At 48.3% G+C, this 130,997-nt stretch overlaps 45 protein-coding genes across 45 annotated transcripts in view; 19 read left to right on the top strand and 26 right to left on the bottom strand.

The window, feature by feature from the left end:
- Positions 1–514, bottom strand: part of M431DRAFT_555750 (hypothetical protein) — a 4,958-nt gene extending 4,444 nt beyond the window's left edge. The window contains exons 1-2 of the mRNA XM_024921427.1: positions 428–514; positions 1–370 (exon numbers count right to left, since the gene is read on the bottom strand). The exon at positions 1–370 is cut by the window's left edge and continues 675 nt beyond it. Coding sequence (XP_024774005.1) covers positions 1–370; positions 428–449 — 392 coding nt within the window. The 5' untranslated portion in view covers positions 450–514. The remainder of the gene's footprint in view (positions 371–427) is intronic.
- Positions 515–1,297: 783 nt separating this feature from the next.
- M431DRAFT_509328 (hypothetical protein) lies at positions 1,298–4,097 on the bottom strand. Its single transcript, XM_024919268.1, has 2 exons — positions 1,523–4,097; positions 1,298–1,460 (listed from the first exon to the last, which is right to left on the bottom strand). The coding sequence occupies exon 1, from the start codon at positions 4,078–4,080 to the stop codon at positions 1,687–1,689; it is 2,394 nt and encodes a 797-aa protein (XP_024774004.1). The 5' UTR covers positions 4,081–4,097; the 3' UTR covers positions 1,298–1,460; positions 1,523–1,686.
- A 6,292-nt stretch (positions 4,098–10,389) lies between these two features.
- Positions 10,390–11,137, bottom strand: M431DRAFT_509327 (hypothetical protein). The gene is made up of 4 exons (XM_024919267.1): positions 11,091–11,137; positions 10,751–11,031; positions 10,645–10,720; positions 10,390–10,599 (listed from the first exon to the last, which is right to left on the bottom strand). The coding sequence occupies exons 2-4, from the start codon at positions 10,760–10,762 to the stop codon at positions 10,469–10,471; spliced, it is 219 nt and encodes a 72-aa protein (XP_024774003.1). The 5' UTR covers positions 10,763–11,031; positions 11,091–11,137; the 3' UTR covers positions 10,390–10,468.
- A 426-nt stretch (positions 11,138–11,563) lies between these two features.
- M431DRAFT_509326 (hypothetical protein) lies at positions 11,564–14,030 on the bottom strand. The gene is made up of 3 exons (XM_024919266.1): positions 13,937–14,030; positions 12,607–13,882; positions 11,564–12,557 (listed from the first exon to the last, which is right to left on the bottom strand). The coding sequence occupies exons 1-3, from the start codon at positions 13,947–13,949 to the stop codon at positions 11,579–11,581; spliced, it is 2,268 nt and encodes a 755-aa protein (XP_024774002.1). The 5' UTR covers positions 13,950–14,030; the 3' UTR covers positions 11,564–11,578.
- Positions 14,031–16,008: 1,978 nt separating this feature from the next.
- M431DRAFT_531850 (hypothetical protein) lies at positions 16,009–19,959 on the bottom strand (the record flags this gene model as incomplete). Its single annotated transcript, XM_024920839.1, has 5 exons — positions 19,821–19,959; positions 19,537–19,765; positions 18,667–19,317; positions 17,841–18,612; positions 16,009–17,787 (listed from the first exon to the last, which is right to left on the bottom strand). Exons 1-5 carry the CDS (start codon positions 19,831–19,833, stop codon positions 16,009–16,011), a joined length of 3,444 nt encoding a protein of 1,147 aa, XP_024774001.1. The 5' UTR covers positions 19,834–19,959.
- A 2,607-nt stretch (positions 19,960–22,566) lies between these two features.
- M431DRAFT_483116 (hypothetical protein) lies at positions 22,567–25,100 on the bottom strand (the record flags this gene model as incomplete). Its single annotated transcript, XM_024916094.1, has 3 exons — positions 22,567–24,308; positions 24,341–24,865; positions 24,962–25,100. 3 exons carry the CDS (start codon positions 25,098–25,100, stop codon positions 22,567–22,569), a joined length of 2,406 nt encoding a protein of 801 aa, XP_024774000.1.
- A 702-nt stretch (positions 25,101–25,802) lies between these two features.
- Positions 25,803–27,930, bottom strand: M431DRAFT_454957 (hypothetical protein). Its single transcript, XM_024915307.1, has 2 exons — positions 27,590–27,930; positions 25,803–27,493 (listed from the first exon to the last, which is right to left on the bottom strand). The coding sequence occupies exons 1-2, from the start codon at positions 27,734–27,736 to the stop codon at positions 25,916–25,918; spliced, it is 1,725 nt and encodes a 574-aa protein (XP_024773999.1). The 5' UTR covers positions 27,737–27,930; the 3' UTR covers positions 25,803–25,915.
- A 1,096-nt stretch (positions 27,931–29,026) lies between these two features.
- Positions 29,027–30,874, bottom strand: M431DRAFT_6531 (hypothetical protein; the record flags this gene model as incomplete). Its single annotated transcript, XM_024921684.1, has 3 exons — positions 29,027–29,635; positions 29,689–29,794; positions 29,919–30,874. 3 exons carry the CDS (start codon positions 30,872–30,874, stop codon positions 29,027–29,029), a joined length of 1,671 nt encoding a protein of 556 aa, XP_024773998.1.
- A 7,376-nt stretch (positions 30,875–38,250) lies between these two features.
- On the bottom strand, positions 38,251–41,426 carry M431DRAFT_509322 (hypothetical protein). Its single transcript, XM_024919265.1, has 5 exons — positions 40,915–41,426; positions 40,356–40,852; positions 39,063–40,305; positions 38,879–38,960; positions 38,251–38,727 (listed from the first exon to the last, which is right to left on the bottom strand). The coding sequence occupies exons 1-5, from the start codon at positions 41,322–41,324 to the stop codon at positions 38,476–38,478; spliced, it is 2,484 nt and encodes an 827-aa protein (XP_024773997.1). The 5' UTR covers positions 41,325–41,426; the 3' UTR covers positions 38,251–38,475.
- Positions 41,427–41,724: 298 nt separating this feature from the next.
- Positions 41,725–42,469, top strand: M431DRAFT_496259 (hypothetical protein; the record flags this gene model as incomplete). Its single annotated transcript, XM_024917472.1, has 3 exons — positions 41,725–41,809; positions 41,868–42,223; positions 42,296–42,469. 3 exons carry the CDS (start codon positions 41,725–41,727, stop codon positions 42,467–42,469), a joined length of 615 nt encoding a protein of 204 aa, XP_024773996.1.
- An 86-nt stretch (positions 42,470–42,555) lies between these two features.
- M431DRAFT_509319 (hypothetical protein) lies at positions 42,556–44,726 on the bottom strand. Its single transcript, XM_024919264.1, has 2 exons — positions 43,827–44,726; positions 42,556–43,705 (listed from the first exon to the last, which is right to left on the bottom strand). Exons 1-2 carry the CDS (start codon positions 44,423–44,425, stop codon positions 42,778–42,780), a joined length of 1,527 nt encoding a protein of 508 aa, XP_024773995.1. The 5' UTR covers positions 44,426–44,726; the 3' UTR covers positions 42,556–42,777.
- Positions 44,727–50,249: 5,523 nt separating this feature from the next.
- Positions 50,250–51,772, bottom strand: M431DRAFT_6526 (hypothetical protein; the record flags this gene model as incomplete). The annotated part of the gene is made up of 2 exons (XM_024921682.1): positions 50,250–50,278; positions 50,986–51,772. 2 exons carry the CDS (start codon positions 51,770–51,772, stop codon positions 50,250–50,252), a joined length of 816 nt encoding a protein of 271 aa, XP_024773994.1.
- A 380-nt stretch (positions 51,773–52,152) lies between these two features.
- On the bottom strand, positions 52,153–53,623 carry M431DRAFT_87645 (hypothetical protein; the record flags this gene model as incomplete). Its single annotated transcript, XM_024923821.1, has 4 exons — positions 52,153–52,668; positions 52,728–53,175; positions 53,227–53,348; positions 53,411–53,623. 4 exons carry the CDS (start codon positions 53,621–53,623, stop codon positions 52,153–52,155), a joined length of 1,299 nt encoding a protein of 432 aa, XP_024773993.1.
- Positions 53,624–55,526: 1,903 nt separating this feature from the next.
- On the bottom strand, positions 55,527–59,407 carry M431DRAFT_454416 (hypothetical protein). Its single transcript, XM_024915305.1, has 2 exons — positions 58,935–59,407; positions 55,527–58,877 (listed from the first exon to the last, which is right to left on the bottom strand). The coding sequence occupies exons 1-2, from the start codon at positions 58,995–58,997 to the stop codon at positions 55,752–55,754; spliced, it is 3,189 nt and encodes a 1,062-aa protein (XP_024773992.1). The 5' UTR covers positions 58,998–59,407; the 3' UTR covers positions 55,527–55,751.
- A 422-nt stretch (positions 59,408–59,829) lies between these two features.
- On the top strand, positions 59,830–61,424 carry M431DRAFT_87808 (hypothetical protein; the record flags this gene model as incomplete). Its single annotated transcript, XM_024923835.1, has 3 exons — positions 59,830–60,138; positions 60,234–61,271; positions 61,341–61,424. The coding sequence occupies 3 exons, from the start codon at positions 59,830–59,832 to the stop codon at positions 61,422–61,424; spliced, it is 1,431 nt and encodes a 476-aa protein (XP_024773991.1).
- Positions 61,425–64,001: 2,577 nt separating this feature from the next.
- Positions 64,002–64,163, bottom strand: M431DRAFT_496253 (hypothetical protein; the record flags this gene model as incomplete). Its single annotated transcript, XM_024917471.1, has 1 exon — positions 64,002–64,163. One exon carries the CDS (start codon positions 64,161–64,163, stop codon positions 64,002–64,004), a length of 162 nt encoding a protein of 53 aa, XP_024773990.1.
- A 1,073-nt stretch (positions 64,164–65,236) lies between these two features.
- M431DRAFT_496252 (hypothetical protein) lies at positions 65,237–65,611 on the bottom strand (the record flags this gene model as incomplete). Its single annotated transcript, XM_024917470.1, has 1 exon — positions 65,237–65,611. The coding sequence occupies one exon, from the start codon at positions 65,609–65,611 to the stop codon at positions 65,237–65,239; it is 375 nt and encodes a 124-aa protein (XP_024773989.1).
- A 345-nt stretch (positions 65,612–65,956) lies between these two features.
- M431DRAFT_483103 (hypothetical protein) lies at positions 65,957–66,286 on the top strand (the record flags this gene model as incomplete). The annotated part of the gene is made up of 1 exon (XM_024916093.1): positions 65,957–66,286. The coding sequence occupies one exon, from the start codon at positions 65,957–65,959 to the stop codon at positions 66,284–66,286; it is 330 nt and encodes a 109-aa protein (XP_024773988.1).
- Positions 66,261–67,410, bottom strand: M431DRAFT_509311 (hypothetical protein). The gene has a single exon (XM_024919263.1). It carries the CDS (start codon positions 67,153–67,155, stop codon positions 66,274–66,276), a length of 882 nt encoding a protein of 293 aa, XP_024773987.1. The 5' UTR covers positions 67,156–67,410; the 3' UTR covers positions 66,261–66,273.
- M431DRAFT_86871 (hypothetical protein) lies at positions 67,313–68,476 on the top strand (the record flags this gene model as incomplete). The annotated part of the gene is made up of 2 exons (XM_024923727.1): positions 67,313–67,720; positions 67,784–68,476. 2 exons carry the CDS (start codon positions 67,313–67,315, stop codon positions 68,474–68,476), a joined length of 1,101 nt encoding a protein of 366 aa, XP_024773986.1.
- A 945-nt stretch (positions 68,477–69,421) lies between these two features.
- On the top strand, positions 69,422–70,588 carry M431DRAFT_6521 (hypothetical protein; the record flags this gene model as incomplete). Its single annotated transcript, XM_024921681.1, has 1 exon — positions 69,422–70,588. The coding sequence occupies one exon, from the start codon at positions 69,422–69,424 to the stop codon at positions 70,586–70,588; it is 1,167 nt and encodes a 388-aa protein (XP_024773985.1).
- A 1,525-nt stretch (positions 70,589–72,113) lies between these two features.
- On the top strand, positions 72,114–73,808 carry M431DRAFT_86390 (hypothetical protein; the record flags this gene model as incomplete). Its single annotated transcript, XM_024923672.1, has 2 exons — positions 72,114–72,715; positions 72,758–73,808. 2 exons carry the CDS (start codon positions 72,114–72,116, stop codon positions 73,806–73,808), a joined length of 1,653 nt encoding a protein of 550 aa, XP_024773984.1.
- A 314-nt stretch (positions 73,809–74,122) lies between these two features.
- Positions 74,123–74,851, bottom strand: M431DRAFT_6519 (hypothetical protein; the record flags this gene model as incomplete). Its single annotated transcript, XM_024921680.1, has 1 exon — positions 74,123–74,851. The coding sequence occupies one exon, from the start codon at positions 74,849–74,851 to the stop codon at positions 74,123–74,125; it is 729 nt and encodes a 242-aa protein (XP_024773983.1).
- Positions 74,852–74,965: 114 nt separating this feature from the next.
- On the bottom strand, positions 74,966–75,700 carry M431DRAFT_454402 (hypothetical protein). Its single transcript, XM_024915304.1, has one exon. It carries the CDS (start codon positions 75,586–75,588, stop codon positions 75,169–75,171), a length of 420 nt encoding a protein of 139 aa, XP_024773982.1. The 5' UTR covers positions 75,589–75,700; the 3' UTR covers positions 74,966–75,168.
- A 574-nt stretch (positions 75,701–76,274) lies between these two features.
- On the bottom strand, positions 76,275–78,513 carry M431DRAFT_496247 (hypothetical protein; the record flags this gene model as incomplete). Its single annotated transcript, XM_024917469.1, has 6 exons — positions 76,275–77,506; positions 77,572–77,853; positions 77,914–77,973; positions 78,207–78,251; positions 78,383–78,439; positions 78,510–78,513. 6 exons carry the CDS (start codon positions 78,511–78,513, stop codon positions 76,275–76,277), a joined length of 1,680 nt encoding a protein of 559 aa, XP_024773981.1.
- M431DRAFT_454456 (hypothetical protein) lies at positions 78,502–79,201 on the top strand. The gene is made up of 2 exons (XM_024915306.1): positions 78,502–79,031; positions 79,094–79,201. Exons 1-2 carry the CDS (start codon positions 78,568–78,570, stop codon positions 79,116–79,118), a joined length of 489 nt encoding a protein of 162 aa, XP_024773980.1. The 5' UTR covers positions 78,502–78,567; the 3' UTR covers positions 79,119–79,201.
- M431DRAFT_145568 (hypothetical protein) lies at positions 79,157–80,149 on the top strand. Its single transcript, XM_024912702.1, has 4 exons — positions 79,157–79,407; positions 79,471–79,584; positions 79,647–79,763; positions 79,822–80,149. The coding sequence occupies exons 1-4, from the start codon at positions 79,284–79,286 to the stop codon at positions 80,103–80,105; spliced, it is 639 nt and encodes a 212-aa protein (XP_024773979.1). The 5' UTR covers positions 79,157–79,283; the 3' UTR covers positions 80,106–80,149.
- A 1,826-nt stretch (positions 80,150–81,975) lies between these two features.
- Positions 81,976–91,706, top strand: M431DRAFT_454357 (hypothetical protein). Its single transcript, XM_024915302.1, has 2 exons — positions 81,976–82,141; positions 82,208–91,706. Exon 2 carries the CDS (start codon positions 82,238–82,240, stop codon positions 91,214–91,216), a length of 8,979 nt encoding a protein of 2,992 aa, XP_024773978.1. The 5' UTR covers positions 81,976–82,141; positions 82,208–82,237; the 3' UTR covers positions 91,217–91,706.
- Positions 91,707–92,159: 453 nt separating this feature from the next.
- Positions 92,160–93,283, top strand: M431DRAFT_509305 (hypothetical protein). Its single transcript, XM_024919262.1, has 4 exons — positions 92,160–92,282; positions 92,340–92,445; positions 92,516–92,953; positions 93,030–93,283. The coding sequence occupies exons 1-4, from the start codon at positions 92,196–92,198 to the stop codon at positions 93,098–93,100; spliced, it is 702 nt and encodes a 233-aa protein (XP_024773977.1). The 5' UTR covers positions 92,160–92,195; the 3' UTR covers positions 93,101–93,283.
- Positions 93,284–94,042: 759 nt separating this feature from the next.
- On the bottom strand, positions 94,043–94,849 carry M431DRAFT_145557 (hypothetical protein). The gene is made up of 2 exons (XM_024912701.1): positions 94,577–94,849; positions 94,043–94,515 (listed from the first exon to the last, which is right to left on the bottom strand). Exons 1-2 carry the CDS (start codon positions 94,748–94,750, stop codon positions 94,075–94,077), a joined length of 615 nt encoding a protein of 204 aa, XP_024773976.1. The 5' UTR covers positions 94,751–94,849; the 3' UTR covers positions 94,043–94,074.
- Positions 94,850–96,066: 1,217 nt separating this feature from the next.
- M431DRAFT_6513 (hypothetical protein) lies at positions 96,067–96,708 on the top strand (the record flags this gene model as incomplete). Its single annotated transcript, XM_024921679.1, has 2 exons — positions 96,067–96,292; positions 96,359–96,708. 2 exons carry the CDS (start codon positions 96,067–96,069, stop codon positions 96,706–96,708), a joined length of 576 nt encoding a protein of 191 aa, XP_024773975.1.
- Positions 96,709–97,182: 474 nt separating this feature from the next.
- Positions 97,183–98,052, top strand: M431DRAFT_509302 (hypothetical protein). The gene has a single exon (XM_024919261.1). It carries the CDS (start codon positions 97,232–97,234, stop codon positions 97,676–97,678), a length of 447 nt encoding a protein of 148 aa, XP_024773974.1. The 5' UTR covers positions 97,183–97,231; the 3' UTR covers positions 97,679–98,052.
- Positions 98,053–98,499: 447 nt separating this feature from the next.
- M431DRAFT_483092 (hypothetical protein) lies at positions 98,500–101,209 on the top strand (the record flags this gene model as incomplete). The annotated part of the gene is made up of 6 exons (XM_024916092.1): positions 98,500–98,662; positions 98,728–98,802; positions 98,856–99,093; positions 99,153–99,305; positions 99,358–101,111; positions 101,163–101,209. The coding sequence occupies 6 exons, from the start codon at positions 98,500–98,502 to the stop codon at positions 101,207–101,209; spliced, it is 2,430 nt and encodes an 809-aa protein (XP_024773973.1).
- Positions 101,210–101,344: 135 nt separating this feature from the next.
- On the bottom strand, positions 101,345–101,639 carry M431DRAFT_86422 (hypothetical protein; the record flags this gene model as incomplete). The annotated part of the gene is made up of 2 exons (XM_024923676.1): positions 101,345–101,416; positions 101,484–101,639. The coding sequence occupies 2 exons, from the start codon at positions 101,637–101,639 to the stop codon at positions 101,345–101,347; spliced, it is 228 nt and encodes a 75-aa protein (XP_024773972.1).
- A 783-nt stretch (positions 101,640–102,422) lies between these two features.
- Positions 102,423–104,685, bottom strand: M431DRAFT_496239 (hypothetical protein; the record flags this gene model as incomplete). Its single annotated transcript, XM_024917468.1, has 3 exons — positions 102,423–102,469; positions 102,521–102,761; positions 102,820–104,685. The coding sequence occupies 3 exons, from the start codon at positions 104,683–104,685 to the stop codon at positions 102,423–102,425; spliced, it is 2,154 nt and encodes a 717-aa protein (XP_024773971.1).
- Positions 104,686–106,826: 2,141 nt separating this feature from the next.
- M431DRAFT_6509 (hypothetical protein) lies at positions 106,827–107,500 on the top strand (the record flags this gene model as incomplete). The annotated part of the gene is made up of 3 exons (XM_024921678.1): positions 106,827–107,031; positions 107,084–107,382; positions 107,450–107,500. The coding sequence occupies 3 exons, from the start codon at positions 106,827–106,829 to the stop codon at positions 107,498–107,500; spliced, it is 555 nt and encodes a 184-aa protein (XP_024773970.1).
- Positions 107,501–108,130: 630 nt separating this feature from the next.
- M431DRAFT_88275 (hypothetical protein) lies at positions 108,131–108,865 on the top strand (the record flags this gene model as incomplete). The annotated part of the gene is made up of 4 exons (XM_024923889.1): positions 108,131–108,283; positions 108,353–108,410; positions 108,474–108,637; positions 108,710–108,865. The coding sequence occupies 4 exons, from the start codon at positions 108,131–108,133 to the stop codon at positions 108,863–108,865; spliced, it is 531 nt and encodes a 176-aa protein (XP_024773969.1).
- Positions 108,866–109,034: 169 nt separating this feature from the next.
- M431DRAFT_454292 (hypothetical protein) lies at positions 109,035–109,716 on the bottom strand. Its single transcript, XM_024915301.1, has one exon. It carries the CDS (start codon positions 109,677–109,679, stop codon positions 109,203–109,205), a length of 477 nt encoding a protein of 158 aa, XP_024773968.1. The 5' UTR covers positions 109,680–109,716; the 3' UTR covers positions 109,035–109,202.
- Positions 109,717–110,217: 501 nt separating this feature from the next.
- M431DRAFT_118235 (hypothetical protein) lies at positions 110,218–111,541 on the top strand (the record flags this gene model as incomplete). Its single annotated transcript, XM_024912030.1, has 2 exons — positions 110,218–110,677; positions 110,768–111,541. 2 exons carry the CDS (start codon positions 110,218–110,220, stop codon positions 111,469–111,471), a joined length of 1,164 nt encoding a protein of 387 aa, XP_024773967.1. The 3' UTR covers positions 111,472–111,541.
- A 1,453-nt stretch (positions 111,542–112,994) lies between these two features.
- On the top strand, positions 112,995–113,951 carry M431DRAFT_87134 (hypothetical protein; the record flags this gene model as incomplete). Its single annotated transcript, XM_024923765.1, has 3 exons — positions 112,995–113,178; positions 113,245–113,687; positions 113,751–113,951. Coding segments are annotated over 3 exons (828 nt in total), but the record flags the coding sequence as incomplete, so codon positions are not given.
- A 2,197-nt stretch (positions 113,952–116,148) lies between these two features.
- M431DRAFT_88193 (hypothetical protein) lies at positions 116,149–117,474 on the bottom strand (the record flags this gene model as incomplete). Its single annotated transcript, XM_024923882.1, has 1 exon — positions 116,149–117,474. One exon carries the CDS (start codon positions 117,472–117,474, stop codon positions 116,149–116,151), a length of 1,326 nt encoding a protein of 441 aa, XP_024773965.1.
- A 1,640-nt stretch (positions 117,475–119,114) lies between these two features.
- On the top strand, positions 119,115–119,780 carry M431DRAFT_454115 (hypothetical protein). Its single transcript, XM_024915300.1, has 3 exons — positions 119,115–119,425; positions 119,499–119,546; positions 119,607–119,780. The coding sequence occupies exons 1-3, from the start codon at positions 119,231–119,233 to the stop codon at positions 119,661–119,663; spliced, it is 300 nt and encodes a 99-aa protein (XP_024773964.1). The 5' UTR covers positions 119,115–119,230; the 3' UTR covers positions 119,664–119,780.
- Positions 119,781–121,881: 2,101 nt separating this feature from the next.
- On the bottom strand, positions 121,882–122,250 carry M431DRAFT_496231 (hypothetical protein; the record flags this gene model as incomplete). Its single annotated transcript, XM_024917467.1, has 2 exons — positions 121,882–122,072; positions 122,130–122,250. The coding sequence occupies 2 exons, from the start codon at positions 122,248–122,250 to the stop codon at positions 121,882–121,884; spliced, it is 312 nt and encodes a 103-aa protein (XP_024773963.1).
- A 545-nt stretch (positions 122,251–122,795) lies between these two features.
- On the bottom strand, positions 122,796–125,083 carry M431DRAFT_87692 (hypothetical protein; the record flags this gene model as incomplete). The annotated part of the gene is made up of 3 exons (XM_024923825.1): positions 122,796–124,604; positions 124,658–124,921; positions 124,979–125,083. 3 exons carry the CDS (start codon positions 125,081–125,083, stop codon positions 122,796–122,798), a joined length of 2,178 nt encoding a protein of 725 aa, XP_024773962.1.
- A 5,558-nt stretch (positions 125,084–130,641) lies between these two features.
- M431DRAFT_118224 (hypothetical protein) overlaps positions 130,642–130,997 on the top strand; it is a 1,350-nt gene continuing 994 nt past the window's right edge. The window contains exons 1-2 of the mRNA XM_024912028.1: positions 130,642–130,675; positions 130,749–130,997. The exon at positions 130,749–130,997 is cut by the window's right edge and continues 379 nt beyond it. Of these exons, the coding sequence (XP_024773961.1) occupies positions 130,664–130,675; positions 130,749–130,997 (261 nt within the window). The 5' untranslated portion in view covers positions 130,642–130,663. The remainder of the gene's footprint in view (positions 130,676–130,748) is intronic.

The following is a 130,997-nucleotide window of genomic DNA, read 5'->3' as shown; positions in this document are numbered from 1 at the left end:
GGAGTTGCAGTAACGAAGCGTGGCCAACGATCATGCACAAAATCCAGTGTTGGGGTTTCTGTGTTTGCCTTCCAAATATGAGGATCGACATCTCCGGGATGTTCAATATGAAGTTTCATTCCTACATCGAACTCTCTCAAGTAGTCCTGTATCTTCTGCATGCGATCAGTGATTGAACTTGGTGGCGGAGTGTCAATGAGGTCGACACAGAAAAATCTAGGCACTTCATTCCCAAAATAGCGCGTCATCTGTAGCAAGTGGCCATGAGAGTTTGCAGTAGCGGTGACCCCTTCGTCTCCAAATGAGACGTAAGTCGAATGATGACGAACTTTGTCATTCTTATCATCAGAGATTGGTGGAGACTCTTGGTCTGGAAGCATTTAGCATTAATAGTTGCTAACAGGGCAAGAGTAAATGTAGAACATACTAGTTGTCATGGAAAGCGACATTTTCAATAAATAGAGGTATAAAATTTCGGTAAATGGGCTAAGTTTATAACAAGGAGTGAAACAGTATACTAGCCCTTCAGGCTTTATCCTAGGAGTTCTTCAAAAAAAAAAAGTAGTGAACCAAGTTAACGGCACCTGAAGAGCAATGTGGGGAAAAACGGACGAAGCTTTAGAGTCGTAATAACACTTGCTAAATGCACCTTAACGAGAGATCAATAGAGTAGACAACAAGCACTATGCGGATGGAGTGAGCTCTCTGATTCTTAGGAAGAACACTCATTACTACTTATACTATGTACTAGGCAACAGAGAAATCAGGTAACCATTCGGTGAACTTTCAGCGTATCACCATTGAGGCACAAACTCCTCATGACTCGACAGGCTAGGCCAATAATCCATGCATTTTAATTGCGGCTGAATGCATCTTAATATGTGGCTTGCTCTGTTGTTGGTCCATCATTGGTCGCCTCGTCGTTTCACAAATCCTTCGGAAGCGATTTCTTGGTTGCCTCTTCAGATAATAGGCTGGAGAATGGGTAGTTGCATCTAACACACCCGTAGAGACATGATGAGTGTGGCGGTGAAATATTTCATTACCACCATACGACCAACCAACATACAGAGCATTTGTTAATAGATGTTACCCAATAGATGTTACCTATGCCATGTTCCGATGCATTTCTAGTATCCACATTCCTTGTTGCTCTTACCAACTACCCGAAAAGATACCCTCGTGATCAACAGCCGCAACAGCAGAGTTGCGTGCACATATTAATCCATACACATAGCTCGCGATGAATGAATTATCCAACATCCTAAATGATACAATCAACAACGTATCTGGGTAGCACGCAGTTAACAAGAGTAATATTGTCGCCTATCGACCTATTCATCAAAAAGTTCTCGCTATTCGCGCCCGAGCTCATCCCCCCATTTTTCAGATTTCGAGATGTTTATATTTCATTAATCGTCGTTTTCACAGCTTTCGTACGCGCCATTAGATGAGTGGGACTAAGTGAATTGTCAATATTTATTATTGCACGTAGTCCATGCGATCTTTAGAATAACTATACCTCTTTGCTTTAGCACCAACCCAAATCGATGAGAAAGACATGAAACCATATGTTACATTATTTATGAAGATTCTTTCTATATGATTTCTTCAATGTAGATAACGTAATGCCAATAGAGTGACCAACGACGGCGCCGAAAGCTTTCTTCGCGTAAAGCATTTGAGCTATACATCCGACCTATTAATTCTCGACCTTCCACCCCCAAACCGATGCCGTATTCGCTCGAAAATGTTTCTTGGAGCTCCTTCATCGACATCCATGTTAGACATTGCGACTGTATTGTCGCTAGAATCTCCGGTGCGTCCTCTTGCTGTCGCCGGATCTTGGTCGGCTTGACGTAAACTCGCGACCTCCTCTCGCCTCTCCTCGACGCCCTCTTCTTTTTCCTTTGACTCTCTTTTCTTTCCCTCTCTTTCCCTTTCTTTTTCGTCCTCTTCCTCCTCCCTCCTTCTTTCTTCCTCCTCCTCTTCTTTCCTTCTCCTTTTCTCTTCTTTCTGCTTCTTTCTCCTTTCTCTTTCTTCTTCCCCGATTTCCTTTTCGATTTCTTTTACTTTGTTTCGGATTTGCTTTACTTTGCGGTCGATGAAGCCTTCATTTGCACTAGTCTGTAGACTTGACTGCTCTGATGCTGCTTTTTCAATTCTTTTTTGAAGGAAATAAATCCATTTGTTGGGCAAAATCGATATAATGGAGAGTAAGACCAGATAGATCAATCCAGTGCAAAAGCGGAATATTGGACGCAGTGCTGCCTCGGACAGCGGTCGAATGCCATTAAAGATGGGTCCGAAGAGTTCTGCGCCCAAGACCTTTGCGTTGAGCAATGCTACCACAGTTATCAACAGAGCAACACACGCTGTCGAAGCCATGCTGCCTAACAGCTCCCTTGTTGGCGCACCGCTCATACTGAACACTCCTGTGGCAAAACTGACGGGAAGAAAGACAACTGTAACATATGTGAAGAGTCGGATATCAACGTTGCTTTTGGTGTCCAAGTCGTTGCGCATTACCTCCAATCTCCTGGTAAGTAGCATGTTGAACGATGCTACATTAGCACCGCATCTTCTCAGCTCGTGAATTTTGTGGCTATTTAGTAGCTTTAATCTGGATATTGCTCCTTGGTATTTTTGCTCCTTACGAGGAGTCCACCCTGCTTTGATAATGTTTCTTTTTTCTTCTCGATCTGTCCAAAGTGCAATCATTGTTAGACTCTCTTTGAGGTCGTCTTCGATGACTTGAAGAATACGCTGGAATTTGTTCCATAGTTCGTTTTTTGAAGCGAAAGTGTTACTGTCGACTTTAGAAAGCACTTCAAGAGCATTCAAGAGAGTTGATGCATCGATTTCAGAAAAATCGACTGTCGGCTGATCCGTGGCTCGATGTTTGTGGGAGTGGGAACTTGTCAAAACACTCGTCATGATCTCTTCAAGAATTCCTTTGGTACCTTTGATCATTTCTTTAAGAATGATATCAAATAGCAAAAGCTCCAAAACTCTCCGTTGCTGCCAGGGGTCGGCTTCTAAAGTACCGCTAATATGCCTCGAGCTAATTAGTGGACGGCCTGCTTGAGTGTTAGACAACCATTGTGGATTATGATCAAAAAAGTGACACGTCCAATAATGGTCAAAAACATCTCCATCAAATCTGAAGCTCATAACAGCACGGCCAACACGCTTGTCGCTTTCACTTCCTGCAGAATCTGGAAACTTAAACGTCTCCATCCAAGGGATGGCCTGGAAAGTGGCATCATCTGGAACGACCTGATAAAACGACAAATGCAGTTCTGTTACCCATTTGTTGAAAATGGCAGTCGTATCCTCGAAGAAATATTTACTATATGACGAATGCTTGTCGAAGAAAGAGGATATTTCTTCTTCTTCTGAAGACGCCAGATAACAGTTCAATGCGACATCCAAGTTGGCACGGTAAAAATGGAAGAACCTCTTCTTCGCATTCGTTGTGTCGCGAACCCCTCCAATGAAAGATCGAATCTTGTCAGGCGAGAAAATTCTGAAAGGCAAGTTTCTTTGACCAAGTATTTTGGTATATTCAGGCCCTGATATGTCGATAATATATCCATAATCCTGTAGAGTATCTTGCTTTGGAGATTGAACCGCATCAACTGCTCTGTTGATGGTCTCAGAACTTTTATCGACGTTCCGTCTGTGCTCTTCGCAAAATTTCTCAATGGCCTTTGATGACAGATCAATACGAAAGCCAAAGAATTCAGGCTCCTTGTAAAGCCATTCGTAATTTGGCCCCAAATCAGAGGTTTCGGTAAACGGTTCGTATCTCTTTACAAAGCCTGCGCCAGAAATAGAGGCTTCAGCTGAGTTCCGTCGTAGTAAAAATGAGCTGGAAGTTTCATCGGTGCTATTGTCTTCAGTTCTTGGCGAATACTTTTTTGTTTCCCAGAGAATAAACGGTACTTCAAACGAAGCATGCCAATAGGCATCGTCATCTTCAAAAAGAGCCGGGTCTTTATTCTCGTCCAACAGTCCGGGGAACAGTCCATTTGGAGAGGAGCTTTGCAGCAGTATCGATCGTGCAAATGTGTACATTTGTGCGGGCGTTTGAGAATTCATATGGATGCCTCTTGCAGATAAGACCATGGTGTCACGACCCAGCTCTTATGGTCGCGACAAGGGGCCTACAGGGTAGGCACTCCCGGATTAACGTCGGGCCGCGCAGCCAATCAGGAAGCGGTCGACGGGAATCAACGTNGATTCCAATCGACGCAGGAACGAATCGATCAAGATCATAAGCGATTCCACTCAACTCCAGAATACACGACTGGATATATAAGTTCACTTCATATTACTCATTAGAATACTTAGATAGCCAGTTGTTATCACAGCGTTTACAATACAATTAGATTAGAACACAGACATCTATTCTTATTCGTATTAACTAGCTGGTAATAAGATTGCCCGTTACCGACCTAATCGCCTCCGCCAACATAAACCATAGAACCACTCTAAGGTTTATCCCTTGGAAACAGTTAACCTATAGAGCCTATAGGACCCGGTTCATTATACAATAACAACTCTTATTCAGACGGTCACCTTAGACCTACGGGCAATAAGACACCAAGGACTTAATAGCTAATAAGCTTCCAAGTCCTAGACAACGACACTGATTACGAGAGCGAAGCTCAAAGTGATTACGACAACAGCGACATCGAAATACAAGATAATTTCGAAGAAACCCCTAAAGACGTCGAAATAGCCCCTTAACCGCCAGCTAATACGCAAGAAGCTAAATAACGCTTTTTAGCACTTAAAGAACTTATGGATTAGTTACGCCAAACAATTACTACCCAAGCAACTACTATAACGACGCTTTAAAGACAAACACCAGTAGTAAACCCCGTAGTAAACCCAGCCCCTGCGGTATGTCAACAGGAACCCGGAGAAATTATTAAACTACCACTGCCAGACAAATTTAAAAGAGATCCTAAGCAAATTCAGAAATTTTTCACGGATATAAGAAACTACTTTAGTTACTTTCCGACCACCATAGCTAACAATATTATAAAGATTCAAACTGCAGGAACCTGTTTATCTAAAACCGCTAAAGACTGGTTTAAACTACACCTTAGGGATTTTAAATAAACTAAGATACCTAAGAAATAATACATAATCGACTTATTCAACAATTACACTACGTTCGAAAAATAACTTAAGAAACTATGTGGAAAAACTAATAAGTCTAAAGAAGCCGAAGATGCGCTCCTTTAAATTAAGCAAAAAGGACCCTGTGTAAAGTATACTACTGCTTTTATACACCTAGCTGCCAGGACTAACTTAAATAATAAAGTATAACGCATGCTCTACTACCAGGGACTTAACTTAGACGTTAAGGATAAACTCTCTAGAGATAAAAAACCTGATACCCTTGATAAACTTGCGGAAAAAGCTACTTATATTAATAAACGACAATTTCAGCAACGCCAGGAACGTAAGAGAGAGGGAAATCCCTAGAAGACAGTCCCAAAGCATCTTTACTCCGGTAATAACGTTAACTAAGGAAAGAAAAAGGACCTTGCAATATATAACGATAGAAAGCCAGGACCTATGGACCTTAGTATTATTAAGGTATAACGTAAGAACATTAAATACTATAATTATAGAAAGAAAGGATACGTAAAGAAATATTATCAAGCCCCTAAGAAAGATAGTGATAAGAAATTCACGCCTGTCCCAGAGCCTAAGGAGAACCGAACTATTAATACTATAAGACCTTCGGTAGACCATGATATCCTATACTTCTCAGCGTACTATAATAATAACTGTCAGACCTATCGCAGCGATAAACAAGGATTAGGATAGTACCCCAAAGGGCGTACACAAACCTTAAACACGCTTGAAGAAGACACCCAGGAGGACCTCAGCTACGTTAAACAACTTATTCAATAAAGCCTCGACGAGCAAGAATAAAACAATAAATTCAAGGATAAGGAAGAGGTACTCCAAGAATAGAAACAAAACGAAGATATACGCTAGTATAACGAGGATCTTCTAGATACAGCACCTCCGACATAATATAACCCTTATGAAGGAATAACTTAGGAAGAAATCAACGACCTTAAGAAGCATATGTGCGACTAGTGCGGATCGGTTGAACCTAAGGGACTATATCACCCTTGTAAGATAACCACAGCCGACTGGGAATAACACAAAGATTAATACGGAATCTAAGGTATTATTGAAGAAAACTAATGCTATAACGAAATCGTACGACAAAAAGAACTTAAAGACTAACAGAGACTCCTTGAACGATGGGGATAGATTAAACAGATTAATCTAAGTACCGCCTACGACCGGATTTAATTATACGGAAATCGGTTTCGACAATACATCGAGACTAACGTAGATGAATACCCAATAGCTAAGACACTAGAATCGACCCTATACTACGTCAACGACATCCTACTCACAGACTAATATAACAAAGCTAATATTATTAACTACAAGCTACTACTGTGTAAATAATATACTATAATCAAACTTTAGGAATAGCATAAGGACCACGGGGCTGCAGAATATGGATAAAAAAAATTTACGCTCTGTAATAAAGATCGTTATAAGAAACATCAGTACCAACGCCGAGCCCTCGCATACGTCACCTACAACCTGGAACAATAAGGATTCAACCTAGCAAGACATAGCGATAATAACGAATTACGAGGAATCAACTAGAACAACCTTCGGAAATACTACAAGCTTACCGCCAGACATATACCTAAACCCGGATGCACCTAGTGTAAACACTATAATATTCGAAACAAAGAACCAGGATGGATCACCTCAGACCTAGACGACATCAATATTAACCCTTACGGCAATAATTATTATAACAGCGCCGACGATGCAACCTACCACAACCTGAATACTATAACAGGAGGAAAGAAACTACGGAAATTCCTAGTAGACGGATGGTTAAACAATAAACTAATTACAGTCTACATAGATTCCGGAGCCACGACAAGCTACATTGCGCCTTAACTAGTTAACCGCCTACAGTTAAACTATTATAAAAAGGAGAAACTATATACCCTTGCGAGCATTAAGAAATAATAATTTACATATAACAACGGAACTATCAACCGCAAAACCGATCACCTTATAATCTAGTTTAGTGAAATTAAGGATACGTTTAAATTCGACATTGCAAATATCGCAGGATATAATATACTCTTAGGATACGATTAGCTTAAATTACGTAACCCCGACATTAACTAGATCAGAGGCCAGGCGAGATAGCGAACTTGCCCTAAACTAATTAATTTCAGAGATACACTGTAACTAAATCAGGAGGATCAACAGAATGCCATAACATCCCCGACGATAGGATCAGTGACCCCTGTATTAAACTAAGAAACGAAAAAACACACGGAAAAATAAAAAATTATAAAGTAAGTATGATTAGAGGAGCTAAAGAAGCTCCTAAGGACAGTCGAATACGTTAAGAAACCAAAAAAGAAATAGCTTAGATTTCTTAACTCGATTATACAAAAGGTTAAGGAATTATACCACCGAGACCAACAAACACCAGAACGTTTAAAGAATATACTAACAGACCTCCAGTATATGCCAGTCTTTAATAAAGAACTTAACACTAGACTACTAGAACACAGCCAATGGGATCATGAGATTAAGCTTATGGACGATAAAGTCCTAACGTTTAACAAAATCTATAACCTAAGTACTACTAAACTTAAAACACTTAACAAATGGATTAAAGACCAGCTGAAGAAAGGCTACATCAGACCTTCTAAATCCTCAGCAGGATATCCAGTTATATTCGTGCCTAAAAAGAACAGTAAACTTCGACTTATTATAGACTACCGATAATTAAACGCGATAACTAAGAAAGATATTACGCTACTACTACTGATTCCGGAAATCAGAGACCGGCTTATAGAAGCCAAGATCTTCACTTCGCTAGATCTTAAAGGAGCATATAACCTTATCTGAATTAAGAAAGGCGACAAATGGAAAACCGCCTTCTGCATAAGATATAGACTTTACGAATGTTAGGTAATGCCTTTTGGACTTACAAACGCCCCAGTATTTTTCCAGAAAATAATTAACTACGTACTACGAGACTACGTAGATTATTTTATTATTATATACCTTAACGACATCCTTATCTACTCTAAGAACTTGGAAGAACATAAGGAGCACGTTAAGAAGGTACTATAAATACTCTAAGACAACAAACTCCTGGTAGAACCTGAGAAATGCAACTTCTACATATAGAAAGTTATATTCCTAGGATATATTATTACCCCAGGCAGAGTCTAAATGGACCCTGAGAAACTTAAGGCGATTAACAATTAGGAACCGCTACAGAACGTCAAGCAAGTATAAAGCTTCTTAGGACTTGCTAATTACTACCGACGCTTTATTAAGGACTTCTTAAAAATTGCCACGCCACTCACGAACTTAATAAAGAAAAACGTTAAATTCGAACTTACACAAGACGCTCTAACAGCCTTCAAACGCCTTAAACGAGCCCTCACCAGTGCACCAGTACTTATAATGTTTAACCTAAATAAACCTATTATAATCGAAACCGACGCCTTAGACTATGCGATCGGAGGAGTACTCAGCCAACCAGACGAAAAAGAGAAACTCAGGCCTATCGCCTACTTCTCTAAGAAACTACACGGACTAGAACTCAGATATCCTATCTACGATAAAGAATTTATAGCCATATACTAAGCGCTTAGTAAGCAGCATTAGAGATACTATTATAAAGGAAGTCGATTTCCAGTGACAATCCTCACGGATCACCGGAACATTACTTACTTCATAACGACACAAGAACTATCCTGCAGATAAGTCAAGTACTATAAGCGACTCTCCGAGTTTAAGCTTATTATTAAATACTACAGCGGATTAGACAACGGACGCGCTAATACACTCAGCAGGCGCCTAGACCACTTCTAAGAAATCCCGGAAGTTAAGGCATAAATACTGGAGAAAAACCAGTATAAAGACCTAGTTATTTAATTAATTAATACCTTATACTAAATTAAGATAGATGACCCGATTATTGACGATATAAAGGAATACGTTAAGAACTGGGAAAATGAATAATACCTAGAAGGTGTTTCTATAGACACTGGATACCTGACACTAGATAGACTTATCTGGGTACTAGAAGACTTATGAAGCAAAGTAGTGAAATTAGTCTACGCACACAAACTTAACGGACACCGTGGAATTAGAAAAACTATACAATAAATCGCACAATACTTCAAATTTAAAGGTATTAAGAAATAGGTACAGAAGGTTATATTAGAATATATGACATACGGACGAGCCAAAAGCTCCAAGCACAAACCCTACGGACAGCTACAACCACTACCTATACCACAGCGACCATAGGAATTAATCTTATTTAACCTAATCACTAAACTACCTTCTTTAAGAGAACCAGTTACAAGGGTACTCTACGACAGCATCTTCGTAGTAGTCGACAGACTTACGAAAATAGCCTACTTTATACTATTTAAGGAAGCCAGTAATACAGAAGAATTAGCTTATGTAATAATAAGATACGTCATAAGTAACCATAGACTGCCGGGGGACATGATCTCTAATAGAGGAAACACATTCGTATTTAAATTCTGGAAAGCACTTACAGCTAGATTAGGAATAAATTATAAGGCCAGCACAGCCTACTACCTACAGACAGACGGATAGACGGAAAGGATTAACCAAATAATTAAGACCTATCTATGCTATTACATTAATTTCAAGCAAAACAACTAAGTAGAACTCCTCCCCGTCGTATAACTTGCTTATAACAGCATGGAATCAGAATTAACTGGGAAATCACCGTTCTTCCTAAACTATAGATTCAAACCCGAAGCCTACCGACCGCCAAGGCAAGGGGAAGATGTCAAAAAAGCTATAATTAAGGCAGAAGACATAATTAAATTACACAACGAACTGCGACAATAACTTGAATTCGTCCGATAAAGGATGATTAAATACGCAGATAAAAACAGGATTAAAGGACCAACCCTTTAGGAAGGGGATATGGTCTAGCTCCACTAATATACACAAGGAAACAAGCAAGCAAACATCAAAACAAACAGGCTAAGCAATAAACTTGATTTTAAGAAACTTAGACCTTATAAAATTTTAAGAAAAATCGGAGAAGTAAACTATAAACTCGAACTTCCAGAATAATAGGAAAAACGAGGAAAACATATACATCCGATATTTCACATCTCCCTGCTAGAAAAAGTATAAATCGACGAAAAAACTAGAAGATTTATCTAGGACGAAATCATTGTTGAAGGAGAAGAAGAAGAATATAAGGTAAAAGACATTAATGTGATAAAAACAGGAGAAGACGGCAAACGACGCTATAGGGTATAATAGGAAAAAGGGGAAGAAAAAGAAGAAACATAGGAACCTATTGAGTATCTTAAGAACTCAATGGCGCTGGTGGAAAAACTCCATCAAAGCCTAGAGATCGTGCTAGCTCAGGATCCATCGATAATATCCCTAAATAATCTACTGATTCTAAAGAAGCGGAGACGACCTCGGAAAAACCCTCTGCCGACTATATTATAGCAGCCTGAAGAGCGGCCTCTGCCTCACGCTCCTTCTGCTCCAACTGCTCCAGCTCCGCTAAATTGTCAATACCCCAGGATACCGCACGCGCTGCCTTTTCAGACTATTCCTTATATTATTTCCGAAGACAAACAACTTTAGCCATAAGATTCGCAATTTCCTCTTCGACGGCTTCAACCTCACTGTTAAGCTAGTCGCGCCGACGGAAAATACGTAATAATTGTTAAGGTGTAAGAAACGCCTTATAATAAGATTTATAATCCTCAACATACTTCAAGCAGTAACTTAAGTCGACCTCGGAAGCTAAACACTGGGATCCCTTTTTTTTACAATAGAAGCAGGGTTTTATTTTAACAGATTGCGATAATATAAAAGCAGTAAATGCCACACTCCTGTTAAGTTTCTTCTTCTTTCCTTTTATATTAGCTAAGTCAGTAGATTTTTAAACGCGGAAAGTCATTTTAGCAACAAACAGGTAACAGAACAAGAAGAACACCTACAAGTAGGAGGTGTAGATACTTATATACTAGATCACCTGGTCTTAGGGACAAGACCAACAGGAGGGGGAGAATCATATCACGACCCAGCTCTTATAGTCGCAACAAGGGGCCTACAGGGTAGGTACTCCCGGATTAACGTCGGGCCGCGCAGCCAATCAGGAAGCGGTCGACGGGAATTAACATCAATTCTAATCAACGCAGGAACAAATCGATTAAGATCATAAGCGATTCCACTCGACTCCAGAATACACGACTGGATATATAAGTTCACTTTATATCACTTATTAGAATACTTAAATAGCCAGTTGTTATTACAGCGTTTATAATACAATTAGATTAGAACACAGACATCTATTCTTATTCGTATTAACTAGCTGGTGATAAGATTGCCCGTTACCGACCTGATCGCCTCCGCCAACATAAACCATAGAACCACTCTAAGGTTTGTCCCTTGGAAACAGTTAACCTATAGAGCCTATAGGACCCGGTTCGTCACACATGGCCAATGCATACTGGAGGGGATGATCCCAATTATCGTCGTCGTTATCCTCGTGCAGTTTTTGGCTGTCTATTGTAGCCATCCAGGCCTCGTGTTTATTTCTCCAGGGGTCCGTCAAGTCGTTATCTGATCTGCTAGTTGATGCGCCAACTGGCATTCCCGGAGCCACGTTATCTGGCTCATCGTTTGACTCAATAGTCATTCTCCGAACTAATTCTTCTCTTTTTGGAAGATCGAATAAACCCATTTTCATAGCATATAGTGTCGCAGTGTCCTCCATGTGAAGTAGGAAACTGGTCTCGGATAAGCTGCGTGAAGTCGCCATCAAACGCTCGCTCAATTGCGTGCAATCTGTGGTGAACTTCTTGAATATGCTGTCCTGGATCTTCCTAGACGAGTAACTAGATTTGCGGCGCCCGGGTATGGTATTAGCTTTCAGCTCTGAACTGAGCCCGATCAATTCCAAAGACTTGAGAGCGCGCCAGATTATCGCATGATCAGATAATTGGAACTGCAGCGGCAGGTCTTCCGAGGAATGTGGGAAAACGTATTCAATGTCCTGGTTGTTCCGATGAAGATCTTCAATCCAGTCGTTAACGTCGCCTCTGAAGTCGTCAATGGTATCCGGTGTCGCTTTCGATATCCGGTAGAAGTCTGCGGCTTTAATAATGTTAAGAGAGGCGTCAACCACAGACTTTTCGGATAGAGTAGGATTGCTCTCCCATCCTGCGATTGCTCTCCCGGTAGCCCACCTGTGAGGACTGAAACCATGATCTTCACCAAAGAGCCACTCCAGATGTCCCTGACACACTCGAAAGATGCGGGAGCGCATATTGCAACAATAGTCCTCACATGTGCATTTTTCCAATGTGCATAGGCCGCTTTCTGGAACCTTGGAATCGAAATATTGATAGGCTAAGAGCAAGAATTGAAAAGCATGGCTGTGTAGATTAGCTTCACGGAACGTAAAGGTATCTCATGTCAACTTACAAACTTGCTTTCCCAGAAACCCGGTGACCAGAGATATCACCACAAGTAATAGCGATTGCATAAATCTCCTCTGAAACTTTCCTGATGGGGATGCTACAGACAGATAATATGTGCTCCAAATTTCGGCTCAAAACAAAATCAAGGTGTTTGTCAATGGTGATCGGTACCATGTCTGGAGAACGTCTGTTGATCTGCTCTTTTGCTTTCCTGAGATCTGCTGCTGACACTGGAGATGTGGCGATGTCTTCTTCCTTTAAAGTGATCAACTTCAATGTATATGCTAGTGTAATTTCAAGTGTCTTGTTTTCTATTAAGTCGTTCCAAGCTTGCTCATTTGGAGTCACAAAGTAATTGTCGAGATCTTCGGGGGCAGGTTGCGAAAACTGCTGAGGTTGCTGAGGCTGCTCATTAATGAAGGGCGATATGAATAGAGCGATTGTGTTTCGATCATCCTTGTTTGCGTTTCGGCCGTCACTATGCCTATGATAGAGATAGTCGCTATGCATCCGGGCTACAGAGTAGCCGTCGTTTGTAATGCGACTAGAGTAATGGGGCTCCAGACCGTACTCTTTCATCTCTTCTCTTGCCATAAAATCTAGATCTCGGAGCAATAAATTGGTATCTATGACGATTGTCGGAATCTCAGAGAAGATTTGTGACCCCTGGCAGAGTTTGAATGTGTATGTTTGATACACAGTCTTGTTGGATATGACATATTGTATGTCTATATCGAATGCAGGTGTCTTTGTAGAGAAACACGGCCAACGGTTATGCACAAATCTTACATTTGATCCTGATCCAGACTCTGACTGATTTACCCACTGCGGCCGAGGTACTGGCACATCATATCGGCCCGCCTTTGATGATTTTTCTGGTGGCGACGGTTTCGCTCGTGGTGGTGGTTTCACCAGCGGTGAGGGTGAGACATTCGCTGGCACCGACATCGTCTTAGGATTCGTGTCCCATATGTCGATGGCAGATGTATCATCGGCAGGCCTCTGCAATAAAAGGCGCATTCCTTGGGTTGGATCTATGGATTGCTGTTGCAGGTCATGTGCGCGCCATTTGACAAAATGCGGCTCTTCTGTTTCGTTCAGGTTGACAGCGACAAATCCAGATGGCTTATTGCCGAAATATTGAGTAATTTGAAGCAAGTGTCCATAAGCATTTGCAGTTGCCGTGACGCCATCTTGACCAAAAGAACTGTAAGTTGTCCGTAGACGAGCATTCTTGCGAGCTTTATTAGGGATCGATGTGGCGCTCGGAAGTTCTTCTTCTGTATGTAGCTCTGTAAGTTTATTGCAGTATCGTGGGAGAACAGATGGCATACCAGTGATGGCCATAAGAGGCAGCTTCTTATAGTGCAGAAAAAAAGGACAGTGTTGATGATGCTAGATGGCGATGGTATCTGAGAGCTTTGCCTCTTCCTCCCAGAGCTGCAGGGAGGCTGGAGGTAAGGAGGCCGATGGATCAACTGTGGCGCTGAGGAAAGCGGTCAACATGGACTCGAGTGGTTGCGAACCTGAAGGCTTTTCTGTATTGATCTGACGTTGTTCCGTAATATGAGAGCCTAGATACCTGTACTCATGCGGACATACTGAAGTTTTTCTCTTCATACTGCGGGAGGAGATGGCTGTACTATTCGCCTTGCCAAAATTTGTAACGGGAATATGGATATGGAGCAGTTATATGACAGATATCAACCGCGACATACTTCTACACCTTTTTACCACCATTGCATGGGACCAGGCTACAAACTGCAAGACCCGGTTCCCAGTTGAGCATCGGGCAGCATGCGGCTGACAGCTGGACAACCAATAGCCCCTGTCTTTTGATAAGTGATCCCGGCTATAGCTCCTCAAGCCGTCGTAATTCCACCAAAAGGCTTTCTGCGGCTACAACTTGGCCAATGTATTTCCTACGATTGGACCCCGCATGCCACGTATTTGCAACCCTGGTTCATGACACCCTCAGACGTTCTCAGCTTTCTATTTGTCCGCTACGTCAGAACTTTCCGAAGCATGACGGCTTGGTTACCGAGAAATTCGTCTAGTTGATCTTGCAATTAGCCGTGAGGAGGTTGACATTTGTCAATGGCCACTCAACTTTTATATGCACGAATACCATGCAATTTCAACGCTGAATCATATGTGGGTATCTTAGCCCTAGCCGGTCAACTGGTATCGGTGGCTCAGAAATGCACCTAGGTATAGAATTAGTGTTATTTACCAAGATACGCAGAACGAATTGAAGATAGCTACCTTGATTGTAGCAAGTATCCATAAGCTAACGTAATTGCCGACTTCTGCGAGAATGTGCTTCGTGGCTTCTCATTTGTAATCCTACTTTAAATGAGTAGTGCTGAGAGGTACAGACATTTTGTTCGAGACATAATATCGCGTTCAATAAGAAGTGACAGTTGATCAATGAGAGATTATACTCATGCCTGTTCTCAAAGGTATCCAATTGTTCCTAAGTAATAATTATACCCGCAGCATTTATGCAGATTTTGGAACATTGGAAAGAGTTCAATTGCGCGCCGTAGTTTGTCTCAGGTAATTCTTTGCATACCAGGTACCACTCAAGTCATAATCTTGCTATTCAAAAGGAGGAAATAAATTAGAATGAACTCATTAATACCCAACGAGGAACATTTAAGCTACACAACATCTTTCCAACCTCCGAGCTTTCGAGTTTGAGTCAAGGGACTGATATCATGTCCTCTCGCTATTTTGACCTTGCTCTTCGTCTACCAATTTCTGTTTAATTTGTTTGTTTTTCCCTTGCTCTTCTAATTTTTTTTCCAATTTCATTGTTCTTCCCTTTAATTTCCCTATCTAAGAAAAGTTTAGGCGCGTTCGTGACGTTGTATAGCCGAGATAATAATTTTTTGGCCAGCGAGATCAAGGTGCGACATAGCCAATAAATCCATTTGCCGGGCAGAATTGAAAGGAGAGAAACCAGCATTAGGTGTGCTAAACGGAACGATATTCCAAATACATAAAGAAGACTGTATAAAAAAAGCCGCAATGTTGCCTCAGATGTTGGGCGAAAATTGGCAAGGAAAGGCTTGACGATTTTCCTGTCCAAAACTTTGGCGTTAAGCAATGTCATAGCAGTAATTAAGAGTGCAAGACCAGCGGTTGTAATCATGCTATTTAGTGTCTCCTTTGCCGGTGCACTACTCATGCTGAAGACGCCTGTAGCAAAGCTGATAGGGAGAAAAACGACCGTGACATACGTAAAACGACGGATATCGTCATTACTCCCAACCTCCCACTCGCCGCGCGTAGACTCCAATCTCTTCGTTAGTGAGGCATTGAAAGATTTAGCTCTGGTATAACACAGTTTGAGCTGTTGGGCTAGAATGTCATTTGACTTCTGTAACCTATATATGGCGCCTCAGTAGTTGCGTTCGTCGTTGAGTGTCCATCTGGGCTTATTGCGATCTGGCCGCTCTTTTCGCTTCATCCAAAGCTCAATTTTGGTTAAATTGTCGCCAAGATCTTCTTCTACCACTTGGAGTATGTATTGAAATATGTTCCACGACTTGTTGTTTGATATAAATATGTTGCTCGTGATGTCGTCAAATAGATCAATTGAATCCAGGAATGTTGAAGATAATCTAGGTTCTTTTGGTCCTTTCTTGAAGCTTTCGAGAACCCGTGTTTTAATCTCATCCAGAAGAACTTCTGAGCATGTAACCATTTCCTTTAAGATTTTACCGAATAAGACGAGCTCCAAAACCCGTCTCTGCTTCCAAGGGTCTGCTTTCAAAGATCCTGTAATCCTTTCCTGTCTTATGTCGAATATTTTTTCATCTATCTGGTGGGGGTTGAATTCGAAAAAAAGGCATGTCCAATGACGATCGAAAAAGTCTCCATCAAATCTGAAACTCATCACAGCTCTGCTCATCTGGTTGCGATTACCAACTTTCTCGTTTTTACTTCGTGGGAAGTTATAATACTCAAAGCCAGGGATGCGGGTAATATCAGGAGAGATCTTCTGGGAAACAATCCGATAAAATGATAAATGAAGTTCAGTAACCCATAGATTAAGCACTGCGTTTGTTTCTTCATGGAAGAATTTGGTATATGCTTTGTGCCTGTAGAAGAAAGCAGAGATGTCTGGGTGTCCAAACGCAGAAATGTAACAAATTAAAGCCGTTGCATCAGTTGCGCGGCAAAAGTGAAGAAGTCTCTTCTTCGCATTCTTCATCGTGCGCTTGCGAATAAAAATCTCATTCAGAGATCCGATCGAGTTGATTTCGGCTGGTTTGGGCGTGTCCTGTTTTTTGTCCGATCTTTGCGGTATGTCTATAATATACCCCAAAATGTTCTCTTGAGTGTCTGGAAGGGTTGTATCTTGAGGTGCTGTGTTTCGAGCGATTGTCTCTTGAATTTTTTGAGTCGCCCTTCTTATGACAGTCATGTCGGTCATATGGGTATTTGTTGCGTAGTCCGTTGAAAGTTTCTCAACATTGCTTTCTGAAAAGTCGATGTTATTCTTGAAGCATTCAAGTTCATTGTAGAGCCATTCATCTGAAAGCGTTACGACTTTCCCCTGATCAATCACATTGTTTGGTATCCCGTTACTATTCATGCTAGGCAGGAGTTTGATGATATTCTCCAATCCTCTGATATCTGAAAAGGTCGACTCAGATACGCTAATAGACGATCCTTTGACTGGTGGTGGAGGCATGGGATATTTCCAAAGAATAAATGGCACTTCAAAAGTGGCCTGCCAATAACTATCACACATAATTCTTCTATTGAAGATAGCGGGTCTCTTGTATACGTCCAGTTGTCCTGGAAAAAGCCCGTTAGGGGAGGAGATTTCGAAAAGAATCTTTCTCGAAATATCAAACATCCGGGCTGCGAGTCTTGAATTCGTACATTTATTCTTGGCAGACATGATAGTCGCAAGACCAAACTGAAGTGGATGATTCCAATGAGCATCGTGCTGGTCCTCTCGTTGTGCTTGGTAATTCACTGTATTTGTCCACTCGTCAATTACATTTCCCCAGATGTCATCCAATGCTTCGTTTATCTCATTCGATGTTTCGATCGTCTCATTTAATGTTTCGTTCGTCTCATTCGATGTTTCGTTTGTATTATTGATGTTATCATCACCATTGGAGCTCTCTTTGTGCTTATTTATGGAGATGCTTCCTTCGGGTACCTCTGCATCGAACAAGCCGAGGTCCATAGCATAAAATAAGACGGTTCCCTCACAAGAAGAGAGAATCTAGTCTCTGCAGAGCTGCGTGAAGTTGCAATCATGCGCGTTTTCGAGGCAGGATTCTCCATTGTAAATCTCTTAATAAGGTTGGTTTTGATCTCGTCGGATGAGTATCTTATCGTTCGCTGTTCAGATGCATCCGCAGAATTATCGGGCTGAAATTCAAGATTTGAGCCAAGACCGAGCTCTTCCAGCGATTTTGAAGCCCACCAAATCAGAGCATGATCGGCGAGATAGAATTTCCCTGTTTCTTCTTCTCTGATGCGCGGGAATGCATATGCGGCGCCCTTGTTTCGCTCATGAAGACTTCTGACCCAGTGCTTGGCGATATTCTCAAGGCCAGCCGGAGCTTCTCGAAATATATCTTCATCTCCAGTAATCCGATAAAATTCTCCAAATTTGATAAGTTGCATGGGCGCATCAGTGATCTCTCTATCAGGAAATGCATCGGGGTATTTGTTCCATTCGTCTATTACTTGACCGCTGGCCCAGTAGTGGGGGCCGACACCCTGCTCCTTGATTTCTTTGGTAGTTCCGTCTTCAGTTGCGTTGCTGATCGTATACTCTGTGTTCATGTGATTGCTTATCCAGGTTAAATGCCCTCGGCATGTCTTCCAAATGCGAAACCTCATCCGACAACTGTAATTTTCGCAAGTTGCATGTTCTAAGCCCAATGGATGGTCGGCCAGGCGCTGTCCTCCAGGATTTTTGAGATCAGAGTTATCAAAATGTCCAAAAGCTTTGAGTAAAAATTGAAATGCATAGCTTCATCCTGTTAATTTGAAGAATATATGTGATAAATTGCACAGGTATACTTACAAGCTTGCTTTCCTGGCAATTCTATGGCCGGATATATCTCCACATGTTAAAGCAATTGGCATGATCTTATCTCTGGATTCGTCGTTGATGTTTATAGGGATGCTGCAGACAGATAACATATGCTCCAGATTTCTTCTCAACATAAAATTGAGATGCTTATCATCAGCGAACACCGGTGGCCGGTATTCAAGGCCTCTGAGTTGCTCCAGATCAAGTTTGGAGAGGGGGCTGCTGACTGCATCAGCTGAAGAAACCAACTCGAGAGTATAAGCCAATGTAATTTTGACTCGTGAATTCTTTAATAGATCTTTTTTTGCTTGCTCGGGTATTTTTATTTCGTAGTTGGCATTTTGTCCAATGCGGCCGACTGATTGAAGGCTGTCGTCTATATATGGTGATATAGACAAAATGGCGTCTTTTTCGCCTTGGCCGGTTTTGCAGCCTTTGTGCTTGATGAAAACGGTGTCTGCGTTGGCACTTGTACCATGTTCGTAATCATCCCCTGCCTTGTTTTGCTCATGATAATGACTATTCCAAATGTTCACTGGTTTCTCCTCTGTCACGAAATCAAGATGTCGGAGAAGTAAGTCGGCACTAATTATCAGTGGCGGAAACTCTTTTGGAAAAAGAACCTCCATTCCTTCAACAGAGCTGAATGTATACATCTGATACACAGTCTTTCCAGAAATGAAGTACTGAACTTCGGAATATAACCATGGATTATCTGCGACGAAACAAGGCTAGCGATCTTCGTAGAATTGAATCTTTGGTATCCCAGTTTTCCATTTAAGGTCATCGGGATTCTGATTCTCATGATCAAGCCATTCTGGTAATCGAATTTTCATTCCTCTGTCAGAGTCTTCACAAGACCTTTGAAGTTCCTTCATGCGATTTGTCACATGAAAGGGATCGGGAGTTCCGGGAAGGTCAACACAGATAAATCCTGATGGTTCGTTTCCGAAATATCGTGTAATCTGAATCAGATGTCCATGAGCATTTGCCGTTGCTGTGAGACCGTCGTCGCCAAAAGAGGCATAAGTTTTTCGATTGCGAGCTTTTATGGGGGCATCGAATGGAATGGCCAATTCCGCTTTTAACTCTTCAAGAAAATCCGTTAGTGGTAATGCGACAGGGAAGTACGTGACGTGACATACCGACTGCATCCATAGTGGCGGCTGTTTACGGAAATAAAAACCTGCAAAAGCCGAATCTCTCGCTGTAGAGAGAGTCTCAGTATCAATGATACTGATATACACTTGAATTCCTCGTTCTCTCTACTCAGAAGTGGGACAGAACTTGAATGGAAGGACTGAGCGTTGTTGGTGTGGCGGAAGGAGGAGAGTACGGACTTCAATGAATATATATAGATGAGCTTATGTATATTGATGTGCACATCTTGAAGTCTTTTCATAATGTAAAAAATTAATAAAATGCTAATATATGCTTACTTAGAAGTCAATATTAGTAAAAGGACTACAAACGTGCATGTCTCAGTTGATGCCCCTGGAGACAGATAAGGCCAGCCATCAAATCGTAGTCCCTTCAAGGAACCGAAGCGGCTGACAGCTTGACAACTATTTCGTCATATCCCTTGTTACAAATAGGAATCCCAGTTGTGGCCTTCCAAAAAAAAATGTATCTCGTATAATCAACTTATTAGCTGCACAATACGCTGCATGACCTGGGCTAGACGCCCTCCGTTGTAATCCCTGCTTTTCCAGGAAGCCTCTGTCTAGGTAACCCAAGTAAATCGATACCCCTGTTACAACGTACAACATACTACATTGGACCGGCCGTGCATAGTAAGATTACGCTTGTAAAAGCTCTGAACATGAATGTGATGGCTATTCATCACTGATATTTGGGTAGTTCGTATAGCAAGCTGCATCTGTCCCCAGGTAAGATTCTTCTCTTTTTCTTTGCCTTCCAGGGATGACCCATAGAACTTTAGGCAAAGAGATGTAACTTCATATACATTTTACTCACTCTATACTCCGAACATACCTGTAAGTCGCCCCTGCCGGCCGACGCATCTCAAGAATACCGAATGGGTCTATCCGCCGCCGCCCTATCCCGGAGTAGGTCAAATGAGAATAAGCCACAAGAGTCTCTGACATGGACTAAACTTGCCGTCCGCTGGCGTGGCTTTCTTGGGTTGCGTCGTTTATTGGGACTCTGCATAAAAAGAAAGGCGAGGCTGAGACATTGCGACATCAGCTGCGGCCACTCCGACGTGGCAATTTATTCGGAGGCATGGGCTTGAATGATCGGAAAGTCTCCGAGACATGGTCTATTTCTTATTCGGTCAACTATGAGCTCAGAAGCGTGGGAGATGCTATTCAGACTGGATGAGATGCTCATGAAGCTGCGGAACGGCACAGTACGGACCTCCTATAGATGAGCTTGAACTTACTAGATGGTGTTTAATGCCATGGCTGCATATGCAAGATTGTCAGATGACCTACTTGCATTGGATCATGGGTCTCAATCTCACCCATCATCTCAAGCTCTAGATCTTAGATTTACCCACCGCAAACCTTCCAAGTTTTCCCCGAGGCCGATTCCAAGACCGGGGGATACTTACTAGATGATCACCGTATCAGGCCTCAGAATTGAAGATCTGTGGGATCAATTCCGTTCCATCTTGGTCCAACAAAAGGCACCACAAGGTTGTTATCGCTGCGAGGAGAGCTGAGATACTGCACCCCCGTCTTTCTTTTCTTTTTTTCCGGTGAGCTTCATGCATATGCCAGGGTTTGCTCCCAGCTCGGGCATCGAGGATTACGAAATGAGGAGCACCCAACATAAAGTAACATCGTACAGATACATGGTCACCGAACTCATCTATTTTTTGCAAATTATTGGATAGGAAAACAGACCGACAAGGCTACTGGACCCAGACTGGGCTGCATTGCGCGGCCCCTTGTGGAGACTTCCTTTGGAGTGTAGTTGATGTTAGCTTTTTGATGAATCTTGATCCTTAAGTTTTACCTTCGTAATAAGATAGGTATGATATCTTACAGCATCTGGCAATAGCACGTTAATTGTTCGTAGTATCCGAATATGAGATCTCATCGCACTAAACCTTCCGTTTCCACGGGAGAGCCCACAGCGGTAACCTTGATCTCTTCTAGCATTACTACTGCTAGTAGTATACAGAGTAACATTTAGGAGCCAGGCCAATCATAGATCGCGAGGATCATTCGAGAGCTAAGCAAGGATACCATGTCCTGCATAACAGTAGTAACTCCAATAACAAAGAGATGGCCCCCACGCATGTCTCAGCCGTGACAGCCGTGAGGATATAATAATAGTATTTGTGCTACGGCTTTCGTTAAAAAGAAAAGGGAAAAAAAGGAAAAATCTCAGCCGTAGCTCAATACGAGTACGAATGAGAAGCCTGAAATTGCTTCTGCCCTGCATCTGTAATGCCAAGCGCATCCTTCTCGCGATGGTGACTGGAAGTGTTTCCGCGAATTTATAAGCAAATCTCGGGCAAGATGTATGACCTTTGCCAGCTCAACATGCATCTATGCATCCGGTGGACGCCTTAAGCGCTAGTCAGCTACCAGAGCAAAGAGGGGGGAAAAAAGGCGTCCGAGAAGCAGGGAGATCATTGAGCCTCCTCATGGCCTGGTGGACATTCGGCGACTCTGGTCAAGCTCCTGGTAGGAGGTACACGTAGTAGTGCAGAGAAACGTCCTACCTCTATTCCATCATCTATCATGGCTTATTAAAATAGACATGATGTTTAAACATAAAGCCTCTGTAGTCTGAGCTGTATATTGTCTTGGGGAACGATGTGTCCATCGACGTCTATCAACACCTCTCAGTATCTACCACTGGAACAATAAACATGAGCCATGCTGTAAATCTTGCATTAATCGTACAAATCATCAATCATGGGTTTTGACTTTCTCTGGCTTCTCGAAGAATACCTTTCATCTTTGCATACTGCCCTTCATCCGGCTCCGTCCACGGCTTGCCATTCGGAAACACAACTCTTCTGAGCCTGTTGACCCACGGAAGCAGCGGCAGGTAGTACTCGGTAAAGTCCCTTTCCGCGTCGTAAAGGAACTGACGCTCATCGCCAATGAGCCCAGATTTCGACCAAGCAAGCTGCCTGTCATCAGTGTAATTCCATTTTTCGAACTCGATGGGACCAATAGATTGGCCCGGTCCGTCGTAATGAATACATATCCAGTAGAGGACCCAGAAAAATGATTCAAGATCGTGCATAAAGGAGTGCTGAACGCCGCGAAGGGCCCCGATGGCCATGAATGCTCGCGTCCCCGTCTTCTTCTTCGCCCCCGAGGCACTACTCCGCGCCTCCTTGATAGCGAGGTCGACGATGAGAAAGCCTCGCTGTGAGGGGTCCTCTTCGTCCTCATTAATCATGAGGTTGTTGATGGAAATATCTCGATGCAGCAGACCGGCTTCGCGGCGTAGTGACTCGTGTCCATTGATGCAGGCTTCTAGACCAGCAAGCAATGCACTCGGTGAACTGGCCTCGTGGATACGCTTCCCATAGCTCTGGAGTATTAGCCTTCGATGGATGCGATTCCCCGTTTCATCGTTGCGAGATGTCTGCGTGGACATGGGCGACCGTCGCTTCCGTGGATGCAGCCGTGATTCGACTCGTGACAAAGCACGCTTTCGTTGGTTTCCGGCATTGCTACTTAGACCAGTAGGAGCTTCGCGTTGGCTGGTGATCAAATTATTCGAGTTTGACACCTGCACTGATACCGCTGGAGATGACGCCTCAGAGTCCACTGGTAGTGATACGGTAGCTACCGTCCAGTCCAAGCCCTTCCGGACATTGTTGCGAATATCGTCATCGGTACCTCCTACTTGAACAACCTCATGGTGATAGTATTTTGCCATATTTATGACGCCTTTCACGGTTGCCTCCTGGAGCATCAATCCTTCTTCATTGCGTTCAGGATACTGCCAGGAATCCTTAATCACAAAAATTTGCCTAGTCTCGCCGTCGTCCCCATCCCGGTGTGCTTTCCAACAGGTTGTTGCTCGCCCAACAATGCAGGGTTGGCGAAATATCAATTGGTCAAGGATGAGCCGCTCTGTTTGGCCATCACGATGTACCTCGATGTATCGCTGTGTCCCGGATTTTACAATAGTAGGGTCATATCCCAACTGTTCATTGTTCATCATGAGGAAGCCAAGAACAGCGGATACAAACTCCAGGGGATTTTGGTTGACATCGAATCGTTCAGAAGCGATACCTCCAAGACGGTCAAAAGACCAGAGTCTCATCAAGGAGCCACAAAGTGTGAATCCTAGGACAAACCGGCGGTTGTCTTGAGCAGCGAGCACTTCTCTAGCGTATCTCGCAACGTGAAGCCAGGAGCCAGACCGGTTGTCTGTCTTTGGGTTTTTCTTTAATTCACCCACTATCATAACATGGGACCAATGATGTTTCAAGTCGATAGCTTCATCGCTGTCCACGAACCCCACGTATCCAATATACATCATGCGTTTTGCTGTGGAGCCAACGAAGGGCTCCTTCGGCTTCGTTCTTAACCTCGGTAGCTGCTGAAGTTGTAGAGAAGGGTCTGCGCTTCTTGCCAGATGGAACAGCTTCTCATTCAAGGTGGAAAACCAAGCGAGGACATGGTCCTCCTCTGGGTTTTGAGGCACCCAGCCCACCCCTCACTGAACAGAGGATCATCACCCTGGGTGCAACGCTCGAGGACCGATGTAGCAATATGCTCGAGTGAGTCAAGGCCAAAAAATGTCTGGCGAAAATTGGGCACATTGACATATATATTACTCAGCTCTTGACTGAGAACATGATCCATGTCTCTACGGAGCTCCGATGTGTTCACAAGACTCCCGCTATTAACGAATAATGGAGCTTGCTGTGCAACTGAGGCCGTCTTTTGCTCCGGTGGAGTTTGCTGTGAAGCTACAGCCCCTGCTTGCGGGGGAGGCGTCGATTCTTCAAGAAATTTGATGGCATTTCCCCACACGCCTTGATCAAAGCCAGAGCCAGAGCCAGAGTCAGCATTCAGCGCGGCATCTAAAAAAGGTATCAATCGGTGGCGATCAAAGCTTTTGTTGATACTGGATAGACGTCTTGATATAGCAATAGTGAGAACTAAACTGCGGCAACGTAGCGATACTGCAGGAGGTAGCGCTAGTAGCGATTCTAGCAGATTCACGAGGATCTCTTTAAGCGCTGAACGCATGTCAGTACGATAGAAAAGGTAGATGTAGATAGATACATGCATATATAGTAGAACCTGTGAGTACCTAGGTACTAGGAGGTACTAACCTTCACCATCGAGATGTTGAAAAGCCCCAAGCGGCAACCCTTGAGCCTCACATTTTGCCCGAACAAGATCGCGATACTGATCTAATCCACTCCCAATAGGATGCCGGGATATTATTTCTTGTAAATCAGAGTCTAGCATGCTCTACTTTTAACATGGCTGTTGAACTAACCCTCATGTATGCAATGCAAGTTGGTGATAGCTAGAACGCGATGTTAATGCAAGGGGGCCGGCGCGACGTTCGGAAAGGGATAACTTTTATCCGAGAGACTAGAAGTTGGTTTCTCTACCAGGTAGTATCTGAGGTATCTGAGGTAGAAGAGATGTCTCCAGCTGGAAGAAATATCTCCAACTAGAAGAAATATCTCTGGGTAGCAAAAGGTAGCTCAAGATATCAAAAGTATTCTACATCCAGGATACGAATCTCTAGCCAGAAAGGGAGGTGGTTATCATCATCGGTTAATTACCAGGTACACACACACACCTGCCCCACCAACGACCTATAACGACGACCATGTGAAAAACAAGACCAGAAAGCGGCAAAAGGAAATAGAAGCTTTGTAAAAGTTGACGAACAAGCCTATCTCTTCTGGAATTTAAAATCTTGAGATGATGTAGATTCAAATACACTGAAGGAAATTTTGAGAGTCAACAATGGCACTGGATGCATCCTAGCCACACATTACCGCATCCAACTCCATCCCCTCACTCATCATCATCATCATCATAACTATCACTCATAGCAGCACATAAAGCCTTTATAATGAGCATGGTATCCCAGTAACTACCCTAATAATCGTACAAAATACACGATATGTATACACGTATATCATCCCAAATACCACCCTTCCCGCGCCAATATATATAATATGCCAAGTTGTATATCATCCCGTCATCATCCCCTTTTCAAACCCTCAAACCCTCACACCATGAACCCTTCATTTCATCAGAAACAATTACGCCCTCCTCCCCAACTTCCACCCATCGATCCGATCCTGAATCTGATCCCACGTCATCGTATGGCTCGTCACCCCATACGCCTGCGCCTCCTGCACCACCACCGTCGGCGCACCACTACCCCCTCCAGCATTCTTCACCGCACCGCCCATCACCATGCTCGCCACCCTCTGCAAGTCCCGCACGCTCAGCGCCTCGATCCGTCGGCACATTTCCCGCACGGGAATCTTGCGCTTGTGCACCTGCACTGACCGTCCGAGATCCTCCAGCTCCACCATCCGGCTCTCGAGGTTCATCAGCAGCGATGACCGCAGCTGGTTCTTGGCTCGCGTCACTTCTCCCTCTTGCAGCTTCGAGATGCCCCGTTCGAGGGTCAGCGCTCGGAGCTCCTGGCACATTACGTCCAGCATGGCAGAGGTGTGGCCCGGCAAGCACGATGCTGAGATGCCAAAGAGGCCAGAGTCGGTGTAAGAGTGGTTGAAAGCAACGCATGACTCTACCCAGCCGTGCTGATTGAGCACATTGGTGTACAGGCGAGAGTACATACCCTTGCCCGGTCCACCAGCAGAGAAAGATCCTCCTCCACCAAGAAGAGTCTGTAATGTTGCCAGCGCATAAATATCATCTGAAGCAACGGGCAATCCCTCAAAAGCAAGGTGAATGTGTGTAAAGTTGGTGCCAGTAAGAGACGGCGGTTGAGGAGGAAGAGAAAGAAAGCCACCAGTATATCGAGAAGGCTGAGTGATGTCGAGTTCAGAAGGAGATGAGAGGACAGTGGCGTTGCGGGGGGTAGATGTGGAGATGTTCTTGAAGAGGGGGATTTTGGACATTAATCGTGAAGAGGAGGAGCTTGATGAAGAAGAGGATGATGATGCTGAAGAGGAAGCAGATGCGTCGCTGGCAAGAGAGCTCACACTGGTTTCTGAGCCCGTCCGGGGCAGCGTCTTCATGTCTCCAAAGAACTCTTCAGCCAGCTTAACCGCCGTGCCATGTTCCACACCAGCAAAAGCCAAAACCATCCTCTCCGGCCGGTAAAACAAATCCCTATACATCTTCACCGTGCTCCTATCAATGCTCCCCAATCGCTCCTCAGGACACAACAGCGGGTTCCCCAGGGTATTGTCCTTAAACGCCGCCGTATGTACCAGCTCCGGCAATATCAACTCAGGCTTGCTCCAAATCTCCGCAATCTCATATCTTGCCGTCTCAATCTGCTCAGCAACCTCCTCATCAGTAATCTGCGGGTCGCGAATCGTCTCCGCCAACAATGCCACCGTCTCCGGCACGGCGCTGTTGAACGTGGCCGCCTGGTACATCATGCTCTCCCGCGAAGATGCGCACTGAATATTTCCCCCGAGCGTCTCGACCCGCGCAAGCATTTCGTCCGCAGAGTGTCTCGAGGTCGACTTGAACGCCAGTCGGTCCATGATGTGGGAAACGCCTCGCAGCGAATCGTTCTCGAACCGAGACCCTGCCTCGACGTAGATTCCCACGCCGGAAAAGGAACCGGGGAGAGCTTCGGAAGCGACTCGCAAACCATTCGGCAGTGTCGTAATCTCGTCCAATTCAGTAGGTTCCTGCACATTGAATCCCCAGAATTAGCCTCCAAGACGTAAAGACAAAAGAGAAGCCTCCAAGCTGGAAAGATGAAAAAGAAGCCTCGTATAACCAACCTTTGGGATCCCCTCCACCTTGACCGTCGCCATAGTCCGTCTCGGCATCTGCGCCTTGATCGCACCAAACTTGCTCTGCGCACTCAGCAGCCTCGAGCCCTGGGCCCTCACCCGAGGCTGCACCCGAGAAGCAAACTGTCGCAACATTGTCAAAAAAGCCCTCTTCTTGTCTCTACTAAAGCAAAAGGACGATAAAGATCTTTTGGAAAGAGAGAGACAGAGAGAGAAGCGGATTCACGACTCGAGGAAAACAAAAAAAGAGGCGAGCAGCTCGACAGTTTCCGGCCATAATCGAAGGCGGCACTGGAAAATTGTGGTGCCGTCACATATCTCGGCGATAGGTCGGATCATCCCGGTGCCGGAGCTCCGACCGGACGGACTGGCAAAGCGGAGCATCTTGCAGTTTACATGTATTTGGATCAGAAGCCAACATTATATTGACATGTACGGATTACCATGTACTATTTAGAAATGGACGATGCTATATATGTACTCGATAGTATCGCCGAGCCAGCAACAGCCCCAAAAATAGAGAATGCAGGGCGATTTCAAGCCCCCCCAAATAACCTCATCTCGGAGCTGTTGCCGCAATGTTCTCCAGCCAGAGTTGCCCAGCCAATCACCGTCAAAAAACTGCCACATTGACATCATATCCCACTCAAACTCCGGCCGTTCTAATCACAAGCTGCGAAAAGACCGAGAAATCCCAGAGGACCCTTTTTTTTGTATAGGAATCGACATCACTTTCCTTCCCCCCTGTCTTACACCATGAGTGCAGCAATTCCCCAAATCTTTTTAGCCTATACCCTCAAATTGGCGCCGTAAAACCAGCCCGCCTCATGCCGATGAACATGTAAGGCGGCAACTCCGTACCGTACCGGACCGTGCGGAAATGAAGACGTCGTAACAGCCTCTTCCCAGTTTTCACCACTCCCAAGAGCAAAAATGAACCATGCAGAAGTAAAGTGAAGTGATTCGGGGAGAGAAATAGAGAAATCAGAATTGTAGCTTTCTAACCATATCCCGCGCTAGTGCCCATGCTAAAGATGCTTTCCACCCGTCCCAGTTGCGGCCAGAATGAGCCATGCTTGATCATGACGCCATACGCCCAAAAGTCTGTTTTGCGGTTCGTTTCATGGAGAATCACGCCACACTCCAGACACGCAAGAAATCGACAAAGGAAAATAAAAATAAAAAAAGATAGTGAGATCAAGCTGTGAGGAAAACGAGAAATCCGCCGCCGCAAATCACGTCGAACAAGTTTGATGCAACAGGCGTCTGCGCCCATGCCCAGTAGGCAGAGGAGGCGACGAACAAGGAGTAAAGCATCTCAGATAAAAAACGATACATTATGATTAGCAGCACCCAAGTGCCGGCACAGTCGACCATTAGACACACCACCAAAATTGGAATGCTCTCACGTTGCTCGGCTTGGTGCTACCGGCTGGCAGAGTCGTCGCTGGATTCATGTGTAGTCATGTCGGCGTCTGCCGCAGAGTCGAGGCTCGGCATATCGGCTGTGTCGCTCGGTGGTTGTCGACCTGCCCTACCGTCAAATACCCATGGCCCTGCATTATTCCTAGGCGTGATGAGGCCCTCAGCCCCGCTGCCAGGTGGCGAGGGAGTGCCGTTTTCTCGCAAATGAGCGGTACGGCCAGCTCCTCTTATGGGCAACGGCTCGGAGGTTGCGTGCGGTGCCGTCGGGCTCTCGGCCGGGCTGGCTGTTGAAGTAAAATTGACAGTCACGTCCATGGTATCTGTTTCCTGAACCGTTGCTTCGTGTGGTTCTTCAGAGGGAGAAGGCAGAGGCAATTCGATTTCTGGAGCGGGTGCATCGATGGTGGTAGGGGCGGCCGGCTCTTCGGGGCCGTCAAAATCATCCAGGTTTTGCCACTCCTCGGGGTCCTCGACATCGGCTTCCAGGTCGGCTCCGGCACGGCAGTTGGGACAGATGAAGATGGGATATTGTGGCGAGGTGAGTAAAGCGCGTACGCACTTGAAGTGCCATGTGTGAGAGCAAGGGGCAACGAAGAGTGATTGGCAAGGCTGTTGGAGAGTTAGCTTGAGAGTCATAATCGAGTGTCAGGAGAAATGCTTACGCCAATCGAGTTGAGGCAAATGGAGCAATCCTGGGAATTTGTGCTGGATGCAGAGCCTGCTGCTCCCGTGGTTGCCATGTTACGAAGCCTCTTGTGAGCGGCCATGCTGAGCAAAAAGGTTAGCCGTAGTTCACAAATGATGAGAATAGCGTGGGAGTTTGAGAAAGAAGGGGCCTTCTTTCACTTTCGTTCCCGTGTTTGAATAATCTGTGATATAAAGATTCACTCACTTGAACGTGTTGGGCTTGTTCTGCCACCCGCGGTTCAGCTCCAACCTCATCTTGACACAGCGGAAAATCATTTCCTCGCCTCCCTTAAAGTCGATGCCAAGCTGCACAATGTCGCCATCGTTAACGGCAAACGCCTTGCTCTCCTGCGACGGCGGGCTCAATCGAATATGGTTGAGGAACGTGCCGGACGAGCTCTTGACGTCCTTGATGTACCACTTGCCGTTCTCGTACCAAAACTCGCAGTGGCGGCGGCTCACGACCTTGCTCTTAAAGCCCACGGGAGCCGCCGCGCCCTGCCCGTTGGACAGGGCATGGCTGTCGCGCTCAGAGTAGCGGCCAACGCGGATGATTTCGGTGCCGTTGGACAGCGTCCTGGAGACGGGCGGGAAGGACAGCGATGGCCGTGTGGATCGGGGGTCGTAGTATGCAGAGAATCGGATGGAAGGCTGGTTGTCGGACGAGCTCGACCCTTCGTTGGATCGGGCCATGGCTGGATGTTCTTCGATGGTTGAGGGCGACTCGGGGGCAGAAGACGAGGACGAGGCACTCGCCTGGGCAAACGGGGTATTTGAGGCCGGGCTCGTGGCCGAAGCCCTTGAGTTGGGCGTCCTGGAGTCGGGAGAGGTAGCCACCAGCGTCAGTCTGTTGGGGCTCGTGGCGGCGTTGGAAGTTGTCGTGGTCGTGGTTGAGGTGACGGGAGAGTAGCTGACGGACCGCGTGAGGCCGTTGCCCGACTGGCTGGTTGAGGGCGAGCTGCCGCCGCTGTTGTTGTTGCTGTTGCTGTTGCTGTTGCTATTGGTGCCGTTTGCGTGATGGCTGTTGTCACGCGACAGGAGATGGTTGTGCGTGTAGTTGCGCAGGATGCTCAGGCCACGCAGGCGGCTGGTTCTGGAAGGCGAGGGCGAAACCGTCGAAGTCAGCCCAGGCGGCGTCGGTGATACTGGCTGCGAAAACATTTCCAAGTCCAATGTTCCGCCGCAGGTATTGTATGGGGTTTTAGGTTCAGGGCAATAATCTGCTCTCGGGGGTACCCTTCAGTGGAGGTGGGCGCTGTAATTGAGGGATTGAGACACACTGGCCCGGTGTAAGCAGGGGGGGAGAGAGGGGGGCCGTTGGAGCTCTAAACGGGCAATGGGGCCAAGCACCAAGTAAAAAGAATTTGGAGGCGTGTAAGCCAGAGCCAGAGCAGAAAAAAAAGGAATTGCCTCCTCCTTTATTTCCTCTCCGCAGAGGGGAAATCAGTTGTCCAGGCAGGGTGGTCAAGGTGGTATTATAATGGCACGAGTCGCAAGGTGCCAAGGCGACTGCAGGTAGATTACCGGTATTATAGTGGAGTGGGAAAGCGTATGTAGAAGTGCAGCTCCGGAGAGACCCTGGCAAACGGCGACTTGTGCGATTTAATCCTGTTCGATTCCAAGGGCCCGTGCTCGTGCTCTTTTGGAGAAGAGAACAAAGAGAACTGAAGAGTTGAAAAGCTGAGTCGGGCGGTGGGTGAAAACGGCTTATATCGCTGCTCTGCTCCTCTGCGGGATATTTTACTGCCTGATGTTTTTGCCTTGGCAGCGAATCGTTTGCATCACGCAACGGATTGGGTGATAGCCAAAAGTTGGAGAGTGCGCGTGAGCGTGGGAATAAGTGTGGCAGCGGTTCTTTTGTTTTGCACCTCCAACGGATGAATTGGATTGGCAGGCTGATGCGGGGGAAAGAGGAGAGAAGACACCGGTTGGTCGAGAGCTGCAGAAGCAGAAAAGAGAATAAAAAGAGAAGAAATAAAAAGAGGGAAGAGGAAAAAGAAGTTCGTCAACCCAACAAGCGAAGATGGTGAGGATATACTCAACTCTCAGTCTGAGCGAGTCTGAGCGCCCGGGGGGTTGGCGGTATATGGATATTTACAGCTGCAAAGGTCGCAGAGCGGCGCAAGTACCAGATACCGGCCAAATACCAGACGCTGCGCACAAGACGTCGCAAACGTCAGTGTCGGTGCACCCCGAGTCGTGGCCACCGGCGGGTACAGCGTACAGCCGGCAAGTTCCACCGCGGCACGAGCGCAGGGCTAAGGAAAAAAGGCCTGAGGTTGTGTGGTTTGAACCTGTGCCTGTTTTCCCTCTTTTTTTTCGCCTCCTCCGGCTGTCGAGAGGATTGATGCGGCTAGGGGGTGTGCGTAATGGCAATGTACAGGTAAGGTAATGGTGCGAGTAACGAGTAACGCCTCTGGCTGGCAATGTCTGAGATCCCTGGCTGTGTGTGTGTGTTTATGGCCTGGTGCTGGTTTTGCCTGGTTCCGGCTTGGGACCCGACTAGCAGGTTTAGCGTGCACTCGCTACTGGCAGTAGTATGGACTCAATCTACTGCTAGCACTATTGGATCAAATTGAATGATTCTGTCGCTGCCGTAGACGTCAATATTGAGAGCAGATGGTACATAGACTGATAGAGTAGGTAGCTGGTAGCCGTCGTGTAGTGGACAGTAGCGCTGCCATTAGCGGGTTGGGCTGCAGGGGTGCTGTGATCAGCAGCCTGGCCAGGAAGAGGAATTGAACAGCCGTCAGCGGCTCGCTCCAGCCGTGACGTGTGCGTGATGTCGAGTTGGATCGAATGCAGGTACTCGACTTTGATTTGATCGGTTTGCGCGCTGCCGGTTGCTCAGAGTGGGAAAATGGATACAGTACAATGAGGGGGGGGAGAATTGAAGGCTGAGAGGAGGACGTCACTAGACAAAGCATAAAAGACACATGGCATGAGATGGTATGAGATGGTACATACAAATGGGCCTCCAAAAGGCAAGGTACCCGGCATGCCAGCTGAATGTATTTGACCGATTCAGGTGTTTGCTTTTGGCCCAGCCCTGCAACAAACTTGCCGCCACCAGTCATCAGCTCCAGCACCAGCGCCGTGCCGCTGAATGGTTGAACGGACAAGCGTCGCTACGGCCAATACCCGCCAGCTACATGCACCCGCGCGGCCGCCTGCACCCTCGCCCCAGGTACCGCGGCGGTCCATCCAGTCCAGGCCTCGACCATTCTCGATCCCAGCACAATCGCACCCGGCCCGAGGATTGGGTCCAGTCCAGCCCGTCGACAAGTATGTACGAGTACACAACAACAAAGCAAAAGAGGCCAATCAACGCGAAATCGATTCATCCACCGCCCATCTCCTTTTTGCCTCCGTGGCGTTTTCCCCCGGTGCGAATCTTGTCGTCCATGTCTTGCTTGAAACAAGAGGCATCAAATGGCCATGTTTCGTTTCATCGCTCTTGTGCTAAACTAAACCACCATTTTGACAGCCTGAAATTGTCATGCGATTTGTTAGCTTCGCCGTGATTACCCGTCCCCCCCTACCTACAGCACAACACAACACCAGACCTCACCAATCACTTATCAGCTAATAGTCCTATCATTCATCAATCTCATTTGCCTGCCTTGCAGCTCAACCCAGCTACTACTGTACTGTACTGTATGCCTGCATGTACTCGTATGGACTAGCTGTAGTGACGATGAAAAAGACAGCCTTGGCCCATCACCAGACTCGTACGCGTGCTGGCCTACAGATGCGCATGTCTTATCCTATCTATCTAGCTGTTATATCACTCACGCATCGCCTGCCTGCCTCTCACTTGTAGACATCTCGAGAGCATCTGAGCACCTTTTCTTGGCAACCCAAGAGGCCAGCCAGATAACTAGCGGATGTAGGCTATCGCAGTCGTTGTGTGACCTGCATCACGAGCTCACATGCAATGCACATGTACAAAGCGTTTATACCGCATCAATCACCAATGCCGGGTGCTGAAGGAAATGCATGCATGCATCCTACCTATGTCCACGATATACGGAGTAAATAGTCCCTCGTATACGACTGAAATCATAACAATAGAAACAATAAGCAGCACACACACACAAGGCCGCTCTCGTCAGCTCGCCCATCACGTTGTCTCTCCTCGTGGCTGGCTCACCCCAGCTTTTGCAACGGCTCCTTCATCTTGATACTCATCTAGTGTTTCTTTCTTTTTTTCAAATACCATCAGGCTACACACACACCCCTCCTCCTTTTTTTGTCTCTCGTTGTGTCTCTCATCCTTCTTGTGCGTCTCTCTCTCTCTCACTCACTCAACCCCACGCATGCGGCCACTCAAGTGGTAGTACAAGGCTTTCGGCGAGACATTTGCTTTCTTGTCTCTTACACTTGGCTCCTTGGACCCCGAAATCCTCATATTGCATTCCAGATGGGACAACCTACAAATCCCACTCCGTCATCCGTGAAACCTGTTAGTGCCGCTGACTGCAGCGGGTAGGTAGCCCAGGCTAACTGGCACGCATCCATCCTCCGGGAGATCGTAGCCACGTTTTTCTTATTTTGTTATTTCTTCCAGGTTCATATCTCCCTTTTTTCAATTATTCTTAGAGACGAACACCCAACTCAATCTATGCTAGTAGCAGTAAAGCTACGGCCCTAGCAATGTCTCTGACCAAAAAGAAACGGGACAAGAGAGTTTCTATATTTGGACACGCATCCAGGTTTGTTGAGTCCCAGCCGCAAACATGCCAGTCGTGTTCTGTCTTTTTGCGCGAAAAGCTATGGCTATCCGAGACAAAAGCTGCCACAAATAAAACTGCCGTATTGGATATTGATGGCTTGTGCGTTGTTCAGATGCAGATGCAGCGGAGCTATTGACTGATCCAGGGTCCTCTCTTCCATCCCTTGCTTGCTCTTTTTTTACTTTCCATCTCTTTTCAGCTGCACCCGTACCGTACCTGGTCAGGACTCTCCCGTCTTAACCCTGCTGATATGTATGCAAAGTACAGAATTCCGCGTTCCCTTTTTTGCTGACTGCATGCGTTGCCCGTACGGGACAGTACAGTACAGTATGCCCATGCACCCATCCATTGTACGAGTACAGAAGAACAACATCCACAATCTCACTGCCAACTACATTGATCCCGTTCTCACGCGGGTTGGCGATTCATGCAAACAGTCAACAATGAAGCTAGTGAATGCACTCCGTGTCTGTCTGTCTGCTCAAAATCAATCCACCCCCGCCCGCAAACACGGATGCACTTTTGACTGACCTGGACTGAACTGGAGCTGTTGCCGTGCTGGCTGCATGTAACAAGGATCAAGGCCTACAGAAAGACCTGTCGTCTGCATCGACACTCACAACGTCCATCTCTCTGTCCAATCCTTTTGCTGCTATTAATTTGAATATTTACCCGAACTGCACTGCATATTCGTACTCGAACAACGCAACTGTAGCAGCCTCGGCTAATTCTGTCAAAAAACAACAACATGAAAGTCAATCACAGAAAAACAAACAAAATCAAACTAAACCCTGTCCCGACTTTTTCCAACCCCCAAAATGATGCATCAAAATCCTCTCCCCTGTCCCTTCTCGACTCGTAACACATGCAACGTCTCCATTCACACAACAAACCAACCCAAAATCTCTCCACTCATACTATGATACACTCTGTTCACTAGTAATTCATACCATCATCACCCCTCACTCTCTATTAACGACATACACGATATTCTCCTCTTTCTTTCTCCTCTCTCCGCTCCCCCAGACCCGCACGCAGCCCAACTCAAAAAAGCTACAAGACACTAAAATTGCTTGGTTGAGGCATCCCAACCAACCACATCGCCACCACATCATCCACCCAGCCCGTTCCATCTCGGTCAATCACATGGCTGGTCTGCGTGCAAATGGATGCGACGCTACGACTAATTTTCCCAGTTCAAGTGTGGGGTTCCCATGTAAGTTCCCATGTAATACGTGCATACTATTTGCATTTTGCATCGAACATCGAACATCGACATCTCTCCAGACTGGGCAGAACAAAAAGGTACACGTACATGCAGACACGGGTCATATCATCCATTCTTTCATCCCGCCGTAGTATTGAGACACTCGTACGTCTTCCAAACAGCCCACAAAATCCTCAGCAGCGTCAACAACAAACAAACAAACAAGCAAAAACCACCAGACATAGCATCTCATCCCCAGCAGCTGAAAACACCCCCCAAATATCCAAAGAGTGATCTCAAAATATCGCCTCCTTCACGCCCCTTAGAAAACACGTGGCCCATCCCCCCCTCACGTTTCTCTCCGCTCTCCCAGATATCTGTTTCTCCTCATTCTTTTCTCCTATCAAAAAACACCCCAGCCCAAGCATCAACAGCTAGCACCAACAATAGCGTCCCCCCAAAGCCCGCCCGTAGCTCCGCATCACCAGACCGGGGTGTGATTCTTTCGCATCATCCGATACTCGTACATCGCTCCATGGCCTTGTTTTTTCTTTCCTCGTTTACCCTTTTCGTTCCGCATCGCATCTTTGTCTAAACCATCCCCGCACCATCCTCGCACGATAACTTGCCTGGTGCCATAAAACCTGCATGCTAAATGTTACTTTCGTACCTTAGGTACATAGCCATCTTGCTGCTTCGTGCGGGGAGGGAACTTTGACACGAGTCAGTCGCCCAGATTGCCATTGAGACCCATGATGAGACACAGAAACATGAGGCATCGCACCAGGAAAAACAACGTGACAAATAGAGCAGATCGGGCGATTCATCCTTGCGCGCAACACATCACCATCATCTGCTTTCTTCCTGTTCTTTCTCTTTCCCCATGCTCAACTCAGATGCCGCTCCGATATCGATCACCGATCAAACAGATGCCCATCATATCATGCCATCTCCAGCCAAAAAAGTGCCGATTGTTGCGGTAAGGCTGTATGTGGCTTGCTCCCCCCTCGGACACCATCTCCATCTCTCGACGGGGTCAAACACTACTGTACACTACAACACTCCACTACTAGCTGCGGAGGATTAGCATGGATCCAGCAAGTCAACGTCGCAGCGCCAGCAGGAAAACAGCAAAGTAAGCAGCAAGCAACCGTAGCAGTGCCAATGCATAAGGCTTCCGTAAGCAGCCAGGCTCCCTCACCGTCCCCAACCCTCCATCGCACGGAGGAATACCGTAGCGTAGCGTACTCGGTCCATCTATCTTTTTGTCCCGAGGCTACAGGCTTCGCCAATCTCTCCATCTCGCCCGACGTGCCTAAATCGAGTAGATGGAGCTGCTCCATCTGAGTAGGTGGTACTGCTAAAGGCGATATATCCCGGTACGTGTATGTATGCGTGTACAAGTTAGGTATCGTACTTGGTTGAGTTGAGACATAGGCCCTTGACTGAGTACATTTCATTCGATCCTTCTCATCCTTTTTCCTTATCAATTATTCATTTTTTCAGATGTCTAAAAGCTTTGACCTTCATATCTCCTAGAAGGATTGGCTATCTTGCACAAATTCCGCAGGATTCCGTAGGATTTCCTCCTACGTTGAACCTTTCATCTCCTTCTTTATCTCCCAAAATAAGTGCACGTTCATACTATGAGGTGGCCAGTACCTTACCTGATACAAGGGATTCGCCATCCTTAATTTTCTGCATACCGTACTTCTCGAGGCAGATGGCCTTGATGGCAATGAGGCCGTTAGTGTCCTCAAGAGAGAATTCCTTCTGTGTATCCAGGGGCCTGTATCTCCAACTACATGTTGCCGATCTTACTGAAACGTACAAGCAGTAGATGTGACCTTTGTCAGCCATGATGTTGACTTTTCATTTACGCCTTGCTGAGAGAAGATAATGGAGTTCTCCAGAAACTTACGGTTAAGTTAAAGTACATGCCTGGTCTAAGTCAGCATAAAGCTTCAAGCCGGAAGGGGACCACGTAGCACACACCGTTGTGCAGGCTTCTTCGTGACCACTGTGACGTGATTGTGCGACCACGGATGGCGTGGACTCGCAAATCGAGGACGAGGCCCTCCGAATTGTGTAAGCCAGCTAAGTTTCAGTCGGAGGGTAGTGTAGCAGCCTCGCGCTTTCTAGGCAACTCATTATCTATACCGCATTATGAAGTAGACAAGCAAGTACCATTTATGCATGGAAGTCATTCGTGCCATTATCGTGGCTAATCTTGATGAGAGCTTTGAAAATGACCATTGAGCTGTCCTCACTTGGAAACCAACTTCTAGCTTCGTAGGAGTTTCCTGCTGCTGAACACATGACGAAACTGGTGGGTACATCTGGTGCCTTGAGCAAATCCACGTACACGTAAGCTTCAACGTCTTATTCAGTTTGTTCTTCAAGTTTAGAATCAAGACATTTTAACAAGTCGAGTCATCAAATCCTCAACTACAAGCAGGAAATAAGGTGCAATGCATGTTCTCTATTGATATAGGAACAAAAACTTGTAAAGATCCTTTGTATATTATCTTACCACCACGGAACCTTAGGAGAGAACTTCTTATTCAGTAGTAAAGCTTGGGAGGGCAATGGATCATCCCTAGAAAACGCCGTCGCATGCATTATATGCTAAGGTACTTAGGTATGAAGAGACGTACTATCTGCGTTGAGAATCTGACAGCTAATCTGATTGACCGCGAAGACCTAGCCATCACGAAGCAAGCAAGTAAATTATATATCTTCATTACTCCAGATCATAATAATCATCTACTCCCCAAAAACAATCCCATCTAAATATGCCATCTACCCACAGCTCATCATTATTTCTTAAACACCGCACTGCCAATCCTCTCAATCTCCTTCCCCTCAGTCGTATCCCTCCCCGCCGCCTCCAACAACCTCTCATACGCCGCCGCAGCCTTCAACTTAACAGCCTCCTCCGCAGCCTTAACCCGCATCCCGCACTTCTCATACATCGTAATCGTCTCTCCAGGCTCCAAACCAGTACACTTGGGTATAAACACCGCCGCCAAGCGCGGATTACCCGCCTGCAACGTAAGGTTGAAAAAAGGCTACCAAAAAAAGCATTTCCTCGTCAGCTAGGTCCCTATTTTTCTTCTTGTATCTTATTCCCACACCTGGCGGCAGCAAAGTCTTACACTCCCGCCATGTGGTTCGGAACGGTAGGATATGACAAGTGAGAAACTCAAAAAAAGCACTTACCGTCCATCCGATCGGGCTCTTCTTAGCCTTTGCGATATCCTCAATCTCACCCCATTCGCGCTTTGCGACAAGTGCCCGAAGCCTATCGGACGGGAACGGGGCAAAACGCCCGCAGCCAGTCAGCCGCCATGTTCCTTTGGTATATCACGTATAAAAAATCAGCAACCCGGATATCGCGACTTACCTAATCCACCATACAACCTTCTCTGGCACCTTGAAGTCGCTCTGAATCTTCTTCGCCTTTCCGTGATAGCCGAGCCGGATGAGCTTGAATATCGTCTCGTTGACGCTCAGTCCGGAGAAGGAATCCGTCAGGTCGCGGTCTAGTGCCTCTTGTGCACGGAGGAGTTGCGTTGTTTCCTTTAGAACATAGACTTCTGCTGCGTTATCTTTTGATTCAGAGAGGAGCTTAGCCGCAAGAGCTAGCTTATCGGATGCAGTGCGGGCATCAGGCTGTCGAAGCGACTCGCGGATGAAAACATTGGCGCCGTCGATTCGTCTATCGTCTTGGTAGTACATATCCTTGAGAAGAGTATTATCTCCTTCCATCAAGGCAGCTGACTCTACCAGTGCCGTTGCCGTTGGCCGAACATTAATCACCCGGAAGAATGATGCCAAAGGCAGCTTCTTCTTGAGCTTTGTGAGGACAAAAAGGATAAGATCAGTGTCGCCGCTTTCGATGGCCTTATCCAGAGCCAGTTCATCCTCTTCCATATCCAGTAGAAGAGGCACCTGTCTTCCTCCACGTGGTTCATGATTTAACAGCTCTGTAGCCAGGCGACTTCGTCCTTCGTGATATGCAGCTCTTGCAATCTCCTCAAACGAAATACCAGGCTTACCAGAGAGCCTCTCAACGACCAATCTGCAGATGGTATCGTCGTCTTGAGCACCCACGCGGACCTTTGTAGATGCCCAGCTGACATAGATGCGATCTGTCGGTAGCTTCAAGTAACCAGCAATCTTTAGTGCCAACAAATACTCGTGCCGCTGGATCAGCCGTTGAATAAGTCGCTCAGGGGTCAACCTGTGATACTGCTGAAATGACAAAGGTATTCCAATCTCGAAGCTTCGTACAGCATTGAGAACTCGTAGCGTCTCGCACATGTCGACAAATTCGTCGCTGTTGTAGATGTCGAGCACTGACTTGCCAAAAGACGCGGCCTTGAGCAATCGCTTCTGCCACTGAGGATCAAACTCTCGACCGGCGGCATTAACGCACGTGTCTACAGCTTCCGTCAGGTTGGGCCGAATGAGTTGGATGTAATCGTCTGCTTTGGGGGATTGCAGCTCAAGCTGTCTCACAGCATCCAGCAGAATAGATGCGGGGGATGATTCTGAGGCAGCACCAAATGCCTGAAGCGTATCATCAGGCACTCTCTCAAGAAACTCGCAAAAGTCATTCGTTATTAGTCTAGCGCCGTCGTGTTCTATTCGATTGTTAGCTTAGAGCATCTGGTATCGAGCATCCGTATCCTACCAGACATGACGTGCACTCGAGTGCTGTCGTAGATGTAAGACGAAGACTCATCCCCCGGTCCAATAACATGAACCTCGTCTTCCCAAGCAATAATGGCATCGCTGCCACACCACTCCACATACTTGGGAGGTGTGTTTGAATTCGAGTTGTGCTCAAACAGCCTCTCCTGGAAATCGCTGGAGATGACATGCGCCTTGCCATTCTTGCCATACAAGTTGACAAAGCGACCATCCGGTGAGACACTAATGTGTGAAAACGGCCCAACATCCAGAAATCGGTCCTCGCAGTCCGTAGCATCAACCACATAAACAGTCGATCCAATGCTAAGTAAAACTTCCACGGAGCGAGACAGTGTGTGGTTGGGGGCGACGATAGCCCATGAATGAATTTCCCCCGCCGGCACAGGGGCCAGCAGCTTTGGTCGAGGCTCTGAATACGACGAAACCGTCACCAGTGTGTTGTTCCCCAGCAGGGCCACCATGCCGTTATCGTAGAACCTAGATATCACCGTTTCAGCGCTCCCCTCGCCTCACTTGGCCTCACAAGCTGTAGCATTTACCGGCACGACTCAACTCCATAGTTATCCGCCCCGTTCCCCAGCGAGAAGTGGCTAAAGTCCCCCTGCATATCATAGCACCTCACATTGCCATCCGCCGCCACAACCAGCAGCGACTCGTCCTCGGACCATCCCAGGCCCTTGATGGCGCCGCTGTCCCAGGATATCGTCCGCAGCTTCTTGCCCGCCAGGCTGTAAATGTCAATCCCCGGCTTCGTCGTCTGTCCCGACTTGTGAGCCTGCAGCTTCGAGTCGTCCCGCCACAGCGCCAGAGCACCGGCATAAGGCGCGCCCGTCACAACGAAGGCATCGAGATCCAGATCCTGGCCAAAGACGGCGGTATACTGCTCCGTCTTGCGGAACCACTTGTCGCCCACGCGCTCCCAGTCGGCTCTTGCGTGAAGCGTGTCCATGCTGGCTGCTGTCTATCTCATCTCACTCTCATGACGACTGACAAAATGACAATATTACAGTGATCTCACGTAGCGGTATGAGATGGATCAAGTTAGTGAGTGACAAGCTGTGGATGTTTGAGGTTCGACGACCCGGAGCTAGCCATAGCTTCGGCCAATGGGAGGCGAGGCTATTCGTCGGCTAAACAAGGGGAGGCAGCCTGGGACTTTGCTTGCATCATCCCTCCAGCGCAAAAGTACAGCGACAGACACAAACCCCACCAAGTTCATGTCCAGTGACCGTCTCATCATCGAATAATAATCTTCTCATTCAATATAGAGTTTTCATTAAACCTCTCATAGACACCTCTTTCGAATATATAGTTTCTTTTACAGCCTTTCTTAACAACTTCTTTGCAAAATGCCAAACTGGAGAGACGAATATCTCTCTTCCCTGAGGGAATCAGAGCTCAACAGCCCCGTCAATATGGAGCTCGTCCAAGCCTGTTCGCCCAACCTACTCACTCACCTCATCCAGAGATGCACAACTAACCATCCCCTCAGGCTCACAAATGGCAGACCGCATCTCATCCCTAGAAGCTGAGAAACTCGCCCTGGAAGCTCACATCGCCGGTCTGGGCAACAACGACCGGTCAAAATCGCCATCCCTCCAACCAAGCGAGGCAGCAGCCAACGACCCGGGCGTGGCTCAGCTTCGTCTCGACTTGGCCGAGGCTTTGCGCTCCAGAGGCGTAGCAGAGACGCGACTGCGGGCCGCGGAAGAGGAACTAGAAAAGCTGCGCTTAAAAACAAAGCAGGACTCAAAATCCATCAGAGATCTCACTAGTGAACGGACAACTCTTGCCACCAAGGTAAACGATCGGGAATACGAGCTCAGAGAAAAACGGAAGCTAGTCGAGGTATATTTGATCTGATCTATTTATACAGCAGTCCCCACCTTTGTAAAATGCAGCCACTAATGCAACGAACAGAATGTCCAAGACGAGATGATTGCACTGAATCTACAACTCTCCATGGCGGAAAAGGAGAGAGACCGGCTCAAGAAGGAAAACAGCGAGCTCATCGACAGGTGGATGAAGAGAATGGGTCAAGAGGCCGACGCCATGAATCTGGCAAACGAGCCCACGCTGGGAAAGGGGCGGTAGAGAGGAAAATGCACCGTTCCTCCTCCTCATGGCGGTAAGGATGGCCTATTTCATTCATATTCATTTGTACTGTTAAAGTCTGTTTTTCATCCCATCATCTACCAACGCGTTTGTCTCGCTGTCGATGGCTACAATTCGTTGAAACAAAAAGATTATCCTCCAAAAGCCGTTAACCCAAACGCTCTCAATCTAGAGAAGGGAGAGAGAGAAAACAAAAATACCCATATACCCGATTTGTACTTGATGGTTTATATTCTACAATACTCAACATAACATCTTTATGCAGTGCTGATGAAGCTCTAATTAGTCTATTTCCGCGTGGAGATATAGTACTGTCCGCCGGCGTTGGTCCAGCTGACGTAGCCTTCGGGATACGTGCACTCCTCGACTTCAAGGATGGTGCTTCCCACGTCGTTGATGTTGTGGCTGCTCTTGGAGTCGGCTACAAAGGATTTCAGCGAGATGATTTTGCATCCCGACTTGAGGTCGAGGAACATGCGGATCAAGTCCTCGTTGAGCTGCGAAGTGAACGCCTTGTTGTTGACGAGCACGACATCGGCCCGCTTTAGGGCATCATGGATCGAGGCATTCTTACGGAAGTCACCCCGTTCGATGTGCACCTCGCCCGTCTTCAAGCCCCAAAGCTGGCATCGAGCATGAAACTCTTTCTCTTGAGCTTCTGCGAGGTTGCTCGCATTCTCCATCATTTCACAACCCCAGCTCTCGCATCCAACTTCGAGCGCTGCTTGTAAAACGACGTTGCCCACGCCCGAGCCCAAATCGACAAAAACTTGGTCGGATGTCATCTTGCACTGCTCAACGAGGAGCTTGGTGATGAAGGGGTGGAGAAGTTCGCCATAGACAAAATCTGTTCCATTTTCGTACTTGGAAAGAAGTTCCACCTTGGGAGCCACTGTACGGTCATAGATCTGGTCGAGGATAAAGGCTGCGAGATGCGGAGGCAATTCGTGCAGGTTGTCGAGATTCTTGGCAACGACGCCATCCTCCACCAAGGCGAGGAGCGTCTCGTTGTACTCGCGTAGGGCGGCTTTGAAACCTGCCAGGTCCTGGATGTTGCGATTCGAGGCTTTTTCAAGTCGTCGAATGAATCCGTTGGTCTGGTTGGTAAAGGGCTCGGCTTCGACGTCGGTGAGATAGGTTTCGGCAACCAGGCGTACTATGCGTATACTCGCTTCCACGGCATCGATCTTGTCCTTGCCCCAAACGAGCTCAAACCTGTTTTCTTGTTAGAAAATGATACATGGCCATTTATTTGAATACACGAAGCGTTCGGAGGGGTGGGGCGAGGGGCCGCGCGGAATCAACCGAAGGGGAGATGTGATGCAAATTGACTGACTTTTCTCGGCGCTGCAGAGTGGGATACTGTAGCTCAATGGCCACATCCTCCTTGGACGCTCCCATGATGGGAACGCACTTGTGCTCGAGCGAGGCAACGTCGACGGCATGGATGAACTGCAGCCTTTCATCCTTCCGCTCAAACGCCCTGGCGTTCTTCAACTTGCGATTCGAATCGACCGACTTGCTCTCGCTGGTGGCCTTGCGCTGGCGCTTGTGCGAATCCAAGTCCATCCACCCATCGTCTTCGGCGTCGCTGTCCTTGTCGAACTCGATGCGGTCGCTGGCAGGTGAACGGCGTTGTGACGCGCTGACGGCCTTGCGTTTGCGCTGCAGGTCGAGGCGCCTCTCGTCGGCTGAAGAGGGGTACGGCGAGCTGCTCTTCGCTCTTGACGACGCTGACGACGCCGCAGAGGCCGAGGGGGCCTTGGGCGAGAGCCTGGGGACGGGCGATGATCGCGCAGACGACGAGAGCGCGGGTCGGGCTTGCGGCTTGGGCTTGGGCTTCGGAGGCGCGGGGCGCTCTATGGTGACCTTTTCGATGCGGATCTTGGGCGGGTCGACCTTGAACTTGTTGCCCTTTCCACTGAGGAGAGGCATGATGGCGGCATCAAACAGGCGGGAAGTCTGAATCTCGAGTTTGCGCAAAAAGCAGAAAGACGGCGAAATCCGGGTTTGGTGGAGAGATCAGATCAGGCGGTGCTCGGCTCAGGGGTGTTTTGCGCTTTTTCAGCCGAGGGGTTCCTCTCTTCTGCCTAGCCGGTTGTCGTGGGAAAGGACTGCCTTGGGGGAAGGCCGATGGCGGGCACGCGACGATGCTGAGAGAGTGACAGCCAAAGAAAGACCCGGACTTAAAATAACGGGACAGGCTTGACAGGGTCGCGACAGGGCGATGACGGCAGCGGGTGGCGGGGGAGGCGAAAAAGAGCCGTTTTGAATGAGGTTTCAAAATAGAACAAAAGGAGTGGCGGTGCTTCGTTGAGAGGCTGGAAAGATGAACGGAGTAGACTCTGGTTTTGAACAAATAGAGAAATAAAAGTTGGATTACAAGAAAATGAAGAGAGAAAATATTGTGACAATGTCGAGAGAGAGGGTAAAAAAAAGAAATACAAGATTAGTAAGAATGAGAAACTAATGCTGCTTCGCCAGAAGTTTTTGTTCTACCCAGAGAGAAGATGATGGAGATCGAAAGAGGGAAAAAAAATCGTCGCGTCCAGCCACGAACAATTGAGAGAAGCCAGGCGGCAAGCGGATTGAACGAACACCAAGCCAAGCCCAAGGTGGAAAAAGAAGGAAGCTGCCAGCTTATGTCAACCTTGTTTCTGGCATTTTGCGAGTACATCCAGGCCAGGCCAACCATTCAATGCACTGATCTTACTGGCTGCTTGCCGTTGGCTCCAGGGCTGCTTTAGCGGGCGATTTTAGCGGGTGGGACACGCTGCAGCCTGGGGGAAGGAATCAGGCAAGTTTCCAGGCATCTGGGTGGCCAGAATCAATCCATTGAATGCCTGTACTGTAGAGTGAGAGTCTAGCAAGTCTAGGTAGGGCAGTAGCAGGTTTTTTGGCATGTTCTGAGGGCCCCACAAATGCCTTTTGTTGGCGACTGCTCCGATTCGCGGACTGGGCACGTGCCAACTTGTGGGGGCCAGGGTCCGGACCTTTTTGATGTCATCGTTGAACCTCTCAGGATTGATTGATTGGTTACCCTAGAAGGAAGTGCGATTTTCAATGGCATGTCATTGAAAGAGACGTCATCAATAAGACTTGAATGTATCGACCGATTCCGCACGAATATAGTGACTATATGTATTTTGAAATATATATATAAGATGTGTAGAAATGGATGCTTCTTCATCGAAGACCATTGGCGAACATCAACCTAGATATGTATTCATCTAACTTAAATTGTAAGTAGATAAGAGGACTGCTCAACCTGTCTTGCCTGTGTACGGAGAATATTTTAACAAAAAGAATGAGTAAAGTATATAGGCATGCTCTACTCCGCCTCGTCATTTCCCTGCTTTGGCTCAGATTCAACAGATGCTGATGGCCTTGTCATGATACTCTTATCCACCAAGTCGACCTTGGCCAGCTTGTTGGATAGCAGATCAACAACCTCTTCATGCCCTTGCTTTTGTGCCGTCGATAGCGGCGTTGAGCCATACTTATCCCCACGATCCGGATCTGCACCAGCTGCGAGTAATTGTTTCACAACCTCTTTATACCGATTCCATGCGGCTATAGATAGTGGTGTTATACCGTATTTACCCTTGAGATCTTGGTTTACTCCAGTTGCGAGTAATGGTGCCATAACCACGCCAAGCCCTTTGTGTGCCGCTATATGTAGCGGTGTTTGACCACGATAATCCCTGGCATCTGGGCGTGCACCAGCTTTGAGCAATAATTCCACAATCACCTCATGCCCTTTAGATGCTGCGATATGTAATGATGTTTCGCTGTTTTTATTGCTGAGATCTGGGTCCGCTCCAGCTGCGAGCAATAGTTTCGCAACCATCACATGTTTTCTCTCTACGGCATGCAATAATGGTGTTTGGCCAGTATTATCCCTGGTATCTAGGTCTGCACCAGCTGCGAGCAATAATTCCACAATCGCCTCATGCCCCTTAATTGCTGCTAAATGCAGTGCTGACGTCGTAAATGTATCGTCAGGGCTAGGATTCACGTCTGCTCCAGCGGCGAGCGATAGCTTTACAACAGCGTCATGTCCTCGGTCTACCGCACTCAATAGCGGTACTGCGCCGGATTGACTCCTGAGATTCGGGTCTGCTCCAGCTGCAAGCAGCCTTTTGGTAATAGATAAATCCCCGTTACTTGCTGCATACCTCAGTGGTATCGTATACTTTGACTTCCCGAGATCTGGATTTGCTCCGGCTACGAGTAATAGATGAACAACAGCGGCTTGTCGTTGAACTACTGCTTCGTATAAGGGCTTGCTCGAGTGAATGTCAATGTTAGGCATTGCAAGCAGTAGCTTAACAACGGCTTCGTGCGCTGCTTCTGCCACCTTAGACAGCGGCGTCTGGTTCCCATTGTCGAGATTTGGATCCACCCCGGCAGAGGGTAATAATTTAACCATAGCGTCATGCCCGTCAGATGCCGCCCATAATAATGGTGTACCATCCTGGCCATCCCTCGAGTTAATGTCAATGCTAGGCATTGCAAGCAGTAGCCTGACGACGGCTTCGTGCCCATTTCGTGCTGCCAATGATAGCGGCGTATATCCATACTCATTTCTAGAGTTAACTTCGATACTAGGTATCGCTAGGAGTAACCTGACAACATTTTCATGCCCGTTACATGCCGACCATGATAATGGCGTTGATCCGTTTTCGTCTTTCTTATTGACATCAATTGGTTTCTTGAGAAGGGTTTTAACTGTTTCCTCAATACCAAAGTAGGCGCCCAAGTGAAGACTTGTCATTCCAAATGCAGGCTTTTGTTTCCCCGAATACCAATTTTCTAAGCGGGAAGCATCAGCCCTGAGCGCCTGGATTGAAGCATTCATTTTCGTCTCGCATTCCAAAAACTCCATGACCCTGTGACTTAGCTTGGAGGCCTTCCGCGCATGATGCCCCCAATTTTGAGCGGCATATCTATAAAGCGGATATAGTTCTAACCGCTCCCAAAAGTCCTGAGGTAGGCAAACCCCCTTTTCGAAAACTTTAAATAGGAGGTATGAGGCACAGATATCTGTCATAATAATATCTGAATCAGGAAACCAGCGTTTGCGTGTTTGGCTAAAGTATTCCTGTGTAGTGTAATGAACCAATCTGATGATGCTGCTTTCGTAGTCAACAGTGACTAATCCAGCACACACAGAGACCATGTCGTGAATCGATGGGAGATTCTCCTTGTCAATCTCCGACTCATCGATTTCGACAGCAAGCGCGTGCTGAAGCTCGGTTGTGGTGAGTTGCCGTTCTGCACAAACAATCCATAACAAAACGTTATGAGCAAGTTCTTTGAACCCTGATTGTTGCCCGTTAATTCGCAACATCGCTTGCTCGTATGCATGGGCTAGGACACCAATCTTTTCAGCTTCGCCCAATCCTGAAATTGGCTTGTGGAAGCTGCTTAATGCATTCTTCATAGCTTTTGGTGTCATCTTGTCGTTGAGTGAGTTCAGATAGATCTGCGCTAAAAGAAACCTATAATCCGTCAATACACAAATTACATAGTCATCGCATTGGTAAGAAACATACATTCCATCAACAGCTTTCGAAATCTCCGTTGCAATCATCTGCTGTAGCTCTTGGCTCTGTTGCACAAATGCTGGTAGTTGGCCGGTATTGCCTTTCAAGTATCTCTCTATATCGTCGGTGCTTGCACGAATCTCTAGCGACATGCTGGTTTCATTGAAACGGTCAACGATCTCTGGAATGTCCCTCGATGTCATAAAGAGATTGCATCTGGACTTCTCCTGGAGGCTGAAGAGCTCTGTTAAAAACTTTTGCCGACTGCCATCTAAATTCTGGCATTCGTCAAGTGCGTCAATAACGATGAAGACAGTCGAATAATTTTCCGCCGCTGACCGAAGAGCCGTCTGAATCTCAAGAAGCGATAATTGCGTTCGTTTGTCCATATGCTTTTCATAAAAGCCCCTAAGGCAGTTTGGGATACAATTCTCTCCTTGGCTCAATTGTTTCAGTAGGCTTGCGAGTAATTTCTCGATACTTTGTTCTTCCTGGCGTCGGTAGTTGCAGTAAATGTAGGCAATACGAATTGTTGGATCGGCTCCATATGTCCTTTCAAGATGGTCGACCACGATTGAAGTGAGAATAGTCTTTCCAGCTCCTGGAATTCCAGGACAGAAAAGTGTCTGCTTCCTAGCCCCTAGCCAAGTTTGATACTCTCTTGAGTCTATGAGCCATTGACCAGTTCCTGGTTCCCGCCTCCTGAGGAAATCGCTCTGTTGAGGGCCATAGTTAATTGGAGTGACCCATTCCAAGATTCGAAGGTCCATGTCATTATCCAAATTGGACTTGAGGTTTGAAACAACAACTCTTGTCGAGGATACTTCGGTAAGAACTGTTTTTTCCATTAGTAACGAATTTGATATAAGTATAGGCAATACATGTTAGCTAACCATCGCTCAGCATGTCTTTTACAGTGCGCTCTCCATCAACGTCGCTGGGGCTCACGTAGGCCAGAAGCTCTTTTGCGAATGCAGCCGCTACGACTGCTGCGTATTCCTGCCAATCCTTATTCTTATGCGAATCTGCATAATCACATATTCCTCGGATGACAATGCAAGGAAAGTTGTTCATCAGCCCTGCTGCCTCCATTTCCACACAGAGAATATTTCCATCAAGGTCTTTGTTAAGTTGATCTCTGTGGGTGGCGCTCTTAATGACTTGATTGCCTGAAGCGATGAGGCCATAGTGAACACGCATATCCCTGGGCTTTCTTGTTATAACCCTGGTCTTATCGCAATGCTGGCAGCTCTCTTCTTCTTCGCTTTCATAACTACTGCCAGAAGAGACGTGATCCTCTGTGGTGCTCTGACAAACATGGCTGTAGTCTGCCTTGAATAAAATATCCTCCAACGAGTCGGATCTGAGATATTTTGCTGCCAATCTCGGCCACTTCTGTTTCATCTGATCCAGATACTCTGGGATCTGAGATCCAACCAATTCATGCTCTGTTTCCAATTTCGCCAGGGCAGTGAGAAGGGAGACCGGAGGATTGTTCAGCGACCCCGTCCGTTCAAAGCCACCATCCTTTGCCTTGCCAAGATCCCACTGGACTACTCCGGGAAAACTGCCGACCGGAGTACTGACGACAACATCGCCAAGTCTGACTTTGGGCGGCATACCGCCCCCGATGCCAACCATCAAACCAAACCTGACAGACGGAAACGTGGTGACCATTTGAGCGGCAACTGTTGCCGCTGGACTGTTGCCTATATGGCCTTTCGGCAGACACGCAATAACAACATTATGCTTGCCGATTGACCCAAGAGTATACGTATTGGAGTCATTTGCTGGCTTCGGTAGGTTGTCGTGTCTCTGATCTAGCATGGCCGTGGCCGTGGTTTGTTCTTTTGGCAGGGCGCAGACCCATCCAACCGTGTATTCATTGTGAGTTTTGGTCTCGATGGCTGATTGTGTGCCCATCTTGGTAGTTGTTTGGTGTAGATGTTAGAGATGATCAAACAGGGCCATGAAGAGGGGTAACCAGGGTTTGTTTCTCTTATTTAGCTGCTGGAACTGTTGCTCTTCATTCGTTATAACCTCCTGTGGATTCAACCAATGATTGCCATTGTTGCCTGACAGGGTGCCCAGCTTCAGCCTCGCGGGCTGGTACTCTGAGCATCGGGCATCAGTCGTATTCATGCCTAACTTGTAATGACACGTTATGCAAAGAGCGATGAAATTATCTAATTTTAAAGCTTTTGTACAAATTATGGCCTAGGATTTATATGAAGGTTGCCTATACTTCTGTCAGTAAATAACTCGGTTTTGCTATATACATGTACTTATTACAGCACCTGGTCTTCTCTCTGAAGATATAAGATATAATTCACCTGAGGTAGATACTGTTGAAGAGGAGACTCAATATACCACGATTGAACCCTATTCCGTGTTTCAAGTCTACATAGCCTAATCATCATCCACGCTCCATACCCGCCATATTATCGCTCCTTCGACATATTTGTACATGCACAATTCTCCTTACCCAAACTACATCCATCCAACTCAAATACCCCAGCCCGATCATAGAAATACTTATTAGCCATCCCATTCTCCCAATTCTGCCGCCCCTCGACAAATGCCGCTTGCGTGCTCCTACATCAACAGCAAAACACCAAACGGTCAGCTCAACAACATCATCAAAAAAAACCGACTCTCCAACAAAACAAGTAAAACAAACACCATATACTCACTGGAATCGAATCATCGTCTCCCCATTACACACATCCACAATGAAATGTAACTCCCCCACGCTCACATACTCAGGCTGTACATCAGCCCTCTCACCCTCCTCTTCCATCTCCCTCCTCTTATACTCCTCAAACGCAGTGAAATCTTCTTCCCGCCATTCCCCGTGCACATCTCTTGCTCTCGCTTCTCTCACCAACTCATACAAATCACCCCCATAATCCTTCCTCGCAAGACAATACCCACAACTCAACTTACCGCAACTCTCCAAACTACATCTCGGACGCTTCCCCGTCCTAACAATAGCTGTGCGACGCCGCCGAAGAAGTTCAATTTCAGCATAACGCAACCCGATTCTCAAATCGTCCATAAAATCATCAGGTCGCATCTGTCGCCACTTCTCATCCCATATGACCTGCTTCAAAATATCCCGATCACGCATATAATCGAAGAACTTTTCCACTCCACCATACGGAAACTTCTCTTTAATGTTATGAAACGTCTGCTCTGTTTGTCCCTGGCGACGCTGAAACCACCGTTCGGCAAGCTGCAAGAAATGCTGCTTACACAGCGTAGCCGCAGGATCGTGAGGGAACGTCTGGTAGAACTCGAGCTGTAAAAGTTCTCTGTAGGAAGGCGGTCCTAACTCGTGTTGCTCTTCAAAGAAGGTTGGCTGATTAGACGGCCGGTATGGCGGTGTGATGGCTCCGTGAATTGCTCTTGTATGGGCGTCGTCCGGCTGCTCGACTGATTGGTCCGAAAGAGAAGAAGGGGTGAAAAGAGAGGGAGAAGGAGAGGAAGAGGAAGAAAGAAAGTCGCGAGTGTCAATAGATAACCATGGGTTTGGTAAAGTAGCATTCTGACCAGAGACTTCTGCCAAATCTGGCATTTGGACAAGCATCATCTCATCTTCATCAGCATCGTCGCCATCTTCTTCCTCTGCCTCGAACCCAGCGTCCTCCTCACTCTCATAATACCTGGGCCGTGAATCTGTGTCCGCGTCATTTCCACTTTCAGCTCTGGCCTGAGCACGAGTCGTGACCATGACTGATAATACGGCGATCGCAAACACCGAGAAAAAAAACATGACAGAAAATCGATGCCATCACTAGAGACAAGAGGAGCGACCGGGGAACTTGAGAAATAAAAAGACATCGGAACAAAGGAGACAATGTCCTATGCAATTCGTTTGCATTTGCATTTGACTAACAATACAAAAGGGCAACAAAAGCCAACATGACGAGCCTTTGTCTTCATCCAACATAAACCTGATACAGAACAATGTTACATCTCTTTGACACCCATTAATACCAATGCCAGAAATAGTGATCCAATCCCAATACCCATCCATACCAAACCAACCGATGAACAAACTCCGATGCAACGCTAAAAGCATCTTAAAAATAGCCAAGTCAAAACGCCGATTCATGAAACTTCCTGTGATTTAACACCGTACTTTGGAACATGAAAATGGATGTTGCTTCCGAAATAGGAACTCCTCTGCTCGGGCTTGTTTGCGTCCTCGTCGTTTGCCCAGCTTCTTGTATAATTTCCGCAGATATCGCACGGTCCCTCTGGAGCTATTATGAAGCTTTCTTGAAACACTGATACTTCTACTTTGCGTTCAATGCCCGAGTTTCGACGCCCTTGTACCTCAATTTCGCGGATTGATGGTTCGGCGAATTTCTCGTACAAATTTGTCACCTCGGGTGTGACAACAATGGTTGCGTCCGACTCGGCGAGACTGTGTTGTCTAGCAGAAAACCGTTCCGAATAAATAAAGTTGTTGAAAGCGGCATCATCAAAATCTTTCTCAGGTGGATAAGAGGGAGGTGTTGCTGGCTGGTAAAAGAGCCCTGTTAAATCAACTGCAGCAACAAAGATAAAGATTTGCCAGATCGCCCATGACTCTGCAGTCTGCTCTGCGTTTGCATGTTGACCCTAGAAATCGATATTAGTTTTGGATGGCATCATATTGGAATAACCAGAAGCCAACTCACCGACACCAGAATGATAGCTCGCGCAGCTGCGGCCGCCGTGGCAAGAAGCCCGCAAACAAGCGTTGCGACCCACTGAAGCTTTTCCCATGTGGGTTTGTCTTTTCTAGTAGTGACAGGAGTAGCTGCAGACGCTAGATAGAGGTTCGTAACGATGTCGAGGCTGAAGTATACCCACACCAGCACCGGTGAAGTGGCAGGCTGGCAGCACAGTCCTGGGCTGGGATATACCTGCCACATATGAGGCAACGGTCGACAGCTTTGGAGGAGAGCCATCGTCGTCGCTACCCATGTTACAGACAGGAAGCCAAAGCCGAGATACTGGTAAGTTTGTCGTCTACCGGATTCGGGAATACGACGAAGGACATTTGCGAGAAAGGCTGCCTTAAACGTCCATAACGCAGCGGAATAGGATAACCAGCTGTATAGATATAGTTTCGATCCCAATTCCCTGAAATAAGTTAGATGATAGCTGAGACGATGAGGCGGCGGAAAGCATTACCTCATCTGATCTTGGTCATGGCTCGGCTGTGTTGCAGTATTGTTGCTGACAGAGTGATTGCCTATCCAATGAGTTCGCGTGTTCATGATGTACGCCAAGACCACGTTGGGCACAAAGAGAATCTAAAGCCAGTGTAAGAACAGATGCAGATTATGAATGTAGAGTGCATCACAAAAATACTTACCACTCCTGCAATGGCAAGCCCATCATCAAGACCAAGATTCTTCATTCCAACCTGCCGCCATCGGGCGTATAATCGCCCGCCTATGGAAACCAAGGCAGCGCCAAGGAGAAGAAAGATTTGTATTGTTAGGGCTTCCGCTTTTTCCATGTTGTCTCGGTTCATGAGTATCGTCTCAATGTCCCCATAAGAGATTTGGCCTTTGACTATTATCATCACGGTGAAAGGTTGAGAGACAAAAGACAAAGAGGGAGACTGGGACGCGGCATGAAAGTAATATATAATTTGCCACCGCACGAGGTACAAGGAGGGGCCCTCAGCTGTTGTGATGTCCGGGATCAAACCATCCAAATACAAAAGATAAACTGCCCACCTCTCCCCCAGCTTTATCCAGCTTGTCTTGACCCACCCAAGGGGAGAGCAACTGCTCTTTGACCCCAGACCCCAGCTCAAAATGTCTCTCATCTGCATTCCCGGCAAACGAACGAGCACGTTGGCATCAGCAAAGCTGGCAACCTTCCCAAAGCGCTGGGCCCGGCACCTTGACGCCCCCGCGCCAACGGACCGAAAGTCGAGACGCAGCAGATCGCATGACTCGTCCATTTGCTTTGGGCCACGACGCCCTCCGTATCATAGCTCTTCCAAGCTCCTGTCACAGCACAGCATGACGGATTGAGTTGAGCTGTGCACTGAGCTGAGGTGGCGCGCGAGAGGGGCGAAAGCAAGGAGCTGTCAGTGCACAGCAGCTAGTAGTTTGTCTCACGCCACTAATGCGCCCAAGCAAAGCGGTTGGTCCAGGCTTGGTCTTGTCCAGGGCTGAAGAGTGGGTAGAAGCTAGTAGCGCTCCGTTTTCCGTTGCTGTCGCTCCATTCGGAAGACTTGCTGAGGCCCTGCTCGGACCCAGCTTTGAGGCCCAGCCTTGGCCCTGCTCTCTTGTGTGATATGCGGGGAAATTTCGCTGCCGCTCACGATGATAGCGCTGTGTCTACTCCGTAGCGCTGAGTCTGACGGCCTGGATGAGACCGATTTCGCCTGGATATCGATGTCCCAACAGACGATGCCATAATTGGTCCGCGATATGCGACCGTTGACTCGCGCGTTTTGTCATTTACGAGTAACTCGTATCAACCAACCGCCGATGCATGTGATGAAACGAAACGCAAGGGAGAAGAGAGAGAGAAGTGTAAAAAAAGAAAAGAGAGTCAAAAGGAAATTGGCGATTGATAAGAGTGGCTGGACTAGGACCACGGGCCGCTCTTGCCGCAGTTGACTGTTCGGGGGCGGTTGCCTGTTATGTCTCACTGTAATTCTGTTTCCGCAGGCAGGAGCAGAGACAGATTTGCGCTTTCCTTTCCAGTCACCTCAATCACTTTGGGATTATTCAATTATTCACATGCAACCCTCTCTTACTGCAATCATAGGTGCCTATTATCGGTAGGGTTTAGTCTCACCACATGCACATGCACGCCCATCATCCGATTAATCAACCGGCCTCCACATGCATTTCGACTATCTATTTCTGGGACATGCATGAGAAATGTCAGGCCCCAACTCGGGTCCTGATTCAGAGCATCCAGTTGCGAAAGACCTGATTCGAGGCTCCAACCAACGCCCAAATTGGGCGGAGACGCTACAACCCGCCTGCCTCGGCGAATTACCTCGACCCCAGAGCGATACGATGCCAATGCGAGTAGAAAATACGGGACTTGGGAATCGAAAGAGCAAACGGGTATTGGTCCAGAGCTCGCACCAGGGCCAGGTTTTGGGAGGCAAAACCCACCGCAGTCAAGGACACCCCGGCTCTCTCAACGATAGCCGGCACCGAGACCTACGAATATCTTTCCCGTTCACAGAGCCACAAACTCCTCCTCACGATGGTCAAAACCTCGTGTGATCAGACCTAAAGCGTGGCAAACTATTTACTGCGAGCAAAAAGGACTGCTCTAGACCCGGAGCGAACTGGTTTGGTGTTCGCAGATCCGCCGCGACTTTCTGGCGAGATCCGCTGGCTGGTGGAGTCGGCTACTAAGGCCTGGGATGCTAGATCGCCTTGTGCATCCAATGACTTTTGCTCCGACACAGGCTCTCGGCACTCGTCCTGCCTCCCCGTTTTAGCGGCGGTGGAGCTTTGGAGTAGTGCTGAACTAACCCCAGGATGAGAGAGGGCTAGATCTCCAAGGCCAATGCAAGGCAAACTTGAGGGGAGAGCAAGAGGGGGAATGGGAAAGCCATGTCCATGTTTGTTTTTACGCTTGTTGACCGCTGACTCTATCAGGTGCTATCCTATCTGTTCTGTCTGTTTGTCTGTTCTATCCACTGGCCTATCCACTCTGACTCCTCTGCTTTACCTCTTGAGAGTCTTTTGCTTCTCCGCATCTCGGGCGACAGTCCTACCCTCCACCAACAGGCCCTTCTTTCTTCGCACGCCATCCATGTACCTCTTCGCTACATTTTCCTTATCGGCCAATTCTCCGAGGTCCTCCAAGTCGTCCTCGGTAAACGGCACCCAGAACGGATCTTCATCCAGGATCTCAAATCCGGCAAAAATCAGCTGTGGCTGCGCCGCCCCGCTAGTCCTCTTGCGCATCTCGTCTGCGAACCCAAAGCTCTCAGCTACCGGTAGCATAGCCTGAATCGTGAAGAAAGGCGTGCCCTCTTTCATTTCTTCGGCCACCACGCGGCCCCTGCGACGGGTAAGTACATCGTATACTCGGCCTAGTACCTCGGTAGATGTCTGGATTTCGAGCGTGTACATGGCGAGCATGAGTCTGGGGGACCAGTCGAGGAAGCCTGCGCGCAGTGATGATTGGAACGCCTTGATGACTTCTCCTGTAAGTCTGCTCAGCTTATCGCGGGCGGATGTGTCATCCTCTGAGAGGTTGAGAGATACGTCCTCCACGAAGACGGCAACTCCCTGCATGGGTTCATTGCACAATGGTCCCTGTGCCGTTGCCAGCTGGAAAGCATATGCGATTTTGTCGGAGAGATGGCTGGGATGAAGTTTTTCGAGAGACTCAGACGCCGCATCAGATGCCTTGGCTGAGGCAAAGATTTTGGGAAGAATGCCATCCTTGGTGGCATCGATGAGGAGATTGGGGCCTGTTCGTCTAGGTCCAAATCCTGCGATCCGATCAATCAATCCCTTCCACCCTTCGCGGCCTTTTCCGGTTTCCAACTCTTTCTGCAATTGCGTCTTGAGTTCTTCTGCGGATATGGCTGCGCCAGCAATAAGCTTTGTATCAATCTCGATGGCTTCTTCGCTCTCTTCTCCGCTTTCCTCTTCCGCCAGCTTGCGGACATTGTGTAATCGCTTGATGGCATCGCCATTCTTGAGCAAAAATTCGGTAACGTTTGTAGGCAAAGGTTGCACACGAATGGTCAGATTGACCTGCTTTGAGCTTGTAGAAGAAACAACAGTTCCGCGACCCAAGTCCTTATTAGCGGGAGGGCGCATTTCCTCTGCCTTGACAATCGTCTCTCTGTATGGCACGATGGGTGCACCGGCTTGGATGTCACATCGCGCAAATCTCTCTTTCAAATCTAGTAGACATCTCTCGAGATGAAGCTCACCAGCTGTCAGTAGGACGTGCTCTCCACTTGCAAATTGCTCGTACTCTGCACACGGGTCACTCTGAACAAGCAGATGCAATCCCTGGATCATCTTATCCAGATCTGCAGGGTTTACTGGCTCAAGTGCAACACGAACGATGGGCTTTCCGGCCAAGCTGATACCAGCCAGGTTCACGGCACCTTCGAGCTTGCTGCAGAGAGTTCCCGATTTGAGAATTTTGCCATCTAAGCCTCCAATGCCGAAGACAACGCCAGCTGGTACGGTATCTAGCGCCTCAAGACTCCTTCCCATGAACATGTATAGTGATTTGACGGTGATTTGTTGAGGATCGGCTGCGTGAGGGTTGGCTGGTGTCCACTTGGGCGGAATGACGTATAATGTGTCTCCCACGGAGAGAGTTCCCGAGAAGATTCTGGCAAAGCCAATCAAATGCTCTGGATCAACCTTTTCCTCCTCGGCGGCTGGTGTCACATCATCAATATTAACAGACCCCAATGCATCGGTCAAACCAGCCACATCATCTTGGCTGTTGGCAGCAGCCAAGGCGGCGGCGGCAGCTCGCTTCTGCCGAGCCAATTCCCTCGCTTCCTCTCCTGTCATTTGACCAGTTCGGCGCTTGTTTTCGGGAAGCTCGCTTTGAGGAACAGATACCATCTTGCTGACATATGCGACAACAGGGTCTGACTTGTCCGTCTTAAATGAGACCATGGCCTCTCTGATTGACTTGTCTACGAATTCTGAATCTGGAGAGTCGTCGATGACGCTAGGGATACGCTCAGCTTGTGCCACCGGGGGTGAGGGGAGTGATTCGATGACAGAGACTAGCAAAGCAGTTGAAAGCGGTAGCCATGAAGCGAATACCGTGGTCAAGAGCAGTCTGGGATCTCTTGCTCGAAGGATATGAGGAGCAATGCTGATGTTGAGTGATTTTGTGACTTTCTCAAGGAGTGCCGGATCTCCCTTGCCTCCATCGACGCCCATAGTAGCCTGATAGACGGTCCAAACGGGCTCGAGAACCAGCTGGACAAACATGGGCTTGAGATTACGGCCCTTCAGATGCTTCTGCCCGAGGACCTTTTTGGTCTTTGGGTCCAAGTAAAAGTTGCCCCAAAGGCATCTCTCCATGATGCCTCGCTTGATTCCAAGCTTCTTTTCGTAAATGCTGGCGAATTGTCTGCAGGTAAATGCCCAGCCGTCAATGGCACTGCTGAAAATGACATTGTTCTTTTCGGGTGCAAAGTATAAATCCTCATCATCCAGTTCTTCGAATTGAAGGTCTCCTACTTCTGAAGCAGTGTCACTCGCGGAGGCTTTTGTTGCGGCTGCAGCATTGACACGCTCTTCCATCTTCTCTCGCCAGTTGAGATCCTCCTCCATTCGCTCTCCCTGGAAGAAACTTCCAAGAACCGCATTGACCTGCTCTAGAAGTTTGCTAAGGTGGACATACGCCTCTTGGGGCGTCATCTTGAGCTCAGTAACGAGTCTGTCGATTTTGTTGATGACCAGGAGGGGCTTGAGTTTTTCGATCCAGCTTTGTCGGAGGACGGTCACTGTCTGACTGCAAACTCCTTCGACTGCGTCTACAAGGACGACAGCTCCGTCACATAGTCGAGAAGCGGTAGATACCTCGCTGCTAAAGTCAATGTGTCCTGGCGAATCGATCAAGTTGATCAAGTACTCCTTCGGCTCAGGGGTGGCCTCTGGAGCTGATCGTCTCAACATGGAAAAGTAAAGTGAGATGGCGGACGACTCCATCGTGATTCCTCGAGTCTGCTCATCCGGTCTAGAGTCCAGATACCGAATCTTTCCGGCCAATTTGGGCGAGATGATGCCGTTAGTGGCCAGCAAGGCATCTGTTAATGAGGTTTTGCCATGGTCGACGTGAGCCAGGATGCAGATCTATTTGTCATCAGTAAGAGTTTATATCTGGATTCACACACGTGAGGCCTTCCGTACATTTCGGACATCTTGCGATTGCTTTTGCAAGCTGGCTAGCTTTTCTGGTGTCACAACCGGCATCTTGGGCAAGTGGTGACGTGGGATGGATGGGAGAAAGGAGAGTGGCTATGACGAGATATGAAGAGACTGTCGGTTGGTTGGTGATGCTCGCTGTCGCCTGTCGCTTTATATGAGGAAACAAGCTAAATCCAAGACAAAAACGCCTCTTTAGACACCCCCTGGTACAATAGAGTCGAAGAAAACTAAGGTATGACGCAGAAAATATCAGGGGCGATAATTTAGCAAGGATTGCTCATCACCTATGACTCTTCTCAGGCTGACAGGAATAGGCAAATTTGGTGGTCGAGCCTCTCAGTCGCAAACTTCTGCAGCTGCTTATTAATGCGGTAGCTACAAAATGCGACGAATCAGGTGCTAAGGCACAAGCTCGAATCCGATTTCAACTTTGTCGATGTGGATGAAAGAAGTTTGTGAGTATTGCAGATGATGAATTCTGTCTCCAACACTTGGCAGTGAATCTTTTCTTGTATTAATCAAGTTTCCCATACAAATGTTTCCCATGTAAATTCTTGCTGCCCCTCGTCTTTTCGACCCCTCCGTGTCATCGTCCTTGCCAGGGTACTCTGTACTCGGTACCTCGCCTGTGCCCCGCCTCGAAATTTCTTACGCTTCCATCAGAGCATCGCTCGGTTAGCTGCATATCCCATGCAACAAACCGTCGCCTCAACATCGCTTAAGCCCCCCATGCACGTAGCGATGCACCAAGCCCTAACAAGTCACGAAGGGGAAAATTCGTGAGAGCGTCAAGCCCCTCCCGCGCAAGGCGTAGAAAAATTTCGCTGCCCCTCTCCCCCAGCCTCGACAAGATCACGACGGGCGGTCAGACACAACCATGGCGACGTACACAAACGGAGGGGCTCCGGCCCGCGCGATTGCTGATGACAGCGATGTTGAGGAGGAAGCCTTGGTGGCCGAGTACAAGGAGCATGTGCAATACGAAGATGGCGACGAGCTCAGCCAGACGACGTCGCTCAACATGGCCCAGTCCACCGACGACATCCAGTCCCGCCTCCTGTCCGCTGCCCAGCCGTTGGACTTTTCCGCGCCTCTCGAAGTCAAGTTCCAGAGCTACGACTCTTACTGCAGCTTGTTCCACTACATTTTGAACTCGGACGGCCCCGTCGACCTCGAGCCCCCTTCTGTGCGTTTGACCTTTTTGGGGAACCCTGCTTGAGCTGCTCGCTTGCTCAATCGTCAATTGTGCCATGGCTAATTTTTTTTCTTTAAATCAAACAGTACTACTGGGCTTGGGACGTCATCGATGAGTTCATCTACCAGTTCAACTCCTTCAGCTCATACCGAAGCCGAATCGCGAGACAGGCCAACAACGAGGAGGAGATTCAGATCCTCCGCGAGAACCCCAACACGTGGGGCTGCTACAGCGTCCTCAACGTGCTCTACTCGCTGATCCAGCGATCCCAGATCACCGAGCAGCTGGGCGCCATGAAGCGTAACGAGGACCCCATGGCCGTTGCCGGCGAGTACGGCTCTAAGAACCTGTACCGCATGCTGGGATACTTCTCCATCATCGGTCTCCTGCGAGTGCACTGCTTGCTGGGTGACTTTGGCCTGGCGCTCAAGACTCTGGATGACATTGAGCTCAACAAGAAGGCCATGTTTGCCCGCGTCATGGCGGCTCACTTTACGACATACTACTATGTCGGCTTCTCCTACATGATGATGCACCGATATGCCGACGCCATCCGCATGTTCAGCCACATCTTGATCTACGTTTCGCGGACCAAGAACTTCCAGAAGAACGCCCAGTTCGACTCCATCACCAAGAAGAACGAGCAGATGTATGCTCTGATTGCCATCTGCGTGGCCTTCCACCCCACCAGACTGGACGACACCATCCACAGCGCCCTGCGGGAGAAGTACGGCGACCAGCTTCTCAAGATGCAGCGCGGCGGCCCCGAGTCGCTGCCCATCTTTGAGGAGCTGTTCCGCAGCGCCTGCCCCAAGTTCATCTCCCCCATTCCTCCGGACTTTGACAACCCCGAGTCCAACATTGACCCCGTGGAGCACCACCTGTCCATCTTCATGGACGAGGTCAAGACCAACATGTACAGCCCCACTATCAAGTCCTACCTCCGCCTCTACACCACCATGGACCTCACCAAGCTGGCTGGCTTCCTCGAGGTGAAGCCTGACGAGCTGCGATCTTGGCTCCTGGTGACCAAGCAGCGCACCAAACAGCTGCGATGGCAGGACCAGGGTCTCCTAGACGGCGAGCTGGTCAATGTCAGCGACCTTGACTATGCTCTGCAAGGAGTACGTTTCCCCCTTCTTTTACCCTCTATATCTTGCAACATTTTTCGCTAACGTATATCTCTTCTATAGGACCTGATTCACATCTCAGAGGCCAAGGTCGGCCGAAAGCTCGTAGACTGGTATCTCCGCAACCTGTCTCGCACCTACAACTAGGAGTAGAAGTAGACGGACAAAAACTATCCAGGTATAGGCGCTGGTACAAAAGTTTCGAGGCCATGCGCGCAGCAAACGGGAATAGTCGGAGGAAAGCTGGGGCGGGTATACTGGATCAACTGGCCGGTTGCATGGCTATGGCGTCACGGAGTTGGTTGGCACTCGTATGAGGGCACGAGGATTGCTCGAAAGTGGCCCTGGGGGGAAACACAAACTTTGAGGAAGTGGATCTTTGTAGAGTGTTCATAATGTTGATGTGAAATTACGATCTGAATAAAAAAGAAAGGGATTTGTTCAAGTTTTGGATTTAGATATGAAGAGTGCTTTTGGGAGACATCTGATCAACAAGTGAGAGCAAGACAATCGAGGAGGGGAAAATGCCATGGCCGAGGCACGAATGCCGATTCACGCCCGAGATGAAGAAGAAGAAAAAAATACAAGGCCGCGGAAAAATACCCATCATGACTGCGACCTTGTGAATGGACGATCGCCTCAATCACATCAGCACAGCCTGCAGGCTATGCCAGGGTACATACATATCCTGAGAACCGACTACTGGAACACGAGCGGAATCCCGACAAAAGCATCAAACAAGGTATCACAAAAAACAGAGAAGCACTAGTGCCCACACACCACAGCCTGGAAGGATGTTGGGTATTATTTCGGCTCTAGCTGGGGTTTTTGTTTTTGAGCTAGGGTACATACATGCTTAATCAAGTTGGTGGCGAAGAGCACTTGAGAGCCTGGGGAGAGCTTTTTGTCCATGCGGATCGGGAAGAATGAGGGGGGGAAATGACGGTTGTAGCACGATTAGGCACCAAAAGCGGCGATAGTAGTAATCAATAATAATAGCTCTTTAGTAGCAGCAGAACTAACATCTATAGCTTGGAGCTGGAATTTATTCTATGTGTATCAAGTTGATGGGGGATACAAACATTAAGGTTTTAGCTAGCCAGGGCTGAAATGTGATCAAAAACCCGTCAAAAGAGCGTGGCAACAAGAAAACCGAAAAAGAAGGCTTGCGAAAAAGGAGACTGGGGTCAGGTGAGCAACTTGCGGCAAGGGGGTAACGAATGTCCGTTGGGAGCTCCCCCTGGTTGACTTGTCGAATGACACGACATGCTGACTTGCCTGCGTGTCTCGGGCTGCCTCTTCATTGTCTGTAGTACGTAAAAGGAATGGAAATTGGGCAAATGAGGATATACGAGTACTACCAGAAATATTGCTGTTCCGGAGGTGCGGTTAGGATCCGAGAGCATGTGATAGATTTTTCTGTGTGTTGTCGGTTCGGAGCCGGAAGACTAAGACAGACGGGAGAGATGAGCAGCGGCTTTGCTTGGCGGGCGGATCTTCTCTTTCGAGTTTGGGAAGATTTTTTTTCCTTTCCTTTTTTTTCTTTGTTGATGATGATAGTGGGTTTTCAGGAGGGGCAATGTGTGACGCTGCAACGCACAGCCTCTTCATTTTTCATGAGAAAGATGCGTCATACAGAGAGTCCGGAAAAAGAGGTACCAACGCCAACAAGAAGCTGAAGGCTACTAGGACGAGTGTAAAGTTTATTCTTCCTTTCTCTGTTATGCTGTCTTTGTAATTTTCTGATACAACTCTGCTATCATCTTGTCTATCATTATTACAGACTCACCTTGCCAATGAAGAGCTTGCCCGATGATACCATGCATCAAGTACATCGTCTCTCCCGTGCCGTGCGATATCATATAGAGCATGCATGGAGGTTTAGCTGCTCTTTTCGACACCACCCCTTGGTAGTGTGGTTACGGTTACGCCACGCAGCCAACCTTGTTGCTATACTGTGGCTTTTTAGCTCTCGGCCAGACGTGATGCCAAGACTGCAAAAAGACAGGGATCCGACCTTGTCTGTATCAATCCTCGTACGTAGTTTATTCGCACGAGTGTGGTTGCAGTGGTGACCTTAGCAAGCGCTTGGAGCCGTGCAAATATGCGGCCAGATTGCCCATTGTACACACCTTCTCTCTCGAATATCTGTAATACATCGTCTTGTCGAGATAGTAGGGGTCCCCTAGCTTCGCCATGGGCTTTAACGCTTCTTCTCTTTTCATTGACGCCATGAGGAGCGCCAGCCAAGCCTCTTGGCAGAGGAATGCGCTGGCCCTTGATTCGCGCGGAGTAATTTCAGTCAGGAGGCGCTTTCTGCTGTGTCTGTATGGCTGCTCTTGGATGGCTGGTGCCGGCGCGATTGGCTGGCGGCGTGCAGAGCTGAGGATATCTTACATGGCCACGATGCTGCATATCTTCATGGTACTAAGCAAGTTAGCACGTTGCGAGTAGCAGGTAAGCAAGCTCTGCCGGCAGATGGCCCTATCGAACGCAGCATCTGACCGTCCTCGTCAGTCGGGCGGTTGACCGAGTTGCCTGGCTAGGTTGTTCTTTTTTGTTACCTGTTATAAAACTCACAACTCCGCAGAGGGTGCTGCAGCTGTGTTATCGACAAGACCGGGGCTCCGCTCATCAAATCCCATCCCGACAACGGCTGTACTTCTCATCAGCGCCCGTTAACCAGTTTCCTGCTTTTTTTCTCCTCTGATTTGTCATTTTGTTTCATTTTCTCTCATCTTTCACTATAATCCAGCTTTTTTCTTCCCCTTTCTCCTTCCGTGATTGGTGCTGTTGTTGTATCAGCGACATCGCATCGTGAGCACAGCAGGCGGCCATAGCGGTGACACCACCAACCAAACTGCTGCCTGCACGCATCGATCTCATCTCAGAGACATTCCGCAGTAAGACGGCAGTCAAGTCGTAGCAGCATTGCCAGATTCATATCGGCCACATCTCCTTCTGCTTCGATCCGACGCTTCTTACACCGCCATTGCACTGCCTTGATCCATACCGGCTCCCCGGAAGCACAACCGGCGGCTGTTCGCTTTTTGCGCCTGAGTTTTGTGCCTGATCCGCCTCTAGCTCTGACTCTTGTGTGTGCCTCTCTCTGCCTATCTGCCCCCCAAGGTTCACTGCAAACAAACACTCCAAAGCCCTCTCAAGTCCCCAGTGATCAAGTGCCAAGCCAGTCGAGGTTCAAGCATCTCCAAATCACCAACCCACAGTGGAGCAAAAGGCAGCAAAGCGGAGGCTAGGAACCAGCCCTTGCTCTTGATCAGTGCGGCTCCCAGACCCTCGGTTCTGAGCCGCCAACTCAATATTCTGGCGGCGCCATCACGAGCCTCGCGCTCCTTTTTCTTATCGACAAATCACCGACGGACGGCACAGGTTACCAATAATCACCATATTCCTGCATCATCACTGGCAGCTCAGCTCGGCCGCCAGCGAATCGACTGGACCTGTGGCCCCTCGTGGCTTCACACAGATCTTCCATCCCGGCTGCGGGGTGTTTTTTTCTCAGAGCCAACGTGTGATTTTTACAAGGACCGAGTGAGATAGGGGAGACAAGGAAAAAGGGAACAAGGAGAAAAGACAAGACAAGAAAAAAGCACACCACCCTAGCCCTAAACAGGGCCAGACGCAGGATCCCGACCAAAAATTAGAGGCGCTGCTTGTTTTTATGCTTGTCTGCTGCGCACGTCGACGATCCGTGCATTTTGGGCCTGTGGAGTCAGAGTTGAGGAGAAGAATCCAGGTAGCGAGTACGGCCGTCAAGAGGTGATCTGACACTGCGAGTCGTGCCTGTTTGCGTGTCTACTTTGGTACCCAGGCACCTGTTCTCTTCTTACTTCGCCTTGTCTTTTTTTCATCTCTCCTCATCACTTCGCTTTCAACTTTTTGCTCTCTTTTTTCTTTGGGCATTTCTCGAAGGTTATCGAGAAAAAAGACTTTTGTTGTCATTTGTTTATTCTATTACGGCATCTCAACTCTTTTTCCGGCAGCTTCTCTCTTCTCCGGCCAACAGAAACCCCCGACTTGTCTCGCAACTGCATCCTCCCTCTCTCTCTCTTTCTTCCACCCATTCCATCTCGCCCTCCCGCATTTCCGCCTCTTGCAATTTCCCTTTCTTCTTCTCCATTTGGGAAACCTTCATCTGCGTCTTTTTTTCCATCCTCTTGCACTCTTTGTGCCTCGGAAGCCCGGAACTTGCCTGCACCTTCCCGAAAGGCCCGTCTGCCGTGTTGCGCCAGCTCGGCATCTTGGTGCCGGGCCGTGGATCGTGTGTCTTGGACTTGTTTTCTCAACCTCACCAGCAAAAATACGATATCCATAAAGACGCAGCATTTTTCCTCGGGCTGTATTCTTTTCTCCCTCTTTTTCCGTTATTCATCTTCAATCTCGTTCTTTTATTATTGAGCCATCTTGAGGTGGGGATTCTCCTTTAGTCGAGCGCGACCAGATACACCTCGATCACAGTTTTGTCTTTTTTGCCTGGTTCTGATCGACTTCCTCGGCTCCATAACCCGTTTACCAACACCTCTGGATTCATAACCCGGGTCAACTCTCACCAGGTTCACTCATTACCAACGTCAGAAGCGAGTGAGCAGACCAAGCTTTACCAACTCGTGCAGGACAAGTACCTAACAAACAGACAGCACTACTGGAAATCATTCACCATGCAGTCGCTAAAGACACCCCAAGCTTCGGACTCGGACGTTTCTCCATCGTCAATGGCACCGCCAAAGGAGTCTCAAGAAGAGTACTTTCCTCCATCTGACGCTAGTGGCAGCCAGAACTCGGTACCTCTGGCCTCAAGTGCTAGCGACACTTCTTCGCGTCGGCACTCGAGCATCAGCTTTGCTACAGAGCTGGCAAAGCCCAGCGGAGCGCCGTTGAGTAAGACTATATCAGCCTCGTCTATAGGCAAGCGGAAGGCTCTTGGTACCCAGAAACGGCCTTCGGACGGGGCCAAGGGACGAGCTCCATCCCCCCCTCACAACAGGTAAGGGCCTTGTTTCCTTTTCCTTCTTTTTTTTCTCTTCTCTCTCTGTCCATCCCCTCCTCTCTTGTCGATCAATCCCGGATACATCCCTTCCGGTTCTGTGTATATCTCCTGTGTTCCCATTCTCGATGCTGCGTGTCCCAAAACGGCAATGCGGCAAATGTCAAGTGGTGTACTGGCGGACTCAAGGGCGCTCCAAGACATTGTGCTCGGCGGGATTTCTGCGTTCAATTCACAAGAGACACTCTCGTGCTTCTCCAGGCCTTCCTGACGCGTGCTCTCGGCACAAATTTGCCGACCAGGGATGGACAATGCATTTCTCTCGAGTTTGCCTCTGTTGCTGTTCCACCACACATGATTCTCTCTTGAGAGCGCATGTCGTCGGGTAGAGCGGTAGAGTTGCGATAGTGTCAAGTCCATGTGGGCCGAGGAGCCTTCGATCCTCACGCTAGCGGCACTCCTTATTTGCACCCTGGGGATCCAAATCCCATTCTGTCGTGTCTCTGAGGGGCTTCGAGTGCAGCATCTCAAGCGAACAGCACAAGCCCGCTGGGCGAGGTTGGCAGCACAGAGAATCTGCGGGTGCCCGGTTTCGATACCCTGTTGCTTGGTGATTGGATGCCTCTTCTCCAACTCTCTCCTCCATCCAATTCTCCAACAAGATCCAGCCGAAGCGACCAAAGTCAGCACCTCATTGGCCCCACCGCTCCGGGAGCTTCTCGTTATGGCTATTTTCTTTCTTACCCCGCCAGTAACGAGATGGAATAGCTCGCACCTTTTTCTGTGGTGGAACTCGACGGACCTGGTCCAACTTGCCGCAGTCGCAAATCTCCGGCATCTTCCTCTCACATGCCTCACCCTTGGCATTTGCATATTTCCCTCACCATCTCCTCTTGGGCTCTATTATTATGTCTCATGCACTCTTGATCAACTAGATGCTTTTCTTTATATCTCACCCATTTTCTCCGTCTTCTTACCACCCGTCTTCTATCCCTTTCCACCCAAAACCCCTGTTTCATTTGCGACGGGAATGGCGACACTAACCTCACAACCGCACGACAGATTTCAGCGCCATGTCGGCTTTGACAATGTCCCCAGCGGTGAGACGTCCAAGAAGGCTACCTCGTCCCTCGTACTCAACGTCAGACACGATGGGTATCAGCCACGCCGGAGATCGCGCACCTTCATGGTCGGCATTGACGAGCACTCGTACTCAGATTATGCCATTCAGTGGCTTCTAGACGAGCTTGTCGACGACGGCGATGAAATTATCTGCGTTCGTGTTATTGAAAAGGACGTACGACCTAGCGAGAAGTCATACCATAGCGATGCGCAACAGGTGTTAGATGGCGTCATGGCGAAGAATAAGAGAGGCAGTGCTGTTGCCTTCGTCCTCGAGTACGTAGTTGGCAAGCTACATGCTACCTTTCAGTCCCTGGTAAGTGGCCGTAATTTCACCCTCTTGGCGGGACTTGACCTAACTATCCTCTCCCAATACCAGATTCAACTGTACCAACCAGCCATGCTCATCGTGGGCACACGAGGACGGTCCCTTGGCGGAATTCAAGGCCTCGTCAACAATCGCAATTCGTTTTCAAAGTACTGCCTACAATATTCTCCCATACCCGTCGTCGTCGTGAGACCTACCGAGAAACGGAATAAGAAAAAAGCTAAGCGCACAAACGACAACTCGCGGCAAACATATGTCAGCATGCTGGCTGCAACCCATGGCAAACATGAGGCCGATAGCGAAGCCAGCAGCAGCTACGAACTAGAGGTTCAAATCCCGCGCGAAGAGGAGGCGCATCAGGTGGCAAAGGTGCTGGGTCTGCCCGCCAAGTTCGACCCAACCATCAAACCCATCCACGAGACGGTCTTGATGAGGTCAAAATCTCCCGACCTCGTGGCCGGCCCCCGGACAAGTGCTGCGCGCCGCGTTTCCACTGATCCGTCACCGCCCAGCGCTCCCAATAGCGCTCCCAATAGCGCTCCCAACAGCGATGACGAGGAAGATGACGAGGAAGGAGAGTTTGAGGTCATGACGGGAGTGGAGGCTCTCAACCAACAGCAGAAACTGGACCAGCTTCACAAAATGGAAGTCAGCGAGGCAGCCGCGCTCAGGCAGGGCATTAATGAGGAAGAGGATGAGGAAGAGGATGAGGCCCAGGGGCAGAACTCTGGGAGTGCATCGTAGAAGATGCGTGGCGGCCCAGGGCGTGCCCCCAAGTGCCAGAATGTAGAAGGCTCCAAGGATACGCTGGTAGTGGCTCCTAAGGCTGATGGCGGTGACGCAGGCGAGGCAGACCCCGAGGTTACGATGAGGGGAGGCGGAGACAATAGCACTCCTCGTAGCCGCTATCTCCACAAGAGGATTGCAGACCAGCGGGCGCAGTCTTCAGAATCTACGGCGCCTTCTTCAGGATCAACGACTCTGGAAACACCAAGACCAGCGGCATCGAATTCTGAGCCATCGGCATCAAATCAGTCACAAGGTCAAGGAGCGCCAACCTCGCAGCAGCCGAGCTCAAAGCCGCATGGCTAGAGAGCATCGGTCTTGACGAACAGCCCATCAGCAGCCGGCCCTGCTCCAAGAACTTCTCCCATGTCTATTCCTAGCGAAGCCGGCCCTTCGACCGCCGGTCCTTCGACAGGAGGCCCTTCGACAGGAGGCCCTTCGACAGGAGGCCCTTCGACAGCAGGTTCTTCAACAGCAGGTCCTTCAACAGCAGGTCCTTCGACATCCGGTTATTACAGTACGAGCCCTTATGGGGCCGATCCTTCTATGCCTGGTCCATCAAGGAGGAAATCACGGAAAAGACGATCTGTACATGACCTGCCAACTTCATTGTCTCCAATTGCTGAACCTTCCGACTTCCCCGCGGATGTACCTCCTTCCGCTAGAGAAGTAGCTCCACGTGCCAGAAGAGAGAGACAACCCGGCCTTGTCCAATTTGCCAAAAATGCCCCAAAGGAGTCAGAGTCTGCCTCAAGAGATGTCAGTCGCTTTAGCCGATAGGGTCACGCTCCAAGGGGCTCAAGTTCCAGGTCCAGAATTATACACGATCGACCCTCGCCTTCGGATTCAAAGATCTGGAGCTTGGCGATTGGGGCAAAAAATGCGATTGAAGCACCCTCAACTATGTTCAGAAAAAAGAAGGATCCTCGGGTGACTGCTTTGCTTGAGTCTTCGGATGAAACGTTATTAGATGGCGACGACGAGGCCAGACAGGAGGTGAGAAGAGAGATTCAAAGGTTGAATGATCTGTCAGGGGAGCATTCAAGAGCATCTGACGCTGCGAGTATATCTTCGCGTACGGGGAAATCGAAGCAAGTCGCCCTTAGACCAAAGGATTCGGACACGCTAAATTTGGCTCACAAGATTGACGACCTCGTGGAGCAAAGCAAGCCGAAGCAACGAGAGCAATCGAATTCGACGCGTCCAGCCCCTTCTTCGCGCAATTCTCCCAGGGCATCAGCGCAATACTCTCCTCAGGGACAGCCCGCTCAACCGGTATCAGCACAACGTTCTCCTCAGGGACAGCCCGCTCAACCGGCATCAGCACAACGTTCCCCTCAGGGACGACCTGCACAGCCGACATCAACACAAAACTCTCCTCAGGGACGGCCTGCACAGCCAATATCAGCACAAAACTCTCCTCAGGGACGGCCCGTTCAACCAGCATCGGCACAAAACTCTCCTCAGGGGCGGCCTGCACAGCCGATATCAGCACAAAACTCTCCTCAGGGACGGTCCGTTCAACCAGCATCGGCACAACGGTCCCCACAGCGGGTGTCAGTGCCGCGATCTCCTCAGGGACAGTCCGTTCGGCCAGTCTCAGGGGGGATACCCCTTGATTGGTCTCCCGAACAGAATGTACCTAGGTCGCAATATTACGCCCCGACGAACCATCCGCTGCGGCTAACGTCGTCGCCACAGCGGCAGCAGCAGCGGCAGGAGGGTGAAGAGGAGAGCGAGGAAGAGGAGGGCGAGCCGATGAACGCTCATCAGCAAGAGCACCTCAAACGGATGCTACAAGAAGCTGGCTTGTGGCCGCCCGCCCGCCTTGAAGAAGCCCTTGCTTCACAGACGTCGGCATTCGTACCAGAGACCAGCTCAGGGAACAGCATTTCAACTTTTAACCAGGTTCAAAACCAGGGCGATGTTGTGGAATCAGCAAAAGACAACCTTGATGCGGATGCAGAGGCAGCTGGCGATACCGAAAACGCAGCTACAAAGAGATCACCTCTTGCAACGATGAAGAAATGGTTTCAGAATGCCGCTCAGAATAAGAGAAAACAAGAATGATGGGAGATTTCCTCGCAGCTATTTGGCAAGGGGATTCGGAATTGCATAGTGAGCACAGGTTCATTCACGGGACAGCAAGCTCAGCAGACACAGGCAGGTTAGCGATTGGTTGATTTGATTGGTTGATTGGTTGATGGAGGTGGATTGGAATAATAATAGAGCGGTGGATTATGTTCATGTAGGTTTAGGGGAAAGATTAGCGCATGGCAATATGGCATCTAGATTTTGCGCCGAGACAGCCAGATGAAGAAAGCGATTAAGCATGACGACTTTTGAGCGTGCCGTGAATTACGTGAAGATGCCGATGACGGGAGATGAATAATCCATGTTTGTCGGGGGGTTACGCGGCTCAAGAAGAGGGGAAGCATGTTGAAGCCAGTCATTGCTAAGTAAAGAAGATGTAGGCATTCTGATACGATACGAAACACGGGACAGCTTGGCGGTTAAAGAGCTGCATGGCCTTGTGAAGGATCAGCGCGGGCGAAGCACACAAAGTGGAATGATTTTGGCAGATACGGCTGGGCAGTGTAAAGTAAAACAAACAAGAAACCTTACAAGAATTAGATGACTAAGGCGGCATGGCATCTTGCTGCAGATTCGTGTAGAGTTCGGATGTTGCTGAAAATAGATGGTGGGCTTTTTAGCATTGGGAACAGTGGGGAGACGAGACTTTGAAGGAAGTTGGTGCGGGTACCGAGTACGAGACCACCATGATGTTATGGATGCCAATTGGTTAGAATTGGCGGCCACATGCAGCTTTATCCGTCTATTGCGTCGCTGAAGGTCTAAAGTACAGAGTACGGGTACACGCTTTGGGTGGGACTGGCCCCAGATTGCAGCGACGGGATCGTCGTCATTCTTTTTCTTCTCTCGTCTTCCCTCCATGCTTTTTTCCCTCTCGCTCGCTATTCTTTTTTCTTCCTGGGGTTACATTTGATTGTATGGAGTAATTGCAAGGGGGTACGACAGCAACGACCTAGGCACTATATTTGTCTGCTTCCGCCTAAGTATTTCTCGACCCAGCTTTCCATTGAGCCGGCGCTTTTACCACTTATTAAAGTCGACGTGGGGTGTTTTTATTGCCTGCGATAAATACCTACTACACTTACCTCTTCTATCTGCTTACTAGACATTCGCTTGGCTTCGTTGATTGACTTTGCATTGATTGAAACCCACTGCTCTACTACTACAATCCTACCTCTAGTGGTACCTGAGAAGAAGGAAGAGGTAGCTCTCGAGTAACTTATGCTGGCGTCTTTGACGGGGGGTTGGATTTGGACAACACAAGTGCGACGACAGCTTGCGATAAGGAGACTGACGGGATTGGATTGGAGAGGGGAGGGATATTCTCGACACGAGCTACGAAAGGGTGATTGAGGCTGATTTGATTTGATTTGATCTCATCGACACAAGCAAGAGAGAGAGAGAACGCGGAGGGGGGATAAGGAAACCCCAACGAAAAGCCAAGATTAATTAACGACACCTACCTCATACGACAACAACCACCCAAAAGACAACGACGCAAATGTGGCCCTTTTCGTCTTCGTCCTGCGACCAAGATGCCTGCGTCCCTCCAAGCCCGCACGCCGTGACAGCCGCCGCTCTGCTGTCGGCGCTGCCCTTTGCCGCCGTCTTCATCGCCGCCAACGCCGTCGCCGTGCGCCTCATCTTCCCCAAGCTGAGCCGCGCCGCGCAAGACGATGCTCGCGACGGCGACGACCACGTCCTGCCTGCTCACGCCCCAGCGGCGCTGCGGCAGGTGCACGCCGAGCACGGCACCAAGAGCTGGAGAAGGCGAGGCGCGGCGTGGGCTTTTGGAACGACGGTCGGGCTGGCGGCGACGCTGGGCGCGCTCATCATGGCGGAGATTGTTGAGGCGGTTGACCCGGCGGCGCGGAACTTGGCGCTGAGGGTTACGGTGCCGGCGCTGTTGTTTATGTTGGTGGTGTTGATTCCGTGGCTTGAGTGTCGTAGCCTCGTGTCCAGCGCGGGATGGAGCTTTCAGAGGACGGCCAAGGGAAAGCTTCCGCGCGTGGCATTGGGATTGCAGGCTGTGCTGTTTGGCGGCTGGCTGTTCATCTTTTGGTCCATGGGCAGCGTCGTGCCGCGGGCTGAGATATTGCTGCGGTCAGCGCCGCCGGCGGATCACGATGGGAGGACGAGCCCAAGCTGGAATTCGAGGGGCATCATGGGCGAGGATCTGACTAGAGCATGTTTGGAGCGTATTGGTGTCGTGGGTATCTCGCTCATGGCGCTGCTGTCGGGTTTTGCGTCCGTGTCGGCGCCGTGGCACACTTTTGGTCGCAGCGATGTTAGGCGGAGGCCGTTGACTGAGGCGGATGTCAATCGCAAGCAGACGGGGCTAGACGCAACGAGCGAGATGTTGGCGACGAAACGACATCGTCTGCAGTATCTGGAACGCAAGATTAGCCAGGAAGCGAGCAAAAGGGGAAAGACTGGACTGGTCGGGATGGTCATGGGCTCGATACGAGGGGCAACAGGCGAGGAAGCCGAGATACAGACGCTCAAGATGGAGATTGTCGGGCTCGAGGCCATGGAGGCCAACTTATCTTCCAACTTGGTATTGATGAAGAACCAACGCGCCGCTTCGGCCCGTGCTTCGACGACTATGGGCCGCATCTTGCTCGTCCCGTCATACATCTTCAGCGCCTACTGCGTGTACCGAATCTTGGCGACGTCATTGACGACTCTCCGGAGAGCATCTTCGCCGTCGGCCAGTTTCGCCAGCAGCGATCCCATCAACCGCTTCTTGGGGCTGCTAGCCAGGCACTGGGACCCGAAGCTCGACCAGATGGCGTGGGCGCGCATCATCAGCTTCGCCCTCAGCGGCGTCATCCTCGTGGCCAGCGCAAACAGCGCCATCCAGACGTTCCACCTCTTCGCCAAGTGGACTCCCGGACTGCTACGGCACGCCCAGGCGAACCTCGCCCTAGCGGTCGGACAAGTAGCGGCGACGTATGTCATCTCGGCGAGCCTGCTTCTACGCAGCCAGCTCCCCAGCGAGGCGAGATCTGCTGTAGGAGGGGTCCTGAGGGGCGCGCTGACGCCGGCGTTTGTGGACGGCTGGTTCGAGGGCTGGTTCCTCTTGGGCAGCGTGGTGACGGGCGTGGGGATCTTTGTTGGCGGGAAGATTAGTGCGATTGGGGAGGCTGATTGGGATGATTATGGGATGGAGGAGATGGGGGCTAAGAGGTCGTGATTTTTTATGAGCTTTTTGATTGTTGATGTTTTTTATTTGTTGTCATGTTGGCCTGGCGTTGAGAATGTTTTTTTCACAAGGATACTACTTGATGTTTTTCTATTTCTTTCTTTCTCTCTCTTGGGAGGATTTTATATTGTTTTGATGGGTTTAAGCACCAGCACTTGCGACGGGACGCATTGTTTGCAGTAAAGCATCATGTCATGCTTCGTCTATTCTTCTTTGTCTATCCTTCTATCAACCTAGGTCTCTTTTTCGAAGAAAGCAAAACAAACTTCATGATCCATCTCGAAGTCATAAACACATCCTTTCGCTCACACAATCACGCCCAACTCCCTACCAACCCTAAACGCCTCCAAACAAGATCCCCAAACAGCCCGACTCGTAAACTCCAGCACTCTCTCCCCCTTCCCAACTCCATTCCCATTCTCACAAGGCAAAACAGCAGCTCGTCCCCTCCTCACCTCCTCCTCCGTAAACCACCCCCACTCAACATGTTCCTCAGGATCAATCTCCACCCTCGCACCCTCATCCACCGTAGCAACGAAATTCATCTTCCCCCAAACATCCTTCGTCTCCCAAAAAGTCGTCACCCTAACTACATTCCCCCCCTCATCAATCTTCACTTCCACATCCCTCGCGAGTTCCTCCTCCGGCAAAACACCCCAATTCTTCATCTTTGCAGCGTCTTCAGTGTTTACTTCCCTCGCCATGGCGACCCAGGTATGGAAATGAGGGTTTGAGAGATTAGTTTCTTCGTGGAGTTCGCGGGCTGCGGCGGAGAGAACCGTTGTGTCGGAAGGGTCGATGGAGCCGCCGGGGGGTTCCCATTTGAGGGGGTAGGAATCTTGTGGGTGGCGACGGAGGAGGAGGATTTGCGGCTTCTGGGGTTTGTTTTGGGAGTGAGAGTGAGGTTGGCGGAGGACCATGACGCTGGTCATGAGGTAGTCGATGGGGGGGTTGCTGGTTGCTGAGAGGGTTTGGGGGGATTGAATTGTTAGGGGGGCGAGGGAGGGTGAGTGGGTGTAAGTGAAGGCCGTCATTGTGAATGATGTTGCTTAATTGAAGTTGTTGTTGTAAACGTTTGAAACAATAAATAATATTCAAATTGAGGTGTGGTTTGCAGGGTATCAGATCAAAGTCAAGATAGGATGAAAAATGAAAAAAAAAAAAAAAACAAGACTCACAACTCAGCGGACAGGGTGCGCGATATAATATATCCGGCCTGGGCACGGCAGGCAGCACTCATGCATCTCAAAGGGCGCCTTCCAGGCACAAACATTTCCAAATCCCGCTGCCTTGTCACAGTCACAGTCACAGGCAACACAATTTCACACAAACAGTCACATCATCGTCATCGTCAAAATAAATAGAAACCCTTTTTTATTTTGCCTCGCCCTCTATCAAATAGACTCGCTTCAAAGCGGCTACATTCCGCCCCATGCCAATCATTGTCTGATCTTTTGCTTTTCCTCTGCTCTGCGTTGTTCCCCCCGTGCCTGGGCTTCCAGCCAAGGCACATCGCATCCATGCCCGCCAATCCTCTCGACATCCGGGTATGAACGAACATGTCCAGTTCAAGCTTTTGTTTTCTTGTTCTCGCTCTCGCTGTTCCAGTCCGAGCAACATCTTCAAAGTAACAAGAGGAAAAAGTGAAGAAGAAGAAAAGCAAAGGCGGGAAAAGCAAGCAACAAAAAGAACAAAATTGCGCAGATCGATTCCCCGTTTTTATGTTCCCCAAAGAGTCCGCAGATGAATAGATAGAACCCGCCCTCCTCATCGACACTGCATAAAGCGTGAGCTGGTCATCATCATCGTCATTGAAAGCTGATCGTTCAAATCATCTCTCCCTCCTTTTCAATCTGTTCTGTCCCGCATAAATGCATGTCATGAGATGGAAAAAACAAAATTGCATCATTTTGACCGTTTCCTAGCCCTCCTGCCCCAATTTGTTGAAGAAAAAAAAATGAAGAATAAAAAAGAAAAACGTTATTACGGCCCCATATGCCGAGCAACTGTCGACCAACTTATACTATATCCCGTCCAACCAAGCAGCAAGCAAACAAGCTTCATTCGAAGCCCGGCCAGCAGAGCACGGTAGGACAAAGTAGCGTTGTAACGGCCAACGCCATCAGATGCTCGAGTGAACAAAGATGCAAAAAAGAGAGAAGAAATTGAGAAAACATCTTGTAGCGTCGACACGGCATCATTTGGCTTGCCGAAAAAGTCATGAGCCATATCCAAGCGGTCTGCGGCTGGAGATGGACGAGATTGGAGACTGCAGAAACGCCTTGCCCGGAAATCGGTAACGTATTTAGAAATCGGAACAGTGCACACGATGTCAGGACCGGGATCCGCTGGCAGAAAATCTTGCGACGGCATCTCTAGTCATGAAAACCGAAAGGAAATGGACATCAATTTTTTACAATCGCTCTTTTTTGGTTTCTTGCTTTGCTTTTGGTCTTTTTACGCCCGTCCAGTTCGTCCCTTCTTACCGACGGAGACGGTAGTCCAGCCGTCCTCATCGGCAGCCGGAGCCGGAGCGTCGCCCTCGGCCGCGGGAGCAGCAGCCTGCTGGCCATTGGAACGAGGTGCCCGGTTTTCGTTGCGAGGTCCTCGGGGCGCGCCATCGTCACGGCCGCCACGGCCGCCACCACGGCCACCACGGAAGTTTCCACGGGAGAGTCGCTGTTCGTTGGTGGCTGATCTCCAGTTACCAGACTCGGTAGCTCTTGATTTCTGTCCCTGGCTGAAATCCTTGGGCTGGTCTCGAGTTCGGATAGGAACCTTTTGCTCCGACGCACCATTTTCCTTTGCCTGCTCAGTCTTGGGCTCTTCCTCGGCCTTGGTTTCTGTCTCGATGGCATCTGTCTTCGCCTCAACGTTGGCCTCGGCGGCCTCAGTAGCCTGCTTGGCTTCAGCCTCGGCTTCGGCTTCGGCGTCGGCCGCAGCCTTGGCAGCGGCGGCTTCCTTGGCTAGGCGTCGCTCTTCCTTGGCCTTCTCGTCCGCTTCTTTCTTCTCCTGGATGGCCTGAAGTCTCTTCTCTTCAATCTCCTTCTCCCTTGCTGCGGTATCGATGGGACGAGCAGCTCCAAAGGGGCTGGCCTTGGCGTCTCCAGCGGCAGAAGAGGAGCTATCAGCAACCTCCGAAACGGTTCGCTTCTGAAGGTTCAAACGGGGGCGACCACCGGGGGCTTGGGCCGGGGGCGCGGCTCCAGGAGAGGCCGGAGTCTCAGCGGGGGGTGCGTTGGCAGCATCCGGACGCATGCGATCGCGCCATTGGAAATCCTTCTCAGCGGCGGTGGGAGTGCGCTCCGGGCGTTCAGGGCGCTCGGGTCGTTCGTTGTATTGCCGAGGAGGACGGGCACCCTCTTGTCTGCCCTCTCCCCAAGCTGCGGGGCCCCGACGGTCTCCGCGGTACGACTCGCTGCGCTCTCCCATACCCTCTTGAGGTCCGCGCGCACGGCTGCTTTCACGGGATCCGGGTTCCTGGGGGGACAGGGGAGACAGAGGTCCGCGTCGCTCCCACGTCCCAGTAGAACGGCCCTCAGAGGCGGGATCGCGAGGGGGGCGGCGTTCACCAAAGTCGGACCGGGGACCCCTCGCTCCAGGAAGATCGGGAAGAGGGCCCTTGCGGGTCCACTCGCTCAGGTCTCGGGCAGATTCACCACGGCCCTCTCGGCCGTCGCCACCACGAGCTACATCATCAATTAGCATACGGAGTTTACTCGTCATATAATACCATGATGGGAAGAACACATACGAGGATCGGCAATCTTAATTTTGATCATGCGGCCCTCAAAGGACTGCCCATCAAGGGTCAGGGCCTTTTTCAGGCCGTCAAGGTTGCCGAACTCGACATAGCCAAAGCCCTTGGGGCGTTGCAGTTCGCGATCCTCGATAATTCGGACGCTGACAACGTCGCAGCCGTCAAAGAAGTCGGTCACAGATTCGTTGGTGGCATCATATGACAGGTTGCCCAGGTGGGCGGTAAACGGAGGCTTCTCGGGAAGCTTGGCGGGGACGGACTCGCGGACAGAGTAGCCTGGCAGGAGTTAATGATGAGTGATGAGCAGCCACTGGCTACGGCGTGAAGGATTCATACCTCGGTCCTGCCACGAAGAGGTGGTCATGGAACGGCCAGCGGGAGGGAGAGCCTGAGTACCTGTATCATCAGGTCAATATCATGCTGTCATGTGCATATATAGCCGAGCGTATGCCAATGTTTTCTTCTTTCATTCTTTCTTTTGTTTTCCTCCTCTTGTCTTTTTTCTTATTCTTCTTCTTTTTTTTCTTCTCAGGCAGATCGCTATTAGATATTATATGGACTTACCAGAAACTGTAGACAAATTAGCAGGGGTCCAAGCGACAAGAATTCGGCAAGCAGGAGCAACATACCATAGGTTTCCTCAACCTCATCAGCCCAGGAGCCTCCACCAAAACCTGCGCCAAGAGTCAGCATGTTGTCGGTCCGGAATTTTTATTCTAGTGCCGGCGCGGGGTGTCGATGCGACCCCCCCAAAATCGATAGCGGTCGACGAGGGCATCAAGGGAGGGGTGACGGAAGCACCAACCTGAATCAGCCAGGAAGTCCCCAAGGGACATCTTCTGCTGTTCCTTCTTCTTAGGAGCTATTGAGCAGCGTCAGCAGGATGTTCTGATATTCTCGACAGTACCGCAGAGCCATATTCGGTGACATACCCATGATTGCGGTTGAGAAGGGCGAGCTCGCGCAAGGATATCACAGTATCAGCAGCCGATGCGCAAAAGGGCAGACCGTTTGCTAGGCTGCGGCGAGAGAGAAATAGGCGGTGGCCGAAGAGAATCGACAGCAGGAGGAGGAGCCAATGAAGGGACCAGATTGGCTTCGGATGCGCGAGTACGAGTCCCAGATGCCGGGTCTGGGGTTGGCGAGGTGAAATTTGCTCGTCAAGGAAAAAAAAAGATGCGGCGTCGTGAGAGGGCTGGCTGCCTTTTCCATTTCCAATTTTCGCCCGCCCAAGAGTGGGAGACGCTAGGCCGCGTCGGGCTAGGCGCTGCGACATTGCCGATACCTGCTGTGCCTAGCCAGCCAAGCGTCTGCAGTGGCCGCCTGGCTGCGGTGCCTGCGCATCGCTGGTATCTCCAAGTCACTGCCCGTAGCCGCCGACCCGTTTTGTGCATATCATCTCCACCGCCCAGCAAGAGCCCCACCATGCCAGGCGAGGAATTAAATGTTCACAGGTACCTCCAATCCATTTTCCCAAGGCTGACCTGCTAATGATATCCATCTCCATCAACACCAGCCAGTCTACTACTACTTTGTATTAATATTATATATTCTTTATATATTCATCTTCTTTTAATTATTTGTTAAAGATTACTACCATCTATCTCCCTCGACTTAATCATCCACTCCCTTACTATTGTTTCTCTCAGACACATACATTCACCACTCAGAAAGAGGAACGTGGGGTGAAAAATCTCAAGACCACCATGAGCGACAAGCCGGAACCTTCGTCCGTCCCCCTGCAGCCGCAACAGCAGAAGAGGCGAGGTATCTTGCCGCCAGAGATTATAGAACTCATTGTGGCTCCCGTCAAAGTTGGCTCATTTACTGGTAAGTTTCTCATCCTTCACTCATGGCAAACAATACCCTTTGGCTCTAACATGTACAAACAAGGCGCGGCTGGAGTGTTAGCTGGTGTTGCTGGTGCCATTGCACGGGACACCAGCCCTGTAGCCAGTGGTGCTGTAACCGGATTCCAATGGTTTGCCTTGGGAGGGAGCTTCTGGTGTAAGTTTAACCTGCCTCTAACCCGCCTCTTACCAATGCGAATCATTATTCACCCCATCAAGTTACTAGGTCTATGACCGTCAGGGCAATGGGAGGCGACCAACAGTTGAGGCCAGTCGACAAAACCATAGCGAGCACCATAGGCGGATCAGCAGCCGGCGCAGTAGCTGGCTTGATACGTGAGTAACAAGCTTCTACTAATATCAGCGCTTGTCAACTAACTTTTGAGCTTGGAAGGGGGGCCAGGGAAGATTCTACCTGCCATGGCCATGTGGGGAGTGCTGGGAGCAGGCGGACAGATAATTGCCAATGGCATGAGCAACAGGAAGCCAAAAGTCAAGGACGAGAATGATAGCTGGCTTCGGTCGAACTGGAGCCCGCTGAGAAAACTCACAGACCAGGAGTACATCGACATGATGGAAGAGAAAATTCTCAGAGTCGATGCAGACATTGCCCTCATTGACGACCGGATCGCCGAGCTAAAGTCTATTGATCAAGCTAAAAACGAAACTAGGAGGTGAAACTCGGCGTCCACGGAGTACGCCTACTTTTAATCGAAGCATGCAATTTTTTTTTTTTTTTTTTTTTTACGAAATAGCTATTACGCTGCAATAAAAAAAGCATGATTCTCGTATTACAAGACTGCGCTCAACAATTGCAGCATGTGATGGCCAATAATAGAAGCACAATTAGAGTTGTAGGTTAACAGGGGAGTTGATCGTGTTCCTGTGCTTATGTCACCAAGGAGCTGCCATTGTCCAATCAACGGCTACTATCCGCGTCCGATATGCCGTCCGTGCAGAATGTCTCACCCGATCTAGCCCTAAGCAAGATAGATGAAGAAAGCAAGAAAATACAATTCGTCATCAAGGCATTGGACTTGATTGATACTGAGTGGCTATATTCTGCTTTGGATTCTTTACAGAGATTATCTTCAACTTGGTGGACGCAGCCAAAAAGCATCTGGGGGATTCCCTGTAAATCCTGGCAGAGGTGGTCCGTGATGCCGTTAGCACCGCTAGCACCGTCTGCAATCTCGTAGCATTTGCAGCTGCGACTCTCCGAATCTTGATTAGTCCAGAAGGGGAGCAGCTGGAATATTCCAAGAGAGATTGACAGGTCGAGGCGAGAAGAGGCGAGGAAGGCGGGAATTATAGTAAGTTTCCGAGGGAGTGGATTTAATTGCTAATGTTACCATCGGTTGATTTGACGCGTCTTTCTTTTAGTAATGTACCTACTCCGTATTGTGGTCTCCTTTTAAGAACATTAATAAGAGCGATGGCTCGTGTGTACATGGGCATATCGCGTGCGTATGATGCACTCAAATGTAGGTCTAAACGGGGCTGCTCCTTATTGCTAACTCCGCTGCTGCTCCGGACCTAGGGATAACTTCAATATCGTGACTTACGACGACCTGGTTACTGTCTTTTATCTCTCTGCTGCCAAGAGAAATGCCTCTCCTTGTTCAATATAGAGCACATCTATCTGTCCTGCTGGATGTTGATACTGCATAGCTACCTCCTTCTATTAATAATACTTACCTGATATGTATTCCTCGAATACCTCGTAACCACTCCTTTATATTTAGGCTATTTTTGAAGGGGGAGCTTCGTCGTCTAACATCCGCTTCGTCGGGTGTTCTATACTAGAGCTCCGTTGTTAGCGGCTGTGCTAGGTTTTAGAGGCGTGGCATCGCGATAACAAGGTCACGGCATCCGGGAATGTTCCCAGCTAGCCTGAAAGTATAGATAGGTACAGGGCACATGCGTGAGAGGTACCCAGCACCAATCAATCCCACGCTCGCTTTTTGGCTCCAAGTCTGTGAGTCTGTGTGTATGTGCACGATAGGTACGATAGGGACTGCACTGCATCCAGTAAGTCGGCACACGATTGAACACCTGATGCGCAGCCGTAATCTCGAATACGGGGCCTGCGCAGGGCCTTTTATGGAACACGGTGGCTTCTGGATTCCTGGCCTCGACTCTGCGAGAAATTTTGCAATCCCGACTGTCCCTATTCCCCCCTTTTCCACCATTCCAGCCTGGACCCGGTACCTTGGGAATCCGTGACGCCAGACACGCCAGACTCGGCCGCCAAGTACTCGGTACCTCCATTGCCACCTGCTGGCCCATCTGCCGCATCGGCTCCGCTGCCTCTGGCTTACCTCCATTCACCTTCCACCGTACAGCACCCATACCAGCTCTCTCCAGCCAGCTTACAGCTCCCACGTCTCGCAAACCTCCGTACTTCAACTGTTCGTGCGACACGGGTCACAGGCGTCATCCGGAGTTCTTTGCGGCGCTCTTCGCTCCGATCTTCCTAGCCGGCCCGGGAAGCCCTGCTGCTCGACCCCAGGCGCATCACAGGAGCTGTTCCGGCGTCCCGATAGTCCAGGTCCCCCTACCTGGCCCGGTTCGGGGCCCCTCCCTCGTCGAATCTCCCAACTTCCATTTTCCTTCTTTTTCTTCCCACTGTCATGTCGCGTCTCTCTTCTCTTTGTTCCCACTGATTGCCTGTTTGCTCTGCGAGAGAATGGTCTCTCTGCTACCGGCGTCCTGTAAGTACGCCCCCATTGATTGGAGCTTTGCTTGCCTCGTGGCACACCGTCTAACCTCCCCTTCAGCTAGGTAATTGATTGCGCGCCGCTGCAAACATGGCGCTTCTCAGTCCGACCTTTGCCCTCGGTGTCTTTGTCCTCCTCTATCTCTCCTCCTTCGTCCTCTTCGCCGTTCTTCGAATCGTCACCGGCATATCGATCCAGCGGATAGGCTACTTCTCCCTCCGGCGCCTTGCGTACTCACCCAGAGATGGAATCAGGATCGAGATTCGCGGCCTGGGGCTCAATATTCACCGTCCGACTTTTGCGCAGCCCACATGGCTGAGCATAGTCCTCAGCGACCTGACCGTTACCGCCGATATTAAGAAGCTCGAAGAGCGGAAGCCTGCCACAGACGAGACGCCACAGGGTGTGGATCGAAAGACAGATGATGCAGATTCGGAGGAAATAGATCCGCTACTAGACCTGCCTGCTCCAGATCAAGCCAAAGCTAGATCCGAGACTGAGACGTGGTCGCGCCTCCAAAAGCTCAAAGAGAAAGTGAAAAAGTTACACCACAGCGTGAAATGGCTACGCTTGGTGGACGTCGTCGTGACCAACTCGGTCATCAATGTGGTTGATGTGGGCAGTCTTCAGGTTGGAAGCTTGACGCTTGCTGTGGATACGAGACACAAAATGGCCGATCGAGCTCGATTCTTCTTCCACCGATCCGATTCTTCAAAAGAACACGCCGAGGCCGAATGGATATTGACCGTCCGGAGTGTCTTTTTCGCAGTGGATGGCAAGGAATCTCTCCAGATTCTCGACCATGCATTGCTAAATGTGCACGGATATCTCTATCCGACACAGGAGGGCCTCCGAGATGCGACCGTTGCCTTGAAGCTCGGCAGAGTCCAGATTCCGTACGACGAGTTGCACCACTGTGCAACCAAGTTCAAGCTGTCTCGCAAGAAGCCAAAGGTTGCCAGCTTGGATGACCCCGTCGACATCTTTGTTAGTAAAGTGCAAGATGGAACCGCTAGCAGTGCAAATGAGCACTTGGTGAAAACTGTTTCAGACTCGAAGGAGTTCTTCAGCTCCATCTTGCGAGGCATCAAAGAAATTCAGTTTGCCGTTAGCTTTGTCGGCCTCGTCAAAAAGATTGAGTCTGTCAACCCTTGTGCGAAACCCGTGCACCTCACTGCTTCCATGAAGGAAGTTGGCATCGACCTGCATCGCCTAGATCCAAAGTCACCGGCACATCGTATGTACTTCCCGTCCACAGACATCGCCCACGAAGCGCTGGTGGCTGCCCTCTCCATCTCTGTCGGCATGGACGATGGCCTCGGTAAACCGCAGCGAATTGTGTACATCCCCATGGCTACCACGACGGTCAGAACCACCTTACCTTCCAAGACCATCCAGCTGTCTCAGGTGGATAACTTTGAAGACAAGAATGCGAATATTCTGTTCGCCAACTCTGTGGTCACCTCCCCATCTATCGATCTTGATCCAAGACACCTGCCTCTCTTGATAGCAATGATGCGGTCTAGACCAAAGCCTCCAAAGACGGAACAAAGGCAGCAGCAGAAATATCTCTTTTCTCGACTGCTTCCCAAGGCGAGTATTAAGTTTACTATGCACGAGCCTGTTCTCCGCATCAAGCTCAAGCCTCTCGGCAAGACAGAGGACCCAGATGATTACGGTCTCATCATTTCATCAATCTCATCTGTTGCTCTTGACGCTGAATCATCTCATTCACCGCTTGAAGACTTGCACTATTCTCTGGATGGAGCAATGCGGCTGCAATCCCACCACCTATACTACCAAGCTGTGTCTGGCGAGAGGTTCGACTTGATAACAACTGAGTCTTTCGACCTGAAAGTCCACTTGGCAGCCAATCCCGAAGTTTCTGTCGATGCCACGAGCAACATCCAATCGTTTTCAGTCAGCATGGTGCGGCCGGAAATCACAGATGGCGTTCGTCAGATTGTACGCCAGCTACGCACCGATGTTGAGCCAACAAAGCGAGCCAAGCCCAAGTCAAGAAGGCATCCCAACTTCCTGAGATCGGTCCCCGAATGGCTTTTCCGTTATCAAATCGCGGCGAATGATGTCAACATTGAGATTGCCGGCGTAGATGAACAAATTTCCGATGATAGTAAAGGCATATCGCTGCATCTTGACGGCATGTCGGCAGAGTATCGTGCTCAAAGACTGGACGGCTTACAGAGACGGATGCTCAGGAGACGAACTCACAGCCGATCACTCACTCAGTCAGACTCTGATTTCGCATCTACGAGTCCGACAAGGTCGAGAAAGAAGCCCCAAAATATCGGCGATGGTCGTCGTCTGGTGTTCAATGCCAGAGGTATTGAGGCTCAAATCATCGAAACCGCGGAGCAGCTTGAGCTGGAGCCTTTCATCAACGTGCCTCGCCTTGAATTTTCACTCTCTGCTTCAAGCGATAATCATGGCCCGTTGTTTCACATCCAGTCCTCGATTCGTTCCATCATGGTTCAGTATTCACTCTACCGACACTATGCTGTGGGCGTTGCTATGAAGACTGTCAGACAGGCCTTCATGAGAACCAGTGGCGACGCGCCAAGAGCTTCACAGCAAGGTACACCAAAGTCGGACCTTCTGGTCCCTCCTGGTGCCTCTGGATTTTCTCCCGCAGATTCGGCCTCCACAATCACAGACTCCGTAGTCGTCGACGTGAAAGTCGCTTTGATTCAGGTGAAGGCGGAGATGCCACACGACCCAATGATAATGCTTCACATCTATAGTGTGGATGCTGGACGTCAGAGATGGTCCACGCCGTATTTGTCGTCTAAGCTAATACGCTTGTACGTTGCATCTCCACGTATGCGCAATATATGGTCGCGAATGGTTAGCATAAAAAATGGACGCCTTGACCTGCGAGAGTCCAAGCACAAGTCGAACCAAGGGGACACTAAGGAAGAGAAGCTTATCGACGTATCTACTGAGGCGATCCGGATCGGTATTCCGCACGAGGTCATTGTTCACCGTATTACCGATAACATTATCAACGTGATTAAGGCAGTGCAGCAGCTGCAGCACCGCTTCAAAACGGGAACAAACGAGTACATCTTAGAGAAGAAGCCCGAAGGACCCAAATCCGTTCCGAAAATATCCATTCGCTCACGAAATTTCCTCTTTGAGATGGAAGATGGCGCATTCGAATGGAAGCTGGGCATGATCTATCGGGCAGGGCGTATGGAACAGATACAGAGGGCTACCAGAGAAGAGGCATTCCGCATCAAGCTAAATCGGGTGCGGGAAGAGGAGCTCAAGCGGGGGAATAATGGCAAGAATCGTTCTCGATCTGCTTTTCCACGTGGACGGACAGAAAATTCCTCATCTGCATGGTTCCGTAGCCGAAGCTCCGATGCAACGAAGCAAGACGAACGGATTCGCGAGGGCCGACCCAGCGCCATGCCGAGATACAACCCTGAAAACGAAACCCTGGGCATCAACGGAAATTCAAAAGTGTCAGTGGAGGAGGCGCGCCTTCATTTGGACATGTTCAATGCTCAGTCGTGGAAAAAGAGGATTGATCGGGCTTATCAGGTATCTCGAGATGGTGTCAAGGAGCTGCGCGGCCTATTCTGGGGACAGAACGAGATGCCGAGCGACGTTGAAGAGACGGAAAACATCTTGGAGGTCGCCCCCAGACCGGCGTTGATGGCTACTTACATTTCCAACCTCCACATTGCCGTTGACAAGCCAACGTTCCCCCTCGAGGATCTCCCCGACTTCATTTACAAGGTCGGCAAAGGTATGCCCAAGGATATGCAATACAGCCTCTTGGTGCCGATGCATATCTCCATCGATATGGGTGAAGCCCGCTGCTCGCTCCGCGACTACCCTCTGCCACTGCTACACATCCCGGGGCTGAAAGCTGGACAGTCTTCTAGGCTGCAAGCTGTCTCTTTGAGAACGAACTTTGTCTTGGCCGAAGAGTTTAGAGGACTGGAGTCTTCACGACGAGTTCCAGTGAATATTATTCCACCCAAGAGCTCGGATCCAGGTGCATCTAAAGAGGGATGCTTTGCGATTGAAGTGAGGCGGACCATTGGCCCTGTCAAATCTTTCTCAGATGTCTACATGGATATCAACACAGCTCTTCCTACAAGGATTACATGGGGTCCCTGCTACCAACCGGCAATTCAGGATATGATGATGGTCGTCGAATCATTCACCAAGCCGCAGATTGATCCATCTGAACGGGTTGGGTTTTGGGATAAACTTCGACTTAATTTCCATTCGCGCATCCATGTTGCCTGGAAAGAGGACGGTGATATGCATTTTGCCATGAAGGGCACACGCGACCCATATCAGGTAACTGGACATGGCGCAGGCTTCATCATGTGCTGGCGAAACGACATTAAATGGAATATCAATGCAGAGGATAACCCCAAGAAGTTTATGACAGTGGATAGTGGCGAGTACATTCTTGCCATTCCGGACTACAGCATGCAGGTGCGGGAAGCTGCCCGACTTCGAGATGATGATAGTAGTCGACTCGCGGATGACCATTTAAGATGCGGTCCGGCTCAGTTTAAGAAAGTCGTCATGAAGCTCTCCGGAAGAGTGCAGTGGCTCGCTGGCCTCGTATTTGAGCGCGCAATTGAGGATGGCAGACGAAGTTTTGACTTCAAACCTCATTATGAGGTTGTTCTCAAGAACCCACTCTTTGCTAAGCCCGATGAGAACGGATGCCCTTATGATGCCATGCGCGGGTTCAGGAGTCGTCACATCCACTTGTCAATTGCGGTACGTGCACCGGCTGATCGCGAATGGATGTCGCAGAGCCTTGAACCTTCGCGGAGTTACAACACGATCCATCTTACTCCTCGCTTTTTCACGCACTTCTTCGCTTGGTGGGGGCTCTTCAGCGGGCCCATGTCGCTTCCTATTCGGCAGGGTAGCCTATTTCCCGGGAGAGAAAAGAATAGCAAGAAATTCGGAAGGCACTTGGCGACTGTCAAGTATAATCTCCTGTTTGCTCCGCTGTTCCTGAGTCACATTTACAAGCACAAAGATGCCGAAGACTACTCTGAAAACGCCGTCTCTGCCACTGGCCTGAAAGTTCGGTTCGACAGCTTCATGCTTGATCTTCATCAGCGCCGAGAAGAGTTCGATACCATTGCCAAGACCAAGAATTCGCCTAGTAGAATCACGGGAATCAAGCTCCATGCAGCACACTTGGACTTGGCGTGCGCAGATATTCGAGCCGTCTCTGCCAGTTTATATGGTACCACGACAGAGGCCATCAAGAAGGGATCAATTTCACATCTCACCCACGATCAGGATGAGAAGCCGGATGTATCTCGCTTTACAATTCCCGACGGAGACTACAGCTGGATTGATATGGACGATTTTGTTGAGTTAGATTGGATTCTACCCACCGAAGCTCATCCAGAGACCAAGATTCTGCCTCTTGCTTATATCCCTCGATTAACTTACTTCCGTCAGACCGACATTGGGGGTATTATTGCTGGAGACCCTACGAGAACAAGCCCATTTGGAAACGAGCCTACACATTTTTGTACTATGAGTGAAGAAAATGACCCAAAGAGTGTACAGACACATCTAATCAAAGAGCGTCTGGCTCAACTCGATGAGCAGATCCGAGCACACATCCGACACGTGGGCGAGGCTGAATTGAAAGTGATACGCACTGACTCCAAGGACCACGAAATTCTGGAAGACTTCGATACCCTTCGTCAGCATTCTAATGTACTTCGGGACAAGAGAGCATTCCTTGAAACTATGCTGGAGCGAATGAATAACGGAGTCTCGACTAATGGCCATGCATCAAGCGGAGCGGCGAGCACGCATCGATCCGAAGGATCCGTGGATTCTCCGAGTGATCACATGGACATGCCGTCGATACCCTCCAATGCTGAGTTTGAAAGCGAATTTGAGAACCGCTTCGTGATTCACAATATGCAGCTGAAGTGGAACAACCTGTTGCGTAACATTGTGCTGCGATATGTCCACCAGAGTAGCCAACGACGTGGCTTTATATACTACCTTTCCAGACCAGCAGTGAAATTCATACTGGACATGGTAGACGAGCAGACAAAGGCTAGGATGGGGAAAGCCATGAACTCAGAGCCGGCATCAGCTGCCAACGGGACTCCCACATCTCCAGATACTCCTTCTCACGAAAAGGACGCTGCAACAGATCTCGAAGACCGGATTAAAGGTATCTTGGCGGATGGACGGAAATTCTCGACGAGCACAGGCTTTGCTCTCAATGCCAATGGCGTTGTGGAAGGTTCCCTTGAAGATTTGGAGAGCGGTATATCAGATGAATTCAACCCGCAATGCAGTTATCATGTGCGGCTTATCGCGCCGCAAATTCAGCTGCAGAGTGAAAAGAATAAGAAGCACGTTGTTTTGGTTACTTCAAAAGGAATGGAACTGAAAGTGGTGGAAGTCATGGACAAGTCGCGAATCTCGGACCAAGTCAGCGGCCTTGTTCAACGTCGATTCTTGGTCAACATGGACAGCACTCAGTTCTTCGTCACGCATCAGAAATGGTTCCTCACCAACGTGGTATCCATGTATGCGGGCAGCAAGTATGGCACGCCCACGGGTTCCTCGTGGCCACCATGGGTACCTATGGAGGTCATGTTTGACTTCCGCACCGACCCATTCGGCTTCAAGCGCGTTGTGCAGAAAACTTCAGCCATGCTTCGGTATGACAAGTACAACAACCTCCGTCTCAAGTATAACGACGAAGTCAATAGTGAAAACACAGAGGAACCCACCGAAGAGCCCACGGAGAAACGTGTGGACAATCTCTGGGTGGAATTCCCGCAAGCTCGCGCTCTCTGTAACTCATCGCAGTATTACGCGGTGTATGTCATCGTGCTTGATCTGCTCATGTACAGCGAGCCCCTCGAAAAGACGAGGAACGAGCGCTTGGAGAAGATTATACTCGGGTCTGACTTTAGTGACCTGAGTGGCATTCCAGAAATGGTGATGAAACTGCAGGACCGCATCAGGCAGATGGAAGAAATCAAATCGCATTTCCAGATTTACTCCCTGCATTTGGACAAGAAAGGATGGGAGGATCGCTTGGCCCTGGAGCGTGACTTGGCTGCTTCTGAGGATGAACTTTTCTTCATGATGAAAGCCATCATGAGTTCACAGAGAAGACTCGAAAAGAACAATACACGCTCTGATGCGCTGTTGAAGTGGAGCATTTCTGTGAGAGATATTGTCTGGCACCTCATGCAGGATTCGAATGAGCCGCTGGTTGAACTTCAACTTAAGAATTTAGAATACGACCGCACCGATCACTCGGATGGCTCCCATATGAATCTGGTTCGAGTTGGAAAGTTGCTTGGCCTGAACCTTTTGCCGGACGCGACATACCCGGAGATAATAACTCCATATCACGAAGGCGAGAGGCCAGGCACTCGATATGGCGACGGCGATTCTGACATGATTCGGGTCTACTGGTACATGTTAGAGGCCATAGCAGGTATCCCCGTTATGGACCAGTTCGAGATAGAGCTATTTCCTATCAAGATCCAGCTGGAACGTGAAGTCGGCAAACGTCTTTTCGAATACATCTTCCCTGGTATGGATATGGAGCAGGCTGATGAAGAATCCAAGACAAATCCTTCAATTGTAGTTCGGCGCGATTCAAATGAGGCGGATGAAGAAGGAAACGAGTCCCCCAAGAGCACAATCAGCAGGACGGGTACGCCAAGCTTGGATACTTCATTCTCAACCCGCCCGGGTTCGCTCGAGCTGCGTCTTAAGCCGACACTATCATCCGGCGTCGCAGAGGAAAGAACCTCAAAGAAGACCCTAGGCGTTAACAACGGCGAGGGCGGCGGCCACTTCAGACTTTTCCGTTCAGGCACGTCACGAACACTGGGCAAGAAGTCTTCGATTGAGTCTATGCGGCCATTGACGGCGACTCCACGACCTGGCGTTATTGGCCGGTCTTCAACTGGATTCTCGTCCAGAGACAGCCGGGATTCGGATTCAAAGAAGTCGACACGTTTCGGCTTACGAGGCAGGCATAACACTGAGGACAAGCAAATGTCTGATGATCTCACCAAGATGATTGAGCGAGCCAACAACTACATAACATTTGCGCATATCAAGATACCGTCCGTTGTGTTGTGTCTCAGCTACAAGGGCAAAGACCAACGCAACTTTGAAGACGTTCATAACTTTGTATTCCGCCTTCCTCTCATTGAGTGGCAGAACAAGACTTGGTCAAACTTGGATCTCGCTTTGGCGCTGAAAAAGGCCGTTGTGAGAGCTCTCATTTCACATACAGGTGCTATTATTGGAAACAAGTTCTCAAAGCACAAGCCCAACGCAGAGCAGCGGAATAGGCTAAGAGAACTTGCGAGCAGCTCTGCTCTCATTTCACCAATGTCTTCTAGCCTGTCTCAGAATTACACGCCCAGCATACACGACAGCGATGATTCGGCAAGTATGTACGGTACGTCGCCGATAGACTACTCACGCTCGCCTCCGCGGTCTACTCGCAGCAGCATTCGCAGTGGCATTCCGGCTCCGCGATCTGCAAGTCGCAGCAGTAGCATTACCAGCAGCAGGTCTCATTTGACAACCGGCTCTGCTCAGAATATTCCACAGGTCCCATCGTACCTGACAATGACGCCCCCAACGCCAGTAGACACTACCAGCAGAGGCGATGGCCACAGCAGCCTGGCCATTGAGCTTCTCAGGCCGTCCTCCAGCCAGGGATTAGGATCGCACCGCCATGCTATGAGGACCTTGTCAGGCGGCAGCGAATCAAGGCCCTCTACCAGCGCTGGACATCTCGACAAAAAGAATCCTGGCCCCACCAGTGTCAGCAGCGGAGGGTTTGGTCTGAGGGACAAGCTTACTGCTCTTACGCAGAGGATGAGCCACCGAGAACAACCTGCTGTAGTGCAGACTGACGAGCCTGAGGAAATGAATGAAGAAGAAGCTGCTGCTTCTCCAACAATGGCAGAACACATGCATCATGAAGCACTGAGAAATAAGAGGCTAAGCTGGTCTCAGTCACGATCCAAGACGACTGGTTGAATGACTTTAGGGTCATATATGTACCACCTGTCCACTGTTTTACCCTTTTGCTTTACCCAAAGCATGTTACAGTTGTAATTTTAATACCAAAGGCTTCGCCGCTATGCTTCTGGGGTATACGTACATATACTCGATATACGAGGGAAACACACCTGCTGTCTACATATTTTTTGTAGTACTCTTCTGTTATGCGTTTGCTTTTTCTGTTTTATTCTGTCAAAACACAAAATCGGTGTTGGAGCATATCAAATCGGAGGCTGGGGCGAAAATTCTACGGGTTACAGAAAAAAGAGGGGAGGGAAGAAGATGGGTGGGATTAGCGTTTATTTTTTATCTTTATCTTTTACTTGTTGATTGTTTGTTTAATGGCGTATGAAAGAGGTTGGATTGGGGGAGCGTTGTGTTTGTATATATATGGTCGATATACATGGTCGATATATATATGTGAGATTGCTGATGGCGGCTTAATGACACCTGAAGGATTGTATTGTTGTGTGATATATTACAATGTTTAGTCTTAATTGTGATGATTTGTCCTCATGGCAATATCTGGAGTTACATCGTACATGATGTTGATCATCCTATTCGATATGCTGATCTTGCAGGTCACTCTTTTTGCTCATCAGATCGGCGGCCACATCTTAGGTTATGATATACGCCAGATTGAGCCGCTTTAGTGCTTAATTTGCGAAGTAACTACAAAAGGCAATGATAAAATATACAGTGCGTACATTTTGTAAGATGTGGAACGACGGCTGTGGAACGACAAGACGTGGTGTGATATCACCGTACGCTAAATCGCGGACTATAAATACTGATGATGGTTCGTCAACGTCATGAACGCCCTTCCTTCCAGCTTTTTCAGTGATCTGTATATATAGACAAGATCAGTTCCCAATTGCACTAGCAAATTGAGTTGAACATTCCATGTGATCACAACTCGGCATTCTATTGGACTCGAAGGCAATACACACCGAAAATGGGTTCGGAAGCACACGACAAAACTCCGGGTGATCTTTTGCCTAAGGAAGACACTGTGCTTTCGAGTGCGGCATCCTTTACACAGGTAGCTTTTACTGAAATATCTTGGGTGTGGATGATGTTCTGACTAGGGAGAATATAGGACTTTAAGCCGGTTAAGAATATATGTGCTCATCTTAACGCGTTCCACGCTTATGCGAATGATCCTATGCGATCCGTGGAAACGAATCATTACTGCAGCCAATTGGGTGCGTAGTAGACTTGGAGCTATTAATTGACTGGATTGAGGATACAGGTACTCATACTGACTGATTATAGATGATGAGGTTCGGCAATGTGTGTTATACGACTCTCCAGAACCCAATGCACGGATCATAGGCATAGAGTACATGATCACACCGAAACGCTACGAATCTCTACCAGCTGATGAGCGCCGCCTATGGCATTCCCACGTATACGAAGTGAAATCAGGGATGTTAGTGATGCCTAACCGCATGGTACCCAAAGCAGCATGGGAATTAGCAGAGAAGAGGGAGATGGAGAAGATCATCACGTTATACGGGAAAGCGTATCATTTGTGGCAGACGGATAGAGGGGATGAGCTTCCGCTGGGGGAGCCGCAGCTTATGATGAGTTATACGAGTGATGGGCATTTGGACTTTGGGAGGGTGGAGGAGAGGGATGAGAGGTTTGGGACGAATTATAGGGAGAAGAGGGAGGCAAGGAAGAGTATTCCTTCGCCGAAGATTCATGGAGGTAAGATTTCTTTCTTTGTTTCTTTCTCTTTTTTTTGGTGGATGTGGGTGGGATTGAGGTGGCTAACTATGAGTAGATGCTGATTCGTGTTGGCATGCTTGGAGGGAGAGGGGGAATAAGACGCCTCCGAGTTATAACCAGAAGTGATGGCGGACAGATGGTAAATTCGATCTTGGTGAAGATTTGGAATTGTCGGTGGTATCTGATAACACGGATATTGCAATATTAAACCGTCCGACGGGGTTGAAACAGAGTCTATGATCCTGCTCTGTTAGTTTGACTAACCAAAAATGACATAATGGATGAATGACTTGCCCATATCTAGCCGAAGGGATCTATTAAATAAGAATAAAACTTTATCTATGTTTGATGTCATTAAAGTGATTATGGTCGGGAGAGTGTTGACCCGACCTACTTCCCGCTCACCGTTGGTCGCATGGTGATGAGGAATCATGTATAAGTGAACCATTGTCTCGAGAATGTCGACGTCATCTATAAGGATCAGTGAATAATTAACTATTTTATTTCACCGAAAGACAACTAGTTCTCAATTACGACCTCCAAAATACTTTTGTGAAATTTATATAAGACTCAATACAACCCAAGATCGATGCAAAGAACTGGGGGCTCGTACGGTACTGCTCTCCCCCCTTCATGATTCTTGATCGATCTACAACATGAAGTCAACTACAAATACATTTTTTACGACATGGAAACATTGATGCGCTATAGACGGCTGCGGCTGAGGATTACAACTTGACATATCCCAGACGCTACTTCTAGAGAATATGCCGTGAAAACAAACAATAATGGAATTCGGATGTGTGTTAGGTATGTGGAAGCTAATATCTCCTTTTTGATGCAGATTCTGACAACCCAGAAAAGACTAGACATAGACATCTCATGTCAAGACAGAGCCAGAGCACCAAAGCACGGGCGCTTCAGTGCACAATGAAAATACGACAAATATATAGACCACATAGAGACATTTTGGGGAGTATATAAAAGTCATTGTATGGCCTTGTAGCTATCTTTATAAATCATGATACTGAACTAAAATGGTAATATGCATGCTCATTGTGATAAGTGATTGCAGAGGAGTCAGATAGAGCGCAATGCATTTATGATTCTTTGTTAAAAAGTCGAGTTACCGCCTTTAGTGCTTCACTCTGCACTTCGTCCAGCGACGGTACTACGCTAATAATCATAGCATCGTATTCATCGATCCTCGGGCGCTCCAGCACATCGAATTGGCTATGAACAAGATTCGCCTTTGCAAAATGGTTGTGTCTGGCCTCTGTTCTCCGTTGCAGCTCCGACTCCGGCGCGTCTAGAAAGAAGAAATGCACGAGAGAATACCCGGCTCGCTGACAGCTTTCTCTCAGGATATCCCTATGGGCTCGCTTCAAAGCAGAGCATGTGATGATCATGTGATGGTGCTGGGACGGATGCTTGTTGTATGATGACGCTTGCTCATTGATTGCTTCAAGCCACCCCTGGCGGTCCGAGTCTGTTAATGGTTCTCCTCGATGCATTTTGTCGATGTTGGCTTTAGGATGGAGCTATTTGATGGCGTCAGCCTCATGTTTCTAGTCATCAAAAGTCAATTCATGAAACACGCACATCATCCCCTTCTAAGAAGCGAGCTTGTAATTCTGAAGCGAGGAATTTCGCAACAGAGCTTTTGCCTGATCCGGTAGGTCCTGCGACGAACAAGATCCATGACTCGTCGTTGCCCACGCTTTGGGGACCATCTTCATGGCCGTTGATGGACGACGTGTTGGCGCTGGCAAGCATTGGGGAAGCAGCTGTGAATCGCTTGAATAGTATAAAATGTATAGGACAATTCTGCGTAATATCGGATGAACGAAACACCGCTTCGTGCTGTTCAAAGACAAATTGTATAGAGAATGTTATGCGGATTCACACTGGACAGTCATCTCACCGTAGACCTGCTGACGTCTCGCAAAATACATTTCAGGAAATTAATGGGAATAAAACAGTGGGAATATCCCATCGCCGTCTGAACTTTTCCAGCCCCATGATGCTTTGCTCTACATCGCTATACGTAGCTATGGCGTAAATATCGAGATTCACACTGCTCAACGTGACGTCAAGACTTGATCTTCAAGGGGAGAATAATTCGTGTGTGAGATGTCACAGCATTTCGACATCTTTGTTCCACTCTTCAACAATTAACCATATTATAGATTCCGACCAAAGTGCGTTTATCTTCAGCAAGTGCATGTTTTTCGCTTGGATACTCCGTACAGAAAGCGTGGAAGTTGCCGCTTCACCTTCACGAGCTTGTCGGGTTTAAGGGTAGCAACCAAAGAGTAGCTGATCTGCCTTTCTAGTGCAATGAAAAGAGGTTATACCCACTCACACCCTTCCTTTGAGTGCAACTCCTGACCGATTTCTCACATTTTGCCATAAGTTAAGAGGTGGCTTCCGATGGCTGGGCCGGATTGGCTCAGAGGGCTTTCTAGCATGGTTTAATCATGACGGAATCTACGCCTCAACCCGTCGCCACTTGCGCGCTCTTGTCAGAGGCAACCTTAAGAATGATCTCTCAGACATTGAATATTCTGCCTGATATGTTTACTGGACTCCATGAATTATTTGGGGTATGATGTATGATGTATCAATTATCTACACACGAATTCATGGGGAATCCTTCATAGGTAGCAAATCTTAGTATCATAAATGCGATGGATTGGTGAATGAAAGCCGCAGTCAGTGTGTCAGATTCTTCGTCAAGTGCAGCCTCACGCAAAGGAATGTTTAAATCTGCAGACACAAGAAGACACTGACACATCGATATCGCCTTCATGAGTATCAAGAGTTTGTGGCGTATGGAATGCAAGATCCGCGAATCAGGGGCGCCACGTTGTTACATTGGCAACCCTTCCAATCGCAACAAGATAGAATATGCGCAGATATATTAAAGAAGGAACCACCCGCGATAGTGCCCAAGCTTACGAGCGTCATCATGTTGTTTCATTGACTTGGGTCAAATAACATACGATACACAGCTCTTTGGATCATACTGGCCGAATCTGCCTCAACACGAATGGAAGACTGGGAGGTGCGCCGAATCTGCCTCAACACGAATGGAAGACTGGGAGGTGCGTCTGGCTGCAGGAAGGTTTACTCCGCTGGCCGTTGCGCAGATGAATACAGATTTCAGCTTAAATATGCCAACTCACCACAACGCTCACGAGAGATCTCGATACAGCGAACATAGAAGAATGGCAGATCCTGTCGACCCATATCTAGGCCAGCAATGCGAGCCTGCAGAGAGCAAGCTATCTGAGCCTATCGATCCATATTCATTTGGTAAGAGAACAGTATATATGCTGGATGCTGATTTAGATAAAAAGATATAAGCTGAACAATGGGCAGAGAACCCGTACTGGGGGCAACCCAGCTGTGACAATGACGTGTCGGAAAATCCATCATGGTCACCAACACCAACACCACGACCAGATACGTTCATCGCCCATACTGCTCCTCCAGATATTCCTAAAGCGGAACAAAGAGCGAATGACAAAAAGGATGGCGGGCCAGCTCCGGAGATAAAAAAACGTACTAGCAAAAGACGAAAGAGGAGCACATTTACTACCCATACGGGCTCGGACGACAAAGAACAAAGGCGGATAGCGCACATAGTCAAGAATCTGCAAATTTTTGAAAACCAGCAAAAGATGTATGGGCGGCAGCAGCTAAAGGCAATTAAGGATGGGATTGCTTAGCTTGGGTACTCTTGAAATGGGTGAAATTTTAAATTTCATGGGTATTGATCAAGAACATTTGCTCGTAACGGTACCAACAAATACAAATGATGATATATTAACGACTGCAAAGCTCAATGAGCATGGGAATGCTTAAAAGCAATGGAAGTGGAAGAACGCTCATGAGGTGGCAAATAGCGCACTTTTGATGAAGAGCCCAACACCCTGTAATAATGTAAAGCAGACATCAAATAACTAACAACGCCGCCACTCTTCTTTACCTTTCGATGAATCAATGCTGGACATCGTTCACGTCAGTGGTTAATCACTATAACATAATCCATTCTCTGTCAAACTTTCACCTTCGACTATGCGTCATCGAGAACTGTTATGTACACCACACTCTGACTAACAAACTTTCTCTATGGATCAGCATATTATATATGTTCGTAAAATCTCAAATATGCAATTTAAATAAACCCTTATTATTATCTTACCGATTATTTAAAGTTTCTAGCAAAAATCACCTCCACACTACTACAAGATGTCTAGACGGCTCACAATGACAACCATCGCCGGTGTAAGCATGGTTGGTGTCATTTTCTATGCCACACGGAAAAACGAATCCAAAACAGACAATTCGCAAATACGGAGAAACAAAGCTCAAGAAACACGCGAGCTCGGGCTGGGTAGTGCAGGTGTTGGGGGCAACAGAATGACCGGCGGCCCAAGCAATGCTGCAGCACCTTCAGGATCCGAAAGAGATTCTCAAAGTGGCCAAGTCCAGCTGCCAACTGGCGGTGTTGGCGGCGGCGAAGCCTCGAGTAAATCGGATCACTTCAGATTACATACAACTTCAATTTTGAGCGGTGGAGGCAAGGGAACTGCCAGTCGGGAGGATCACGAAGGATACCATGACACGAAAGGCATTAGCAAGATGGGCTCCGAAATTCCATCAAAGAAAGGCCCTGCCGATACTTCAGAACACTAGTTGGCCGGTTGCAAAAAAGTTGTCACGTATCAATCAATGGCGTCTGGATGAACGCCTTTTGCTTCATCGGCTTTCTGACCTTATCGTTGGGCATCTGTGTGATTCTTGCATAGCACGTCAAGTGGCTTCTGTATACGAAATTCACGCCATTCTGTATCAAATCAGTACGCTCAAGGATTATCCGTAAATGGATAATTTTCAGTACTTAGCGATGTCCAGCTGCCATCATACATAGGGTGTCCTTCTTGGACCTAATCATCCACTGGTGATAGATAGTACGCAGATTTAGTGCTGCAGATCAGCAAGTAACAATAATCTCAAGGCTCGCGTCATGATCACCAATACACTACTTTAGCACATGAATTCAACTGCACTGTAAGGAATAACAAGAAAGTCAAATGAGACGAAATTTTTAATAAACATAGCATGGTCATGTTGTTGAATCAAGGGCCACATGCTGGGCTTCATATGTGAATATTGTTCCTTTTTGTTTCTCAAAACATGCGCAAAATCCTGCTACCCTTGAACGAATAGTGACGGCATTGGATGAGCGACGGTTTGGATGACGTCCACTAAACGTCATGAAATCGCTAATGGATAAGAAGTCCCAAGATATTCTGACAGAGTGATGTCGCCATCATAAAGTGATTCAAATCGTTTAATCAACCATGCAGGCATCTCCACAACAGGCCTGAAATGGACAAAGTGTGCCGGTATTCCAGCAGCGATATGAATACCAACATCGTCGCTAGATTGGCAATACAACTAGTCTCTTCTCTTAACATCCGAAAAAAGCACATTGCTGCGTAAAGTAAAGCAACATGGCTGGTGAAGTTATCGACCAACCGAACCCTCCGCCATTGCCCAGCCAATTCCCGGCCTCAACAGAAGATTTGGCCGTAAAGCCGACAAAGGCGCCATTAAACAGCCATGACTTGTGCTCACTAAGAGAATTCCAACGGGCTGCGTGCTATATCGCTAGCGGTATGTGCAATGAAGAGCTTCTCAGAACGCACGCCGCTATACGCGCATTGCTAACAGCTTAACAGCTATGATATTCCTCAAAGACAATGTCCTTCTAGAACGTGATCTCCGGCTGGAAGATGTGAAGCCAAGGCTCTTAGGTAAACATCTTTCTGCTCTTCTAACTGTACGAATGCTGACTTGCCATATCAAGGACATTGGGGGACGTGTCCCGGGCTCGTGCTCATCTGGTCACATTTGAACCTTCTCATTCGCGATAGTTCCGTGGACATGCTATTCGTTATTGGACCCGGTCATGGAGCGCCTGCTGCATTGGCTTGCCTGTGGCTCGAAGGTTCACTAGAACGATTCTATCCAGACAAATACCCAACCAATAAAGAAGGGCTGCATAATTTAATTACAAAGTTCTCTACCCCTGGAGGATTTCCGAGGTCTGTGATCCGGCGATGCATATAAACTTGGAAGTTATCGACTACTAACATGCCTAAAGTCACATTAACCCGGAAACTCCAGGTTGTATCCACGAGGGTGGTGAGCTAGGATATGCGCTATCGGTATCATTTGGCGCTGTGATGGATAATCCAGACCTAATTGTTACCTGTGTTGTTGGCGATGGTGAGGCTGAGACTGGCCCTACAGCAGCGTACGCAAAGGACAAGTTATATATGCTCTTACATTTTACTAACGGGTACTAGGGCATGGCATTCCATCAAATACCTGGACCCAGCAGAATCCGGAGCAGTGATCCCTATCCTTCACGTCAACGGATTTAAAATTAGTGAACGGACCATATTTGGGTGCATGGACAACAAAGAGCTGATCCTGTTATTTTCAGGTTACGGCTATCAGGTGTGTATTGTGGAAGACCTGGATCTTATAGATGTTGAATTACACACAGCGTTGTTCTGGGCTTTGTCGGAGATCAAGAAGATCCAGGAGGCTGCGAGAAGTGGCAGTCCTATTACGAAACCTCGTTGGCCGATGATTATTCTCCGGACTCCCAAAGGATGGACAGGACCTCGAACAGTTGACAATGAGATAATTGAAGGCTCATTTCGTGCGCATCAGGTCCCCGTGACCAAGGCCAACAAGAGTGAAGACCACCTTCAGATATTGCAGGATTGGTTGAAGAGTTACGTGGTGCATCAGTTGCTGGCAGATGGAAAACCTTCCCATGATGTCCTGGACATTCTGCCACCAGAAGAGTATAAGAGACTAGGTCAGCTCAAAGTTGTATACGATTGCTATCGTGGCCTCGATTTGCCGGATTGGAAACCACATGCCGCTGAGAAATTTGAACAAGCTAGCAGTATGCAACAATCGGGCAAGTTTCTCGACGACGTGGCAAGGAAAAATATGAAGACCTTTCGCATCTTCTCACCCGATGAGCTGGAGAGCAACAAACTCAGCGCAGTGTTGGATCATTCGGGACGAAACTTCCAATGGGATCAATACGCCCGTGCCCAAGGCGGTCGTGTCATCGAGATATTGTCAGAGCATTGTTGTCAAGGATTCCTTCAAGGGTATACTTTGACGGGAAGAACTGCCATTTTCCCAAGCTACGAATCATTCCTGGGAATCATTCACACCATGATGATTCAATATGCCAAGTTCTCCAAGATAAGCCGCAAGCTCTCATGGCGAGGCGACTTGAGCTCCATCAACTACATTGAAACCAGTACATGGGCGCGACAAGAACACAACGGCTTTTCACATCAAAACCCGTCCTTCATCGGCGCAGTCTTGAACTTGAAGGCCGAAACAGCAAGAGTCTACTTACCCCCTGATGCGAACTGCTTCCTCAGCACCTTGCACCACTGTCTCAAGTCTAAAAACTATGTAAACTTGATGATCGGGTCCAAACAGCCCACGCCAGTATATCTTTCCACCAAGGACGCAATGGAGCACTGCAAACGAGGCATCTCAATATGGAAATTTGCAAGCACATACGGCGGCGAGGATCCAGACGTAGTTCTTGTTGGAATTGGCGTCGAAGTGACGTTTGAGGTCATCAAAGCTGCAGAACTTTTGGCCAAGCTTGTACCGGAGCTGCGTGTCAGAGTCATCAACGTTACCGACCTCTTAGTCTTACCACACGAATCACACCACCCACATGCTCTCAAGCCAAAAGACTTTGAAGAACTGTTCACGTTGGATAAACCCGTGTGTTTCAACTATCATAGCTATGCGACGGAGTTACAGGGGCTTCTTTTTGGGCGCCCAGCGTTGCATCGCATGACAGTTGAGGGCTACAAGGAGGAAGGCAGCACCACAACGCCTTTTGACATGATGCTTGTGAACAACGTAAGCCGATTTCACCTGGCTTCAAGAGCATTAAATGCTGCAGCTTTGCACAATGATGCTATACATGAAAAACTATCGGGTCTATTGTCAAGCATTAACGAAGAAATGACAAAAGTACAAGAGTACATTGGAGAATATGGAAAAGGTGAGTTAAAATGTATTCGAGCGATATAACCTCAGCTAACCCTATAATTAGATCCAGATGATATCTACGAGCTGAATATTACGAAGGCTGAGACTTAAAGCCGCTGTTATTACATTGCCATAAGCACATTTCTATGTTTAGATCCGAAATGTCCATATACTATACTAGCTGCAGACATCTCACCAAGCTTCTATGCCACGGTTCTTATAGCGATCACCGCAATTTATGTGAATTTATTCATCTACATGCTTTAGTGCCTCTGGATTGTGTGCGACTCTATGTCCATGTTGATCAGTGAATACCACCTGCATCTGGTCAGCCCGTTTGCCATAAACATTAAAAGTATTTATGTTAGCTGCTCTCGCTAGATACCTTTGGTGGATTCTTCACGCCGAGAGATTTTGCTTCTTCTTCTGTGTATACAATTTTCTCTACTTCTCCTTGTCGTTTTCCGCCTCGAATTGGAGTCCAGACTTCGTCGCCTTCTTTAATTGGCCTTCCTTCCTTGTCTTGTGCATTCGGTGCCATTCTAGTCTTCTGAGAGTCAAAACAACAATTCTTACTCAAGATGGAGAATTAATTGTTGATTCAATACATTGGACACATACTATTTATCTTTATTAAACGAGAGTTAGATATTTATGATGTAAGATTATTGTCATAGTGATTTTATACGCATATCAATACTGAAGATGGAGTGAGCAACTAGTGTATGACCAATTGCGTCACCAGATTATAGATCAAATAACTCCTGTAATATTTCGACCAAGTTCATTGAACTTCTGTGGATCGCATGGAAACAGCTGAGACGTTGAATGAAATATCTAAAGGTATCTGTTAGGAGATCCATTTTAGTTCCCTCATCTAGAACGTGGAGTCCAACCGAAAGGCATGTATGTAATGTTTCGGTTCCAATAACGCTTCAGTATTGTCATTGTATAAACCGGACGCTTTACAATTGTATCTCTTTGCAGTTGAGTTCGTATGGCGGTATACCTCCCATCCTCCCGAGCCGTCAGGGCTTAGTAAAGGCAAGCTGGATTATAACCTCGTTGGGTGGAAGATTCTTCCTCTTCACGAATCATACAATAGGTAGAAGTATCAGTACTCGAAATCAGTTTTGCTAATCAATCTGACAAATCTTAATAGCAACCATAGGTGTATCGATACAAACAAAGCCATACAGCTATCAATTAAAATGAGACTCTTGCTCTTTTTCACACTCAACCCCATATTTTTCACATCGTGTAGATCCCCGCGCCTCATTTCTCTGGAGAATTCCCCAAACCAAGAATATTTCAGAGACTTCGCCTAAGCGGTAGCAGAAAGGCTAGCATCATTATTGCTGTCATCGAACACTATCATTGGCCTAGTTAGTCAAGTTCAGCACTTCTAGGGCTCGCGCATACCTAAGGCTCGAAGTCCTGAAAACTTCTTGCACGTCTCCGAACCCTCGTTGAGAAGCTTCAGCTTAGCTTCAAGCTTTTTGCGCTCTTCGCGAATGCTTTCCTTCTCGCCAACGATGGCCTCCATTTCGTCCTCATGCATGTATGCCACAGCCAGCGGACTGAGAATCTCGCGGATTTCGGCAACCAAACCGGTTTCGATGATTTGAATCGAGATCTCGTCAATGAAGCGTTTGAAAGCTATCTAGTAATTGTTAATGTCATTGATCCACCCATGTCTCTGCTGGAAATTGCAAACTTACTTCATAATACGCCTCGGCACTATCAAGTGCTTCCGCAGCACTCCACCTATATAAATCGGGCTCAATGCTTTGTGCCAATTCGTTCTTTAGGCTTTTGAAGTTCACACTCCTATCTACAGATGAGCTGCTGCTGTCGATGGAAGAACCCGGAAAGTGTTTGTGCAAAATTTCATCCAACCGTGACGCGTGTCGTTGGACGCGGATTTTTTGAAGAGCCTCGCCGAAATCGCTGTTGTAGGTGATGGGATGATCATCTCGATACACCTGGAGCAAAACTGCAGTGTTATTGAGGAGTGTATCCAGTATTGCCTTCATCTTTGGTTTCACAACCGCGTCCATAATGGCGTCACTTGTCTCTGGATCAGAGATGTGTGAGATCAAAAAGTCCACAAACACTCGAGCTGCTTCCCAGACTTTGTTGATATGGCGAATGACAATTGCCTGCCACGGTTTCGACTGCTCCCGGAACAAATCTGTGACAACTGTTGGACTGAAAGAATTAGGCAGCTCTCGGCCACGTCTGTGAGTCATCATGTCGACGACTTTATCGACGAACTCAGTATGAGTTAGCATTATGTGGCCGTGGTCGGGCTTTTCACCTTCATCGTGGGCGTCCACTGTCTTATAAAATCGGCCTTTGTCCTCCATCTCTTTGGCGAAGTCGCGACTGAGGTTCTGAATAATGGCACGAATGCGCTTGACGTAGCCTGGCTTCGATTCTGAGTCGCTGAAGAATGGATCGGTATACGTGCCGTCAACTGCAGCTTGCATGAGAGCTTGGAACGATTGACTGATCTGGATCAAATAAATTCGCTGCTCTTGTGCAGTTATGCGGGGCTGGCCAAACTTCCCCAATTCCGTCTCACAGCCATCAATCTCGAGAGAAATCTCATCCATCAAGCTTGGTAGCTCGGTAGCGATTTGATGTAACAACAGCTTACTCAATCGGCCTCTGAGAGATGCAATGCCGAGGCTTGACTCGGGCAAGGCTGACCAAGCACTATTGGAAAAGAATTCCTTCTCCTGTACATCGCGCTGCGCAAGAGTCCATTTGTCTGCGTCTGTATCTCTATTCCTCAGCACATGCCATCCAAGACGAAACACTACATCCAAGTTTTTGGCAAGAGAGATGTAGCTTTTCTCATTTGTGGAATCAGCAGCAAGTGTATCAGGTTTGGTGATGATACCAAGTGTACGTAGCCCTCTCGGATCGGTGTCACGAGCAAGCTTCAAGACGATTTGATTGGCATAATCGTTCTTTGCAGAGATGACCGCAAGGATGACACTTCGTTGTTTGGACATGAAACTCTTGACGATTTGAGTGATGAGATGGACGTCTGAGGCCGATTGATTCTTGGTCTCAGAATGAATCAGCCCTGGCAGGTCAACAATGGTGAGATGCGGGCGGTCCGGTCCGCTAATCTCAATACGAAGCACATCATTAGAGAATGCCTTGCCAAGAGTCTTTATTCCCATATATGCCTTGGCATTTTCGATCAAGTCTGGCAACTGCTGAACTGAATCAAGTTGCTCATGGAAATTGGACAAGGCATCTTTCTTGTCTCGTTTCTGTAGTTGATGCGGGATGATAGAAACCTTGACCGAAGTATGTGGTGCCGTTCGAAGGATTAATTCGGTTGGAAAGCGTGTGCAGAGCCCAGTGCTGACTGGGAATGAAACACCAGAGATTGCCTCGAGGACGGAACTTTTGCCGGAGGACTGGTCACCGCATACAATAATTTGTGGCAAAGAGATGTAATGGCTGACTCCTTGCGATCGTAGAGAGTCGACCGTATTGAGGAGTTCAAGCTGCTCTTTAGAGCAGAGCCCTTCCAAGTTTGTGGATGCGAGCTGTGTCAGAACCATGATGAGTCTACCAAGCACTGAAAGGGGGATTGACCTGACTTCAAGATCGAAGAGGCAGCGCGTACCTGAGAGTTTTATAGGCAAAATCCAATACTGCTGTTACAATTGTTGCTGTATACTTACCGTCTGCAGATATGTTGTAGGCCTCCCCATGGACCTCCTCATAGGCCTCCCGCATGGCAAACTTGATTCACATCGCTTTGCGGTATAATGTAACTGGGTTTTAAAGATAGTACCGCCCCACAAGGGCAGATTATACATCATATTCACTATCTAATATGGACTATGCCATGCGGTTAGTGGCAGCCACCATGTATGCTGCCATGTACACGTTATGAGACAGTTAATCTAATTGTTTCTGTTGAATTACCCCTTGCTTCGAATTAGTGGCGTGGTGTCTTCTCCAGAAAAGCAAAATATATCTGAGTGTAGGTATATTGTCTGAAACAAACAAGAAATTTGTCTCAACGCCTTACCATCGTGTTTAATATTTTAGAACACTTTGTAGTCTTCTCTTTGCTTGAGAAGCAACATTGGATGCAGAGAAATAATAAATGCACGCACACGGGTGCAAGCATCCGAGCTGAGTGAATTAGTAGAGCTAAGCTCTGTTTCTCCAGCCTACTGGTTACAATACCATCTTACACAGTTTATGCAGCAATTGCGCAATATTTAATCAATATTTCAGGGAGAGTGACTGTCATCACCTTGGTAACTTCCGAAATTTGAGCCTCTGATCTAAATTTTGGCGTCTGGACAACACTCAATTATTGAGCGACCGTAAGCGTTTCAACCAATGCTAACTCGTTCATCTAGGACACAAAAACTCATATGAGCTGAAAATTTTGAAGACAAAGATAACCGATAATAACGCTTCCAAGACTTATACCATTCTACTGTTTACCGAATAGGTAATCCTGACAACACTGCAGTGGTATCACTACATTTCTCATCCTGCCTCCATTTCTCGGGTGATGCACTTCGATTGCCACCAAGGCACCATGCAACGGCTTCTGAATAATCTGGATCAGCCTCCTCAACCACCTCACACTGCCAATCTCTCGTAGCCAGAGGATCATATTCAGCTCGTTCCTCCTTAGTATCCCCTTTGTGCCATGCTTTTCTTAAGGGTTGATCAGCCAGCAGTTTTCCAAAGAATAATCCAAGTAATAGATTCGAATTGATCTAGAGTTTTTGCTAAGCTTGCAGCTACTCTACCTGTAGACGAACTTGCAATAAGCACGCGTGCCATATGGGGTTGATCAAGGAGAAAAATATTAGTATTAGTAGGGTCGGTGAAGAAGGTAATATCCTCCTTATGGAAAGAGGAGGTTAACTAGGGCGTTTCAAGAAGCTGGAAGAATAAAGATGCTAAAGCGAGTGCTATCGCGTAGCGTTGTCGCCGTTCCATCACATGATTTATATCATCGATGTATTCTTAGTAGAGTTAGTAAGAGTCCCCAAGCATTTTCCCAAGGAGTTCAACCATTGATGTATCCCTCCACGCTTCTCCTGACGACCTATCAATGAGCTCCTGACCTTTCTCACTGTCAACTAGGGGGAGTAAGAGTCGCTTCAAATGTCTCGTAAATGTCAATTGTTTGAGTTCTATCTCGTTGCTGCATTTTCTGTACTCAACTTCCGTCTTAGAAAACAACATAAGACTAGTAGCTAGCTTTTGATGATTCTGCAGAGCAGCTACAACAAGGGGAGATACCTCAAAGAGTATGCTAGTAGCCTGCCACGTGGACACTGCTGAAGACTAGGTACAAAGGCATATGGTAATGATTACTGGTCAGGGTTCATGACAAAGCTGTGACCACTGGATGTAAACAAAGAGGCTGGGAATTAACAAAGAGATTTGGAATTTATAGATATCGCCTTCCAAGCGAGCTATTGTCTAAAACACGTTCAAATGTCCAATCATAGTGAACAAAGATTCCTTTGTTTGTGCAACTCATGTAACAGCTTATCTAGAAAAGGAGTAACTTAAAGGATTTGCCTTCGAAGCTGAAATCGACCATCATCTCTTCAAAGTCGTACGCGACCACTATCGAGCGGTGACGATGATGGAACAAGCCCAAACTCTGCCTCAAAAGAGCCGCACAGTGCAGGAGCGCTTTATAACCCTTATTGAGACCATGAAGGAGAGTGAAATATCGAATGATATTTACTATAGTGATGCCATAGACGGTCTAGAGAGATTCACTTTGTGGGCCCTAAACCTTGGGGCTTTGAGAGAGCCTGGCTCTCAGCTATCAATAGAGTACCGACTCGCAGAGGATCCAGATATTCGAATTGCAATTCATCAGCAGCTCGACGATTTCTTAGAAGCTATTGATGATGGTATGCTTGAATTAGCCCGTTTAAACCATGTATCTAACTAACGTCCCATCAGTGGCCACAATTGTGCAGGGAAGTCAGGCAAGTTACGAGTCAAAGGAAGACGACAAAGATATGGAACATCGTGATGGCTTCGATGATACCAAGGAAGAGCCATCCGAAGTGATTTGCACGAACTTCGAGCTGATATCTATGTCCCTGGAGGCGCTCTTTCGAATTGCCGATCTCGTCAGAAAAGCAAACCCTTCGCCACCCTGGCAGCATGCAGAGGACGCTGATTGCCCAAGCAGCCTTCAAACTAGAGTTACTGGAAATCCAGTACCTGAGGCTTTAAACAACGATGATCTTGAAGAAGTACGTTTTCGTACCCGTTAGCAGGCTACATACATAGGTATTCAAGAAGCAGACTGACTCTCCACAGCCTCTACAGCAACCACCAACTGAAGCTCCCGCCCCCGCTGCCTTATCCTGAAGGGCAGCCTCTGCTAAAGTCGTTTGCTCAAGTCAAATTTCAAGCAGAAATCAAGGCAGCCGGGGAGCGGATCAGGAGAGAGATTAAGGACCACGCTCGAACCGAAGAGGCAGCTCGTCTCCGTTCGGAGGCTGCTATCAGGGCGAAAGGGGCCGTCAGGGCAGCTGCTGAGATCGAAGGAGGAGGATGAAGAACTATCGAGAATTAAAGAGACAGATTGTCTTGATATTATTTGTTCACTATTAGCCACACGATTCTCGTACCTCGTTGCTATAATTATTCCGGTCGTGTTGCAGTTACTACATAATTGATTATTATCTCAGGATTGCTTCAAGATACCTATAATGATTGTGATATTCATGTTGTCCATAAAGCGCAGCATTTGGTGACCATCCACTTGACCTCACATATGTAGCCAATTATTAATTTAAGAATATCCGTCTTGCTCAACCCCTCTTCTCGAAACTTTTAGCTAAAAATGTGCAGATATTGTCAACCAATGATTGGTGGTGCTTACGCACATCGGGCATTTGAATTGCCGTCTACTTTATTTTAAATATTTCTTTATAGCCTGGAAAGCAATTGAATCGCCTGCTAGATATAGCGGTGTGAAAAAAAGGTGATATTAAAATGTCTTTCTCTGTTGAATGCTATCTGCTTGGTCCGACAAGTGATGCGCCGAATAGTCGGCTACCGGTAATTCACTACAGGGACGTGTTACCTCAGCCGCAAACAGAGGAGACGACGACGCAGTTCTTAACGAGAACTGGCTGGGAAAAGAGGGTATGTTTCTGTTTAATTAAGTCCTCTCACTTTCTTGATACGCAAACTCACAGGTAATTGTGATACAAGGGAACATGGGGCCATATTGGAGAGCCACATTTCCATCCCAACACACATGAATGCTACGGTATGTTCATCTATGCTCCAACAAATCTCCATGGCAAGGTATTAAATGGTTCTTTGTAAAAAGGCATCTTTCAAGGCCACTCAACTCTCCTCCTCGGGAAGATCAATGACGGAGGCGGCATTCAAGTTGACGTAAGTACTGGCGACGTAATTGTTCTTCCAGCCGGTACTGCCCATTCCTCTCTGCGGAGTTCCGATGACTATCACTACATTGGGGTATATCCGAAGGTCAGTATTTAGAAATATCACTTATCAGATTTCCTCCTCTTCGGTGAGTGCACACTGACAAGCATTACATAGGAATGCCCGAAGTGGACGAATGAGATGGGCAAACGTCCGCCAGCTTCCTTCGTCCAGACCATTGGAGCAGTTGCTATGCCACGAGCTGACCCGGTATATGGGAAGCAAGGGCCATTGATGTCTCTGTGGAACGCGAAGCTGAAGGCCAAGCTATAGCTGTATGTATATGAAAGACATCTGGGGTAACATCTTCATGATGGATTGTCTTCGGCATATGCCACCGCTTGATATGCACATGTACTCCAGCATTCGTGGTACAACTGCTATGAACATTTCTGGTGGATTTCGAATAAGTCCACGATTAAATTCTCTACCCGTATCCATCGCGCTGAATACTCTATATTTAGCTCGCTCTGGACAACCCGACATGTGCCGTCATCGCAGCTCAACGCTCCCTTGACGGGATCAATTACTCCGCAATTGGATCGCTGTTGGGGGCGGATTCTTCCAGCTGAAAGCTTCATCTGACCACGCCAAGCACGCGATCAAAGGATTAGCCCCAAGAGCTACCGGTAACACGACAAGCTTCAAGTTCGCATCTTTCCATCGTGGTCCACTCACAGCGTCCCAACTCAGCCGCTGCGTTGAGCCGTGCGCAACGACACGCTCGCAATAGAGAGCCGTTGACCCCCAAATGGGCTTGGCAAGGGATGACACCGTGGCCATGCAGCTGGTAAGGAGTTCGGTTCGCTCGCAGTATATTGGTTTTGTGCTTTTCCTTTCTTTTTCGTTTTAGGGGAGCTGTTGGGGTGAATGTTCGGATGTGATCGAGACCGTGCTTGTGCTGCAAGGGGGTTGCGCTAAACGACCTGAATATGTGCTGGTATGGCAATGTGGCAAGGATAGAGTGGTCGATGCTTTTGAGAGGCATAGCATTACTCCGTAAAGCGGTGCTTTTTTGATGCCAAGATGTGGATGCAACCACACCGAAAGTTGGTATTGATGTATTGGTTGTAATTGATATGGTCATAATAAGGATGCGGTTCACCCGATTTAATAGATTTGGGACTCATATCTATTGCTCTTGCTCAGCTGCTGAATCACATCCAACAACCCTAGTAGTGGGTAAAAACTTAAGCAACGACACAGATTCTCAAAACTATTACTCAAAACGGACTGGTTAAACCATGTCTTGGACTAAACGATCACAAGAGATATTGTACAGAGACTTCACTGAGAAGGCTGCATGCGAGTCTCAAAGCATGATCGAAAAGCCTTGGAGCCTGGAGGTCTGGGACATACCAGAAGGTAAAATGAAGACCTTCATATCTGTAAAAGAGGAGTCTAACAATATTTTAGATGGGCAACTGCGCGAGTATGTCCAGAACACCGTACGCCGTCTCAATGGCAGGCCGCAGCTCAGAATCGTGTAAGTCTACTGCATGAAGTTGTCATGCTCGTCTAATTGATGAATCTGTCGATGTAAATGAAGAGCAGAGGAGCCAGTACTGATCTATTTTCCAAGTTTTGTACCCTCAGATGGACCGCGGCGAGAAACAAAAGGGTTGATGGTGGAGCTCTTTCACAAATTCGGTATACCACATGACTTTACCGCGGAGAGGGTGCGGTCTATAAACCATAGCTTCAGTCGGAGAAGTGACGAGCAAAACGGATTCAGTTCTTGGTTCCGACTTTCGTACGTATCGGCTGCATCTGCTCGAACTGATGACGAGTCGCGTGATGGAGAAGATGATGCAACTGAGAACTCTACAACAGCTGATAAGTACCCAGAAAGAGAGTCGGCCTTTTTTCTTCAAGCTTCAGCCGATACCAGTGCAACTCTGGTGTGTTTTGATGCAGGGCCAAGAGTGAAAAGAAGGATGTATGGTTTGATGAAGAGCCGGGGATGGACTGATGTTGCCACCAATCCGCAGATATTGTTCGATGTTGCTCTAGAAGGGCTACACGAAGAAGTTGATGATACGGCGCGGAAAATGGAGGAGGAATTTGAGCCGTTAGAAAAGGTGCGTATTCCCTTCACATTTTGTATCTGTTAAATCCTCAGCCGGTAGATGAGCAATGTTAACCCCACAAAACAGTCTCTCGTTCAACTTGCAGGCTCTGATGGCATGATCTCAAGTCCTAGAACACAACATGAAGAGCTGTACTTGTTTGCGAGGCATGCGACAGAGTTATCAAGGGCACTTGAGTCTGCGTTAATGATCAATGAGGGTATTCTTATGAATGCCAGCATCAGCATCCCTTCAACAACCTCTATGGGCAACCCACCATCTCCTTCAAACAACATTAGCATTAGTCGGCGGTCACTTGTTGACTTACAGCTGAAGGAGTGCCTCGAATATCGTCGCACACTCTTTCACTCAACCCATCTACGACTCTCTCACCTTCAGAAACGAATCGAAGCCGCTACTGCTCTAGCATCAAACTTGGTATCGCAACAACAGTCCGCAGCAGCGATACAGGGTCCAGTTTCGATGAAGCTTATAGCGGCTTCGATTCTAATATTCTTGCCCACGATTACCGTTGCAACCATCGCAGGATCGGGGTTACTACTATCGGAACAATTAGACGAAGAGGGCTCATGGGACGTCAGCGCAACACCGTTATTCTATCTGTTATGGTACATTTCGATACCGCTGACACTCGTGTTGGTTCTCTTGTCACTTTGTTGGCTGTGGTGGAGGCGAGGCAAGAGTGGCAATATGACACAAGCATCTTCGTGGTTTCAAAAGGTGATGATTTGGAGGAGACATACGAAAGAGAAGAAGGAGCACGATGAAGAGTCGAGTATGCCGGTTTGAGCATACGAGACTAGTGAAGCAGATTAGCCATTATGAATGACTCTGATCCATGTTCAGCTTGTTACTTGATGGGGGTAAAACAACATGCAAGATGAACTAGCAGAGGAATAGCTCGCATCAGTTAGCATGTTCCTTGTGCATTATGTAGTTCTGTATCTACTAGGCTGCCACGTATGTATCAGCAGGCAGTACGGAGTGAACTCCGAAGATTAGACAAATGGAGTAGTATTAAGAGCCCATTTTGAGTCTAAGAAGCATCCGCTAATTGCTGTAGATAATGGACGTAGTAGGAGAATATTATGGTTCGGTTTGATTACTGATAGTGAAATATAGTATCCAGGTTCACTAATATCTGACATTTACCTATTTTGATCTGCCTGCCTGGTATTACTATTTTCGTCTGGTATATTGTTTTACATGTACCTTATACAGTACAGACTACAAAATACTTCTCCTTTTCTTCCATCTCATCTCCTTAATCGATTAATGTCCACGCTAGGCCAATCTCTAGATTCTAATTCCAATCCTGCCAACCTCATCCGTCGACTTTTAGCGCAAAGTTTGGTACAGAATACTCGGGGCATCGTACAGGATACTTTTCTTCATTGGCTGACGCCCTGCCGCTGTGGAGTATCCGGAACGCATAGCCAAAGTGCCCCGGACTCCCTCCCCGTCTCTCCAATCAGCTGACTGGAGAATCAAGAGCAATTGTCCAGTCAAATGTTTGTCGTATCAAAGCCCATCCATCCGCCTTTCTCGCAACTCAACCGGATTGGCCGGGCGACTATCGCTAACAGCATCGCTGCATAGCTTCGAATCCATCACAAGACGAAAGTCGCTTAATGGAAGCCCAAAATCGCGCCGGTCCTTGAATCGCCATCCATCCATCGCTTAAGCCACAAGAGAAAGGGCTGAGTTCAGCTGCCGCAAGCATTCCATTCCAGCATGCTCCATCTCCCCCAGTCGCCTATAATTCAATCTCCACGGATCGGGCTCGGGACGGATCGAGGTGGCCCTTTGTCATTAACACCGATCAGTCGCTCTCCTCGATAGCGCACCATAACAACGTTGACGACAAGACATCAAGTCATCAACTACGAACACACACGACTACGATTACAACGACAAACACGACGCCGTCCGGTTGACACACAAACACAATGGGAGATACCACACGCGAAGAAGAGCGGCGGCGGCGCAGTGCCAGTGCTGGTAAGGCGCCAGCAACAGACTCAGATCCAGAAGCTAAGGTTGCAGAGCCTCGAAAGCCCTCCATGATGGTGTCAGGAGATCCTCCTAACATCGAGGAACAGGATCCACCGCTTGATGCAACGGACAGCGACGACGCTGACGGCGACGACGACGACGACGAATTCGATGGCGGTGATACGTACTCTGCCGAGTCTGTCACTGTACGGAGTAGCATATGGGAGCACGAGTGGGAGGGAGGACGAAGGGTGTGTAGTCCTATGCCTTTGCCGAGTCTATAAAGAGCATGTCGCTGAGTACAAGAAATTTGCTAGTATCATCACTATCGCCACGGTCGCTATCCCTTACCAAACGACGAAATCGAGCAGGAGCGAGAGTATTTGAAACATGTGATACACATGGAACTCGTCAGCGGCAAGCTGTTCAACTCTCCCATTGCGCCGAATCCACAACGAATATTGGACCTTTGCACCGGCACAGGGCTCTGGCCAGTAGCGGGTAAGCTTTGCGACTCTCTTTGTTTCTTCCTTCAAGGTCCTCGATTATTTGCTAAGGCAGAGGTAGTTGCCAAAATGTATCCAAGCGCCGAAATCGTCGGCCTTGACCTCAGCCCGATCCAACCACTAATGGTCCCCCCGAACGTACGGTTCCTAGTCGACGACGTGGAGGATGAATGGATGGATCGCGGCGGCTACGACTTGATCCATCTGCGCCATTCATGCATCTACTTGAAGGACGTCGACAAGATGATAAGGAACAGCTATTCCCACCTGAAAGAAGGTGGTTGGCTTGAAATCACAGACTACTGCAGCTTCCTCCGATGCGATGACGGCACAATGCCCGAAAACCACCCACCGGCGCAAGTCGCCATGATGATGCACCAGGCCCTGTCGAGATACGGCATGAATGCCTATGTCATTAACGAGCTGGAAGATAAATTTAAAGCCGCGGGCTTCAAAAATATCCAATGCCGAGTAATCAAGACGCCCCTCGGCAATTGGCCCAAGGTACCGTAACGCTCAGACAAGGACGTGCTTCTTGAACATGTAGACTAACGTAGTATCTCAAAGGATCCCCACCAGCGTGAAATAGGAATCCTCTTCCGCGATGCCATCAACGAGCTCGTCGGCGCCCTCGCCGCCAAACCTCTCAGAACGCTAGGATGGGACGACACCGAGCTGGAAGTCTATCTCGCATCCGCACGGAAAGCTCTCTGGGATAAAAGGGTGCATTGCTATGCCAACTTTATCTCTTGGTGGGCGCAAAAGTGATTCTCCTTCCACCGCATTCGCCTCCTTTCCGATTTTCTTTTCCGTTTTCACCTTTTTTCGTTCAGTTCTCATTCTACTACAAAGCAAGCGAGCGAGCATTGTGTCGTTACATTTTACATCAAAGACTGGGTGGACATATATCAGCATTTCGCGTACGAGTACATTCAACGGGGTTTACACATCTGGGGCGTTAGGAGAACATTAATTTTTGGAGAGAAAACTTGCTCTCCTTGGAATTCTTTTTGACTTATATATCATGTTCAAGGATAATGCGTGCCCTCTTGTAGCAGAACAATGATCTGAGGGCTTCAATATACATCCTTCTTAACTCATTATAATACTCTACCTAATCTTATACAAGAACACTATAACAGGATCAAATCATTAATGTCAGCTCTCAGTTCAATGAGGGTTTTAATAATTAGTTAAGCTGCACTCATTCATTCCCCCAGTAGAGAAATCCAAAAGCTCTTACGTGACGTATAACTCAGCTAGAGCGTACTATACTTTGAAAGTTACTGCTTCAAACTTCAGACTTCAAACTTCCTAGACAGTCTTATATCGACAAGTCCACACCTCACAACGACCGCTCACTTCTCGAACCAGGTAATTAAGTAGAGTATTCAATTTTTAATCATATTGCTTATAGAAGGTGTAAATCTATCATATAAATGCCAGCTGAAAAACCGCTATGATCGCCTTGCGACGTAACCATCCATCTCTTTATATGTTCCTCTCACATAAATCTCCCGCCCACAAATATTCTTCGTACAATCCAATCGAAAAACTTATACCGTGAGGATCTTCTCCATCTCAATGGTGATATGACAACAAATAAGAAATGAGACCAAAAAACTCAAATCGTGGGAAAATATGGAAAAAAGAAGATGCCAAAATAAGCCTTATACACCAATCAAAGGGTATCCCAAATCCTACGCCGCCAGTTCGCAATGCTAGATACTCCAAATAAAAGAGAAAAGTTGATGCAAGACTCCACCATCGCGATGCGGCAAACTGTGAATAAAAAAAAAATAGAAATGAAAAAAGTTCCGTGTAACCGGCATGAAGCGACTAGTCCAAGAATAGAGCGCGCGGTTTCATAGAGAGAGAAAAAGTAGAGAGTCAATGGGTCAAGAAATGGCGCATAATGGCTCTCGTAGCCCAAAGGCTCGCATTTGAGCCCAATCGTCAACCCATTCGACCATCAGCGACTTGCACTCATTCTGGCCCCGAAATCCGCCGAACTTCAGGTAAGGTGTGTCCAGATTAGAGCACATTAGCCGATGGATACCAATCTGGCAAAGGTCCCTGACAAGCTGTGCAGTAGAGCGGAAGAAGCAGGTTGATAACAAAGCAATCGGCTGCCGTTTCGGAGATTTTTGGCCGCTGCGTCATCTCTCGGCCTTCCGAATTGAGTAATGGTTTGCTCCCATAAGATTGACCTTTTGTTTGTCGCCCAAAAATCCGCAACATATTATGAAATCAAAATGCCAGTGAAGCCATCTGCAGCGTCCCGCAACAAGGCTATTCCCAGGTGGTTTGCCGAGGAGAAAATTTTTTCAAACGCGCATGCATTGCTTTGGGCCGTGTCGCGAATGCTGAAAATTTTTCAGTGTTATGTTTCACCCAGTCAAAGCATGCCAGCTGTCCGGATAGGTTGCTGCCCTATCGGCCAATGCCCATAGCCGGTACCTGTTAAGTAATAACGGCGGCCCGAAACGCATGTTGACGTTTTATTCTCGGTATAGTTCGTGACATGTTGCCGCAGGTGGGTGTTGTCCGACTCGTGTTCCGTGGCTCTCCAGGGCTCGGAGGCTTCCAAAACCCTTCCATGTGGAGACAAGGGTGTTCAACTCCATCCCAGTGCCGAATCTGCCATGTGTCACTGGAGTCTTATCGCCACCCTAGCGAACAGCGAGCGGCTCGCCATTGGCAAGTCAAATCATGCTATTCCCTGGTGATTTTGACACGGGCCCACAGTAATTCTGTGCGGTGGACCAAATCGTCGGCTTTGGTAGCAGAAAAGCTGAGAGGGAAAATCAGGGTCTGTCTCGGATCACCAAGCCAGCGTTCGCCGATGTGTTGGTCGTGGTCGGCAGCCAATAGAATCATGGCAAATCGCGTTTCGGCCTCATGAGCTTTGCCTCGGCGCGCAATGTGTGTGTCCGTCCACGAGTCCAGATTCCGGCGAATCCCACTAGCCAGCAATTGGCAGAGGAATCCATCGCTCTGGAACACCATCGGCCCCAATCTCATAGGGTTTAGTCGATGTCTTTCTGGGTGGCAGTGCCCAGCGCGCACGTCCAGGCTTGCTATTGTCCAGCTTGCCTCGCCGGCGCATAATCATTTCCATGACGGCAATGCGAATGAAGTCGGGATTTTCTCGCATCTCTCGCTGTCGCATAGCAGGAAGCGGAGTGACTGAATCCTGGGCCGGCGTTACTGCAGGCTGGCTCGCGGGAGTCGATGGAGATAGCGGTGAGGTGGATGGATACGCATTGCGCGCCGCGGCATCTGTGGGTCGTGTGCGCTGAATTTTGTAGGTTTGCATTTGAATGGATGCGGCAAAAGTGCCGGGTTGTTGCAGAGGTCGAGACTGCGTCTCACGCGACAGCCTGGTGGTTGGATTCAGGTACCGGCGTAGTTCGGCAGATGGTATTTCCTCCGTGACGGGTGGTCGACGCTCGTCAGCGTAGGGCACCTTGGGGTCCATGGTGAGGATAGAGCGGGTAATGAGATCATCGGGAGGAATAGATGGAAAGTTGATGCTTGAGAAGGATTTGGCTGCTGATCGCAGCGCTCGTAGTGATGCTGTAAGATTGGACTTGAAGACTGCCCGGAGCGGCTTGAACTGTATGAACTGATATGAGGTTGGTTGGTCGTCCTCAGGACTTGGGAGGTTCAGCGAGTCCAGTTCATCTTCGTCTCGTGATGGCTCAGGAGAAAGTGGGTGCTCGTCGATGCTGTCCGGAGGAGAGCGGATAGGCCCAAGCGACCTACGGATGGGGCTGGCCTTTCTCCGGTGCAGAGACTGAGGGCTCAAGCTTCGAGGGGACTCGACAGAGGAAATCACATCGGTGCCGAAAGAGTTGCCAAGAGATGGCATGGAATCGACAGAAAGCGTCCTGGCCATATGGACGCTTCCGCAGTCGCTGCCCAAGAAGTCCTCGTCTAGGCTGTCGGGGGGCGACATCAGCACGTCCATCGGACTGCCGCGATTCAACGACCAGCTAAATTCCTTCTCTGATAGAGAGCTCTCATCAGCAATGATGGCATCGACGGTTAACAAGCGGTCCTGGCCACGCGGTTTCCGCTGCGCCCGTCGGGGCCGTGGGATGTCAGTGACAGCCAACAAGGCGGCCACCGACGGTGATAGAGATTCCGGCGAGCGGACATTGTTTGGGACCTTGCGGCGAGGGGTGTTATGGCGTCGCACGGGATGGACAGCATCGAAATGTCGGCTACGGCTGCCTGGCTTTGGGATCTGGACGGGGCTAGTTGGTGTCGTTGGCCGACTCGTCATAGTGTCTGAGGCAGCAGACATTGGCGAAGACAATCCGTGCTTCCCCATCTCCGCATCGATGTCGGAAGGCGAAGGTGATTCAGCTCGGATAGGTGTGACGGTGATTGTAATCGACGATGGTCTATTCCTGCCCTCTGCATGCTTTGGGCTGCTCGCGTGTGGAGGAAGAATGGTGACGACTGATTTGGTGGACTTGGAAGAGACGGTAGAGATGGAGATGTTTGTTTCCGCTATCGTGGGCTTCGAAGAGAGAGACTCGGTTGATGCTGGAGGGCGAGCAGAGGAGCGAGAGGCTGTAGAGACGGTGGTGGTAGGGAAGAGTGCAGGAGTGGGAGTTGGAGGGAGCCTCGGACGAGGAGTGTATAGCATCATGGCGTAGGCACGAGCAGCCGGGGGACGATGGAGACAGCCCGAGACTCTAGTGGAGACATGCCAGTTCCCAGAAGGGTCGGGCGCTGTGTTCCAGGCGAGGCCTTCTGGAATACGGACACGGACGACTTTGCGCCTTGTACAGCGTACTTGCCGCGCTACTCGGTCGCGCGTATGTAATGCGAGGGTGCCACTGATAGCGAGTACCTGTACCAGGGCGGGTGCTCCGTTGTGGTACCGACCCGTGCGTGCACGGAAAAGTTGGCCTGAAGGGGAAGAGTCAGGGAAGCGGGCTGGCCAATGGCAGGCGTGCGATTAGGGCTAACGGCTGGGGCGGATTTAGGTAGGTAAGTGCAACTGTCAGGCGTCCTTCAGTGGGCAGGCGATTGGTGCCGCAACCGGCCGGCGGTGCCTTGCAGTGTAAATGATACACTGTAATCGTGAGGGAGCAGGCGGCGGGGGGGCGGTAGCCAAGACTTGGTTGTCGATAACACAGTGCCTCTGCGGTGGCACCTACTCCGAGCTACGGAACCGCCGGTCGGGTGCGATTAGCTGACTCGCCTTATCGACGATGCGTTGTTCGCTGTTCTGCTCGGTGAGAGAACGGAGGACTTTGGGAAGGCGAAATGGAGAGTAATGGAGGCGATGGGGACGAGTAGATTAAAAAAAAAAATGTCAAGTGGCTCTCTTCTTCAACAAAGTTGACCGATCGTGTCGAACAAAGAATTTCTTCCCACCAACAAAAATACGGGGTACGGGGTAATGACGCAGCGGCGAGACGGCGTGCTTTAGGCCTGAACAGGGACCCTTTGTTTGCAACCGACAAAATCAAGAAAGGGCCAGATGATAAGGGTCAGGGCGATCGAGATGGCCACCGGATACGCACGAGGCACGATGATCTGCGTCTACCGGACAGAAGAAGCAACATGCAGCTGAAGGGAACAAGACCGGCAGACCAAGAAGATGGCGACGGCCCTGCTTTGTACGTTTACGAGGCACGAAATACCAGCAGGGGTGCAATGCATACGCAAACACTAAAGCCGCAGTTTGAGGCATCGATGCTTCAACCTCAACAAAGTTCCATGGACCCCCAAAAGGCCCCCCATTCCCGATGCTCCTCCCGGCCCCGTTTGCTCGTCGATTGTGGCATGTAGCAATCGACGCATGTCCTCTTTTAAGCCGTGCTAGTACCAGTATGTGCTGGCCCCCGGATGGCCCCAGGATTATAAGCGGATTCACGCAGCGCAACTTCTTTCTATCTCTTGCTGCCGTGGGTGGTGCATCTCGGTCGGGCAGCTAAGCAGCGCTTGGGATATGCAGGGCGTCCTTGGCCGGCTCATGAGATGCCACTGTGCATTCGAAGCACCTCGCTATCATATGATGGTTGATGCGGCGTCATAGAGCTATTGGATGGCTGACACGGATGGCTTGCCTTGGATCTGAGTGTGCTGGCCGGGATAAGCCAATGAATGAGCCGTCCAGGCATTTTGCTGCCTACCACGCTCTCGGACACGTCGGTCTCGTTATTTCCATTACAGGCGTTATCAACAGCTACCTGGCCACGTCGAAAGCAAATGTCCAGGTAAGTTTAAATTGAGCCTTTTTCGTCTCGCCAGTGGCCCCAAACTCTAACCCCTGCATAAACGATATCGTAGCATTTCAGACCTGCATTGCTTGCCATTTGTCCTCGTACAGACAGTATCGTATGTACGGTATCAAACTCAGGCTCCGATTCTGAGTCATATCTCTGACTGAATCTCAAGGCAGCCTTGCCGTTGACTACTTGCGCAGTCACGGTTGAGGGCGCATCACACGGCTAAGGACATGACCATGACCATGCCCAAGATGTCTGGTGCCCAATAACAGGCAAACACACTCCAGCCAGAGGGTCAGCCAACCACACACGTGCAAGTCCGCGTGCTCTCAGCCATGCTTCGCTGGCTGACTTGTCTCATGCGCAAATTTCTTGCGGGGGGTTCCTTCGACACATCCCCTCCACTGTGAGACGTCCATGCGTTGTGCAGCATCAGCAACGGCATCACACCCTCTTTATCATGCAAAATAGAGGGGAGAAGCTGAAAAACTTTTCATTCCTCATATTCATATGCAGGCCGTCGAAAAAGTTTGCGTTAGGGCGCACAGCATCGCCCGCCAGCCCCCGGGACGCATCCGTACTCGTGAAACTCAACACAAAAAAGCGTATCCTGTTTGAGTGGCTCTTGGCTCTTGGCCGTGCCTGTATCATCGACTCGGCTTATTACAGATTCTGCCATGGACCGTCTCGTACCTCGAGGGGTCTTTTTGTAGCGTTATTACTAAACCCAGGTACCTCGTTGTCGTCTCACCTTCTGAAGTCGTCTTATCAACGGTGCCCCATTCGCTGCGGTTTAGCTTCAGTTCGTCCACCACGATTATGCCGTCATCGTGGTACTAAGTCGTACCCATTCTTGGCCCTTTGCCTGCTGTTAACGGCTGGATCTCTGTTCGTGATAGGCCTGGGCCGGATGGTACGTACCATGGAATGCGGGGAGGATGCCATCCTTCTCCATACTGCTCCGCTTCTTTTACGGGGCATGTCTTTGGCATCGCGACATTTCCGTGGACCGTTCAGTCGACATTTACCTGGATTTTTTTTTTCCCATATCGACCCGTCTTTTTGCTTCGATCTCTCAAATCATATCCGGAAAGCAAGCGTGTGATTATACTCTCTCAGGACTCGTTATCTTCTTCGTGTAGCCATTCATATATCCACGTGTTCTGTCATATCTGAACTTTGTGAACCCTCGTCTCATTTCTCTCATCTTGCCCCCCTCATCACCGCTCCGGTCGTACCCGTTCGATGCCAACCTTCTTTTCTGAGACGGCACAGTATATTAATCGAATCCTCCTGCAGCATGCGCATCTCTACGGAGCACTGTTTATCAGTCGGGTAATCGTCTCTCCGTCGCAACCACCGCTTGCAATCTAATCTGGTACCTCATCAAATACGACGCCGAAGTCCGCCTTGGGCGCTTGGTAATCGAACGAGTACCTCTTCCAGCGGCGGTTAATGAATTCAGCCATATTTTACTTCAACCATGTAAATGAATATCGTTTTTAAAGTGCTTGGGGATAGACTAGTATCAGCTCCAATAACCAGCTGGATGGCTAGATTGGATTACAGTGCGATACACTCTGATCTACCATCGTCGATGTCCACGATGAAAAATCGGATCAACATCGCTACGCGAGTGAATGGAGTCGCACCAATGACGTCTATCCCGTAGAAATGAATGCGACTGGCGTATTGCCTGATCAATGCCGATGCCTTGCAGTGCGTATCTTGGAGCCCGCGGATATAGATACCGCTTTAGGGCAGCATCAAACTCTGCCCTGTTTAATTGAGCCAGCTGTAGCAACCAAGATAGACTGGAACGGGACTTATTACTCGCTAGCAACGAAATAGCCATTACCAGTAGAGCAAGGGCAGCGGATGCTTCCTGTTAGACGTGAGTTGAAGTGGCATGGTCCTCTTTCCACGACCAGATCTATTTTACCCTGATGTAGACGTTTCTCATGCTGCATGTACCTCTTGTAAAGGTAAGATTCCACATTTTGTAAACATCTCGGCATTATTTCATTTTGGCTTCCTTTCATCAAGTAGATAGTATGATCAGATTGTTCCATGATTTCTCTATTGCAAATTATATTTTTTCTGCTACTGAGTGATCTATAAGCCAGAAAAGTTCCGTAAGATGGGAAGAGATACAGATATCACCAGCTGGAGAGACTGCTTAACAACATCTAGTAGTATTACTGATGCTTAGAGCGTAACGGCTTACAGTATCTTCTATTCTTTAGAAGGCGCAAATTTTCTCATTTATGAAACTACAACTACCAGCCGTAACTCTCAGCGTACCAGAAACTTTTCTGAACTGCTGAAACCTGAACCCTAGGCCGACAATCATCATCGCTTCCGGCTTCACAATAGACCATCAAAATATCGGTGCTATAATGGTCAGTCAGTAAATGTAAGCGCAGTTATTGGAGACTATTATTCTACTCCCCATTGCAAATGTCGTCGTAGCCATCACCCTGGGCATCGCATCCCCGGTTACAATAACCGACATAAAAGACTTCTTCTTCGGAATCAAGACACTGGTAGAGAGCGTGGCCTGGATGATCGATGGCGCCTTGGCTGGGATCAACGTCGTTGGTTACGATGACAATAAGGTCGTTTTTACTCCAACCTGCAGTATGTGTTAGAAAGCCCAATGCATTTACAGATATTGTTCGAGCAGCTTCACCCATGTTTTCCAAAGCATATCCACAGTACAGCTGGCCGCTCATACAGCTCTGTCCATGAACCACGGTAGTCAGCCCTAATAAAAATAGAGGCATAGCGGAGAGAATTTGAGGAGACTTCATTTTATATAAGGGAATAAAGTACAGGTATCTGTCGAGTTATTGAGAAGATCCAGCGAAGCCGAGTGCCGAACCGAATGGGACATTGTCCATTTAATACCTCTGGGCCTCAAGTAGTTGACCGCCATTCCTCCCTTCTTGATCTTGGGAAGTTTCATCCATGATGTCTTACTTCTAGTGGGTAGTGACAAATACAAGACATCTAGTAGAATTCGAAACAAGTGCTCAGTTTTTTCAGTGTAGATAGAACCGCTTTCCGCACGGACTCCCTGTAGTTTTATGGCCAGCAGAAATACAGTGCAAAATAGGTATGTAGAAGAGCAAGTACTATTAACTTATTTGGTCATAGCTACATATGAAAAGCCATCTTGGAATAAAGGTATTCTTTCTCTTTTATTCTTTCTCTCACCCCAATATATGATCACGTTGATCTAGTAGTAACATTACTACTTGACACGATATTACTCAACGTGGGCCTATTCTCGAAGAAAATGATGCGTTACTTTCCATTATAATTTCCCAATTGTGTCCAAAATAGCCATTTGCAACTAAGTTCGGAGGATCTTCAAGGCATTAGTCAAATCCACAATCTTCTTTGTATATCCTTGACGGCGCTTCTTGACAGATCTGGTCTCACCAACAATCTGTTCAAGTTGCTCAGCTTCTAAGTTGATAACCCAATCCTGGGTGAAAACCTTCAAGGGGCTGGAAGGGCCACGCAACAGACAGTAGTCAACAGCGAGCTGAAAGACATTATCGATGAACCGGTCCGCGGCCAGGCTGTAGTAGGCATGAAGAATGTCATGAATCTCTTCTTGCAACTGCTCCACATTGCTTTTAACTTCCACAGCCTTAGGGATGTCGTTCAAATTAATCATGGGCTGAGTCCCTACGAATTGCTTACTGTCCTTTCTAGCCTTGGGGCGTAGTAGTTCCGTGACTCGGTATCCCCGAGCCTTGGACAGCGCTTGAGCGAATTGCTTGTTAAGAGTATAGGGTTGCTTGCACTGCTCGACTTCAACCAACAGTCTCGCCTGGTCCATTGCCTTCTTGTAGCGTTCCCCTAAGCTCTCTATCATTGCGATCCACAACTTGTTACGGACTTGCTCTTCTGAACAGACGGAACGGAGTCCGGCGACGATGAAGCGATGGAGAGTGATGATGATTCTGCTCATGTAGATCTTCGTCATGTCTCCCCACTTGCGTGACTGCTCTGCAAACGCTGTAGTAAGGAAGTTTGCGTTGAACGTGCCCAGGTCCAAGCCCCTGGATTTCAGGTAGACTTCATTGATCCATTCACTAAAGTTGTCGCACGGCACGGGCATGGATATCTTCTCCGGAGTAATGACATCAGCTAGTTCAGCAAACTCCTCTGGCGCAATATCATCAACTCTTGCTTTCTCGAGGAGCTCTCGCAGTTCGTTCACCATCGGCCCGGCTTTATCATCACAATCATCAGACTTCTCGACTTCTTCGGGCTCTTCCGCCGATCCAAGTTTCTCAAACTGTCGCGAATGAGCACTCTCATGGAAATCAGCGCCGAAAATATCGGTAATGTTCACCACGTGGGTGATGAGACGAAGCTCATCTTCGTCGAAGCCCGTGTTTGCGTTATAATCAGCCATCAATGCTGCCCTGGCGCGATCCTGGAAAGCCCCAGCAATGCTACAAAGAAAACTTCGTTGCTCGCGCTCATCCTGACGAGGTGGTCCAAGGCTGTTTAATTCTCTCTTGCATTCTCGAATTTGGCGACTGACATCTTGGATCAATGTAGGAAACTCGCGTTTGGTGATCTCAACCAAGAGTGACCTGAGCGTGTCTTTAAGGGCTAGAATGCCCACTCGATCTCGTGGAAGATCAGCCCATGGATGCTTTCGGAAAATCTTGTCAAGCTCCGAAGGCCCTTCTAAGCCGCTGTTCGGTCCTCGATTTCGGACAAGGAAGTAGCCAAGATTGAGTGGCCGTTTTTTGCCCTGAACAAGGTTGCAGACGGCAGCTTGTGCACTGGGTTCGAGTACTAAATCGGGCTTGGTAAGAACACCGAGAGTACGTTCGCCCTTCTTGTCGTATTCTTCTGCAAGTTCCAAGATCTCTTGGGTGGCAATGTCGACATTGCTCGGCAGTACTGCTAAGATGATGGTGCGGCCGTCTTTGATATATCTCTTGACCAGGTCTCTCACCATGGCCATGTCATCTTTGGTGGTTCCTTGCATAGTGGTGCGGAAAATTCCGGGGACATCAATGATGGTGAGATAGTCCTCGTTAGGTCCATAAACCTCAATCTTAAGGACATCCTCACTGAACACAGTGCCAATTCCGGTTGAGATATCGGACCGTACACCCATCCTTTCATTGGCCTGATATTTCTTGAGCTATTGGAGTTGATCATAGCCATTAGGGTCTCACTCACCTTCTTCAAGATGTCTGGAAACTGTTCCCGAAACTCCAAGCTTGAATGCACCTGTCTGTGGAATCCCTCGACATGCTTCCTATGGTCTTCCGATGCGTGTGGCCCAGGAATGATTCGTACTTCAACAGAGTTGCTGATATCACGTCGCGAAGTGATTTGCGTTGCATAACGAGTGCAGAGGCTTTGGTCTTGAGGAAACGGGATTCCGCTCAGGCTTTCTAGCAAAGACGATTTTCCAGAACTTTGATCTCCGACCACAACAAGCTATTTCATCTGTGAGCCTATGTACAATCGTACTAGATATGAGACTTCTGGGCTTACCTGAGGCAGAGGCACATGTTGACCAATATTCAAATCGCGGAGCTTGTCGATTTTTTCAAGCAACGGAGGGTTTGATAGAGTAGTGATATCCTGGCTTGCTGTCATTTTTCAATTTATAAGCAGATTGATGATAGTATTATGGATGTTTTTCTGACGAAGATGAGGTTTGGAAAAGCATTATCTTCGCAGAGGAACCAGCGTTTAAATAGTGGAAGATTAAAACAAGAGTGAGTGTATCTTCAAGAAGCATCGTCTTTACTGTAAGCGAAGGAATCGTCTGTGATGTAGAGGCTCTAACAGCAAATGAGCAATCAAAAGCTGTGTCGTGGCAGTGCCTCCGCATTAATATACGGCTCGGCTCTCAGTTGGCTCTTTTCGAGGTTTAGTATACCTGGAAGAGCATCGCCAGGCTGCCATATGCATGGTTATGCAATAGTTTCAGTCACAGGAACGAGAGGTTTCACCGGAAAAGAGATGAGTAAGGCAGATTGTCGTCATGCGATAATCCGAGCGCATTTCTATTGATCCTGATATCAGATGCGGGAGGCCCTCAAGTGAGCCACACATATGCGCTCTCCCTCAATTGGCCAATTTTGAGGTTGTGTCTGCATCAAGCCCCACACAACATACTTATTGAGTCGCCAAACAATGTTCTTGTTCTGCAGTTAGGTCGATAAGGCCTGCAAGGCTGCATTTCTCTCCTCGTATTGGTCAGTTTTGAGGTTGCCTTCTCATTCAGCCCCATACGACAGTACCTAGATATATGTAGATTAGACACATTAGGCACAGCCTCATTGAGCGTGCAAGAGGCCAGCAATTTGCCTCTGTGTTGATTTGAGTTAAATCAGCCTAACAAAAGAACCGTTAGGCAAAAGGTATAAAGCCAAAGGTCATCTCGCTAAGGAAAGCAGTTCGAGTTTCTTTAGGCAACAGAACCTCTCCCGCCTCAATTGATATACTTCATTTCCCATCAACAGTCCTGGGCTCATATAGATTGTGAAGGGCCCAGGACTGCACAGGTCTCAAAATTCTTTCTTTTTAAACAGGAGCCGGGTCTCCTGTCCGTTGAGCAGGAGGCCCAAACCGCCTACCACTGTCAAGCAACAAGCCGCGTGCTTGTAGAGCTACATGTCAACCCACCTCCCGTTACTGCTCGGATGACTACGATCCTTCAGCGCTCTCGTCAGAGAACTTCGAGTGTTTCTGCTGTGGTGAGTGGGGATGCAACGACACGTGCGAGATTTGTATCGTGTGCGGAAGTTCCCTACCACCCTCTACCCCCTCGTTTTTGTCAGAGAACGAGAGCGCCGACAGTGTCCATTCGGGATCAGGAGTTTTATATAGTGCTCAACAAGACAGTTTCTCAGGCTACAACCACTTTGACGCCTACAACCTCCCTCACTCTCCTATACTGGATTCTGCTCATCCTTGGGATGAAAGCCAGCAGCAGTCCAACGACCCAACCTCAGCCAAAACATCGACAGGCCGTCGCCATGATAAAACTTCTCACCACCGTTGTGATATTTGCAAGAAGAGCTTCGTTACCAACAGCGTCTTGAAGCGTCACTTCGAAACCGTACATGAATATGGTCAGGTCTATTGGGCGTGTACTGTAAAGAGCTGCAAGAAATACGATAAACCAGTCACCAGGAAAGATAATCTCATACGGCATTGCAAGACGAAACACCCAACGGTGGATCTCAGACATTTTGGTCTCTAAGTATGCACGCATCTGCGTCTCTTTAGCTGGCAGGCAATGGTATAAAGCTCCTCAGGATCGAAGGGGCTTACAATGTCTTGTTATCGCGATAGAGGAGCAAGATCGTCATTGCAGATCATAGCGATAGTGAATCTCTAAATCATCTAGTTCTAGACTGGTGATCTCCAGATTGACGAAGCGCGACGACTGTATTTCATTTTAGACTAAAATTTGAGATATAAATAAACGCTGCAGTACATCTATCATGATTGATGCAGTCTTGCGAATACATGTTGTGACCATCCATTCACCGCTCTCTGAAGGGGTGCACCATATAGTTCATGTATCCCCCTTATTTCTGAAATAAGCCAGATTATTGCTAACATCTAAGGGAATCTGTCAGTTTATTTCATGTTTATTACGCTTCTACTTCTATCAATATAGATGTCTATATTTACAAACATTGGAATGTTAAGGTGATCACTAAGTCTTACCTCTTGAACCGTATGATACACGTTTTGTATAGGTCCTGTCTTGGCTATTGATTACTGAAGGGTAAGGGAACTTGTACGTAGTGAGTAATTATTACCAACCAGCCATGGATAGTTTTCGCCATTTCCGTGAAGAAAACTTAGATATCCTGCATGTATCCCCTATTGGATTCATCCCATATATGCAGGTCGGCTTCACCATGATCATACTCATCAATTCGTAGCCAAGTTATCAGATGTTCACGTGGTAGGCCTCTTCATAAGAGACTCGAAAAGGCTGCAAGGGCACAGATTGTGGATCCTTCTCGCCTTGCACGTCCTTTGAACATTTCCTAAGTTGGGAGACAATCGCACTCTTTCCGCGCCCTATGGAGGTCATTGAGAATCACCTTGAAGGAACTCTCTTTAAGATTAGCATGAAGGTGTTACATTACCCTCAGTCTTTTCTAAACCAGAATGTGTTGCTGCATATGTCCCCTGCTGCTTCTCATATTGGCTGGTCAAAGCAACCGTGAAGCCGCTGTTAGGATCGGCACCCACATGAAAGAACAAGCCAAATCAAGAGGCTTACTAGAGATTTCTCTTCTCCATGAACCCCCTTTCTTGTCGGGAATCTGCGGTTAAAGGACTGTGCCCAGTCAAGCGCCCCACCTGTCAATGTCCGGAACCCCAGATCGGCCCACGAATGGCCGAGGTAATATTGAGAACCATACTTGAGTTCGAGGCAGGGAATAGTGACTCCGTTATCAGATGTGTGTCGATACACTGTATCGTCAAAATCATGGCCATATTAATTGTGATATACTGATTGAAGCTGTCGAGAGTGAACATTTGTGCAAGCTACGAATCAGATTAGAACGATAAAACGAAAGTAGAGAACTACAATACTTTATACCGCGGCATAGACGTACTTGGCTGACTGCTGTCAACGTCCAAAAAAGGTATCATTTCTCATTCCATCATTTAATCCCTGGCAGGTGGTAATGGAATCACATACAGGGCGGGAAATACACAACAAAATCTGCCTCACCACCCCACGCACCCTCGTCCCGTCTCCTGGATCTATCCACGGGCCACCTTCCACCTACTTCTTTCATGTTTCTCGAAAGCGAACTTTTTGGCTCAAGTCATTCCATAATTCTCTCGGTGCCATCCTAGCTAGCTGTTTCAAGACCATGCGACCACCTGAGCCTGCAGGCGGGAGATGAATTCAATCTAATACATCTTGCATGAAACTCGACAGTCTAAAGTACGTCAGAGTTTCTTATTCGAGAAATTGGAAACGAGGTCGTCACATTGAGTCATTCATTGTTACTGGCGCATCCAGCTTTGTCAACCGCGTTCTCGGTATTACACTTGAAAGCATCGAAATCCAAGAATGAAATTTAGTCCCCAATCGTAGCCTTGAATAATGCTACCACTAGAAATTACAGATAGGGGCAGTACCTGCATCAACCTGCACTAATGCGGACTGTTTTCTCTGCTATGCATTCACAGATATAGGTCAGATGCGACTCCACACACCTTTTCAATGAAGGATTCAATGAATCTCGGCAGAGCTGCTCGACCGAGCTAGAAATGAAGGAAATATGCACGTGAGATTACGCATCGATGGGAAGTGTCCATTTGCTCCAACGATTGGCATTCTTCCATGTTCGGACTTATCGCTCTCGTTCTCTAGGGCATCATCAATAATGGAGCCTTGGTTACGCGACGGATCGATGGTGTAAGCCCCTAGGGCCACCCTTTAAGCGCCTTTCTCAAGGGGCGATATCCGCGGTTAACACTACTCCATGTGTCAATCGATGATGGAGGAGGGTCCGCGTGGCAAGCAAGGACTTGCCACAGAGTATCATCGCGTCAGCTCCATCTTACCAGTAGATGACACGATGGTGCCTGGTGTTGCCGATGAAAGCAAGCATACATCTACCAAGAGCTAGAAAACAACAAAACTGCTCAAACAAAAGCGAATGGGCTTGTATAAAACATTGTTCATATCTAATGCAAAAGGACTCGCGGCCAAACTCCGAGCCCGGTGTTTGTAAGCCCAATCGTGGTTGGCTCATCTTGGTCGCCGACTATAAAAATAAAAATCCATGCATGGTATTATCTAATGCCACTTACATCCTACTAATCATTGGGCACCGTTGCTTTCCCCGGCAAAGCTTGCCATGTCCTAAACGACGACAGTTAGCGCGGCTAGTTTCAAAGCTTGCGAGAAACAAACGTTCTAGCCGACATGGATTTTCCCGCTCAATAGCCCTTCGGCATAGCATTTGCTCTTCACGGTGAACAAGAAGAAGAGGCTGAAAAGGTCCACTTATCCTTCCCCTGTGCTAATTGATTACAGGGCTGTTGACCCACCCCCTTATTATTACTCGTACACGTTCGCGCCGTTCTGGTGAGATACGACGGTGCTGGCGAGGCGTTTTTTAGACCGCGAACCTTGGGGTTGTTTATCAATCAGAGAACGAAGAGAAACAAAACAGCTCATGGTCTTGCTTGACACCTTGTTTCTGAGCAGTTACAATTCGGGCTAATGTGTGCTGCCGATCAATACCCACGTCTCAGACCAATTTCTCATAGCATCTGACCCTCACCACCTTCTAGCGCAACAGTATTCCGGAAATACATCCAACCAATGCAGCTAACCAAGTTTTTTTTCCCACGAGGGAGGTGTGACACGTTCATTTCAGATTTGGTGTTCTTATGTCTGCTCAGCCATGTGAGTGGTCGACTCGGAAGAGGCTTGGAGTGGCCCGGCTTTCTATACTTAGGTGGCGACGTGATACCGGCAGGGGGTCCAACTAATCAATTACCAGAAACAGGCACAATCCCCCCATATTTCACAGAATAGTCGTGCTAGAAGCGGATAACCGGCGGAGCGGTCCAGGCAAGCGGTGCCAACCAGAGGCTATGTGCCGCACTAACATGAATCCCGGGGGTGGAAAGAATCTGCGGCGCCTTGTTAGAAGCAGCTTACATGGTCTCGTACGTTGTCAGTGTCAGCGCTAGCGAGAGACCTTGGATGTTTGGTAGAGTCGCGTGAAATCTCTGCCGCTCCAATGTTTTCTCATCAAAGAAGCTATCTAGAAATGTTGACTTGATGGAATGATTTGATGTCCAAGAAGATGGATTGAAAATGCAGCCGATTAGAATACTGGCTCAGCCTTGCTTTGAAAAATAGACCATTGTGAGCGGCGTCATGAAGATGTAGGGCTGAGCAGGGACCCCAACCTCTGGTTTGGAGGAGGCAAACCGGAATCCATGTGGGAGCAGGGTGGATTTCGAGGTGGAGGCTCTGAGATCCATGCCCTTCATCTCCTGATTGAACTGCTTGCAGCGTTTCAAGGCGATATGCCAGGTCTACTCCGTAAACAGCCGCCAAATCGTTCATAAGCTCGCTAGGCCCCCAGCTCACCCCCGTTCCCATGCAGAGCTCCTGTTTTCTTGGGGCTTGCTTGAATGTCTAGGGCATATCCTTACTCATATAAGATGGCACCTACTGTACGTTTGTAAAATGCCAAGTCATCCAGTTACACTACTGTGAATCCTATTGACTAACATGACTGCTGCCCAGTACGACGATTCACCTGAACTCGCCGAGGGCCACGACTTGCCCGAGGCCTATGTCAGCCATCCACCTCCGGAACAAGTCTGGTCTCCTCAGCCGTCTATCGCGCCGACTTATATCTCTCAGCCCCCTGGAACTTATGGAAACAATGAGGGCTACACAAACACCGCATACAGCACCACTGGAACGTACTCGGAAGCTGGAAAGGGCACGGCGGCGGGTGCTGTAGGAGGCGTGACGGGAGCAGCAGCAACC

Source organism: Trichoderma harzianum, assembly GCF_003025095.1.
Source record: "Trichoderma harzianum CBS 226.95 unplaced genomic scaffold M431scaffold_7, whole genome shotgun sequence".
NCBI classification, from domain to species: domain Eukaryota; kingdom Fungi; phylum Ascomycota; class Sordariomycetes; order Hypocreales; family Hypocreaceae; genus Trichoderma; species Trichoderma harzianum.
Note: the sequence above shows the minus strand (reverse complement) of the source record. Positions and strands in the feature narration are given on the sequence as shown.

Coding starts and splice junctions, on each gene's coding strand:
- M431DRAFT_509328 (XM_024919268.1), bottom strand. CDS start 4,080: ATGTACACATTTGCACGATCGATACTGCTGCAAAGCTCCTCTCCAAAT.
- M431DRAFT_509327 (XM_024919267.1), bottom strand. Junction 10,600..10,644: donor GCAGTTGGAGCAGAAGGAGC/GTGAGGCAGAGG, acceptor TATAGTCGGCAG/AGGGTTTTTCCGAGGTCGTC.
- M431DRAFT_509326 (XM_024919266.1), bottom strand. Junction 12,558..12,606: donor GTTTCTGGGAAAGCAAGTTT/GTAAGTTGACAT, acceptor TAATCTACACAG/CCATGCTTTTCAATTCTTGC.
- M431DRAFT_454957 (XM_024915307.1), bottom strand. CDS start 27,736: ATGTTGCGACAGTTTGCTTCTCGGGTGCAGCCTCGGGTGAGGGCCCAG. Junction 27,494..27,589: donor AGGTGGAGGGGATCCCAAAG/GTTGGTTATACG, acceptor TTCAATGTGCAG/GAACCTACTGAATTGGACGA.
- M431DRAFT_509322 (XM_024919265.1), bottom strand. CDS start 41,324: ATGGACACGCTTCACGCAAGAGCCGACTGGGAGCGCGTGGGCGACAAG. Junction 38,961..39,062: donor AAGGTTGTATGGTGGATTAG/GTAAGTCGCGAT, acceptor CCCGTCCGATAG/GCTTCGGGCACTTGTCGCAA. Junction 38,728..38,878: donor AGAGCCCGATCGGATGGACG/GTAAGTGCTTTT, acceptor TTTTTTTGGTAG/CCTTTTTTCAACCTTACGTT.
- M431DRAFT_509319 (XM_024919264.1), bottom strand. CDS start 44,425: ATGCCTCTCCTCAGTGGAAAGGGCAACAAGTTCAAGGTCGACCCGCCC. Junction 43,706..43,826: donor ACTCTGCAGCGCCGAGAAAA/GTCAGTCAATTT, acceptor ACAAGAAAACAG/GTTTGAGCTCGTTTGGGGCA.
- M431DRAFT_454416 (XM_024915305.1), bottom strand. CDS start 58,997: ATGCCGGTTGTGACACCAGAAAAGCTAGCCAGCTTGCAAAAGCAATCG. Junction 58,878..58,934: donor AATCGCAAGATGTCCGAAAT/GTACGGAAGGCC, acceptor GATGACAAATAG/ATCTGCATCCTGGCTCACGT.
- M431DRAFT_509311 (XM_024919263.1), bottom strand. CDS start 67,155: ATGCAAATGCCAAGGGTGAGGCATGTGAGAGGAAGATGCCGGAGATTT.
- M431DRAFT_454402 (XM_024915304.1), bottom strand. CDS start 75,588: ATGAGGAGGGCGGGTTCTATCTATTCATCTGCGGACTCTTTGGGGAAC.
- M431DRAFT_454456 (XM_024915306.1), top strand. CDS start 78,568: ATGCGCAAAAGGGCAGACCGTTTGCTAGGCTGCGGCGAGAGAGAAATA. Junction 79,032..79,093: donor GAGGAATTAAATGTTCACAG/GTACCTCCAATC, acceptor CATCAACACCAG/CCAGTCTACTACTACTTTGT.
- M431DRAFT_145568 (XM_024912702.1), top strand. CDS start 79,284: ATGAGCGACAAGCCGGAACCTTCGTCCGTCCCCCTGCAGCCGCAACAG. Junction 79,585..79,646: donor CTTGGGAGGGAGCTTCTGGT/GTAAGTTTAACC, acceptor CACCCCATCAAG/TTACTAGGTCTATGACCGTC. Junction 79,764..79,821: donor CGCAGTAGCTGGCTTGATAC/GTGAGTAACAAG, acceptor TGAGCTTGGAAG/GGGGGCCAGGGAAGATTCTA.
- M431DRAFT_454357 (XM_024915302.1), top strand. CDS start 82,238: ATGGCGCTTCTCAGTCCGACCTTTGCCCTCGGTGTCTTTGTCCTCCTC.
- M431DRAFT_509305 (XM_024919262.1), top strand. CDS start 92,196: ATGGGTTCGGAAGCACACGACAAAACTCCGGGTGATCTTTTGCCTAAG. Junction 92,283..92,339: donor GTGCGGCATCCTTTACACAG/GTAGCTTTTACT, acceptor GGGAGAATATAG/GACTTTAAGCCGGTTAAGAA. Junction 92,446..92,515: donor TCATTACTGCAGCCAATTGG/GTGCGTAGTAGA, acceptor GACTGATTATAG/ATGATGAGGTTCGGCAATGT.
- M431DRAFT_145557 (XM_024912701.1), bottom strand. CDS start 94,750: ATGCTTGCCAGCGCCAACACGTCGTCCATCAACGGCCATGAAGATGGT. Junction 94,516..94,576: donor GCTTCTTAGAAGGGGATGAT/GTGCGTGTTTCA, acceptor GCCATCAAATAG/CTCCATCCTAAAGCCAACAT.
- M431DRAFT_509302 (XM_024919261.1), top strand. CDS start 97,232: ATGTCTAGACGGCTCACAATGACAACCATCGCCGGTGTAAGCATGGTT.
- M431DRAFT_454292 (XM_024915301.1), bottom strand. CDS start 109,679: ATGACCATATCAATTACAACCAATACATCAATACCAACTTTCGGTGTG.
- M431DRAFT_454115 (XM_024915300.1), top strand. CDS start 119,231: ATGCGGCGTCATAGAGCTATTGGATGGCTGACACGGATGGCTTGCCTT. Junction 119,426..119,498: donor CGTCGAAAGCAAATGTCCAG/GTAAGTTTAAAT, acceptor ACGATATCGTAG/CATTTCAGACCTGCATTGCT. Junction 119,547..119,606: donor GTCCTCGTACAGACAGTATC/GTATGTACGGTA, acceptor CTGAATCTCAAG/GCAGCCTTGCCGTTGACTAC.